At 66.6% G+C, this 133047-nt stretch overlaps 11 protein-coding genes and 3 pseudogenes across 13 annotated transcripts in view; 7 read left to right on the top strand and 7 right to left on the bottom strand.

Annotated features, from left to right (window-relative positions):
- Window positions 1-5936, top strand: part of LOC148592467 (cAMP-dependent protein kinase catalytic subunit alpha-like) — an 8151-nt pseudogene extending 2215 nt beyond the window's left edge. The window contains exons 2-10 of the transcript XR_015913930.1: window positions 129-189; window positions 554-682; window positions 1468-1566; window positions 2073-2156; window positions 3043-3169; window positions 3594-3689; window positions 3776-3913; window positions 5029-5192; window positions 5768-5936. The product of XR_015913930.1 is annotated as a cAMP-dependent protein kinase catalytic subunit alpha-like (transcript). The remainder of the gene's footprint in view (window positions 1-128; window positions 190-553; window positions 683-1467; window positions 1567-2072; window positions 2157-3042; window positions 3170-3593; window positions 3690-3775; window positions 3914-5028; window positions 5193-5767) is intronic.
- A 1742-nt stretch (window positions 5937-7678) lies between these two features.
- Window positions 7679-11351, top strand: LOC148592466 (sterile alpha motif domain-containing protein 1-like; annotated as a pseudogene).
- An 875-nt stretch (window positions 11352-12226) lies between these two features.
- Window positions 12227-21280, top strand: LOC104564891 (dual specificity mitogen-activated protein kinase kinase 7). 2 transcript variants are annotated; one of them, XM_088534687.1, is made up of 12 exons: window positions 12227-12372; window positions 14666-14713; window positions 15678-15834; window positions 16701-16767; window positions 17442-17555; window positions 17647-17766; window positions 18531-18638; window positions 19282-19461; window positions 19565-19645; window positions 20120-20262; window positions 20497-20542; window positions 21133-21280. In XM_088534687.1, exons 1-12 carry the CDS (start codon window positions 12249-12251, stop codon window positions 21265-21267), a joined length of 1323 nt encoding a protein of 440 aa, XP_088390813.1. In that variant the 5' UTR covers window positions 12227-12248; the 3' UTR covers window positions 21268-21280. The 2 variants fall into 2 exon arrangements, with proteins under 2 accessions (XP_088390813.1, XP_088390814.1); XM_088534688.1 differs by lacking the exon at window positions 14666-14713.
- Window positions 21281-24086: 2806 nt separating this feature from the next.
- On the top strand, window positions 24087-26313 carry LOC148592465 (transforming growth factor-beta receptor type 3-like protein). Its single transcript, XM_088534691.1, has 5 exons — window positions 24087-24150; window positions 24238-24335; window positions 24635-24754; window positions 25396-25689; window positions 26212-26313. Exons 1-5 carry the CDS (start codon window positions 24087-24089, stop codon window positions 26311-26313), a joined length of 678 nt encoding a protein of 225 aa, XP_088390817.1.
- Window positions 26314-28725: 2412 nt separating this feature from the next.
- Window positions 28726-37981, bottom strand: LOC104564892 (EVI5-like protein). The gene is made up of 20 exons (XM_088534685.1): window positions 37938-37981; window positions 35690-35895; window positions 35316-35505; window positions 34785-35009; window positions 34056-34130; window positions 33812-33937; window positions 33562-33705; window positions 33325-33414; window positions 32804-32901; window positions 32660-32720; window positions 32530-32583; window positions 32079-32111; window positions 31776-31916; window positions 31581-31709; window positions 30964-31104; window positions 30728-30886; window positions 30507-30653; window positions 29816-29911; window positions 29606-29701; window positions 28726-28959 (listed from the first exon to the last, which is right to left on the bottom strand). Exons 2-20 carry the CDS (start codon window positions 35836-35838, stop codon window positions 28726-28728), a joined length of 2388 nt encoding a protein of 795 aa, XP_088390811.1. The 5' UTR covers window positions 35839-35895; window positions 37938-37981.
- A 2529-nt stretch (window positions 37982-40510) lies between these two features.
- Window positions 40511-44528, top strand: LOC104573715 (C-type lectin domain family 17, member A). The gene is made up of 10 exons (XM_088534684.1): window positions 40511-40577; window positions 40870-40920; window positions 41715-41840; window positions 41920-41970; window positions 42329-42454; window positions 42526-42579; window positions 42866-42955; window positions 43532-43701; window positions 43829-43938; window positions 44393-44528. Exons 1-10 carry the CDS (start codon window positions 40511-40513, stop codon window positions 44526-44528), a joined length of 981 nt encoding a protein of 326 aa, XP_088390810.1.
- A 1625-nt stretch (window positions 44529-46153) lies between these two features.
- LOC104568031 (adhesion G protein-coupled receptor E3) lies at window positions 46154-51413 on the bottom strand. Its single transcript, XM_088534683.1, has 12 exons — window positions 51312-51413; window positions 50663-50831; window positions 50469-50591; window positions 49663-49835; window positions 48874-49038; window positions 48607-48801; window positions 47936-48171; window positions 47766-47832; window positions 47533-47624; window positions 46752-46920; window positions 46524-46619; window positions 46154-46207 (listed from the first exon to the last, which is right to left on the bottom strand). Exons 1-12 carry the CDS (start codon window positions 51411-51413, stop codon window positions 46154-46156), a joined length of 1641 nt encoding a protein of 546 aa, XP_088390809.1.
- A 3503-nt stretch (window positions 51414-54916) lies between these two features.
- Window positions 54917-66904, bottom strand: VAV1 (vav guanine nucleotide exchange factor 1). Its single transcript, XM_088534692.1, has 27 exons — window positions 66701-66904; window positions 65653-65769; window positions 65503-65561; window positions 65344-65409; window positions 64450-64558; window positions 64285-64380; window positions 63641-63709; window positions 62974-63080; window positions 62356-62452; window positions 61896-61991; window positions 61699-61767; window positions 61061-61147; window positions 60392-60477; window positions 59995-60127; window positions 59633-59742; window positions 59445-59546; window positions 58746-58843; window positions 58496-58515; window positions 58343-58388; window positions 57873-58009; window positions 57158-57223; window positions 56951-56982; window positions 56255-56371; window positions 56074-56161; window positions 55846-55960; window positions 55091-55239; window positions 54917-54999 (listed from the first exon to the last, which is right to left on the bottom strand). Exons 1-27 carry the CDS (start codon window positions 66902-66904, stop codon window positions 54946-54948), a joined length of 2529 nt encoding a protein of 842 aa, XP_088390818.1. The 3' UTR covers window positions 54917-54945.
- A 2597-nt stretch (window positions 66905-69501) lies between these two features.
- Window positions 69502-85160, top strand: C3 (complement C3). Its single transcript, XM_088534686.1, has 39 exons — window positions 69502-69604; window positions 70979-71171; window positions 71901-72060; window positions 72438-72508; window positions 72597-72691; window positions 72774-72856; window positions 72984-73074; window positions 73161-73263; window positions 73783-73903; window positions 74127-74242; window positions 74464-74610; window positions 74970-75179; window positions 75262-75456; window positions 76026-76187; window positions 76284-76413; window positions 76523-76594; window positions 77126-77546; window positions 77794-77879; window positions 78167-78306; window positions 78402-78614; window positions 78742-78808; window positions 79172-79258; window positions 79340-79543; window positions 79741-79816; window positions 79938-80097; window positions 80192-80287; window positions 80379-80529; window positions 80624-80787; window positions 81314-81472; window positions 81886-82036; window positions 82152-82203; window positions 82569-82656; window positions 82742-82831; window positions 83110-83215; window positions 83453-83542; window positions 83725-83811; window positions 84013-84096; window positions 84641-84776; window positions 85007-85160. Exons 1-39 carry the CDS (start codon window positions 69534-69536, stop codon window positions 85146-85148), a joined length of 5070 nt encoding a protein of 1689 aa, XP_088390812.1. The 5' UTR covers window positions 69502-69533; the 3' UTR covers window positions 85149-85160.
- Window positions 85161-86549: 1389 nt separating this feature from the next.
- On the bottom strand, window positions 86550-89142 carry LOC148592464 (uncharacterized). Its single transcript, XM_088534682.1, has 3 exons — window positions 88966-89142; window positions 87544-87577; window positions 86550-86965 (listed from the first exon to the last, which is right to left on the bottom strand). Exons 1-3 carry the CDS (start codon window positions 89140-89142, stop codon window positions 86550-86552), a joined length of 627 nt encoding a protein of 208 aa, XP_088390808.1.
- A 2972-nt stretch (window positions 89143-92114) lies between these two features.
- On the top strand, window positions 92115-98872 carry HACL2 (2-hydroxyacyl-CoA lyase 2). The gene is made up of 15 exons (XM_088534690.1): window positions 92115-92216; window positions 92315-92516; window positions 93037-93164; window positions 93270-93408; window positions 94258-94369; window positions 94438-94537; window positions 94614-94711; window positions 95717-95853; window positions 95925-96059; window positions 96130-96244; window positions 97263-97432; window positions 97506-97576; window positions 97639-97710; window positions 98510-98615; window positions 98694-98872. Exons 1-15 carry the CDS (start codon window positions 92115-92117, stop codon window positions 98870-98872), a joined length of 1866 nt encoding a protein of 621 aa, XP_088390816.1.
- Window positions 98873-99195: 323 nt separating this feature from the next.
- On the bottom strand, window positions 99196-105510 carry SYDE1 (synapse defective Rho GTPase activating protein 1). Its single transcript, XM_088534680.1, has 9 exons — window positions 105423-105510; window positions 105118-105128; window positions 104206-104341; window positions 103176-103844; window positions 101703-101929; window positions 101506-101632; window positions 101306-101445; window positions 100165-100351; window positions 99196-99419 (listed from the first exon to the last, which is right to left on the bottom strand). The coding sequence occupies exons 1-9, from the start codon at window positions 105508-105510 to the stop codon at window positions 99196-99198; spliced, it is 1809 nt and encodes a 602-aa protein (XP_088390806.1).
- Window positions 105511-109103: 3593 nt separating this feature from the next.
- On the bottom strand, window positions 109104-111673 carry LOC148592461 (uncharacterized; annotated as a pseudogene).
- Window positions 111674-113175: 1502 nt separating this feature from the next.
- Window positions 113176-132339, bottom strand: PNPLA6 (patatin like domain 6, lysophospholipase). The gene is given in 35 exon segments (XM_088534679.1): window positions 113176-113259; window positions 115110-115213; window positions 115290-115386; window positions 115662-115778; window positions 116525-116677; window positions 116749-116897; window positions 118105-118221; window positions 119611-119680; window positions 119785-119901; window positions 119973-120129; window positions 120199-120317; window positions 121126-121308; window positions 122484-122652; window positions 122732-122795; window positions 123561-123701; window positions 123805-123880; window positions 124041-124154; window positions 125025-125148; window positions 125219-125350; window positions 125425-125630; window positions 126226-126303; window positions 126404-126550; window positions 126842-126948; window positions 127067-127217; window positions 127220-127390; window positions 127527-127607; window positions 128279-128407; window positions 128485-128565; window positions 129173-129332; window positions 130291-130431; window positions 130577-130674; window positions 130778-130860; window positions 131038-131125; window positions 131693-131746; window positions 132301-132339. Coding segments are annotated over 35 exon segments (4101 nt in total).
- Between the last annotated feature and the right edge of the window lie 708 nt (window positions 132340-133047).

Below are 133047 nucleotides of genomic sequence, written 5' to 3'. Positions count from 1 at the left end.
TGATTGGGGGGGGGCTGAGGAGGGGGCCCGGGGCAGCAACCCCGGACGCCTGGGCCCCTCTGGGAGTCCTTTGGGGGGGTCCTAAACCTGACTCCCCCCCATGTCCCCTTGTGTCCCCCCCCCAACAGTGAAGGAGTTTTTGGCCAGGGCCAAGGAAGATTTCTGAAAAAATGGGAGAATCCGGCCCAGGTATCGTCACCCTGGCATCCCTGTCACCTGTCCCCTCCTGGGGGGTCGGGGAGGCCCCTGTCCCCTCCTGGGGTCCCTTGGGGGGTATCTGGGGTCCTGGGGTGGGGTCTGTGTCCCCTCCATGGCTGGTGTCCCCAAGGGGGGATCTGGGGTACCCAGGACAAGTCTGGTGTCACCAAGGGTGGGTGGAATCTTGGGGTGCCCAAGACGTCCCTGGGGTGCCCAAGACGTCCCTGGGGTGCCCAAGACGTCCCTGGGGTGCCCAGGAGGTCCCTGGGGTGCCCATGTCCCCTGTGGTGTCCATGGGGAGGGAGGCCTGGGGACAGTGCCCGGGGTGTCGGTGTCACCGTCGGGGTCCCCCCAGAACACGGCCAGCCTGGAGCAGTTCGAGCGCATCCGCACGCTGGGGACGGGCTCCTTCGGGCGCGTCATGCTCGTGCGCCACAAGGACTCGGGCCACCACTACGCCATGAAGATCCTCGATAAGCAGAAGGTGACGGGGACGTCCCCAGCGCCCACGGGTTCGGGCTCGTTGTCCCCCGCGGGGACCGGGGGGACGCTGGTGTCCCCAGCACGCAGGGGCGCTTGGAGGGACCTCGGTGTCCCCATGTAGGGTCTGGGGGGGGACGGGGACACGGATGTCCTCAGTGTGACACGTGAGGTGTGGGGGGACATCCGTGTCCCCAGCACGTGGGGTTGTGGGGAGACCCAAGTGTCCCCAATGTCCCCAATGCACAGAGACATCGGGGGGGGGTGGCACTGATGTCTTCAGTGTCTCTGGCACGTTGGTTGTGGGGACAGGGGTGTCACCTGCACATAGGGGTTGGAGGGGACCCTGGGGGGGAGTCCCGGATGGGACCTGGGGATTTGGGGGAATCCCTGGACAGGTTTGGGGGGGATTTGGGGTCCCTGGATGGGTTTGGGTGGAAATTGGGGATCCCAGAAGGGGTCTGAGGGGGTTGGGAGGCCCTTATTCAGGTATTTGGGTGGGATTTGGGGGTCCCGATGGGGGTCTTTTGGTTTTGGGGGTCCCTGGTGGGGATCTGGGAGTTTTGGGGGGTCCTTGGGGATCTTTTGGGGGGATTCGGCGGTCCCTGCTGCGGTTTGGGAGTCGGAGGGGTCCTTGGCTGGGTATTTGGGGGCCCTTGGCTGGGTATTTGGGGGTCGTTGGCTGGGTATTTGGGGGCCCTTGGTGCGTTTTGGGGTCCTTGGCGGGGTTTGGGGGCTCCGGCGTCCCCGACGCGGTCCCCGACGCGGTCCTGCCGCGGTCCCGCGCAGGTGGTGAAGCTCAAGCAGATCGAGCACACGCTCAACGAGAAGCGCATCCTGCAGGCCGTCACCTTCCCCTTCCTCGTGCGCCTCGAGTACTCCTTCAAGGTGGGGCCGTCCCCTCCCCGGTGACACGCGTGTCCCCTGCCGCCCCCAGTGTCGCTGTTGTCCCCCGGGTGCTCCCTGCGCTGCCTTTGGGATGTCCCCTGTGTCCTTGGGGGGTCCCTGTGTGCTCAAGGTGGGCACCTTGGGGCTGTCCTCGAGGCCTCAGGGTGTCACTCTTCACCCCAAGGGTGTCCCTGGGGCATCCCCTGTCACCCCCTCCCCAAAAAACGGTCTCCTGTCACCTCCGGGGTGTCCCCAGATGTCCCCTCTATCTGAGCTATTCCGCCCTCATCCCAAGGATGTCCCCAGGGTGTCCCCTACCCTCAGCATGTCCCTAGGGTGCCACCAAGGTGTCCCGCATCCTCCCCGGGACGTCCCTGAGATGTCCCCAGGGTGTCCCCCCTGGCACATCCCTGGGGTGTTCCCCAGTGTCCCCAGAGCATCCCCCAGGTCCTCGGGACGTCCCGTCCCCCCAGCTGTCCCCGGCTGAGGGGACCGTGCCCCGGCAGGACAACTCCAACCTGTACATGGTCATGGAGTACATCCCGGGGGGGGGAGATGTTCTCCCACCTGCGCCGCATCGGCCGCTTCAGGTGAGCCGGACGCCTGGGCCCCCCGGTCCCGGGGAGGGGCTGGGGGGTCCCCAGGTGCCCGGAGGTGCCACCACCTTGGGCACGCAGGGACGCGATGAGGGTGACAGGGATCCCCCAGGGACACAGGAGGAACGGAGGATCTGGGGAGGCTTGGGGGGGTCTCGGGGGGTGGTTCGCAGGGGCTGGGGGTGGTTGAGGGGTCTCGGGGGGTCCGTGGGGGTCTCAGGGGCTTCGGGAAGGTCCCAAGAGAGTCCTGGAGGTCCCTGGGGTCTGGGGGGGGTCCCAGGAGGGTCCTTGGGGCCTGGGGGGGGGGTTCCTGGGGGTCTGGGGGGGGGTCCCAAGAGGATCCAGGGGATCCCTGGGGGGTTCCTGGGTTCTGGGGGGGTCCCAAAAGGGTCCAGGGGGTCCCTGGGGGGTTCCTGGGGTCTGGGGGGGGTCCGAAGAGGGTCCAGGGGGTCCCTGGAGGGTCCCTGGGGCCTGGGGGGGTCCCAAGAGGGTCCAGGGGATCCCTGGGGGGTTCCTGGGTCTGGGGGGGGGGGTCCCAAGAGGGTCCCGGGGATCCCTGGGGGGTTCCTGGGTTCTGGGGGGGTCCCAAGAGGGTCCAGGGGGTCCCTGGGGGGGTTCCTGGGGTCTGGGGGGGCTCCCAAGAGGGTCCCTGGGGGGTTCCTGGGGTCTGGGAGGGTCCCAAGAAGGTCCAGCAGGTCCCTGGGGGGTTCCTGTGTTCTGGGGGGCTCCCAAGAGGGTCCCTGGGGGGTTCCTGGGGTCTGGGGGGGTCCAGGAGAATCCCTGGGGGCTGCGGAGGAGCCTCGGGGTTGTCCCCAATGAGCCCCGGGGGGTCCTGGGTGAGGGGGGCCCTGGGGTCTCCGCTCAGCCCCGCTGCCCCCAGCGAGCCCCACGCGCGCTTCTACGCGGCCCAAATCGTGCTGACCTTCGAGTACCTGCACGCGCTGGACCTCATCTACCGCGACCTCAAACCCGAGAACCTGCTCATCGACCAGCAGGGCTACATCGAGGTACCCCGACCCGCGGACACCCCAAACAGCCCCCAGACCCCCGGCACCGCCAAATACCCACCCGGCACCCCCAAATACCCCAAATACCCACCCGGCACCCCCAAATACCCCCCTAGACCCTCCGGCACCCCCAAACACCCCCCAGGTCTCCCAGCACCGCCAAATACCCACCTGGCATCCCCAAATACCCCAAATACCCACCTGGCATCCCCAAATACCCCCCAGGCCCCCTGGCACCGCCAAATACCCACCGGCACCCCCAAATACCCCCAGATACCCCATATACCCCCCAAACCTCCCTGACTGCCCCAAATCCCCCCAAACTGCCCCTCCGCACCCCCCGCTGCCCCCCCTCATACCTTGTCCCCTGTCCCCCCCGCTTGCCCTGAGCCCCCCCTCACTTTCCCTGTCCCCCCCTCCCCAGGTGACAGATTTTGGCTTCGCCAAGCGGGTCAAGGGCCGGACCTGGACGCTGTGCGGGACCCCTGAGTACCTGGCGCCCGAAATCATCCTCAGCAAAGTGAGGGGGGGGTCTCAGCGTGTCCCCGTCCCCAGTGACCCCCGCGGTGTCCCCGATGACCCCCCCGCCGTGTCCCCGTCCCCCAGGGGTACAACAAGGCCGTGGACTGGTGGGCCCTGGGCGTCCTCATCTACGAGATGGCGGCCGGCTACCCGCCCTTCTTCGCGCCGACCAGCCCATCCAGATCTACGAGAAGATCGTTTCGGGGAAGGTATTAGAGCGGTGTCACCCCCGGGGACATGGGGACAACGTGGGGGGGTGACGGGGTGCGCGGGGTGCGCGGGGTGCTGCACGCCTGTTGGACGGGTGCTTTACTAGGTGTATTACGGTAGCGATTGGTGGTGGGGTGGTATTAGGGGTAATGCGGTAGGTGGGGGATTGTGCGGCCCAGGTTGGGGGGGGCGATGCTGGGGAGGGGATGGGGGGAAATTGGGAAAAGGGATGGAGGGGAAATTGGGAAAAGGGATGGAGGGAAATTGGGAAAAGGGCTGGAGGAGACTGGGAAAAGGGCTGGGAGGACGGGGAGAGGGGCTGGGAACAGGACTGAGGGGAGGGGACAGGGATGGAGGCCTGGGAAGGGACTGGGAATACCGGGAGAGGGACTGGGAAAGGGATGGAGGATTGGGAAGGGACTGGGAATACCGGGAGAGGGACTGGGAAAGGGATGGAGGATTGGGAAGGGACTGGGAATACGGGAGAGGGACTGGGAAAGGGATGGAGGGCCTGGGAAGGGACTGGGAATACCGGGAGAGGGACTGGGAAAGGGATGGAGGATTGGGAAGGGACTGGGAATAGTGGGAGGGGGACTGGGAAAGGGATGGAGGATTGGGAAGGGACTGGGAATAGTGGGAGGGGGACTGGGAAAGGGATGGAGGATTGGGAAGGAACTGGGAATACCGGGAGAGGGACTGGGAAAGGAATGGAGGATTGGGAAGGGACTGGGAATAGTGGGAGAGGGACTGGGAAAGGGATGGAGGATTGGGAAGGAACTGGGAATACCGGGAGAGGGACTGGGAAAGGGATGGAGGATTGGGAAGGGACTGGGAATACCGGGAGAGGGACTGGGAAAGGGATGGAGGATTGGGAAGGGACTGGGAATCCCAGGAGAGGGACTGGGAAAGGGATGGAGGATTGGGAAGGGACTGGGAATACCGGGAGAGGGACTGGGAAAGGGACTGAGATGGGGGTGGAGGAGGACCCGGAGGACTGGGGGAAGGAATGGGAGGAGCGGGAGGAGCGGGAAGGGGCCGGGGCCGGGGGAGGAGGAGGAGGAGGAGGGCGCGGGGCCCAGGCGTCCGGCTCAGCGGGGCCCAGGCGTCCGGCTCACCCGCGCCCCCAGGTGCGGTTCCCTCCCACTTCAGCTCGGACCTCAAGGACCTGCTGCGCAACCTGCTCCAGGTGGACCTCACCAAGCGCTTCGGGAACCTCCGCAACGGCGTCGCCGACATCAAGGGCCACAAGTGGTTCTCCACCACCGACTGGATCGCCATCTACCAGCGCAAGGTGCGCGGATGGAGGTCCAGGCTGCCTGGGGGTCCCAGCAGGGTCTGGGGGTCCCAGGAGGTGTCTGGGGGTCCCAGGAGGTATCTGGGTGTCATGGGAGGTTCCAAGAAGGGTCTGGGGGTCCCAGGAGGTGTCTGGGGGTCCCAGCAGGGTCTGGGGTCCCAGGAGGTGTCTGGGGGTCACGGGAGGTCCCAGGAGGCTCTGGGGATCCTGACAGGGCTCCTGGGCATCCAGACAGGGGTCTTGGAGGGTTTTTGGGGATCTCAGGAAGGGTCCCACGGTCTACGGGGGATCCTGAAGGGGTCCTGGGGTTCCAGCAGGAGTCTGGGGGTCCTGAGAGGAGGCTTGGGAGGTCCTGGGGGTTCCGGCCGGGATCTGGGGGCTCTCCTGGGGTTGGGGGGGTCCCAGGAGGACCTTGGGGGGATCTGGAGGGGTCCTGGGAGGGCTCCGGGGTCTCCTCCAGGATCCAAGTGGCCTCCGGTGTCTCCCACCATCTCCCATAGCTCGGGGTGGGGATTTGGGGACGAGGGGGGGTGTCACCTGGGGGTCCCAGGCGTCCTGTCCCCCCCCCGCAGGTGGAGGCCCCCTTTGTCCCCAAGTGCAAAGGCCCCGGGGACACGAGCAACTTCGACGAGTACGAGGAGGAGGAGATCCGCGTGTCGCTCACCGACAAGTGCGCCAAGGAGTTCGCCGACTTCTAGGGGCAAAAACACCCGGGGAGGGGCCAAAAACACCCGGGGGGGGCAAAAAAAAAAAAAGGGGGGGGTCAAAAACCCCGGGAAAGGGGCAAAAAAACCTGTGGGGGGGCAGCAAATCCCTTGGGGACAGGGTGCAAATTCCCTGCAAAGCCCCATTGCAGAGGGCAGCTCTAAGCCCCCTCCAAACTCATCACACCTATTGGGGGGTATTTGCCCCTCCCCCCGGTAATAATTTGCCCCCCCCCCCACTGTTAAGTTAAAGGATAGGGTGATTCCCCCACCCCGGGAAAAGGAGGAGGGGAGATTTGCCCCCTCCTGGAGAGAAGGGGGTGATTTGCCCCCCCATCCTGGTAATTAAGGGTGGGAATTTGTCCCCCCCGGGTTAAAATAGGGTAATTTTCCCCCTCCTTGGGGTAAAAAGGGGGCGGATTTGCCCTCTTTGGGGGTGAGGGGATTGCCCCCCCCCAGGGGTAGGGGGTATTTCCCTAGGGGGAAATTTTTGCCCCCTCCCTCGTTACTAAGGAGGAGGGTTTGCCCCCGCCCCCCCCCCCCCGGGTATTTAAGGGTGTAGATTTTTGCCCCCCGACCCCCCCCGGGGGTAATTGAGGACTTGCCCCTCCCCCTTTGGGGATTTACTGGGGGGACAGCAGGGGGACCCCCCCCCTTTTATTTGGGTCAAGCCCCAGTTTTTAATGGGGAGGGCGCAGGGTCCAACCCTCCCCTACCCCCCCCCCCCCAATTTTAACTGATTTTTTTCGGTTTTAAGCCCAAATTGAAGTGAGGAGGGGGTGTCCCGGGAGGGAGGGGGTGTGATGCGATCATGGAGATTTTTTAATGGGAGGGGGCAGGATCGGGCCCCTCCCTCTTTGGGGGTCCCTTATGGGTTGGGGGGTGCTGGGGACCCTGGGGGGGGTCAGGTCTGGGGGGGTGGTGGCCTCCAGCCTGGGGGAGGGTCCCCCCCCCCTGCTTCGTTGTAAACTTATTTGAGACGAATCCAATAAAGTTTTGTTTAAAAACCCGCCCCCCCAAAGGGAAAGGGGAGGGAGGGGGGGGGCCCTGGAAGAGGGAGGGGGGCAAAAAAGGGAGCCGAGGAACGCGGTGGGGAGGGGCGGAAAAGGAGGGGGGAGCACGTGTGGGCGTGGCTAGATTGATGTGGGGCGGGATTCGAGGAGGGGTGGGCTGTGCCTCGCACGAAGGGGTGTGGTTTCGACGAGGGGCGTGGCTTCTCACGAGGGGCGGGGCTTGTCCGGCCCGAGCGCGTGGGCGGAGCTCCGCGGCGCGGCGGGCGTGGCTTAGTGGCGGGGGCGTGACGCGGCGGGCGTGTCTTGGCGGCGCGTGGGCGGAGCCTCGCGGGGGCGCGGGTGGGCGTGGCTTAGCGGCGGGGCGCGGTTTCCCCGGTGGGCGGGGCGTATCCGGCGGGCGCGGTTTGCCGGCGGCGGGCGTGTTTCGCGCGGTGGGCGTGGCCGCGCGGCGGGAGGGGCGGGGCCGCGCGGCGGCGGGCGCCCCGCCCCGCCCCGGTGCCGCGCGCGCGGGGAGCGCCGGAGCGGCGGGACTGGGCGGCGGCGGCGGCGGCAGCGCGCGGGGGGGGCGGGGGGGGGGCGGCGGCGCCACCTTAACGGCGGCGGCGGCGGCGGCGGCTCCTCCTTAAGGCGGCGGCCGGCGAGGGCGGGGGAAGCGCGAGGGGGTTGGCGGTGGGGCGGGCGGCGGCGGCGGCGGGCGGCGGTCGGGGCGGGCGGGGGGGGTGGGGGGCATCACGGCCCGCCATGGCCGGGCCGCCGCCGCCGCCGCCCGCCCGCGGGCCCGGAGGCTCCGCGCTACCAGGAGTGGATCCTGGACACGATCGACTCGCTGCGCTCGCGCAAGGCGCGCCCGGACCTGGAGCGCATCTGCCGCATGGTGCGGCGGCGGCACGGCCCGGAGCCCGAGCGCACGCGCGCCGAGCTCGAGAAGCTCATCCAGCAGCGCGCGGTGCTGCGCGTCAGCTACAAGGGCAGCATCTCGTACCGCAACGCGGCCCGCGTGCAGCAGCCGCCGCGCCGCCCGCCGCGCCGCCGCCGCCCGCCGCCCGCCGCGCCGCCGCCGCCGAGCCCCCCGTGAGCCTCCGCGAGGCCGCGCGCTACGTGGGCGGCGACGGGCGCCTCACGCGCGGCCGCCTGCAGGGCTCGGCGCTGCCCGGCGGCGGCGGCGGCGGCGGCGGCGGGAGCGGCGCGGGGGGCGGCTCGAGCGCACCCGCCTCGCCACCATCGCCATGGCCCGCGCCGAGCGCGGCCGCGGGGCCGGCGCCGCCGCCAGGGCGCGGAAGGTGAGCGGGGAGGGGGGGGGGAACGGGGGAGACACCGAGGGGGGGGGACGAGAGGGACACCGGGGGGGGGGGGGCCGTGACGGGGATCCGGGGGGGGGGGTGACCCGGAGGGGAGGGGGTCGCTGGGGAGGGGGATTCCTGGAGAGACCCCTGGGGGGGGGCGGGAGGGGACAGCGGCCGCCGGGGGGCGGGGTCTGGGGAGGGGGAGGGGGGTCGCCGGGGGGTTCCCTGAGGAGGTTCCCCGGGGGGGTCCGTGAGGGGAGGGGGAGCTGGGGAGGGGGATCCCTGAGGAGACCCTGGGGGGGAGGAGTCACCGAGGGGACCCGGGTGTCACCGGGGGGGGGTCATGAGGGGACCCGGGTGTCACCAGGGGGGCGGGGCGTGAGGAGAAATGGAGCTGTCGGGGGGGGGGGGTCACTTTACAATGGGGGGGGGCAGGACAGCCCGGACCTGGAGCATCCCGGCGTTTGGGGGGGCTGTCCGGGGGGATATGGGGGGGGGGTGACACCGGGGCCCCCCCGCGGGGTGGTCCCGGGCCCCCCCCGTTAATGCCCCCCCGTTACCAGCCCCCCAAGAGCGGCGGCGGCGCCAAGGAGGACGAGGAGGAGGAGGAGGATGAGGAGGAGGAGGACGAGGACGACGACGAGGACGGAACGGCCTCCGAGGCCTCCTCGGACGACGGGGGGGCCGCGGCGCCGCCGCCCCCCCCGCGGGCGCTCAACGGCGAGTGCCGGGGCGGGGGGGGGCCCCCCCCGGCCGCCGCCCCCCCCCGCCCCGGGGCGCCGCTCGCCCGAGCCCCTCCGGCCGCCCCCGCCGCCCCCCGGCGCCTGCCCCAACCTGGACGGAGCCTTCGGGCAGCCGGACCGAGCAGGTGGGGCCGGGGGGAGCCCCCCCAATGGGGGCCCAGGCGTCCGGGGGGGCGGGGTCAGGAGGGGAAGGGGCTGCTCGGGGGGGGGGCACGGGGGAGGAGCCGTGGGGGGGGGATGTTCTTGGGGGGGGGGGGGCTGTGCCATGGGGGAGGGGCTTCAATGGGGGGGATCTGGGGGGCACTTGGGGGTGGTACCTTGGGGGGAGGGGGCTGCTCTGGGGGCGCTGGGGACACCCATGGGGGGGGCTGCTATGGGGGGGGGCGCTCTTGGGGTGCGGGGGGTCCTGGGGGGCAGCAGGGCAGCTGGGGGGGGGCGCCATGCGCTGACCCCCCCCGTCCCCGTCCCCGTCCCCGCAGTGTCCCCAGCGCTGGCGGGCGCGGAGCCCTCGGTGCCGCTGTCCCCAGGCCGGCCGGGGCTCCAGGCCGCCGACGGGGCCCCCTTCAGCTGCACGTGAGTGTGGGGGGTGTCCCCATGTGTCCCCACGTGTCCCCACCCCTCCCGTGTCACCTCCCCACCCTCCCGTGTCCCCCCGGTGTCCCCAACCCCTCGACAGCCAGGACACAACGGCCCCTTCTGCCCCCTTGTGTGACCCCCTGTGTCATCCCCGCCAGTTTGGTGGCCCTGTCCCCAGGGACGCCGTGGCCCTGTCCCCAGTGACGTGGTGGCCCTGTCCCCATGGCGCAACCCTGCGTCTCTGCGTCCCCCTGTCCGTCCGTGTCCCTCCTGCCACCCAGTGTGACCGGTGTCCCCGTGTCACCAGGGCCACCAAGAAGGAGAAGGCGGCCGATCCCGTGGAGTGGACGGTCCGGGACGTGGTCGACTATTTCACGGAAGCCGGATTCCCGGAGCAGGCCACGGCCTTCGAGGAGCAGGTGTGTCCCCTGCTGTCCCCAGGGCAGACCCCGGCCACCCCGGCTGTCCCCAGAGCAGCTTCCTGTCCCCACCTGCTGTCCCCCCTGGCTGTTCCCATCCGTTCCCCTTCTCCCATGGCTGTCCCCTCCCTGTCACCAGCTGCTCCCGGGTTGTCCCTTGTGCTGAGGTGGCCCCTGGTGGCCGTCCATGAGCAGTGTCCCCAGTCCTGTCTTCACAGGTGGCCCTTGTCCAGCTGGTGTCCCCTGTCCTTGTGGATTGTCCCCTCTAGGGTGTCCCCCATCCCAATGGATGTCCCTTGTCCCCATGCAAGGTCCCCGCTAGGGTGTCCCCTGTCCTTATGTGCTGCCCCCCATCCCAGTGGATGTCCCTTGTCCCCATGCAATGTCCCCTCTAGGATGCTGCCCCCCACTCTTTCCTCCACCCCACCCTTCCAGTGTGACAAAGCCCCGTGTCCCCAACCTGTGTCCCCCTGCATCCCCATTGCAGCTGCCATCCCCCCCATGACCCCAACCCCTGTCCCCCCCATGTCCCCCCCGTGTCCCCAACATCCCCGCCATCCCCCCGAGTCCCCAGCCCCTGTCCCCGTGTGTCCCCATCCCCTTTCCATGCCATGTCCCCAACCCATCCCCCCGTGCCCCCAAAATCCCCACTGTCCCCGCCATGTCACCAGCTTGTGTCCCCTCATGTCCCCAATGTGGCCACCATCCCCCCCATGTCCCCAGCCTGTATCCCCCTGTGTCCCCAACATCCCCGTTGTCCCCACTGGGTTCCCAGCCCGTGTCCCGCTGTGTCCCTAAACCCTGTCCCTCCGTGTCCCCAACCCGTGTCTCCCAACATCCCCACCGTCCCCCGCCATGTCCCCAGCCCATGTCCCCTCGTGTCCCCAATGTGGCCACCGTCCCCCGCCGTGTCCCCATCCCGTGTCCCCAACATCCCCGTTGTCCCCACCGGGTTCCCAGCCTGTGTCCCCTGTGTCCCCAACCCCTGTCCCTCCGTGTCCCCAACCCGTGTCTCCCAACATCCCCGCCGTCCCCACCGTGTCCCCAGCCAGTGTCCCCTCGTGTCCCTAATGTGGCCACCGTCCCCCACCATGTCCCCAGCCCGTGTCCCCCTGTGTCCCCAACCCCTGTCCCCCCGTGCCCTCAACATCCCTGCTGTCCCCACCATGTCCCCAGACCGTGTCCCCAACCCCTGCCGTGTCCCCAGCCCGTGTCCCCCCGTGTCCCCAACGCGGCCGTCCCCCCAGGAGATCGACGGCAAGTCGCTGCTGCTCATGCAGCGGGCGGACGTGCTCACGGGGCTCTCCATCCGCCTGGGCCCCGCGCTCAAGATCTACGAGCACCACGTGAAGCTGCTGCAGCGCAGCCACTTCGAGGAGGAGGAGGGCGCCGAGGCCTTCCTCGGCTGAGCGGACACTGCCCGCGGCGCCGCCGGCCGCCCGGCCCCTTGTGCTCGGGGTTTTATTTTTTTGGGGGGGGATTTTTGGGGTGGGACCGGATGTTTTTTGGGGAGGGGGTGGGGGGGGCGCTGCCCGGAGAGTCGTGTCTGAAGCTGCCCCAGCCTGTGCCCCCCCCGGCCCTTCCTGTTCTCATGGGGGTGTCTGTGCCCACCCCCCCCCCCCCAACACCCATTTTTCGCCCCCCACCCCAATCTCTGTGTCCCCTGGGCCTGGCTTGTTTGGGGGTTTTTTAAATAAAATTAAAAAAAAGAAAATTAAAAAAAAAATAAACTGCAGGAATGATCCCGCTGGGGGGTTTGGGGGTTTGGGGAGGGGGGGCGGTTCTGCTCCCCCGGACGCCTGGGTCCCCTCCCTGCCCCCCGCAAAGGGTTCCCAGCCTCTTTCTGACCTCTTAACCCCTCCAAATACCCTAGAGGGTTTGGGGGGGTCCTTTGGTTTGGGGGGTCCTTTCGTTTTGGGGGTTTTTTGGTTTGATTTTTTTTTTGTTTTGGGGGTCTTTACTTTTGGGGGGTCTATTTGGGGGGGACTCCTGTATTTGGGGCCATTGAGGGTTCATGGGGGGGGGGTCCTGGCTCGCGTGCGCATGCGCGGAGCCCCCGCCCGCTGCTGCGCAGCCGCCACCGCACACGGGGGCGCCAGAGCGCGGGGGGGGGAGGGCAGCCGCGCATGCGCGCCGGCGCCGCCGAGGCCGCCATCCCGCAGAGGCCCGCGACGCGGCAGACGGTGGCCGGCGGCGGCCAGAAAGGCGGCGCGCGCGCGCGCGCTGCGGACGGTGGCCCGGCGGGGCCAGGCCGCGCGTGCGCGCTGCGCTGTTTGTGTCGGTCTGCGCGGCGGCGGCGCTGGCTCCGCGCGAAGATGGCGGCGTCCTCGCTGGAGCAGAAGCTGTCCCGCCTCGAGGCGAAGCTCAAGCAGGAGAACCGCGAGGCCCGCAGGAGGATCGACCTCAACCTCGAGATGAGCCCGGCCCGCGCGCGGCCCAGTACGGCGCGGCGGGGCGGAGCGGGGCGGAGCGGGGCGGGCGGCGGAGCGCGGGGGGCGAGCGGCGGCCGCGGCGGCGGGGAGGGCCGGGGGGAGAGGGGGCCGTATTGGGGGGTACGGGGCGATACTGGGGGACATGGGGCGATACTGGGGGGTACGGGGCGATACTGGGGGGTACGGGACGATATGGGGGGACATGGGGCCATATTGGGGGGAACGGGGCCATATTGGGGGGAACGGGGCCATATTGGGGGGTATGGGACGATATTGGGGGATATGAGGCGATATTGGGGGGTATGGGACGATATTGGGGGATATGAGGCGATATTGCGGGGTATGGGGCAATATTGGGGGGTATGGGGGCAGTTGGGGCATGGAGGGGTATTTGTGGGGTATTGTGGGGTAATTGGGGTGGTGTTTGGGGCAGTATGGGGGGTATGGGGCAGTATGTGGGCGTATGGGGGTAGCTGCGGTTGTATCGAGGGGCATTGGGAGCAGTACAGGGGTGTCGGGGCAGTTGCGGTGGTACTTGAGGAGCATTGAGGAGTAGGGGGGTATTTGGGGTGGTGTTGAGGGTCTGGGGGCAGCTCAGGCTCTATTTGGGGCAGTAAGAGGGGTAAGGGGGTGCCTGGGGCAGCGTAGAGGGCTGTTTGGGGCAATGTGGAGCAATAGGGGGGTATTTGGGGCAGTATTGAGAGGAATTGGGGCCTATTGGGGAGTATGGGGGTAACTGAGATGGTATTGAGGGGAATTTGGGGGAATATTGGGAGTATGGGGGCGTTTTGGGTGGTATTGGGCACTATAGAGGGGAATGGGGGGCTGTCGAGGCTGATTGGGGGTATTTGGGGGTCGTGTTGGAGGAATTGGGGGTATTTAGGGGAATTTTGTGGGGTGGGGGGGCAGTTGGGGACTGCCTGAGGGGTTTGGGGGCCGTATTGGGGGGAAATCAGGGAATTTGGGGCCTCTCTGGGGGCATGGGGGGCAGTTGAGGGTCTGTTTGGGGACACGGGGGGCTTTTTGGGGGGAAATGGGGGGAGCTGAGGTTGTTTTAGGGCCTTGGGGGCACTTGAGGCACTTTGGGGGCAAGTGGGGGGAATTTGGGGTAAAAGGGGAGGTTTGGGGGCAAACGGGGAGATTTGGGTGTTTTGGGGACAACTGAGAAGTCCTGGAGCAAACAGGAGGGTTAGAGGAGGAAATCTGGGGACAGTTGAGCCAATTTGGGGACAGCCAAAAGAGGATGGAGCAAACGGGGCAGTTTGGGGACAGTTGGCATAAAATAGAGTAAATGGTGTGGAGGGGAATGGGACAGTTTTGGGGACGGTTCAGGCAGTTTGGGGACAACTGAGGGATACAGGAGTGCGGGGGGGACACCAACGGGGCAGGTTTGGGGCCAGTCGAGGCGGAATTGGCTCAAACGGGGACATGGGGCAAACGGGGAGGGGGAGACAGGGAGATTTTGGGGACAAACGCGGGGGATTTGGGGCAGGGGCGGCCGAGACGGCGCTGGGGGCGCCCGGGTGACCTTGACCCGGACGCCTGGGCCCCCTTGGCCCCCCCGGCAGGACGCGGCTCCGGGGCCTCTTCCCGCGTTGGGAAGCGGCGACTCGGCCGCGTTCTGGGGAGAAATCCCCTTTTCCCGCCGCTTTTCCGCGCTCCGTTGGGTTTTCGGGACGTGGGAAGTGGCAGTTTTTGGAGGGGGGGGCGCTGCTTTTTGCTGGTTTTGGGACTTTTCTTCCCCCCTTCGGGAGCAGCGATGGATTTGGGGACGTGCCCAGGGTCTGGGGACCGAATTCCTGGTTTTTGGGGTCTCGAGCACAGCCCGTTTTCCACCGCTGCCTTCCCGAGGGGGCTTCAGCTCCAGCAGTTTTCCAAACTCCAGGAATCACTTATTTCCTCGGGAAAGACTTTTAGGGACCTCCCAAACCGCTGCTTTTTAGGGCACTTTGGGGGGCAGAGCCGCTTTTTCCCACCCGGAGCCAGTCGCTTTCCCGGCCCCCCCAGCTCCCCGTTCTCCCCCCATGGGATTTCCCTTCAATTTTGCTTTTCGCCCTCCTTTTAGTTCCCGCCTTCCTCCATTTCCCTTTTTATTCCCATCATTTTATTTCCCCCGTTTGGTCGTTTTCCCGTCGCCGCCTGGGTTTGTTTCCGTTGCGATTTATGGTGTGGTTCATTTCATTCTCTTCTTTTTCCCCTTTTTTTTGGTCGTTGTTGTTTTCCCCGTTCTCGTCGCCGTTCCCGTCCCCCCTCCGCCCTTTCCGCCCCCTTCCCGTGTTCCCGGCCTTGTCCCGCTCCAGTTATTGTCATCACTCTAAGCCCCGCTCCCGCTCCGTCCCAGCGAGCAGGTACCGCCACGACCCCCGCGTCGCTCCCACTCACCCCCCCGGCCGCTTTTAACGCCCCCCCGGCTGTTTTACCCCCCAGATGTGCCCCCCCCCCCCATCCCGCTCCGCCTTTTCCCGCTTTTCCCGCTTTTCCCCGTTTCCCGCTGCCCGTCGCATGGTGGCGGCGCCCGGGCTGCATGGGGCGACTCAGCACCCGCGGGGGCGACTCAGCATGGGGGGGGGACCTGGCATGGGGGGGGCGGCGTTTTGGGGCCGGACACGGCGTTTTTGGGGCCTCACACGGCACTTTGGGCCCTGACGCGGTGTTTTTGGGACCCCAGACGTGGCGTTTTGGGCCCAAACACGGCGTGTTGGGGGCCCCGCGCGGCCTTTTCGGGCCCTGACGCGACGTTTTTGGCCACTGCTGCAGGGTTTTGGGACCCAGATGCAGCGTTTTGGGGCCTGGCGTGGTGTTTTTGGGGCCAAACACAGCGTCTTGGGGCTCCAGTGCAGCGTTTTTGGGGCCCCAGCATGGCGTTTTCGGGCCTGGCACAGCGTTTTCAGGGCCAAATGCAGCGTTTTGGGGCCCCGGCATGGCGTTTTGGGGCCTGGCACAGCGTTTTTGGGGCCAAACACAGTGTTTTGGGGCTCCGGCGTGGCATTTTTGGCCCCCGGCGCGGCATTTTGGGGCCTCCACACGGTGTTTTTGGGGCCTCGTCACGGCGTTTTGGGCCCGAACACGGCGTTTCGAGGCCTCCACGCGGCGTTTTGGGCCCCAATGCAGCGTTTTTGCAGCGTGGTCAGCACAGGGCGCAGGACGCCGTGGCCCGGGGCGGTGCATGGGGCCCCAACGCGGCGCGTCCCCGCGGTCGACGTCACCGTCCCCGCGGTCGATGTCACCGTCCCCACGGTTGATGTCACCGTCACCGTCCCCGCGGTCGACGTCCCCGTCCCCGTCCCCCCTGACGCCCCCTCCCGCCCCCAGCTCTGCAGCTCCCGCTGGTCCCCGACGGCGGCGGCCGCCCGGTCACCGCGGCCCCCCCGGACGCCGGGGCCCCCCCGCCGCCGCCGCCCCCCGCGCGGCCCCGCCACATGTTGGGGCTGCCGCCGCCGCCCGCGCTCGCGCACCGCAGCATGGAGAGGTGAGCGCCCGCCGGCTGCGCGCGGGGGACAGCGCTGATTGGCTGCATGCGGGGGGAGAGCGTGTGCTGATTGGCTGCGGGGGGAGAGCGCGTGCGCTGATTGGCTGCGGGGGGAGAGCGCGTGCGCTGATTGGCTGCAGGGGGAGAGCGCTGATTGGCTGCGTGCGGGGGAGAGCGCTGATTGGCTGCGTGCGGGGGAGAGCGCTGATTGGCTGCGCGCGGGGGAGAGCGCTGATTGGCTGCGTGCGGGGAGGAGAGCGCTGATTGGCTGCGTGCGGGGGGAGAGCGCGTGCGCTGATTGGCTGCATGCGGGGGGAGAGCGCGTGCGCTGATTGGCTGCGTGCGGGGGGAGAGACCGTGCACTGATTGGCTGCCGCGGAGCCTGTGTGCCCGTTGGGTAGCGCCTGGGCAGCCAATTGGCTGTGGGGAGGAGAATGTGAGCACTGATTGGCTGCACATGGGGGAGAGTGTGAGTGCTGATTGGCTGGGTGTGGGGTCACCCTCATGCTGATTGGCCGGGTGTGGGATGATCCTGCGCTCTGATTGGCTGTGGTGCAGGACTCCCACGTGCTGATTGGCCAGTCCGGGGGGAGGGGCCAGGCTGTGTTCTCCCTCGTCCCCGTGTGTTTGCACACGTGCGTGCTGATTGGCCAGATGGCTGCCACCCTCCCGCCCCCCATTCCGATTGGCCACCAACCTGCCGATTAGCCAGGCCCCCTTGCTGCTCATTGGCCAGCAAACCCTGGTCCGCGATTGGCCGCACACCCATTGGCCGGGCAGCTGCTGCTCGCAGCCAATGGGAGCGGGCGGCGTGCGGGTGGGCGGAGCCTGTTGCCGTGCGGGGCGCTGACCGGTCCCGTTCCCAGCATGGAGATCGACCAGAAGCTGCAGGAGATCATGAAGCAGACGGGGTACCTGACCGTGGGCGGCCAGGTGAGCGAGCGCCGCGCGGCCACCGGGGTCCCCAGTGTCCCCAAGTGTCCCCAGTGTCCCTGCTGTGTCCCCAGTGCCACCAACGTCCCCCAGTGTCCCCAATGTCCCTGCCGTGTCCCCAGTGTCACCAACGTCCCTGCCGTGTCCCCGGTGCCACCAATGTCCCCACGCGGCCCCCAATGTCCCTGCCGTGTCCCCAGCGTCTCCACGCGGCCACCAGTGGCCCCCAGGGTCCCTGCCATGGCCCCAGTGTCACCAACGTCCCCACGCAGCCCCCAGTGTCCCTGATGTGTCCCCAGTGTCACCAGCGTCCCCCAATGTCCTCCAGTGTCCCCAACATTCCCCAGTGTCCCCGAGTGTCCCCAGTGTCCCTGTGTGGCCCCATGTGTCCCCCCAGTGTCCTCCTGTGTCCCCCCCAATGTCCTCACATGACCCCCAGTGTCCCCTATGTGTCCCACAATGTCCCTGCGTGTCCCTCACGTCTCCGCGTGTCCCCCGATGTCCCCACCATCCCCGTGCGTCTCCACCGTCCCCACATGTCCCCCAGTGTTCCCATTGTCCCCGCGTGTCCCCCAATGTCCTCATGTGTCCCCGTGCATCCCCCAGCGCCCCCCCCATCCCCACGTGTCCCCCAATGTCCCCCATGTCCCCTCACGTCCCCCTCGTCCCCGCAGCGCTACCAGGCGGAGATCAACGACCTGGAGAACCTGGGCGAGATCGGCAGCGGGACGTGCGGGCAGGTTTGGCGGATGCGCTTCCGCCAGAGCGGCCACGTCATCGCCGTCAAGGTGGGCGCCGCGTCCCCGCGCGTCCCCGTGTCCCCACCGCGTCCCCACCGCGTCCCCCCGCCGCACGCTCCGTCCTCCGCCGCTCCCGCAGCAAATGCGGCGCTCCGGGAACAAGGAGGAGAACAAGCGGATCCTCATGGACCTGGACGTGGTGCTCAAGAGCCACGACTGCCCCTACATCGTGCAGTGCTTCGGCACCTTCATCACCAACGTGAGCGCCGCGCCGCGGCCCCCCATGTCCCCACGCGGCCCCACGCGCTCCCGCCGGGATCCGGCCCCGCTCCCGATGGGATCCGGCCCCGCTCCCGATGGGATCTGGTCCCTCTGCTGGGATCCGGCCCCGCTGCTGGGATCCAGCCCTGCTCCCGATGGGATCTGGCCCCGCTCCCGATGGGATCTGGCCCCACTCCCGATGGGATCTGGCCCCATTGCTGGGATCCAGCCCCCAAACGATCCCGGGATGGCAGCCGGGATCCGACCCCGCTCCCCATGGGATCCGGCCCCTCTGCTGGGATCCAGCCCTGTCCCACGGCAGGATCTGGCCCCTTGGCGCTCCCGGATCCTCCTGTTGGGATCTGGTCTCACAGTGTCCCCAGCTCCGGGATCCCCAATTCCAGTGCCTGGATCCAGCTCAGCCCCTGTGCCGGGATCTGGCCCATGGGCTGGGATCCAGCCCCCAAACGATCCCGGGATGGCAGCCGGGATCCAGCCCTGCTCCCCATGGGATCCGGCCCCATTGCTGGGATCCAGCCCCTAAACGATCCCGGGATGGCGGCCGGGATCCGGCCCCGTTCCCGATGGGATCCAGCCCCGCTCCCAGTGGGATCCGGCCCCGCTCCCGGTGGGATCCGGCCCCGCGCCCAGCCCCATTGCTGGGATCCAGCCTGGATCCGCCGGCTTCCCGGGCCCGGATCCTCCCTCCCTGCTCCCGTCCTGCCCCTCCCCATCCGCGCGCGCTGACGAAGGCTCCCGCAGACCGACGTCTTCATCGCCATGGAGCTCATGGGCACGTGCGCCGAGAAGCTCAAGAAGCGGATCCAGGGCCCCATTCCCGAGCGCATCCTGGGCAAGATGACGGTGGCGGTGAGTGGAATCCCGGGATGCATCCGGGCGGCGCCGGGGATTCTCGGGAGCCGCCTGAGGGTCGTGGGCTCCCGGGATCCGGAGCCGCTTGGAGCCTTTGGGATCCTTTGTGGAGCGGATTGGGCGCTCCCGGGATCCGTGCGGAGAGGCCTGGGATTGCTGGGGGCTCCTGGGATGGCTCCGTGCGGATGCGGGAGCTCCGGAGCAGGCTGGAGCCCCTGGGATCCATCGGGATGGAAACGGAGGCTCTCCGGGAGCTCCCTGTATCCACCGGCCAGGCCCCGGGATTCCCGGGATGCGTCTGCATGGGGCCAGGCGCTCCCAGGATCCATCCCCGTGGCGCTGGGGGCTCCGGATCCCCGTGGGGCCTCCCGGGATCCTCCGCTCCGTCCCGGGAGCTCCGGATCCCCGTGGGGCCTCCCGGGATCCTCCGCTCCGTCCTGGGGGCTCCGGATCCCTGTGGGGCCTCCCGGGATCCTCTGCTCCGTCCTAGGGGCTCCGGATCCCTGTGGGGCCTCCCGGGATCCTCCGCTCCATCCCGGGGGCTCCGGATCCTCGTGGGGCCTCCCGGGATCCTCCGCTCCGTCCCGGGGGCTCTCGGGATTCCCGGCGGCTCCGGCCCATTCCCGCCCGTGTCCCGCAGATCGTCAAGGCGCTCTTCTACCTGAAGGAGAAGCACGGCGTGATCCACCGCGACGTGAAGCCGTCCAACATCCTGCTGGACGAGCGGGGCCAGATCAAGCTCTGCGACTTCGGCATCAGCGGCCGCCTGGTCGACTCCAAGGCCAAGACCCGGAGCGCCGGCTGCGCCGCCTACATGGCCGTGAGCGTCCCCGTCCCCCCCGTCCCCCCCGGCGCCGCCGCCGTCCCCGCGGTGCCACCGCTGTCCCCGCGGTGCCGCCACGTGGCCCCTCGTGTCCCCGCAGCCCGAGCGCATCGACCCGCCGGATCCCACCAAGCCGGACTACGACATCCGCGCGGACGTCTGGAGCCTGGGGATCTCGCTGGTGAGGGGCGCGTGGGGACGCGTGGGGACGCGTGGGGACACATAGGGCGTGCGGGGGGGGGCGTGGGGACACGTAGGGACGTGTGGGGACATGTGGGGACACATGGGGCATGTGGGGACACGTGGGACACATGGGGACGTGTGGGGACACATGGGCCGTGTGGAGGGCATGGGGATGTGTGGGGACACGGGGGAACACGTGGGGGCTGTGGGGACACATGGAGGTGTGTGAGGACATGTGGGGCCGTGGGGACACGTGTTGGGATGTGTGGGGACACGCGTCAGGACACATGGGGATACATGGCGGGGCGTCCTGCCGTGTCCCGCCGTTCCCACTGTGTCCCACCATGTCCCGCCATGTCCCGACGTGTCCTGACATTCCCCCCGTGTCCCCGCATGTCCCCCCGTTCCCGCCGTGTCCTGACATTCCCGCCGTGCCCCACCATTCCCGCCGTTCCCGCCGTTCCCGCCGCAGGTGGAGCTGGCCACGGGGCAGTTCCCCTACCAGAACTGCAAGACGGACTTCGAGGTCCTCACCAAGGTGCTGCAGGAGGAGCCGCCGCGGCTGCCCCCGGCCATGGGCTTCTCCGCCGACTTCCAGGCCTTCGTCAGGGACTGGTGGGTGGCGCCGCGGGGACAGCGGGGACACGTGGGGACAGCGGGGACAGCAGGGACACTCTGCACGGGGACAGCGGGGACAGCGGGGACGCCCTGCACGGGGACAGTGGGGACAGCGGGGACACGTGGGGACAGCAGGGACAGCGGGGACACCCTGCACGGGGACAGCGGGGACAGCGGGGACACGTGGGGACAGCGGGGACGCCCCCGCGACGCCAACTCGTGTCCCCGCAGCCTCACCAAGGACCACCGCAAGAGACCAAAGTACAACAAGCTGCTGGTGAGTGGGGGCATGGGGACACGGGGGGGGACATGGGGACACGGGGGGGGCATGGGGACACGGGGGGGGACATGGGGACACGGGGGGGGACACGGGGACAAGGAGGGGGGGACACGGGGGGGGGGGCATGGGGACAAGGGGGGGGGACACGGGGAGGGCGTGGGGACATGGCGGGGGGACGTGGGGACACGGGGGGGGCGTGGGGACACGGGGGACACGGGGACATGGTGGGGGCATGGGGACATGGGAGGGACATGGGGACACGGGGGGGGGGACACGGGGGGGGGACACGGGGGGGGGACATGGGACACACTTGCACGTGGGGCTTCGGGCTGCCTCCCTGTCACCTCGTGTCCTTGTCCTCAGGCTGCTGTCCCCATCTCCGCGTCCTCCTTTCCATGTCATCTGTGTCCCCCTGCTGTGTCCCTGTCTCTGTGTCCATGTTCCCATCCCATTTCCTTGTCTCCTTGCCTGTGTCCCCCTGTGTCCTCGTTTCTGTCAGGTGTCCCCCCCGGCCGTGTCCTCATGCGTGTCCCTGAGTGTCCCCAGGGTGTCCCCCCGCGCTCACGGCCGTGTCCCCGTGTCCCCAGGAGCACACCTTCATCAAGCGCTACGAGACGCTCGAGGTGGACGTGGCCTCGTGGTTCAAGGACGTCATGGCGCGCACAGAGTCCCCGCGCACGAGCGGCGTCCTGGGCCACCACCTGCCCTTCTTCACCAGGTAGCCCCGCGCCCCGGGGGCCAGGACGCCGGCCGGCCCGGTGGCCGCGGGGACGCGGCGCTGTGACCGCGCGGCCCTGGGCCCCATGGCCCTGCGGTCCTGGGCCTGGTGGCCCTGTGGTCCCATGGCCGGTGGCCCTGTGGTCACGTGACCCTGCGGTCCCAGGACTGGTGGCCTCGTGGTCTCGGTGGCCCTGGGGCTGGTGGCCCTGTGGCCCGCGGTCCCCTCGGCGCGTGGCCATGGGACCTCACGGTCCCCGCGGTCCCCAGGCCACGTGGCCCCGCGGCACCGGGAACGGCCGGGGTCATTTTTTGTTTTATTTTTCCCCCCATTTTCCCTTTTTCCCCCTTTTTGGGGGGGCATTTTTGTTTTTTTGTTGTTTTTTTTTAAGCCCTTATTTATTGCGCCCGGTGCCGTGGCCCTGCCTCCCTCCCGCCACCGCTGTCACCCGCGGGGACAAGGGACAGCGCGGGGACACTGTGGAGACGCGACACGGGGACACTGTGGCGATGTGACATGGGGATGCTATGGAGACGTGACACGGGGACACTGCGGAGACGTGACACGGGGACACTGGAGACGTGACACGGGACGTGGCTCGGAGATGTGACACGGGGATGTGACGTGGGGACGCGGCACCGAGATGCGACGCACGGATGTGGCACCGAGATGTGACGTGGGGACGTGACGCAGGAACGTGGCGGAGAGGGGACACGGGGATGTGACACAGAGGTGGGACGCGGCACAGGGATGTGACAGAGGGACGTGGCGTGGAGATGTGACACGGGGACGCGGTTGAAGGACGGCACGTGGGGACACGGGCATGTGGCACCGAGGGACAACGCGGAGACGGCACCAGGAGGTGGCATCGAGGGACAAGAGGCAGAGAGAGGACGCGGGGATGTGACACGGAAGGACGGGGCAGGGCCGGGTGACACGGAGGGCTGCGAAAGCTGCCCCGGGGACACGATGTGACGCTCTGGGGACACGATGTGACACTGGGGCCGGGCCACCCCGGAGAGGGTCCCCGGAGCTGCGCGGAGAGGGACGGGACACGCAGTGACAATCAGCGCCAGGCGCCGCCGCGGCGAGTGGCACCGGGCCCAGCGGGGACGTGGGGACACGCGGGGACAGCGGCTCCCCCGGGCGTGGGGACACGGGGTGGCACCGATGTCCGGCCGTGTCCTCGCTGTCCCCAGCCCTGTCCCCAACCCACCCCCCTTTCCCCACTGTGTCCCCGTCCTTGTCCTGTCCCCATCCCATTGTGTCACCCTTCCTTGTCCTTTCCCCCTCATGTCCCTGTCACTTCCCCTGTTGTGTCCCTGTCCCCATCCTGCCCCTCCTCTTCCTCTCGTGTCCCTGTCCCCGCAGTGTCCCTGTCCCCTCCCGCCCGGGGCTCTGGGGCCGGGTGGTGGCGGTGCCCCCCGGCGCCGCGGCCGTTAATTATTATTATTATTATTGTTATTATTGTTATTATTATTATTATTATTATTATTATAAAGCCGCATGTTGAACCCGAAGGGGGAAGCGTCGGCCTGGAGGGGGCTGGAGACGGGGAGGGGACACTGGGGACACGGAGGGGGGGGGACGGGGAGGGACATGGGGATAGGGCAGGGGACACGGGGGACCTTGAAGGGACAGGGCTGGGGGGGTAGAGGTTGGCAGGGAAGGGACATGGGGGGATATGAGGGGACATGGGGACATCCAGGGACAGGGGGGGATATGAGGGGACATGGGGACAGCCAGGGACGGGGAGGGGGACACAAATGGGGCGGGGCCCCTGGGGCCGGGGCGGGACAAGGGGCCATGGGGACACCCGGGCCCTGTCCCCAGGGTAACGGGAGCCCAAGGCCGGTGGCGTCACTGGGACGACGCGGGGGTGGCCCCAGGGCCACCGCGGGGACAGAGACGCTGCCACCGCCAGGGCGAGGAGCGGGGACACGCGTGTGCAAGGGACGGGTACGGGGAGCACACACGTGTGCGAGGGACGGGTATGGGGAGCACACGCGTGTGCGAGGGACGGGGTAGGGGGAGCACACGCGTGTGCGAGGGACGGGGTAGGGGGAGCACACACGTGTGCGAGGGACGGGTATGGGGAGCACACGCGTGTGCGAGGGATGGGTATGGGGAGCACACGCGTGTGCGAGGGACGGGGTAGGGGGAGCACACGCGTGTGCGAGGGACGGGTACGGGGAGCACACGCGTGTGCAAGGGACGGGTACGGGGAGCACACGCGTGTGCGAGGGACAGGTAGGGGGAGCACACGCGTGTGCGAGGGACAGGTAGGGGGAGCACACGCGTGTGCAAGGGACGGGTACGGGGAGCACACGCGTGTGCGAGGGACGGGGTAGGGGGAGCACACGTGTGTGCGAGGGACGGGGTAGGGGGAGCACACGCGTGTGCGAGGGACGGGTATGGGGAGCACACGTGTGTGCGAGGGACGGGTAGGGGGAGCACACGCGTGTGCAAGGGACGGGTATGGGGAGCACACGCGTGTGCGAGGGACGGGGTAGGGGGAGCACACGTGTGTGCGAGGGACGGGGTAGGGGGAGCACACGCGTGTGCGAGGGACGGGTATGGGGAGCACACGTGTGTGCAAGGGGCTGGGTGTGGGGAGCACACGCGTGTGCAAGGGACGGGTACGGGGAGCACATGCGTGTGCAAGGGGCTTTGCACGGGGGACACGCGTGTGCAAGGGACGGGGTATGGGGAGCACACGCGTGTGCATTGGGCCTTGCACGGGGAGCACACACGTGTGCACTGGAGTCGCTCGGGGGCCTTTGCACACGCGTGTGCCCGGGGATCACGTCCCCCCCCAGCCCCATGGCTGCTCCCTGGACCCCCCCGTTGCTGCTGCTGCTGCTGCTGCCGGCGGCCGGACCCGCAGGTGGGTCGGGGGGGCCCAGGCGTCCGGGCGGGGGGGCCCTGGGTCTGCGCGCGGGGACCCAGGAGTCCGGGTCGCTGCTCCCCCCAGGGCCCCCCCCGGGCTGGCCCTGGGGTGACACCGACGCGGGGGGGTCCCCGAGCCCCCCCAGCCCCGAGGAGCCGCCGTGCGGCCACCAGCACCCGGGGGTGAGTGGGGACGGGGGGGACAGGGGACAACGTGGGACACTGGTGGCATTAAGGGGGGGGGCCTAGGAGGGACTGGGCACGTGGGGGGGGGATTTAGGGGAGATGGGGGGGCAACTGGGAGCGCTGGGGGGGTCGCGGGGGGCACTGGGGGGTCCCGGGGGGCACTGGGAGCTCTGGGGACACCGGCGGGGGGTCCGGGTGGCCCTGGCTGGGTGGAACGGGGCGGGGGGGGCAGCGGAGGCACCGGGAGCTCGGGGCGGTCCCGGGGGGGTCCCGGAACGCCCCCCCCCCCCCCGCAGGCCCCGTGCCCCCCCCGCCCGCGCCGCCTCCGCCTCCGTCTCGACGTGTCGGACTCGCCCGCGTTCCCGCCAGCCCCGGGGCCGCGCGCGGTGCCCGCGGGCGCGCGCGTCTTCGTACAGGTGCCCCATTGGCTGCCGGCCCCCCTGTGCCCGCCCCTGCTGCCCTGCCATTGGTGGGCGCCTCCCCGTGCCCGCCCCCTATCCCTCCCCGCTATTGGCTGCTGCTTTCTCCACCCCACTTTGCCCCGCCCCCCCACCTCCCCCTTCCAACTGCGGGCACGCCCCCGCAGCGTTCTAAACCCCGCCCCCTCCTCTCCCATTGGCGGACAACTCCCCCGTCTCCCTAAGCCCCGCCCCTTCCCCGGCGGGGGTGCCCGCGCGGCTCCCTAAACCCCGCCCCCCTCCCATTGGCGGGAGCTTCCCCGAAGCCCCACCCTCCCGCTCCCATTGGCGCGGGGAATCGCTGGGTCCATAAGCCACGCCCCCTTTTCCCAACAGCGGGCCCCTCCCCTCCTCTCCCATTGGCGGACAACTCCCCCGTCTCCCTAACCCCCGCCCCCCTCTCCCATTGGCGGGCTCTTCCCCGAAGCCCCACCCTCCCGCTCCCATTGGCGCGCAGAGTCGCCGTGCCCCTAAGCCACGCCCCCTTTTCCCCACTAGCGGGCCCCTCCTCCCCCATTGGTGGGCGGCTCCCTGGCCCCGCCCCCGTCCCCGCCCCCCCGCGTGCCGCGTTCCCGCCCCGGTCACCGGCCCCGCCGCAGGTTTCGCTGTCGGGGGCGGCGCCCGGACTCGGCTTCTCGCTCCGTCTCTGCTTCGTGTCCCCGCGCTCGGCGCCGGCGCCGCCCTCGGCCTTCGTGGTCGTGCGCGGCGGGTGCCCCGCGGCGGCGGCGGGCGCGGAGGCGGCGCTGGCGGCGGCCGTGGCGCGGCGGGGCGGCGCGCGGCAGCGCCTCTCCTTCCGCCTGCGCCCGCGCTACCGGGAGCCGCTGCAGTTCCTGCACTGCCGCCTGGCGCTCTGCCGCCGGCGCGGGGCCGCGGCGCGCGGAGTCCTCCCGCCGGTACCGGAACCGGAACCGGCACCGGGAGGGGCGGGGAGCCGGGGGGAGGGACCGGGACACCGGGAAGGAGGAGGCGGGACCGGGGCACCAGGAGGGAGGCGGATCCAGGACGGGGGAGCGGGGACCAGGGCGGACCCCCCGCCCTGGGTTGAAGCGGGTTGGGGAGGGACCCGGGACCGGGGTTCGGGGCTGGGCTGGGAGGGAACCGGGACGGGGGACCCGGGACACCCCGAGGGGGATTCCGGGACGGGGGGTCGGGAACCGAGACCGGGGCCGGGAGCGGCGGGCGGGGGAGGCGGGGCCGGGACCGGGCGGAACCGGCGCGGGAGGCGGATCCGGACCGGGCGGGGGGTCCCGGCCCCGCAGTGCCGCCCGGAGCCGTGTCCGCCCCCCGCGCGGGACGGCGACGCCGCCGGGGACGCCGAGGCCGCGCGGTGGCTCCGCACCGTGTCCCGCCCCATCGTGGTGACCCTCGGCCCCGGGCCCGCCCCCGCGCCCCCCCCCGGGCCCCGCCGCCCGGAGCCGCCCCCGGCCCGGGACGGAGCGCAGCCCCCCCCCGCCGGTGAGTGCCGGACGCCGGGACCCCCCGGAGGCACCGGGACCACCCCCCCCTCCCCCCAGTGACGCTTGGGGCCTTTCCCGGACGCCTGGGCCCCCCGCAGCCCCCCCGGTGCCCCCCGCCGCCGTCGCCGCCGTCGCCTTCGCGGCCTTCGTGGTGGGGGCGGCGCTCGCGGGGGGGCTCTGGCTCGTGCACGTGCGCACAGGTGAGACCCCCCCCCGACCCCAAAAACCCTAAAAACCCCCAAAACCTCCTGCCCCCCCCCTGCTCCGACCCCCCCTTCCGTTTCCTCCAGCCCCCCGGCCCCCCCCGGCGCCCCCCGCTCCTGGCGCTGCCCCCCCGCCCCGAGGGAGCCAGGTAAGGGGGGGGAGGGGACGGGGGGGGCATTAGGAGAATGGGGGGGCAGTGGGGGGGGGGCGCTGGGAGGTCCTGGGGGGACTTTGGGGGTGCTCATGACATGGGGGGGCACTGGGGGGGCACCGGGTGACCTCTCTGTCCCCCCCCCAGCCCAAGATCCTGGACCCGAAGCAGCCGCCGGGTGGGACCAGGACCCCCCCAGCAAGAGCCTGAGCCCCGGACGCCTGGGCCCCTCTGGCCCCCCCCCCCCCCCATTATCTGTCCCCCTTCTAGGTGTTGTCCCCCCTTTCCCGGGGGGGGCTATAAAGGTGCTGCCAGAACCTGAGTGTCTTTTTGGGGGGAATTTGGGGAGGGGGAGGCTTGGGGGGTCCCGGGGAACGGGGGGGTCCCAGGGAATGTGGGGGGTCCCCGGGGTCTCGGGGGTCCCCGGGGTCTCGGGGGTCCGTGCGCGTTGCAGGGCCGGGCGCCGCGGGGCCCCGGCCCGTCTGTATTTCGCTGTACAGGGGGGGACACGGCCGTGACAGTGACAAACCCGGGCGCAAAGTGACAGGGGGGGAGTCCAGGGTGGATCCAGGTGACGTCACCATCCCCAAGGGGCCAGGTCAGGCCGTGGGGCCAGGATCCGGCCGCATCCCGGTGTCCAGGCGCCGCGTCCCGGTGTCCGGCCGCATCCCGGTGTCCAGGCGCCGCATCCCGGTGTCCGGCCGCATCCCGGTGTCCGGCTGCATCCCGGTGTCCGGCCGCATCCCGGTGTCCGGCCGCGTCCAGGCGCCGCTCGTGGGGGTCCCGGGTCCCTCCGGGGCGTCCGGCCGCGTCCCCGGGTGCCGCCGTGTCCCCAGGTCCAGCTGCGCCGGCCCAAGCGTTGACTTGACGCCAACATTGGCCAACCCTCACGTTGGGTCAAGGCCGCCGGCCCCGGGCTCAGCGCTTGGTGCCCGGGAGGTTGGGGTTGGCCCTGATGGTGACGAGGAGCTTCGGCCCCGGCCCGAGCGCGGGTTGGACCCCCAGTATTAGAGTGTGGGTCGACCCCGGCCCATCCGTGGCTCCAAGGCCACCGTTGGCACGTGAACGGGTTCAACCTGGACCTTGGCATGGCGTCACCCTTGGCATTGGAGAGCAGGTTCAACCTCGATGTTGGCAGCACATGAGCTTGACGCCGCTGGTGATCATGTGGCATCAACGTGAATGTCCACGTGGGGGCTGGACCCCAACGCTTGTTTTCGACCCGTCATGTCGGAGCTTGCGTTCCACCCCAATACGAGTGTGGGGGTCAGCACCAGCCACTGCTTGGGGTCAACCTCGACGTTGGGCGCGGAGTCAACCTCAACGTTGGAGAACGAAGGATTCAACCCTCAGTCACGATGGAGGTTCAGCCCCAACCAGAGCCCAGGTTCAACTGTCCGTGTTGGAGTGTGGGGTCAACCCAGGCAGTCCAGGGGTCCAACCCAACGTTGGCCCATGAGTCCAGCACCAGCAGCTGCCTTGGCTCAACCCTCACGTTGGAACACGGGTTCAAGCCCAGCCTGCGCTTGGGTTCAACACTGATATTGGGGATTCGGTTCAACCATGGCCAAGGCCCAGGGTTGGCCACCAATGTTGGAGCGTGGGGTCAACCCCAGCTGGTCTGCGGGTCCAGCGCCGGCCAATGCTCCGCAGCGGCTGGTCCAGGGTCAGCCCCAGGAAGAGGACAGGTCCTAACGGGTTCAACCCCAGCACTGGAGCATGGTGGGGGTCAACCTCAGTGTCAGACCATGCAGTCAACCTCAGCGCTGCAGTGCGTAGTCCTCACCGTTGGGCCAGGAGGTCAACCCCAACATTGGCCATCACGGTCAGCCTCGGTGTTGGCCATCACAGTCAACCCCAACATTGGCCATCACAGTCAACCTCAGTGTTGGCCACCATGGTCAACCTCAGCGTTGGCCATCACAGTCAACCTCCATGTTGGCCATCACGGTCAACCCCAACATTGGCCATCACAGTCAACCTCAGCGTTGGCCACCACGGTCAACCCCAACATTGGCCATCACGGTCAACCTCAGCGTTGGCCATCGCCGCTGCCATCCCCGCGCGCGTCGGCCCCGTGGCGGTCGCGGGGCTGCCCGTGGCGCGTCCCCGCGGCCTCAGCGCGCGGCGGGCGCGCGGGGCTCCTCGGCCTCGCTGTCCGTGCTGCCCGAGCTCTCCTTGGCGCGCGCGGCCGGGCGCAGGAACGCGCGGGGCGGCAGCGCGAACGGCGCCGGCGCCAGCTCCTCGTCCGACGACGCCAGCGAGTCCTCGTCCGCCAAGTGCCGCACGATGTGGATGCTGTCGAAGCCCAGGGCCTCCCCGAAGGCCTTGGGGCCCTTGAGCAGCCGGATCTGCGGGGACACGCGCGGGGACGAGGGGCAGCGCGGGGACGGGGAGACGGGGGTAGGGGAGAGGGCCAGGAGCACGGGCCGTATCGGGCATGGGAGAGGGACGTGGGGATCAGGGGGTGACATTGCAGTGACGGGGACACGGGATGGGTGGTGGGACACAGGGCATGTGGGACAGGGATGTAGGATGGTGGGCAGGGGACATGGCACAGATGAGGGGCAGGAGCCGGGGGTAAGGGACAGGGACATGGGACAACATGCAGACAAGGGGGACATGGGGACAGGGATGTGGGGACACAGGATGGGCCATGGGGACAACCTGGCAGGAGGAACCGCTGCTGATGGTGCCCACCCGCCGCACGGTCCCCTTTGGGGACAGCGGGGACCGGCTCTGCCAGGGCTTAGGGACCCTGGGCACTGCTCCCACTGTGTCCCCAAAAGTGTCCTGTGTGTCCCCAGGGGTGTCCGGAGCAGCCCTAGGGTGCCCATGGGTATCTGTGGGCACCCAGGGGTGCTGGGAGATGCTCATGGGTGTCCCAGAGCACCCGTGGGCGCCCACAGGAGCTCAGAGGGATCTGTGGGTGCTCAAAGGCAACTACGGGTGCCGCAGGGAGCCCGCGGGCACCCATGGGTGCTGGGAGGGCCCTACCTCGGCCTTGAGCTCGTCGATGTGGTCCTTGAGCTCGCGGATGTACTGCGACGCGTCCGAGTTGTTGAGCTGGCCCTGGATCATGCCCTCCTCGCGCTGCGGGGCCAGCGTGAGAGCCGCGGCGGCCGGCCCGCGCGCCCTGGCCCCGTGTCCCCCGTGTCCCCCGTGTCCCCATGTCCCTGTCCCCACGTCCCACGTCCTCGTGCTCACCTGGATCTCCAGCTCGGCGATGCGCTGCCGCATCTCGGCCACGGCAGCCATGCTGTCGGCCTCGCGCAGCCGCACGGCCATCACCTCCTCCTTGCTCTGCGGGGCGGCGGGGACACCGTGAGGGCCACCGGGGACACCGTGAGGGGCCACCCGGGGACACCGTCAGGGCCACCGGGGACACCGTCAGGGGCCACCCAGGCACCGTTGGGGCCACCTGGGCACCGTCAGGGGCCACGCAGGCACCGTCAGGGGACCCCGGGCGTCGCGCCCTGGCACCCACCCCAACCCTGACGCTCCCTGGGTCTCCCTGCGCAGAGGGGAGGGTGTCGGGGACCGCGGGGATCCCCTCTGAGGGGACATCGGCTCATCCTGGGGTGGCATGTGGGGACCCCACTGGAGGGCTCCATGAGAGGGGACACTGGGATCCCAAGAGCGGGGACCCTGTGACCCCATTAGAAGGGACATTGGGGCCTCATGACAGAGGACATTGGGACCCCATGAGAGGGGACATTGGGGCCCCATGAGAGGGGACACCGAGACCCCAAGACAGGGGACACGAGGCCACCATGGAAGGGGTGCAGAGACCCCACTGGGAAGGCCCTGGGCAGAGGGGACATGGCTTCGCCCATGGGGGACACCAGGGCCACCACGTCCTGCCGCGGCTGGGCGGCCGTGGGGACGCGGGCGGCACCTTGCACTCGGACTCGGCGTGCTTGCGCTTGGTCTCGCTGAGCTGCGTCTGCAGCCCCTTGTTCTGCGCCGTGACGTAGTGCAGCTTCTCCTGCAGCCCCGCGCACTCCTGCGCCGTGCGGTTCAGCAGGTTGCTGTGGATCTGCTCCTGGCGGCGCGGGGGACACGGCTGAGGCGGCCGCGGGCCCACCGGCGCGGCCCGGCGCGCGGGGCGCCCCTCACCTGGGTCTCCAGCTCCACGACGCGCTGGCGCAGCTCGCGCAGCTCGGCCTGCGCCTGCGTCTCGCGCAGCCGCGCCGCCATCAGCTCGTCCTGCAGCTCGTTGACGTTGTTCTTGCGCGGGGACTCCTTCCAGCGGCCGCCGGCGCGCGCCAGCTGCGCCTACGGCGGGGACAGGGCCCAGGCGTCCGGGTCCCCTCGGCGGCCGCGGCGGCGGCTCCCGGGGAGCCCGGCGTTACCTGCCACGTGTCGTTGAGGTCCTTGACCTGCTGCTGCAGCTCCTTGAGCGACTTGACGGCCTCGGCCTCGCGCACCTTGAGCGCCTTGAGCTCCTCCTGCAGCCGCGCCACGTTGTGCTCGTCCGGGAGGAGGCTGCTCCGCTGCGGGGACACGCAGCGTCCCCGGGGGCCACCGCTTTGGTGGCACCGCGGGGCCAGAAAGCCCAGAGACACCCGAGGCAACGCGCAAGGCCCCAGGTGGAGACCCTGGGGATGCCAACACGTGTCCCCTGCCACAAGGGACACCCTGGGGACAGCAAAGCCTGCGGGACACCCCAGCTGGAGGTCCCCCCGAGATGCCAACACGTGTCCCCTGCCACAAGGGACACCCTGGGGACAGCAAGGCCTGTGGGACACCCCAGCTGGAGGTCCCCTCAAGATGCCAGCACTCGTGACACACTGGGATGGGACATCTCCAAGCGGCTGATGCTCCTTGGCAGGAGGTTCCCCATGGAGATCTCCAAGGCACCAGGTGCTCAAAAATGAGGCCATGGACAAAAGGCCCCCAAAACGGAGGCCGCCAGGACAAAAGACCCCCCCAAAACAAGAGCCTCAACTCTCAGAGGAGCCCCCGGTACCTTCTCCATGTCCAGCACTTTGTCCTGCATCTCCTTGAGGGCGCTGAGGGTCTCGGCCTCGCGCAGCCGCGACTGCTCCAGCTCCGTCTCCAGGTGGGTGACGAACTCCTCGGTGAAGCGCGGGTTGCCCTGGGGGCGGGCGGGCGTCACGGGCGCTGCTGAGGCCCGACGCGCTCGTGCCGGCGGCCCACGAACCTGCTGGTCCTGCAGCTCGCGGATGGTGCTCTGCGCGCGCTGCAGGTTCTCCGTGGCCGAGCTGCACTGCTGCTTCACCACCGCCAGCTCCCGCTTGATGATGTAGTTCTCCTCGGCCTCCTGCGCCCGCGTCACCTGGCCCTGGCACCGAGAGGGGACAGCGGTGCCGTCAGCGCCGGGCGCCGCGCGCGGCCCGCGCGGGAGAGCGGAAGGACGGAGCGTGGCGGGAAAGCGACGGCGGATTTTCCGGGCTGGAGCCGAGCGGAAGGGCGAAGCGGGCGGGAGAGAACGGCGTTACGGTACCTGGATGAGCCTGTCTGCCAAGGCAGCGCTTTCCTACGGGAGAGCCCCCGCGGAAGGAAAGACGGAGGGAGGAAAGAGAGAGAGAACGACAAGGCACCGCGCCGGTCACAGAGCGGCTCCCCGCTACGGCTAGAAGCAAAAGAAGAGAGCGAAGCCCAGGCGGAGAGAAGAGCCCGAGAGCGCCCGGCCCGGAGCTGCCGCTTCCCTCGGAGCCGTTCCCGGGGCCAAGGATCGGGAAGCGGAGGCTGTTTCGGCCACGGCGCAGAAACGCCCGGGCGCAAGGGGCATCCCCGGGTGCAAGGAAACCAACGCGGTGGAAACAAGCAGAAACCCCCCAAAAAAGCAAATCCTGCTGCGCTGGCCCTTTGGCAAGCGGGCTCGGCCGCGCTGTCCCCTCGGGGCCGAGAGGTGGCTTGGAAGGGGGACATTCCCAGGGCGCCGGAGCTCTCACCTTCTCCAGCGTCTCGATGCGCTGCTTGAGCAGGCGGTTCTCGGTGCGGAGCCGCTGCGAGGGAGAATCGCGATGGGATGAGCCGGGAAGCGGCGTCGGAGGCGCCGGCCCCGGAGGAGAAAGCGCTCACCTTGATCTCGATCTGCTCCTCCATCTCCTTGTTCTTGATGGCGGCGTATTCCTTCTCCAGGCTGCGGCCGGCGGGAAGGAGGGACACGCGGATGAGGCCGCTTCCCGGCACGGCGGCGCGCGGGGAGCAGGGGGAACCACTCACCGCTTCATCTTCTTGGGGTTGTACTTGACCTGGTAGGCCTTGAGGATGAGCTTGTCCGGGCAGCTGTCGAACTGGTGGGGAATGACCTTCTGGAAGAACTGCGGGAGCGACGGCGAGGGCTCAGGCGGGACCGTGGCCAAGGGGGTGGATCGGGGCCACGGGGTGGATCATGGCCATGGGGTGGATCATGACCACGGGGTGGATCAAGACATGGGGTGGATCGTGATCATGGAGTGGATCGTGGCCATAGGGTGGATCATGACCACGGGGTGGATCATGGCCATGGGGTGGATCAAGACCATGGGGTGGATTGTGGTCACGGGGTGGATCGTGGCCACGGGGTGGACCATGGGGCAGATGGTGACCACAGGGTTGATCGTGGCCATGGGATGAATCATGACCATGGGGTGGATGGTGACCATGGGATGAATCATGACCACGGGGTGGATCATGGCCATGGGATGGCTCATGGCCACGGGGCGGATCGTGGCCGCGTGCGCTCCAGGCTCCCGGCCTCCCACCTGGGACATGCCCTCCATGTCCAGCTGGATGAGCTCGGCCTGGTTGACCTGCAGCAGGGCCATTCCCACGCGGAAGACGATCTCCAGCCCCTGCAAGGAAGCGCGAAGGGGCCGGCTCGGGTTGCTCCCGCGCGGAGCATCCCGTCCATCCGGCGCCGCTCCAAGACCAAACGCCCCGTGTTCTCTCCAGCGGGATGTGGCTCCGTGCCGCCCCGGCGTCACCGCGGCCCCCGGTACCTCGTACATGAAGATGTCGAAGACCCGCGTGGCCACCGGCAAGGGGAAGGTGGTGAGGAAGAGCGTGAGGAACCAGGACGACGCGTACATGGAGGTGAGGAAGCTCTGCGAGCGGAAGTGGATGTTCAGCTCCGGCAGCTGCTCCTGCAAACGGGACAAAAAGCAGCGGGAAAGAGGCAGCTGGAGCGGATCCCTCCTCCCGGCGCTTCCTCCCGCCCTCCCGGCGGATCCGCCCCGGAGCGGCGCCCACCTGGAGCAGGTACTCGAACTGGTAGATGCAGAGCCCCAGCTCGGCCATGCTGGGCTTGAAGAGCTCCCGCAGGCGGTATTCCTGCATGAGCCGCACGAAGACGCAGAACGCCTCCTCCTCCGGCATCTGCGCCACCGGGAAGCGCTGGGACACCCTCCGGCAAGAGCGCGGCCCAGCCGCCCCCCGGCAGCATCCCGGCTTTTCTCCAGCCGGGAAAGGAGCCGGGAAGCAGCCCGGGACCCACCTGCATGAGCAGCAGGCCCACGATGAAGGCGCTGCCCTGGCAGTATCCGACCTCCCGGTCCACGAGGGAATAGGCCTGAAAGGGAAGAGGAGGGCGGATGAGCGGGAGCCAGGGACTGCCGGGTGCTCCACGGCTTTGCTTTATTTTATTCTATTTTATTTTATTTTATTTTATTTTATTTTATTTTATTTTATTTTATTTTATTTTATTTTATTTTATTTATCTTATTTTAATTTTTTATTTTATCTTATTTTATTTTATTTTACTTTACTTTCATCTTATTTCACCTTATTTTATCTTATTTTATTTCATTTTATCCTATTTTCAAGGTCAACAGCCTTCCCCTGAGCCTGATTCACTCCCGGTTTTCATCCCAACTGGAAAACCTTGCGCTCAATTAGCCCCTTCTTCCCAATGGGAGAAATCCCAGTGGGAAAAGCCTGGTCCGGATGGACCGTTGTGGGCTCTGGAAAACTACGGGGTTTGGACACCCTTCCAAGGTGCAAGGCTGGAGAAAAACGGGAGGTTTGAGCACCGGTGTGGAAAAAAAGCCACTGTTTTGGGTGGAAAATGGTGGTTTGGGGCTTCGTTTTGGCCGCTCTGGTTGGAATTCGGTGGCTTTAATGGGGGGAAAAGGGCGAATCTGGGGGCCGGTGGGGGTGGAATCGGAGCATCCCGCGGGCGCGACCGGAGCATCCGGAACGGGAAAAGGCCGGAGCGGCCTCCCACCTTCATGACGTTGAAGAGGACCTCCTGGCCCAGGCTGTCCTGGCCCTTGAAGAACTCGTGCTCGGGGTAGGTGCGCGCGATGTCCCTGCGGATCAGCTTCTCGCACGGCGACGACATCTTGAGCAGCTCCGAGTACTGGTTCTTGACCGGCATGTCCGTGGCGCTGCACAGCAGCTGCCAGACGATGGCGCGGAAGTGGTGCGGGATCCCCTTCCGGATGAGCTCCTGCGGGAAGCGGCGCGCGGAACTTCACCAAAAATTCCATAGGAACTTAAGGAAAAATTTCTTAACATTGAGGGTGCCGGAGCCCTGGAACAGGCTGCCCAGAGAGGTTGTGGAGTCTCCTTCTCTGGAGATCTTCAACCCGCTTGGACGCAGCCCTGTCCCCGTGCTCTGGGTGACCCTGCGTGTGCAGGGGTTGCACTGGGTGATCCCTAGAGGTCCCTTCCAACCCTAAGCGTTCTAGGATTCTAGGATTCTATGGCCCTGGAAGCGCCGCCGGGAAGCGGGAAGGGCGCGCGGGGCCGGCACCTTGAGCAGCTTCTCCTTCTTCTTGCGCCACTCGTCCCACTCGTTGACGATGCGGCCCCACAGGATCCACGTGTCCTCCTCCAGGTGGCTCAGGTTGGACGAGGCCGAGGAGCTGGAGACCAGCGAGGAGCCGCTGTTCCGCCGGGAGCCGTTCATGGAGCGCATGGATTTGGAGTCGGCTTCCAGGAGCCTGCGGGAGAGCCCGGACATGGGAGAAGCCACCGGAGGCAACAAGCAACAATCCCGGGATGAGGATAACGGGGTGGAAAAGCCAGGAGATGGGGAACAGCTGCCCAAAGCTCTCGGAGATTCCCGAGCTCTCCGGAGCTTCCCGAACAGCGGATTTCAGCCCGGAAAACGGGCACGGCGCTCACCTGTTCTGCTCCTCCAGCTTGGCCAGCAGCTCCAGCTCATCCGGGCTGAGGTTTTCCGAGTCGGACGCGGGGGAGCAGGCGGGCGCCGAGTTCACGGAGGAGAGGCCCTCGTGCGACGAGGAGTCGGGGCTGGCGGCCGGGCTCGCCATGGCCGGGAAGGGCCGCGCGGCGCCGGAGCCGCCGGAACGCCGGGATGCCGCCCTCACCTGCAAAGGGAAACGGGGGCTTTTCCCAAGGCTGGAGATCCTTCACCGGAACGCCTCGGCCTGGAAACGGGAGGGAAGCCGCATCGGGACTGCTCATTAACGGAATTACGCTCGGAACGCGGGAATGGCTTTTTTAAGGAAGAATGGAGCATCCCAGCGGTCCTCAGAGGCGACTCCTGAGGATGGAGCGGGATTTCGGATGCTCCCCCCTCTTCTTTCCAGCGTAAAATTCCTGGGAGCGCCAGAGGCCACTGGGAAAAGCGCAATTCCAAGCGGATTTGATGGGGGCTGCTGGGGAAGCGCCGTATTCCCAGCACATTGTGAACCGGCAACATTAGGAAAAGCAAATCCCGATCCGCCGCAACGGGAAAAGACGTCGGAGCCGCAGCACAAAGCGGCCGGAATCGGGACTTCGGGGGTATCCCGTCTCATGGAGGGATCCGGATGCATCCGGGCGGCCTCAACGCGGCACGCGGATCCAACGGATCCGGATCCGGCCCTGCCAACGGGGCAAAGCCCGGGCTCTTCCGGGCAGGATGCGGGGAAATCCGGAAAAACGTAAATAAAGGGAATTCGCAGCCCAACCTGTCAATGCACGAAGAGGCGGAAAAGGGAAGGAGACCAGGGAGGATCCTCCCGATCTGGGCGGATGCGCCGGGAAGCGGCTGGGGAAGTTTGGCTTTTCCAAAGGAAAAGGCGGATTTTTCCCCTTCCGCCTGGGATTTCCCAAGACAGAGGGAAAAGCCGGGGCCGGGCGAACCCCGCGGGGCCAAATTCCCTCTCCGGCAGCTTCCGCAACCTCGATTCCAGCCGGCGGGAATGGTCCAGCAGCTGAGCCGGAATCCCGACGGAAACCGGGAAAAAACAACCGGAATCGCAGGAAGCGAAAGGAAAGAAAATGGGAATAACGAAGGGAAAAATCCCGAGCGATCTCGGAAATCCCTCGCCGCCGCCCCCGGCGCAGCGGGAAAAGGCTGGAGCGAGCGGGATGCGGGAAGCCCCGCGGAGCCCTGGCCGGGATAGGAGGGAAAAGCATCGACGGCTTTGACCGATTTTTAGGGATTTTAAGGGAAAAACACGAGGGGGAGGGAACACACGGATGCGACCCCCCCCTCCGACGGCAACGGACACAAAGGGGCTGCGGAGCCGGCGGCTCCGACCATTTTTCCCGGAAAAAGGAGGGGGGGGAGGCGGCTGCCGCGGCCCTGGAGGCACCGGGGGGGATACAGGGGCTCGGGGGGGGGACATGGATAAAAGACCCCCCCCTTTTTCCCCATTTCTTTCCTGTCTCCGACTGCTCCAAGGTTTTTTGGGAAAAAAATGGAAACGAGGGACAACACCCGCTCGGGGGGGGGGCTTGGATTTGCAACCCCCAACAGGCCGTTTTTAGCCCAAATTGAAGCTCTCCCCATTGCCCCCCCCCCCACATTACCCCCCCATTGGCTATGGGGGGGGCAGGACCCACTGCGGGGGGGGGGGTGACGCCCAGTGCCCCCCCCCCCGCACCCACATGGGGGGACCCTGGGAGCCCCAATAGTCCGGGGGGGGGGGGGGGTCACTCCCATTGTCTCATAGCACAAAATGGGGGGGGGGGGGGGTCACCCCAATTGTTCCCCCATAGCGGGGGGGGGGATGTCCCCAAATGCCCCTATGGGGGGGGAGTCACCCCGAATTGCCCCCATAGAGGAGACGGGCGCCCCCTCCAGCTGCCCCTATAGCCCTTGGGGGGGGGGGGGGCACCCCAAGTGCCCCCCTACCCCATGGGGGGGACTCCCAATTGACCCCTATGGAGGGAGGGAGCACCCAATTGTCCCCTATAGCCCATTGCGGGGGCGGGGGCTCCCAATTGCCCCCATATCCCATGGGGGGGCACCCAATTGCCCCATTGTCCCAAGAGGGGGCCCCCAATTGCCCCAATATTCCACGGGGGGGGTCACCCAATTGCCCCACGCCCCGGGGGGGGGGGGGCACCCCACTTGCCCCCCGCCCCGCCCCCCGAGGCCCCGCCCCCAGTGGGCGGGGCGGCGCCCGGCCCCGCCTACCTGCGCGCCGCCGTCATGGCGCCCGCCGCCGCGCGCTGCCCCCCAGCCCGGGCCCGCCGCCCGCGGCCCGGCGGCCCCGCCCCGCCCGGAGCCCGGCGGGAGCCGCCGCCGCCGCCGCCATCGGGGAGCCGCGGCCGCCGCCGCCCGCCCCGCCGCGTGACTGACGGGCGGCCCCGCCAATGGCCGCGCCGCCCTCCGCGCGCGGCGCCCGCCCACCGCCGCGCCGCCGCCAATCGGCACTGGCCCCCCGCCCGCCGCCGCGGGAGGCCCCGCCTACGGGGAAGCCGGCCAATGGGCGCGCGCGAAGCACGTGATGGGCACGGCCCTCGGCCTATGGCATTCAAGGAGATGCTGCCCTCCCTCCAGGGGCGAGGCGGGACAGCGCCCTCCTCAGCGACGAATCGCAGCCTCCGCTGCATTTGATTGATCGGTTTATCAACCAATCGGATGCAAGGGCTTTTTGGGCGTGGCGGGCGGTGTGACAGGAGAGGGCACCAAACCCCGCCCCTTTCTCAGAAAGCCAATAGGATCGGGGCTTGGATGTGATTGACGGGAGACCGCACCCAGTGCTTGTCATGGACTGGCAGTTCCGTCAGCCAATGGGAGCACGGCAACCAAGCAGGGCCCCGCCTCCCCAGCCTTGGCTGCTCATCCCGCCTCGAAGCGTGTCCCAAGGCCTCTCATTGGCTGAGGGCAGATGATTGGCACCTCTCTGCACCTATGGGGAGTCGAGTGGCTGAAGCCGCCCTCGTGGGGGGGGGAGGGCGGTTCCTCAGGGTTGGGGGGGGGGTCACAGGGAGCCCAATGGGACCGGGATCCCCTGGGATGGGGAAGGGCGGGGGGGGCCGGGATGGGGTGCTGGGGTCCCCAATTCCCAAGGGATCTGGGTGGGGGGGGGCAGGATCCGCCGGGATGGGGTGCTGGGGTCCCCAATTCCCAAGGGATCTGGGTGGGGGGGTGGCTCCGGGGTCCCCTGGGATGAGGGTGACGGGGGGGGGGGGCAGCGTTCCCAGGATCCCGATCTGGGGTCCACGGATCCCCTGGGAGCTGACGTGCCGGCGGGGACAACCATGAGCCACAAATTGGGGGTTCAATGCTAAAAATGAGACAAAAATAAAATAAAATAAAATAAAATGAAATAAAATAAAAATAAAATAAAATAAAATAAAATACTCCACTGCGGGGTTAAGATGTTCTAGGTCTCCTCTTGACTTCCAGCCCAGCCTTGCCTTGGTCTCGCAGGCCAGGCTCAGTGCAGGGAGGGATAGGAAAACAGGAGGGAAATGAGGGGGAGACGAGAGGAAAATGGGAGGAAAATGAGGGGAAAATGAGTGGAAAATGGGAGGAAAATGAGTGGAAAATGGGAGGAAAGGGGACGAGCGGCTGCGGGTGCCGTCCCGCCTCGCCGGCCCCACTTCCCCGCTGGCCGCAGCGTCCGGCGCCGGGACCCAAAAAGGGGAAACTCATCGAAAGAGGAAGCGTCTCACGGTGCCGAGCAGCGAGGCTGGGAAATGGGGTTGAATTCCGGCAAAAAGGGCTTATCCTGCATGCGCCCGGTCCTCATTGACGCTGTCCTGGGAGCGGCTTGGTGCCCTCCCGTGCGAGGGGTGGGTGAGCGGGATGGGGATGGAGCTGGGAATTCCCTTGGGATGTGGAGCCGTCCCTGCTTGGAGCTGGAGGCCAGACCGGGCTCCGTGGGGCCCTTTGGGCGTCCCCCCCAGCTGGTGCTTCCCGGGGATCCCGGCGCGGGAGCGTCGGACACGCATCCTTGCTCCGTCTTGGCCGGCCTTGGGGGCCACCGGAGGCCTCGGGACCGGCCCCACGAGCGCTTGGGCATCCTGACGCACTCCAAAGCTGTTTGATCACAGCCCGAAGGGGTTTTCTCAGGCTGGAAAAAAGAGATTTTTTTTGGCATTCAGCAGGTAGGAACCTCCTTGAGCACTGGGAGCAACAGGGAGCACTTGGGAGCACCTAAAACAGGTCCTGATTAGTGTGATGAGTTATTAAAGTTATTGGATGTAACAGCGAGCGGGTAGAGGAGCCCCTATGAGCTCCTTGTCCTCCAGGACATCCTCGTGGTGCTGCTGTTTGGGAAGAGCAAGGTGGAAACCCCATTGCCTCGTGCAGTACGAACAACAACCCTATATACAATAAAGCAACCATTACAATGATGGTTATTATTGTTTTTGGGTGGGCTCGCGCGGCGGATCGGCCGCCTCCTCCCTTCCCTCCGCGCGCTGCGGTTTGCCGCATGGTTGACGCTTGTTCCTAGGGCACCGATAAACCCCCGTGCGAGAGGCGAAACCCCCCGGTCCCCTTGGCCAAAATGGGGGTGTTTTCCCCTTTCTCCCCCTTTCTCCTGCCTCTCGCGAGGGTCGGATGAGCCGGGATGGGTGACCCAGGGCGGCTCCGGCCGCCGTCCCCCGCCGATTCGCATGATGCTCTTGAGCGGCCGCGGGAGGAACCGAAACCCCGGGGCGAGAGCGCTGGCCGAGGCGCGATGCCGGGGAGCGGGCGCATGGCGGGGGCCGGGCCGGCCCCGGTGACGCAGCCGCCCCGCGCGCCGGCGCAGCATGGCCGCCCAGGAGACCTACGGCAACTGGCTGTGCCCGCCGCCCAAGCGCCCGGCGCGACAACCAGGTAAAGCTGCCCCCAAAACGGGGGGTTCCTGCCTTATTTTTACCCCCCGAGCCCAACCGAAGGCCCCCAATGGCCGCGGGGCGCTGGGTCGGCACCGGCGGTCAGAGCGCGAGCCGGGCTCGGCGCATGGAGCGATACGGAACCGGCATCGCTCCCGTCGCGGGGTTTGGGTGCCCCCAATGCGCCCGGCTGCGGGATTGATCCCCCCTCCAACCCGCCGAGCAGGGGCCAAGAGCGATCACGAACGCGCCAAGTCTCCTAAATCTTTTTCCCCTCTTTCTTTTCTTTCCAGGGATTTACTCCGTAGGCAGCAAAATGACCCCGGTGGGCTCCTTCCGACCCGGTAAGGCCTCGGCTTTGGCTTTCGGGGCCGTTGGGCCGCGCTGCCGCGCGCCCCGGGGCGCCGGATGGCAGAAAGCAGAACTCCCCGAGGTGCCTTCGCCCGGGGGTTATTTTCAGCGTCGTCACTAAATCGCATCTCCAGAAGAGCAAAAAAAGCCCCTTCTCCCCCCATTGCTCCCATCCTTGCTCTGCTGACGCCTGCCTGATGCGCAGGGGCCTCCTGAAGATGCTCAGAGACCTGGCAGCAGCCGACCTTCCCCCTGCATTTGTTTGTTTTTCCCCTCTGCCCTTTTCGGGCATTTTTTTTGATGGGAACTGCAGCTTGAGGTGCCAGCATTGGGCAGCTTTTTGTGCCGTTGAGGGTCATTGCACAGTCTTGCATTGCGTGGTCTTGACTCGCTTCATCTTGCCTTGCCTGGTCTTGCATGGCTTGGTCTTGCAGCACATGGTCTTGCAGTGCTTGGTCTTGCATGTCTTGGTCTTGTCTTGCATGGCTTGGTCTTGCCTTGCGTGGTCTTGACTCACTTGGCCTTGCAGCACATGGTCTTGCAGTGTTGGGTCTTGCAGTGCTGGGTCTTGCGTGGCCTGACCGTTGAGTGGAGAGGAGGACGATGCTCCTCAAGACCGGGGCTGGCGACTCCCCAAGAGCCCAAGGGCTCTTCAGCCCAGCTCTGCTTGAAGCGAAACCCCAGGAAGATCCTCCAAGCCGGGGATGAGGCCTTGGGCGCTGTGGGTAGGAGCCCCCTCACACCCGGGCGGTGGCCCTGGTTCTAAGATGGCCCCTTCCCCCTGCAGACTCCCCCGACAGCTTCGCTGACGAGGACGACTACGACGATGTGTCGCTCTCCGAGCCCGAGCGCAACCGCAGGAGGCTGCAGGTTGAGGAGGACCTGCAAAGCCAGAGGAGCAAGGGAGGCGCAGGTGATGGGCAGCGCCTCCGCGGGACGCGGGGGCCTCCGCCGGGCCCTGTGGCCCGTGACACGTCCCTTCTTCTCTCCAGGGGTCTACATCCTAGCGGGGAAACCGGCGGCTTCGAGTCCCACCAGAGCGGGTGAGTCCGAGTTCCATCGGTGCCCCGATTCCTCCTTGCAGGGACATCGGGGTGGACATGGGGGTCCCACACATGGACATGGGGGTCACGGTGAGGCTGGAGCTTCTCTGCAGGGACGGTGGAGCATGAGGCAGGACAAAGACCAAAGAGATCTCCAAGCTCCCCCAGACCCATCCTGCTAGGACTGCTCTGCAACGATGTTCATGAGCATCTTCCCAACGGATCATCAACGAACTGATTGCCCTAATCGATCAAACCGATTAGCTCCTTTGGGGGAAACAACGGGTGTCATCTCCATCATTCCTGGAGAAGGAAGGAGGAAAATACCCACGGCGCTGACGGACGTTGCTCTCCGTAGGCACCTCGGAGGCTGGAGCTGGCGTGGGAAGAGGCTGCCAGGAGAAGTCGGTGGTGACGCTCTACGTGCTGGTGGCGCTGAGCTTCATCATGTGGGTGGCCCTCTTCCTCCTCGCCGTGGTGAAATGTGAGTGCTCACCTCAGCGGGAAGAGCCCGGCGGATCCGGGCGACCTCGCGACCTCCGCTTCCTTCTCCAGACTCGGAGCTTTCCAGGGAGTTGAAGACGCTGAGCTCCAACTACTCCCAGAGCGGTAGGTTCTTGCGCTCCGACCTCCGCGGTGGGAAGCTCCGGCTCCAGGCGGAGGGCGGGAAGCTGGTTGGGACACGATGGCCCTCTTGGGCACCTTCCATCCCAGTGTTTAATAAACGGAGAGAAAAAATATATAGTTTAATTTAAAATTTAATGCTATGGGCCACACAAAACCATCGGCTCGTTGCCATTGGGCGAGGCATGGCCAGAGGACACCAGATGAGGGATGGGAGAAGAGAGCGGGGACGATGGTACAGGCATCTCACTCGCTTCCCTACACTCCCCAGTGCTGCAGGAGATGGCCGAGACGCAACGGGGACAAGCCCGCATGAGGACCAGGATGGACATCTACTACCAGGAGCTCCAGGACATCACAAGTGAGAGCCATGGGGCTGCCTCCATCTTGGCCATTGGCTGCATTCTGGGTGGGAGGTGTTGGACCATGTGCCCAGATGGGTTGTGAGATGGACCAAGATGGGTTTGAGATGGACCAAGATGGCTTGTGAGATGGACCAAGGTATGCTGTGTGATGGATGATGGGTCGTGAGATGGACCTTGGTGGGTTGTGAGATGGACCAAGATGGGTTTGAGATGGACCAAGATGGCTTGTGAGATGGACCAAGGTATGCTGTGTGATGAACGATGGGTCGTGAGATGGACCATGATGGGTTGTGTGATGGATAATGGGTTGTGTGATAGATGATGGGCTGTGAGATGGATGATGGGCTGTGAGATGGACCATGATGGATTGTGAGGTGGATGATGGGCTGTGAGATGGACCATGATGGGTTGTGTGATGGATGATGGGTTGTGAGATGGACCATGATGGGTTGTGTGATGGATGATGGGTTGTGTGATGGATGATGGGTTGTGAGATGGACCATGATGGGTTGTGAGGTGGAGCAGGGGACCCGGCCCCTCCGCTGGGATTCCAGGAGGGATTTCGCCCGCAGCGCTGATCTGCAAGGCCCTCCCGGACAGCCGGAGGTGCTCGGCCGGCTGGAAGGTCTTCGAGGAGAGCTGCTACTCCTTCTCCACGGAGAGCACGAGCTGGGAGGAGGCCGAGCAGATCTGCATGGACCAGGGCGCCCACCTGGTCATCGTGAACACGGACCAGGAGCAGGTGAGTTGGTTTTCCCGGGACAAGCGGGAAAAACCACCAAGAGCAGCAGGGAGGGGCTGGATTAGTTTGGCTTTTTTGTTTTTCTTCCTTTTTTTTGCTTTTGTTTTGGGTTGGTTTGTGCTTCCAGAAGTTCCTAAAAGACAATATTAACAACAGCAGCTCCTACTGGCTGGGGCTGAGCGACCGGCGGGAGGAAGGGACCTGGCTCTGGGTTGACGGGCAGCGCCTGAGCATCAGGTGAGAGGCGGGGAGATAAAAATAATAAAATAAAGTAAAATAAAACAAAGTAAAATAAAACAAAGTAAAATAAAATAAAGTAAAATAAAATAAAGTAAAATAAAATAAAGTAAAATAAAATAAGATGAAATAAAATAAAATAAAATGAAATAAAATAAAATAAAATAAGATGAAATAAGATGAAAGTAAAATAAAATAAAATAAAATAAAATAAAATAAAATAAAAATAAAATAAAATAAAATAAAATAAAATAAAATAAAAATAAAATAAAATAAAATAATTGGAATTGGCCCTGTGGAGGTTCTCCCTGTGGCGCCAGCCACACTCCAAACCCCAGCAAAAAACAGGGAAAATACGAAGGGGAAACTGCCGCTTTCTTTCCTCTATCTGGAAAGAGTCGCCCCTTTTCCCCTGGGAATCGGTCCTTACAAAACTGGTTTTTGCTCCCGGCAGCTACTGGAACCCGTGGAAGAAGACGCGGGATCCGGAGCGCCGGGATTGCGGCAGCATCAGCCCCAGCGGCGTCTGGAGCGACGAGCGGTGCTCGGCCGCGCAGCGCTGGGTGTGCGAGAAGTCCTGGCACTGCTGAGGGCCCCGGAAAAAAATATAGGGAAAAAATCCACTTTTCATTGCAAAAATAGAAGCAGGACGCGAGCAGGTTAAAACCTGCCTATGGAGCATGACACAAAAAAATAAACTCCCGTGTTTTCTGCTTTTTGCCCCGCCATGGTGGCACATTCCCGGTTCTGCTCCCAAAAACACAGTTTCTGCCACATAATTTTGCCACTTTAAAACCTCCTGGTTCTTCCTTGTGTCCTTCTGCAATGGCAAGAGCCCAGCTTTGCCTTCCGCATTTTTTTTAATAGGGGGTGGATAAAAAAACCCCTCCAATCCTGCTCTGTTGTAAATTTGCTAATTCAATGATTTCTTATCAAATAAACCTTGTTGTTCTTGTTTTCTTAAGAAATGGTGCGTGAGCTTTTTATTTCCGTGATCTTTGGGGAGGTCTGGGGAATACTGGGATGGAGGGGCGGTCTGGAGCCATGGATAGGGAATACTGGGATGGAGGGGCGGTCTGGAGCCATGGATAGGGAATACTGGAATGGGGGAGGTTTGGGAGTACTGGGAGCGCTGGGATGTGTGTGTGGGGGGGAGTCTGGAGCCATGGATAGGGAATACTGGGAATACCAGGATGGGGGCAGCCTAGGGAGTGCTGGGAACACCAGGATGGGAGAGTTGGGAAGTACTAGGATCACTGGGATGGGGGCTGGCCCCATGGATGGGGAATGGGGGACACTGGGAGCGTTGGGGACATGGGGGACACTGGGGCTCTGGTTACTGGGGTGGGGGGGCTGGGCTCGGATGCGGCCCTGGGGAGGGGGCCCAGGCGTCCGGGCCAGGTCACGGCTGTTTAATTGCCTCCTTTTAGCACAAAAATAATAAACATTCTCGCTAGCCACAGAGTTGCCGAAGCCAGGTGAGATCCACATGGGAACATCGGGAGTGGCCCAAATCCCAGTGGAAATGGCTCAAATTCCAGCAGATCCTCCTGGAAATCTTGAGGACCGGCTGGATGCTCAGGAAAGTGCTGGAAATGGATTGTTCCTCAGGGAAATGCTGATTGGATTGGATCATCAGAGATTGGATCATCAGAGAAATGCTGGGAATTGCGTGAATTCTTGGGCAAATGCTGGAAACAGGTCAGATTTCTGTGGAAGCAACTGGAAATGGGGCAAATTCTTGTGGAAAGCAGCTGGAAACGGGTCATTCCTTGAGGGAAATGCTGGAAACAGGTCAGATCATTAAAGAAATGATGGAAACAGGTCAGCTCTTTGTGGAAATGCTGGAAATGGCTCAAATTCTTGGAGAAACACTGGAAATGGGTTAGCTGTTCATGAAAAGAAGCTAGAAACAGGTCATGGCTTGGGGAAATGCTGGAAACAAGTCGGGTGTTCATGGAAAGCAGCTGGAAATGGCTCATTCCTCAAGGAAATCCTGGAACTGCTGCTGAAAATGGGCTGACTCCTCTGAGAAATGCAGGGAAATGAGTTGTTCCTGAGGGAATATGGCTCAAAAATGGGTCAGAAAACTGCTGGAAATGGGTCGTTCCTCAGCAAAATGCTGGGAGCAGGTTGGGTCCTTTGCGGAAAGCAGCTGGAAGCAGGACGTTCCTTAGGGAAAGGCTGGGAATGGGCCCACAGGGTGATGGGACCTTCATTTCTGCCACTCGCAGCCTTCACTGCCCCGGGCCGGGGGTTTCTCCCCTTCCTGGAGGCAGAAGGAGCCGCGTTGGGTTGAGGCCAAGGGTGGAGGCCCCCAAGGAGGACGAAGCTCTGGGGGTTCCTGCATCATCCTCAGCCCCACCAGCCCCCCAGGTGTCCGGGCAGCCCCCACCCTGGGCCACCCTATAGCCCCCTGTCCCCTTCCCAGGGCCCTTGGAGGACCCGTGTGTCCTGGTGGCCCTCACATCTCCTGGGAGACCAGGGTGTCCGGGCTGCTCTCCCAGTGCTGCTGGAGGACCCAGATGTCCAGGTCCCCTCCCTGTGCCCCAAAGGGACCCGAACACCCGGGCCGGTCACCGTACCGTGACGGAGGTGATGTTCATCGACGTCATCGTCACCTCCGTGCTCTCCGCTTTGGGCCTGAGGGCCCGTAGCCACTTCAGGTACTGCTCTGTCACCTGCGGCCACACACAGTCCGTGTCCCTGAGTGTCCTCCACGAACCCTCCCATCCATCCAGATGAGCCCCAAACCTGACCCGACGGCACCAACGCGCTGGGGACGTTGACCGCCCCAGACACGGGGGCCATACCTGCCGGTTGAGGAGGCAATGCACAACGTAGATGAAGACACCTTGGAGGCTGTTGAGGCCAGTGAAGAGGAAGGCCATGACCGGAGTGCCTGAGCGCGTCTGCAGCAAACCCAGGCCCCACGTGCAGCCCAGGATGAAGACTTGGGCAAGCGCCTTGAACGTCAGCGTCCTGCGGGGGCAAGTGCTGCTGAGCCCGTGTGGAGCTTCCGCCGCGTCCTGCCGGCCCCCAAGGCCCCCAAATGGGTTTGAACCCAATGAAACTGACCCGACACAACCCACATTGATCAAACTGAATCCAACCCAACCAAACCGCATTGATCAGAATCAAACTGGAGCCAACTCAACCCAACCCAACCAAACCATGTTGATCCAAATCAAACTGGACTCAACCCAACCAAATCTGACCCAACCCAATTGATCCCCAACAAAACAGCACTGAATTGAATCAAATTGAACCCAACCAAACATAACCCGATCAAACTGCGTTGATTTAAATCAAACTGGACTCAGCCCAACCAAACCCAACCCAACCCAATCAAACCACATTGACTCAAATCAACCTGAATCCAACCCAATCGAGCTCATCAGAGCCCAACTAAATCACATTGATTTGAATCAAACTAGATGCAAACAAACCCTATGCAAACCAACTGAACCCAACCCAACTGAACCCGACCAAACCGCATTGAAACGAATCAGACTGAACCCAGCTCAACTGAACTGGTGTTTCCTCCTGTTCACCTGCAGCAGAGGCACTGGAGGAGAAACCTGCTGGACCCACCTGGTGCTTTTGAGGGAGGAGACATCCTTGTTGAGGGTGGACAGCTTCTCCTGCAGGATCCAGAGGGTGGTGAGATAAAACACCAGGTTCACCTGGGGAGCAAGAGCTGCTGAGCGAGGCCGGGCACTGCTGCGGTCACCGTCTTGCCAGTAGACGGGCACCAATGAACCGTGACGTTAACCTGGAATCCACCAGATTCCAAGGTCCGAGAGAGGAGAATGGGAAAGACCTACCAGGATGATGGCGCAGACCGGGCCGACGAAGCTCCACACGAATCCTCCCTTTGTGGTCAGCCAGCAGCTAAAAGGCAAGAGGGGGAGGAGGAGAAAAAGATCCCCCAAAACCCAACCACAAGAACCGGGGTGAAGATGGAAGAGGAAGGAGGGCCAAAGCTGGCACTTACTGCTTGCTGGTCCCATAGCCGCCGGGGTTGATGGCGATGGAGATGGCCACCACCAGGGCCGGCAGGCCGTAGCCCGCGGGGTAGATGTAGCGCTTCCTGAAGCGGCTGGCGCTGGTGTAGTTGACCACGCGCAGGTTCCGCACGGTGAGGAAGAGGTGCAGGCCCTCCAGGAACATCCAGGTGAAGCAGGCGAGGAAGAGGTAGTGGAGAAGGCCGGCCACGATGGCGCACGCCAGCTGGGAGGAGGGACAGAGATGGAGGCCGTCAGGGTCTCCTGGAAAGACCCACCCCAGAGAGGGACCATGGGTGCCCCCGATGTCCCCATGCAGGTGCCCAGAAAGGTGGTGGCATCTCCAACCTGTGGACTGGATGTGGCCTTGGGGAATCTCATGTGGTTGTACCTGTGTTGAGTTGACCCATAAATGTCCCTCCAACCCCAGATACCACAAAATTTCAGGTCTTGAATCAGCCCAGAAAGAGAAGAGACCCCACAGCCTTGAGGAACCTCATGTGGTTGGACCCGGTGAGTTGGGGTTGGACCGGAGACTTCCAGACGTCCCTCCAACCCCTAATGCGGCACCCTGAACCCTCCTGGAGAGGGACAGGGCCCACAGCAAAGGGGCCAGAGACGACCCTCGAGCCGGACATCCTCGTCCCCAGGTCCCCGGTACCGGATTCCTGACGGGCCGCATGGCCGCGAGGAAGAGGACGTCGGCCATGAGGAGGCAGATGCTGAGCTGCAGGTGCAGGGCCACGCTGACGTTCCAGAGCGAGCGGCACAGGAGGAAGGTGCCGATGGCGAGGACGAGGCCGAGCACCGACAGCGACAGCCCCACGCAGGTGACCAGCTCCAGGGCGAAGCTCTCCTGCAAGGAGCCGCCGCGTGAGCCGCCCTCTCCCGGCCCGGAACACCGCGTCGGCGCCAGCGCCGGACCCACCTCCGTGTCCACGATGGCCATGAGGACGGCGAAGCTGGAGAGGTGGCGGCAGCCGCACGTGGTGGAGACGCGGTCGCCCGCCAGGCGCTCGCAGCCCCACTGCGACCAGCGGGCGCTCGCCGGCTGCCAGGACACGCAGCGCGCGGCCTCGTCCGCGCGCGGATCCTGGGGGGACACGCGCGTTGGGCGGCGCACGGAGCCACGGGCACATCCGCGTTTCCCGGGGTGCAAATCCCGCACGCTGGGGCCTTCCGGGCACCCCAAACGGCGCCGTGAGCGGAGCAGCGGATGGGGCTGCAATTCCCGCAGTGTTTGCAAATCTGTCCCGTGCGCTTGGACGTGCCAGGTACCCAGAATGTCACCACACGTGACTCTATGCACAGAGCTGCGGATGCACCCGTGTTCCCAACGGTGTTTGCAAATCCCTCCTGTGTGCTTGCACGCACCAGGTACCCAGAATGTCACCACACGCGACTCTGTGCACAGAGCTACGGATGCATCCGTGTTCCCAACGGTGTTTGCAAATCCCTCCTGTGTGCTTAGATGCACTGGGTACCCAGAACGCCACCACACGTGACCCTGTGCACGGAGCTATGGATGCATCCGTGTTCCCAGTGGTGTTTGCAAAACCCTCCTTTGCGCTTGGACGTGCCGGGTACCCAGAACGTCGCCACGTGTGACTCCATGCACAGAACTACGGATGCAGCCGTGTTCCCAATGGAAACCCCCACGCTCAGACCCGTCCCGCGCGCGGAGCGACGCTCTGGCCGCCCTTGCGCTGACACCCACCCTCCGGTGCCGCAGCGTGATGGTGACGGGCTGCGCGAGGCTCGCGGGGCGCCCCACGGTGCAGCTCACGACGCGCGAGTTGAGGCTCCCCGGCGGCGCGTCCCCCTCGGCGCTGCCCACGTCCAAGGCCGCCTCCAGCTCCCGGTAGGCGATGAAGGCCACGGCGCCGGCGCCTCCGGGAAGCGGCGAGCGGGTTTGAGCCGCGGCGCGTGCGAGGAAACGTGGGGCACGCGACACCGCACGTGTGCCGCGTCGTGCAGCAGCACGTGACGAGCGAGCAGCAAGCGAGCATTGAGCATGCAACAAGCGTGTGACAAGCATGCAACGAGCGGCAAGCACTCAACAGGCACACAGCGAGTGTGCAACGAGTGTGCAACAAGCGTGCGATGAGCGAGCCGTGACCGAGTGTCAAGCGCACAACAAGCATGCGATAAACACGCGATAAGCATGCAATAAGCACGCTATGAGCACGCGACAAGCGAGTGACGAGGGGGTGGTGAGTGTGCAACAGGCGAGCAGCAAGCAAGCAGCAAGCGTGCAACAAATGAGCGGCAAGCGTACAACAAGCATGCAACAAGTGTGCAACAAGCGCACAGCAAGCATGCAACAAATGAGTGGCAAGTGCACAACAAGCATGCAACAAGTGTGCAACAAGCGCACAGCAAGCGTGCAACAAATGAGCGGCAAGCACACAACAAGCATGCAACAAACACGCATCGAGTGAGCATGCAGCGAGCGCTGAGTGTGCAACAAGCGAGCGGCGAGCGTGCAAGGTGTGCAAGGAGCACACGAGCGTGTCGGCTCACCCGTCCCGGTGCTGCTGACCACGGTGCTGCAGCGGATGCTCATGGAGTCATTGCCGGCCTGGAACCCCAGGACGGGGTCCCCCAAGGAGCAGTTCTCGTTTGTCACCAACTGGGCTGCGGCGCCTGCAGCGAGACGGGGGGCTCAGGCGGGGGGACAGCAGGAGGGACGGGGGGACAGTGGCATCGTCACCTACTCATTGCATCCGTGGAAAAGGTCTGGAGCGTCAGCTCGGCCCGGTGCGTGGCGGCCTCCAGGACCAGGACCTCGGTGGCCTCCAGCAGCAGCTGGGCGGCCGCCGTGGCCTCGGGGCGCTGCTCCTGCTGCAGCCGCGTTGTCACATTGACGAGCGGGGCCAGGGTTTCCTGCGGGGGGAGCACACGGGGTAGGGGCACCCACGTGCAATGGGGGGGGTGCACACGGGTGTGCATGGGCAGGTGCACATGTGTGCATGGGGAATGCACGTGTGTGTGCAAGGGGGATGCATGCACGTGTGCGTGGGGTGCAAAAATTGCATGCGGGAAGGCACAGGGTGCATGGGTGTGCATTGGGGTGCACATGTGTGCAAGGGAGATGCACGCGTGTGGCAACGGGATGCATGCACGTGTGCAAGGGGGTGATGCATGCATGTGTGCATGGGGGTGCATGCACGTGTGCATGGGGTGCAAGCGTTTGCATGCGGGAAGGCACAGAGGTGCATGCATGTGCGTTGGGGATGCACACGTGTGCAAGGGAGATGCATGCGTGTGCAAGGGGGATGCACACACGTGTGCAAACGGAATGCACACGTGCGTGCCTAAGGGGGGGCCCGCTCACCGGGGGGCACACGCGGGGCTGGCACCGACCTGCAGGCTGTTGTCACCGCTGCCGCCGGGGCCGCTGCCACCACCGCAGGCCGCCTGTAGCCGCCGGGCTGTGGCGTTGAAGATGCCGCACAAGCCGCCCATGTCGTCCTGGCGGCCCCAAAACCAGCTCTTTCTGTCCCAAAACGGGCCCCTTTCCACCCAAAATGCACCCTCGCCACACCAAGGATGTCCTCCCCAAACCCCAAAGCAGCCCTTTTCCGCCCAAAACAGGCTCTTTTTCAACCAAAACAGGCCCACATCCCTCACCAAGAGTGCTCTGCTCACCCCAAACACCCTTTTCTGCCCCAAAGCGCCCTCTGTGCATCCAAAACAGGTTTTTTTCCACCCATCCCATGAGTCTTCAATACCAAATCCCCCCTTTTCCACCCGAAATGTCCCCTTCTGCATCCAAAGCAGACCCAGTTTTGCCCAAAAGCGTCTTTTTCCACACAAAACGACACTTTAACACCGATTTCCCCCTTTTCCACCCCAAATCATCCCCCAAATGCCCCCCCAGTGCTTCTCCCACCCCCCAAGCCTCATTTTTTCCACCAAAAATGCCCTTTCTGCATCCAAAGCAGCTCTGGTTTTGCCCCAAACAGACCTTTTTCCACCCAAAACGAGCCTTCACTGCCAAATCTCCCTTTTCCCACCCCAAATGCACCCTCTACTCCCAAAGCGTCCCCAAAACGCCTCCCCAGAGCGCTTTCCACACCCCTAAAATCCCCTTTTTTCCCACTCCAAATGCCTGCCCTGCACTCTGCACCCAAAGAGGCACCGGTTTTGCCCAAAACGGGCCTTTTTCCACCCAAAAGGCAGCGTGTACCCCCGGGGCCGGGCGCTCGCAGAGCCTCCATGGAGCCGCGTCCTGCGCGGAGCCGATGTCACACGTGGGGAGCCGCTCTGGGGGGACCCGGGGCTCAGCACTGGCCCCAGTGTCACCCCAGGGAGAGGGGACACGGGGGGATGCGTCTGGCACCCCATTGGGGACACAGGGCCCGATTCTGAAGGCGGCACTGGGGACATGGGGTCCAATCCTGCACCCCTTGGGGGGGTCATGGGGACAGACCCTGCACCCCATGGCAGGCAGGGGGGACATGGGGACAGATCCTGCACTGGGGACAGACACAGGGTCCGGTCCTGCATCCTGCGGGGGGGACACGGGGACAGATCCTGCACCCCACTGGTGGGGGGGGACATGGGGCTGGGGACACTGGGGACACCGGGGACACCGATCTCACACCCTATTGGGGACATGGGGCCTGATCCTGCACCCCCCAGAGGGGACACGGGGCTGGGGACACCGGGGACACCAATCTCACACCCTACTGGGGACATGGGGCCCGATCCTGCACCCCCCCAGAGGGGACACGGGGCTGGGGACACTGGGGACACCGGGGACACCAATCTCACACCCTACTGGGGACATGGGGCCTGATCCTGCACCCCCCAGAGGGGACACGGGGCTGGGGACACCGGGGACACCGATCTCGCACCCTACTGGGGACATGGGGCCTGATCCTGCACCCCCCAGAGGGCACATGGGGCTGGGGACACCGGGGACACCGATCTCACACCCTATTGGGGACACAGGGCCCAATCCCGCACCCCCCAGAGGGGACACGGGGCCCGATCCCGCATCCCACGGGGGGATCCCGCCCTGGGGCTGCCCCCGTCCTCACCGGTGCATCCGGGGCCGCCGTAGCCCGGCCGGCAGAGGCAGGCGAAGGAGCCGGGTTGGTTGATGCAGACGGACCGGGCCGGGCACGGAGAGGGAAAACCCGCGCACTCATCCACGTCTGCGGAACGGCAGCCGTCAGGACGGGGGGGAACGCAGAAACACCCCAAAATCCCTCGAAATGGGCCCAAACGGCGCCCGCACCCAAGCAGTCAAACGTGGTGTTGCTCAGGGGACGCAAGAAGAAGCCGGGGCCGCAGCAGCAGGACAGGTCCTGGTGGGACCCCACGACGCAGCAGGAGCTGTTGGCACAGACCAGCCTCCCGCTGCAGGGCCCTGCGGGCGGGAATCGCGATGAGCAGCCCCCCAAAATCCCCAAATCTGGCCCCAAACCTGCCCGAAAGCTCCACCAAAACCCCCCCGTAAAGCAGGCAGAAAGTCCAAATCTGCCCCAAATCCAGTGCCCCCCCCACCCCTCTGCCTCCAACCCCTACCCGAATCTGCCCGAATTCTCCCTAAAGACACCTCGAAAGGAAGTAAAAACCCACAAGTCACCCCAAATGCAGTCAAAGGCCCCCCACTGCCCAAAGTCTCCCATCACAGGCAAAACTGTGTCCTAAGAACTCCCAAATTCTCCCCAAATCCAGCCCCAAACTTGGGCAAAAGGTGCCAAAACTGCCCAGCCCCCAAACTCACCCCAAATGCACCCCAAATCCAGCCAGAAACCGCCAGCCCCGTCCAGAACCTGCCCTCCCGCCTGCACCAAACTCTCCCGATTTCACCCTAAATCCACCCAAAACCCACCCAGAAAGTCCCAAACCCAACGCCCCGCCCCGGACCCCCCCCCCGCCCCAAAGCCCCAACCCGACCCCGAACCCCACCTGGATGCCCCCCCCGCCCACAAAGACCCAAAACGGCCCCGATTTGCCCCAACCTACAGGCGCGCGCGAGCTCCGCGGTGCACAGGCAGCCCAGGAGGCAGCAGAGACCTGCCCGGACGGGGGGGACGGGGCTCAACCCCCCATTTGGGGGCTGAGACCCCCCCAACCTCCCCCTTGGGCTCTAGGGGCCTCCCCGGCCTCAACCCCCCGTCCCAAACAAGAGGCTTCAGGGGGGTCTCCAGACCCCCCCCCCACCCCGGCAGGGCCAAAATCCCCCAAATTGGAGCTCAACCCCCCCCACAAACCCCAACCCCCCCAAATCGGGGTCAGCCCCCCCCTCCCTGGGTTAAAACCCTCCAAATTCAGACTCAGCCTCCTATGGGGGCACTGAAATACCCCAAATGGGACCCCAACCCCCCAATCAAAGCTCCTTTTCCCCCAGGGGGGCTAAAATCCCCCCAAATTAAGGCTCACCCCCCCCCCCACGATGGGTGCTGACCCCCAGCAATGGGAGCAGGAGGCTCCGGCATCGCGGCCTCATTCCGGGGGCCCGGAAGCGGCCGGAGCCGGGCGGAGGGGGCATTTCAACACCCACGGTGGCACCTGCTTCCCCTTTTTCCCCCCTATCTCCCCCCATCCCGTGCCTCAGTTTCCCCCTTTCCCCACTCACCCCCGAGCCCTGGGTGCCCCATGGCGGGACGGGCCCCCCCTTCCCAAGGAAGCTGGAGGCTCCCCCGGACACTCCGGACGCGGCGGCAGCGGGAGGGGAAGTGGCGGCGCCTCCCCCCGCTCGGCCAACCTCCCCCCAGGGCTGAGGCCGGCAGCAGCTCGGCGCATGTAACGCCCTCATCCGTCCTCCCGCTCCGCGGCTCCCCCCTCCCCGCGGGCGGAAACTCGGATCCGCAGCCTCTTCCCTCCTCCTCATTTATTGCCCCTCCTGGGGGGATTTATTGGGGGGGACTATAAATTAGTTTGGAAGTGGGGGGTGTCTCCAGCATGGCCGGCCACTGGTGTCCTCATAGGGGACACTGCTGACTCCCCCCACCCCAAAATCCGGGATCCAACAAGGCCGGGGTCAGCAATATTCCGAGTAATCCTCCTCCACGTAGTTCGCCGGGAACCAGCCAACCTGGAAAGGACACGGGGACACATTGAAGGGGGGGCTGTCTGGGGGGGTCCCCAGCATTCTGGGGGGACATGGGGAGGTGGGGGGTCCCTACCCGCCCGTAGATCTCCCCTTTCCACCAGCCCGGGTGGCCCTTCTTGCTGAGGATGCGGATGACGTCGCCCTCCTTGAGCGTCAGCTCCGTGCGGTCCCGCGCGCAGAAGTCGTAGCGGACCTTGGCGGAGCCGAAGTAGCGCACGGCGCCTGCGGCGGGGACATGGAGGGGACAAGGGAGCCGCCAGGTCGCCCCTCTCGGCCCATCCCTGCTCCTTCTCTACCTGTCGTCTTCGGTTCTGTCCCATGCGGCCCGTACCATGGCCATCCCTCCTTAACACGGTCCTTCAGACTTGGTCCCCTTGGCCCCTTCCTTGGGCCATCCCTTGGCTGTTGACCTCAACCCTTCTTTTTTGAGCCGTATCTTGGCCATCACCCTGGACCTGTCTCTCTGGGTCCATTCCTTGGCCCATTCCTTGACCATTCCCTTCAACTCATCTCTCTCAGCCCATCCCTTAATGGTCTCTATACCCCCATCTCTTGCCTGTCTCCTTGACCATCTCCCCACGTTGACTCGTTCATTCCTGTCGATCCGTTCTCAGCTGATCCTCCTGCTCGATTGTCTTGAGCCATCCCTTGACCATCCCACCTCAGCCAATGCCCTTGGACCCCATGACACGTCCCTTGCAGCCCAACCCTCAACCATTCCCTGTTGGCCGCTTGTCCCACCGAGCTCTCCTAGGACATCCCGAGACAAGAGCTGAGGCCACCACCTCCACCCCCACCACCCTTCGGGTGCCACCCCACGGACCCTACCAGGTGGCCGGGGGCTGGCCCGGTGCTCGGGCTCCTTGAAGGGGAACTGCAGGACCGTGTCAAGGGCTTTGAAGCAGTCCTTGAGCGAGTTGCGCTGGTAGAACTCCACCAGCTCCTGGGGACCAAGCAGGGGAGGCACCAGGGTCACCAGCAGCCCCAGCGTGGGCCAGGAGGTTCCTCCCAGCGGGAACCAGGACATCCAGGATGGAAAAGGAGCTCCCCGCTCACCACCAGCCCCTTGAAGGCCTTCTTCTCCGTGATGCGGTAGAGCCCCTCCGCCGTCATCACCTTGATGTGTTTGATCTCCGCGCGGTACCTGGGCGCGGGGACGGCAAGGGCGGGCGCTCAGGCTGTGATTGTCCCCGCCGTGTCCCCCAGGGACGTCCCCCACCGCTCCCACGGACGTTACTTGATGCTGATGGCGAACTCGCCGGCGTCCTTCACCCGCTGCCGCACCAGGAAGGTGCCGTCCGAGCGGGGCGTCAGCAGCTGCTCGGCCTCCCCGCGTTCCATGGGGCCTGCGTACCTGGGGGCGACAGGGTGAAGTGGGGGGCTGAGCCCCCAGCCCACCCCCCTAGCCCCATATGGGGGATTTGGGAGGTCCTGGAGAGAAGGGGGCCCCGTGGGAGGCTTGGTGGGACCTTGGGAGCTAAGGGGTGACATCAAGGGAGGATCTCAGGGGAGGTCTGGGAGCTGTGGGGAAGCCCAAGGGGGAATGGGAGATCTTGGGGGGCTATAGGAGACCTGGGGGAGCTCCAAGGAGACCCCCCAAGGGCTGAGGGAATCATAGGAGGGATATGGTGACCTGGGAGAGGATTTTGGGGGGGTGGGCATCAACAAGAGGGAAGAGGAGACCCCAGGGAGGACCTGGGGAGGTCCCAGGACCCATGGGGAGACCCTGGAAGGGCTGGTGGGGACCCGGGGAAGGATTTAGGGGGCTCCTGGAGCAATGGGAAACCCCCAGGAGGGATGGGGAGACCCAGAGGAAGATTTGGGGGACTCAGTTTTGGGGTGATCCCGGGAGGGAAAGGGGGACCAGGGGAGAGTTGGAAGGGGATGAGGAATGGGGCAACCCCAGGGAAGGATCTGGGGCCCCAGCACTGACCAGAGGTAGACGGAGAGATCCGGGAGCGGCGTCTGGGGGCAAGAGAAGCAGAGCTGGGGGGTCAGAGCTGGGTCCCCCCACCACAGGGTCCCTCCCATCCCCGCTGTGACCCAGGGACAGCCCCATGGTCCCCAGGTCCCTCCAGCAGGATGCAGCGTCCTCCCCCCGGGGCATTTCGGGATGTCCCCCCATGGGGTGGCTACTCACGCAGACGTAGGGCCGGACGGCCGAGCAGGGGAACCAGCCGGACTCGCCGGTGGCCGCGTTCCTGCCCTGGGGACAAAGCATCGTGACACCATGTCCCCCCACACCACCGCTCCTGCGGGACTGGCCAGGCATGACCAAGAGGGTCCTCATGGTCCCAGCAAGGCCATGGGGCAGCCCAACCCTGCTGCTGGTCCAGCATGGACCTGGAGGGCGGCTGTCCCTGTGGTGGGACCTGCCTGCGATGGCCGTGGCGAGGGGCAGGATGTCCCCATGACGGGGATCTGCCCGGGATGGCCATGGCGAGGGGCAGGATGTCCCCATGATGAGGACTTGCCTGCGATAGCCATGAAGGTACAAGATGGCCCCATCATGGGTTCCAGCCTGGCATAGGCATGAGGGTCCTGGAGGTCCCCACCATTATGGGGGTCCGGCCTGGCCAAAAGGGTCTAGGATGTCCCCATCATGGGGTCCAGGTGGGGATGGCCATGAGGGTCCTAGATGTCCCCATCACCATGGGCGTCTGGCCTGGGATGGCCAAAAGGGTCTAGGATGTCCCCATCACAGGGTCCAGTTTGGCATGGCCATGAGGGTCCTGGATGTCCCCATCATGGAGGTCTGGCCTGGGATCACTATGAGGGTCCAGGCTGTCCCTATGGTGGGGTTCCAGTCCAGCATGGCCCCCAGGGTCCATCCCCACCATGATGATCCCCCTTACCTGCCACCAGAGCTGCTCGACCTCCGCCCTCGTCACCTCCACGATGTCCCCGGGGCTGAGGCGCAAGGGTGGCCCCATGTTCCCCGGGGGCGGGGGGATGCCGCTATAGGGCTGGTTCGCCTCCATCTTGGGTAGTCCTGATGAGGAAGGGTCCCAGATGTCCAGGTCACGCATCCGTCCCCCACAACCACCCGTCCTTCAGAATGGGACCTGCCACCCCCGTCCTGGGCAAGCTGGACCCCTAAGGCCACCCCTGGCCCATGGCTCCTCTTGGCCTCACCCCACCCAGGCCTTGACCAACCCAAACTTGACCCACCAGTCCTTGGCCCACCCTGGGCTCCATCTGTCCCTCAGCTCACCCAGGGCTCAACCCAACCAAGTCCTGACCCATTCTTTGGTCCACGTTGGCCTCCACCAACCCAGTCCTTGGCCCACCCAGGTCACAACCGTGTGGGGACACCCACACTCACCCAGGTCCCCCCGCTTCTTCTCAGGGCCCGGCCTCTGCAGCTTGTTCTGGGGAAAAGCCAGAGGCTGATGAACCTCCTGGAGGAGGCAGCGACCCTCCTGGAGGAGGGAAATGTGGGGCATTTTCACCCCCTTTTGACCCCTCTGGCTGTTACCTTTCTGGCTGCAGCTGAATCTGTTAAAAAGACAGGAAAAGCTCGTTAAAAGCTCATTAGTTAAGGGGCTACTTCAATTGGCCCTGATTAACACCTGGCCCTCATGAGGCCCATCTCGATACATGGTTGGGGGCTGCTGCTCGTTGGCTTCGTTAGCTGAAACTGCCAAGGGCATCCCACAATGCCCTGCTCCACCATGGCCAAGGGCATCCCGCCATCCCCGCTCCCCGTCCCACAATGCCCCGCTCACCATGGCCGCTCTTGCCGCAAGGCCCCACGCGCCCCAGACACTCCTTGTGGGCCGGGGTCCGGCACCGGCTGCACCGATAGCCCTGGTAGAAGGTGCCCCTGGAGGGTCCCAGGGATGGGTCAGGGTGGGGGGTGCCCCCCGCACCACCCATGTCCACGTCTGCCCCAACCCACCTGCCCTTGGGCCACCACCCGGTGCATGGCCCCTCTTGGCCTTGACCAACCCAACCCTTGGCCTTGACCAACCCAACCCTCGGTCCACCCAGGACTTGACCCACCAGCCCTTGGCCCACTCATGTCTCCATTTAACTCTCAACCCACCCAGGGCTTGACCCAATCAAGGCCTGATCCATTATTCAGCCCACCAAGGGCTTTACTATTTGGCCCATCTTGACTTCAACCAACCCAGTGCTTGGCCCAAACTGTCCCTCAGACCATGCAGAGCTTGTCCCACCCACCCTGGGCCCATCCATCACTTGACCATTCTAGTCTTGACCCATCAGGGCCTCAACCCACCAGACCCTTGGCCATTTCAGCCTTGGCCCATCAGGGCTTTGACCCACCAAGGTCTCAACCCACCCAATCATCATCCCACTGAGCGAGGACCCACCCCAGGCTCCCAAACACGCCAGAGACCCCGAGCCTCCTCTCTGAGGGCACTTTGACCCCTCTTCACCCCATTTCCTTGGCGGGTACCTACCGCAGCAACATCTGGCAGGCCTTGCAGGACGTGGTATCCTCAAAGGAGAACATCTGGAACTCATGCCCATCAGCCAGGGCGTGCTCAGGGAAGATGTTGGAGCTGGGGAGAGATGGGGTGACCTGCGGGGGGCTGCATGGTGCCACGCATGGGGCAAATCCCACCCCCTGCCCAAGCTGGGGACCTACAGAGCCATCTCGAACTGCTCCATCCACTTCTTCTTGAGCTCTTGGGTCTTGAAGAAGAGCTCGTAGCCCTGGAGCCCGGCTGTGTCGATCAGCAGGAACGTGTGGGTCCACTGTGGGCACAACCACACACTAATGGTCACCGGGGGCCCGGACGCCTGGGTCCACTGGGCCCAGACGTCTCAGTCCACCGAGGATGACCAGGTTCATTGTGGAATGGATCCACCAGCCCGGAAGACGACACTTGTTGATGGAGGGACGTTGACACCAGGTTGCCAGGGTGGGAGAGCCCCGGACACCTGGGTCCCTCAGCCACCAGGTGCCACCAGAGGGGCCCGAGCTGGGTCCCCAGGAGGGGCTGGTACCTTCTTGCCGTCGCGGGGGCCCAGCCCGCCGTCCCGCAGCTGGTGGCTGTGCAGGTCCACGACGTCCTTGGCCTCGAACGAGTCCCCCCGGCGCTTGCAGATGATGAGGGCCTTGTCCAGCAGGAACCCGTACCTGGGCGCGAGGATGGGGACGTGGTCTGGTGTCCCCAAGGCCACCTGGCAACCCTGGCATGTCCCCACCACAGCCCTGGCAAGCGTCGTGCCTTGTCCCCTACCCAAATACCTGTGTCCTCACAGGTGTCCCCATGGCTGTCACCACCTCCCTGCAGGTGTCCCCACGGTCACCACCGCTGTCCCCATTTCCCCCCACACATCCCCACAAGAGCCCCACATCCCCACAGGTGTCCCCATGTCCCCACGTCCCATCCAGCGCCACCTGTCCGCCTTGGTTCGACGCTCAGCGCTGGAGACCTTCAGCTCCCCGTCGATCTTGGGGCGCCCAAACTGGGCCAGCGACTGCGGCTGTGCCAGGAGCGGGGACACAGGGACATGGTGGGGACACGGGGGAACACACGGAGGGACATGGAGGGGACAGGGGGTTCTGGGGTGATCGGGACGGGGCATGGAGGGATCTGGGTACAGGGAGCCAGAGTGGGGGGACATCATTGCCAGGTGGGGGAACAAGGAGAGGGACACGCGTGGGGGACAGAGGGATTGAGGGAGGGAGAGATGGAAGGAAGAAGGGATGAGGGAATGGATGGAGGGAGGGATGGAAGGATGGAGGGAGGGATGGAGGGAGGATGGAGGGAGGATGGAGGGAGGGATGGAGGGAGGGATGGAGGGAGGGATGGAGGGAGGGATGGAGGGAGGGATGGAAGGATGGAGGGAGGGATGGATGGAGGGAGGGAGGGATGGATGGAGGGAGGGAGGGAGGGATGGATGGATGGAGGGAGGGAGGGATGGATGGATGGATGGAGGGAGGGAGGGATGGATGGAGGGAGGGAGGGATGGAGGGAGGGAGGGATGGAAGGATGGAGGGAGGGATGGAAGGATGGAGGGAGGGAGGGAGGGATGGAGGGAGGCCGGGGTTGGGGTGAGGTGGCACCATGTTCTCGATGCTCAGCTGGAAGTTCGTGATCTGCTTCAGCGTCTCGTTGTCGCGCTTCACCTCGTTCACGCACTGCGCCAGGTCCTGCGGGGGCGGCCGTGGGCCAGGGACCCCCAGACCCCGGGACCCTCCAGGTCCCCAGGACCCCTCTACCTCCAGCACCCCCCAAGGACCCATCTAACCTTCCCAAGACACCTGGACCCCCCAGATTCTCCATGATCCCCCTCCCAATCTCTGAGGATGTCCAGGAACCCCCCCAAGACCTCTCCAAGACATCCCAAGACCTCTCTAAGACCCCTAAGACACCCCAAAAACCTTGTAAACCCCCCCCAAGAACCCCAAGACCCCTTCTAGGACCCCACAAGATCCCTCAAGATCACTCCAGGACTCCCAAGCCCCCCCCAGGATCCCTCCTACCACCTCGCAGGAGCTCCAAGACCCTTTATAACCTCTCCAGGTTCCCCAAGATCCTCCCAGGACCCTCAGAACCACCCCCAGTACCTCCTGTATCCACGGGACCCTCCAAGACTCCCCCAAACCTCTCCAGGACCCCCAGGACCCTCTCCATGACCTCTCCAGACCCCCTAGGATCTCCCCAGCAGCTCCAAGACCCCCTTGGACCTCCCGTCGCCTACCCTCATGGCATCCAACGCGACGCGCAGGTTCTCCCTCTCGGTGGGCTCTGGCGTGTGCTTCACCAGCTCCTGCCAGAGCCGGGTCAGGATTGGGGACCCCCCAGTCCCCTTTGGGACAGGCACCCGGGAACCCCCCTGGGTGAAGACCCAGGTGCCCAGGAAACCCCTCCCCGAAAGGGCCCAGGCGTCCGGCGCACCTGGAGCAGCAGGTGGTACTTGAGCACCCGTTGCATGGGCACCATGAGCAGGTCCCGCAGCGAGAAGCGCCCGTTGTTGGCCCGTTGGGAGCACTCCTGGGGGATGTCACAAGGGTCATGGAGGTCATGGGGGTCATGGGGGTCATGGGGGTCATGGCAGGATTGGGGTCACAGTGGCCAAGGATGAACAAGGGTCAAGGAGGTCCTGAGCGGTCATGGAGGGGCCACTGAGGTCATGGGGGAGTGACAGGGGTCACATGGGGTCAGGGGGACACACGGGGGTGTCACAGGGGTCATGGGGACAACACATGTAGGTCATGGGGTCGTGGGGACCGAGGGAGCACAGGGGTCACGGGGACGGTCCTGGGGGTTCGGGGAGGTCCCAGCGGGTCAGGGAGGCCCTGGGGGGTGCTGAGGACCCCGGGGAGCTCCGGGGGCCCAGGCGTCCGGGAGGCCCCACCTGCAGCTTCATGCGCAGGTCGGTGGCGGTCGCCAGCTGGTCCAGGCGGCGCGAGGCGGCTTCCACCTGGCTGCAGTAGCGGCCGTAGAGCAGGAACCTGCCCCAAACGGCCCGAAATGGCCCCAAAATGGCCACCATGAGCCCCTATGTGTGCCCGAACCAGGCTATGCAGCAACTGGCCCCAAATGGCCCCAAATGGCCCAAAACAGCCTGACCTAAGACCCATGGGTCCCATACTGGGACTGGGGCCCCTATGAACCCCCACTGCTCCCCCAGACCCTCCCAAGGGCCCCTAGGAACCATCAGACCCCCAGGGAATCCCAGGGACTCCCCAGGACCATCCAGGCCCTCCCATGACCCCCCAAGGACCCCCAGGACCCCCCAGGGACCCCCCAGTCCCCTCATGACCCCCCAAGGACCCTCGGGACCCCCCCAGGGACCCCCCAGTCCCCTCATGATCCCCCAAAGACCCTCAGGACCCACCCAGGGACCCCCCAGTCCCCTCATAACCCCCCAAGGACCCTCAGGACCCACCCAGGGACCCCTCAGTCCTCTCATAACCCCCCAAGGACCCTCGGGACCCCCCGAACATCCTCGGGGACCCCCCCAGCCCCTCACCTCTCCTTGTAGGTGAGGAAGAGGGGGGGCAGCCCCCGGACCCCCGCGCCCCCCCCCAGCGCCTCCCGCAGCTCCGCCAGGAACTGCCGGTGCAGCTGGAGCAGGTCCTGGGAAAGGGGGGGGGGGCATCGCCATGTCACACCCTGGACACTGGGACACCAAGACCCCCCCAGGGACCCCATGGATGTGGGGACACCCCCCCAGGGACACCGCTGAGGACCCTGGACCCCCCCACACCCGGCAGGGACATTGGGGACACTCCAGGGACACCCAGACATTCTGGGGACCTCCCTCCCTCCCTCCCCAAGGACACTGTGACCCCCTGGGACATCGGGACACTCTGGGAACACCAGGATCTCCCTCCCCTCTCCCCCAAGGACACTGGGATCCCCCAAGGGCACAGGGACACCTGGGACACTCCCGGGGACAAGGGGACATTGGGAGCCCCTCCAAGTGACAACCCCCTCACCAGGGATCTCCTGGGCCCCCACCCTAGGTCACCCAATAGGGGGTCTCCCCTGACATGGGAAGGGGATTCCTGGGAGCACCGGGAGCGCTGGAATGTTACTGGAGGGATCCGTGGGAGTCACTGGGAGCACTGGGGTCACTGGGGACACTGGGGGGGTCACTGGGGACACTGGGGGGGTCCCTGGGGACGCCGGGGCACCTCGATGTTGATGAAGATGCTCTCCAGGTCCTGGGGCTGCAGGAAGCGCCGGAGAGGCCGAAGGAAGTGCTGGGAAAGGGGGGAGAGGGGGTCACTGGGAGCCCCGGGAGGGGACACTGGGGACACCGCTTGGGCACGGGGAGGCTCTGAAGTCACTGCGGGGAGGCAGATTGGGACCCCCCCCTCAACTTCCCTGGGGGATTTTGTCCCCATGTTCCCAATCCCATTCTGGTGTCCCCAGCCTCATCGCTGTGTCTCCATCCCTGTGTCCCCATCCCTGTTCCCATTTCCATGTCCTCAATCCCACCCCTGTCCTCTTCCCACGTTCCCAACCCCTATATCCCTTCCCCAATGTCTCCATGACCCCATTCCCATGTGCTCCTCCAGGCCACCATTCCCAACCCCAACCCACCCCCATGTCCCCATCCCTGTGTCCCCATATTCCCGTCCCAATGTCTCCATGACCTCCTCCTCACGGACCAGTCCCCAGGCCACCATCCCCAAACCTGTCCCGTCCTCAACCCAGCTCCACGTCCACATCCTGTCCCCACATCCCCACGTCGCCATCCTTGTCCCCACGTCCCTCCTTCTGTCCCCGTTCCCCTTTGAGGGTGGGGACGGGGCCCTCCTTGTCCTCATCCCACCTGGCAGATGGATTCCAGCGTCTCCGTGTACTTCTCCTCCGTCTGCCAGATCTCCTGGAGGCAGCAGAGCTGCTTGTCCACCCCGGGCGCCTTGTGCTGCGGGGACAGGGCCGGTTCAGAAGGGGCCCCGGCGTCCGGGAGGGGCCCCGGCGTCCGGGCGCTCACCGTGGGCCCGGGGGCCTCCGTGCGCATCAGGTCCTCGTAGATGTCGTCGCCGTCGGTGCCTTCGGCCTCCATGCAGTCGTAGAGGTCGTCGTCTTCCTCCGCCGTGTCGCTGCGCCAGCCCCAGTGCTGCCCCACTGCCGCACCACGGGGCCCCGGAGTACCCCCAAGTACCCCCAAGTACCCCCCTGTGCCCCCTCGGAACCCCAAATACCCCCAAGTGCCCCAAAGTGCCACCCAAGTACCTGAAGGTGCCCCCAAGAACCCTCCCAGAACCCCAACATACCCCCAGTGTGCTCCCGAGTACCCCCGGTACCCCCAAAGTACCCAAGTACCCCCCGTACCCACTCAGGACCCCAAAACACCCCCAAGAACCCCCTGGTACCTCAAAGTACTCCCAGAGCTGCCTGGGCCCCGTAATAGCCCATAGATCCCATCACGCCCCATGTGTCTCCAATCCAATTACTCTCTATTACCCCCAGTTACCCTCTAGTACCTCTCAGTACTCCCTAATACCCCTTTAATGCCCCTCAATGCTCTCTCGTACCCTTCTAATGTCTCCAATACTCCCTAACGCTCCCTTAGTGCCCCTCAATACTCCTCTAATACCTCAATCCTCCCTAATTCCCCTCTAATACCTGCAAATACTCCCTCTAATAACCTCTAATACCCTCAATGCCCCTCTAATACCCCCAATGCACCCTAATATTCCCACATACATCCTAATACTCCTCTAATACCTCTCAATACCCCTCTAATACCCCTCATAGTCCCTAATTCCCCTCTAATACCCCTCAGTACTCCCTAACACTCCACTAATACCCCCCAGTACCCCAATGTCCCTCCAAAGCCCCTCGATAGCCCCCGGTACCTCTGTCCCCACCCAGCCCCACTCACTCGATGACGTCCGAGAGGCCGCTGTAGACGTCGTCATCCCCAACGCTGTCCTCGGCCGGGAAGGGCCTGTGGGTGGCGGGTGCTCGGACGCCGGGGCCCCCCATGGGGTCCCCTTGGGGGATAAGCGGGGTCCCGGATGCCGGGGCCCCTCGCACTCACGTGAACCCTTTGCTCTGCGCGATGGGGGTCCATGAGAGCGTTGAGAGGGTGTCTATGACCTGGAGACAGACGGGGGTCACAGCGGGGTGGGACAGGTCCCCGGACACCCGGTCCCCTGTCCGGGGACACGGGCCAGACCGCCGGTCCCACCTTGCCGAAATCCTGCACGTCGAAGAGGTCGAAGGCGCCGAAGAGCTGGTGCTTGCGGAGCCCAAACTTGTCTGCACAGGCAGCCAGGAAGGTCCGGATGTTCTTCAGGCAGAGGAACTGCAGGCGGCAGCGTCACCACCATGTCACCATCATGGCACCGTCGCCACCATGGGGCCATCATCAACACGCCACCATCACCAACACGTCACCATCATGGCACCATCATGGCACCATCATCAACACGCCACCATCATCAACACATCACCATCATGGGGCCATCATCCTCATGTCACCATCACCAACACGTCACCATCACGGCACCATCACCGTCACGCCACCATCGTCTCACTGCCACCACCACTGTTGTCATCACTGCCACCATCACGACCATCACCATTGATGGACCCATAGATGTCACCATCAATGGCACCGTCATTGCTACCACCACCGTTACTCTTCCTGCCATCATTGTTGTCACTCCAATCATCACTAGTGCTGCTGTTGTCACCATCACCACCATCCCCGTTGGCATCACTGGCCATCATCACCATCACCACCATCATCCTCAACACTGGTACCTCCATTGGCACCATGACCACCATAGTTGCCATCACCACCATCACTGTCCTGTCAACACTGCGACCACCATCACTACCACTGCCATCGTCACCATGACTCCATTGTCCTTGGCACCACCATTGTCACTGCCACCACTGTCACCGTCACCACGACTCTCGCCATCACCGTGCTCCTCACAGTCCTCATTGGTGACACTGCCGGCACCACCGGCGCCAGCGCTGTCACCGCCCCTGGGGTGACACATCCCCCGCGCCCCACGTCCTTGCGTCCCCCTGGCTCAGGGCTCAGGGCTCCCGGACGCCTGGGCCCCACCAGCCGCCCCAGCGGCTCCGCGGCCCCATGGTTAGAGCTGGGGAGGCCCCGGACGCCTGGGCCCTCCCCGCGCCATCCTGTTTCCTCTCCCCCCGCGGCACCGCGGCCCCTCCCCCCCCAGCCTTCCTGTTAACCCCTTGGGTGCCACCGTCCCCACCTGGGACATCTGTGGCCGGGGGTTGATGTCGCGGGGGTGCACGGCGTGGGGCAGCAGCGTGTTGAGGAGGTGGCACAGCAGGACGCCGTCGCGCAGCGCCTGCGCCAGGTCCGACACGCGGCCCCCGGGGCTGTTGGCGCGGTGGCCCGCGGGCAGCACCCGCGCGGCCACCAGCCACTGCGTGCACTGGCGCCAGGTCTCCATGGGCCTCCCGGAGCGGCCGGAGCGCGGGAGACCTCGGGGCTTCCCAAGGGGGCCGAGTCCGGGAGCAGCGGGATGGAGCGGCCGCTCGGAGCGGGGGAGGCCACGGAGCGTCGGGGTGGTGGGACCTCCTGGAGCGGCCGAGCCCAGGGAACGTCGGGATGGAGGGTCCTCCTGGAGCTGTTGAGCCCAAGGAACGTCGGGATGGAGCTGTTGAGTCCAAGGAACGTCGGGATGGTGGTTCCTCCTAGAGCCGTTTAGTCCAAGGAATGTCGGGATGGAGCTGTTGAGTCCAAGGAACGTCGGGATAGCGCGTCCTCCAGGAGCCGTTGAGCCTCAGGAATGTCAGGATGGGGGGTCCTCCTAGAGCTGTTGAGTCCAAGGAATGTCGCAATGGCGGGTCCTCCAGGAGCCGTTGAGCCCAAGGAATATCGGGATGGAGCTGTTGAGTTCAAGGAACGTCGGGATGGAGCTGCTGAGCCCAAGGAACGTCGGGATGGAGCTGCTGAGCCCAAGGAACGTCGGGATGGTGAGTCCTCCTAAACCTGTTGAGTCCAAGGAACGTCGGGATGGAGTCGTTGAGCCCAAGGAACGTCGGGATGGTGGGTCCTCCTAGACCTGTTGAGTCCAAGGAATGTCGGGATGGAGTCGTTGAGCCCAAGGAACGTCGGGATGGTGGGTCCTCCTGCACCAGCCGAGTCCAAGGAATGTCAGGTTGGGGGTCCTTCCTGAGCCGTTGAGTCCAGGGAATGTCAGGATGGAGCCGCCGCGTCCCGGGAACGCCGGGATGGCCGAGCCGAGGGATGGCGGCACCTCCCGGCTCTGGGGCCGGCGCGCCGGGGGGTCCCCGTGGGCCGCCCGGATGGGGCCCGCGGCCGCCCTGGGGCCCTGGCGCTCGGCGGGGCCGGAAGTCGGGCCCGCGGTGGCGCCTGCGCCGGGAGGAACCGCCGGCCGCGGGGCCTTGTGGGTAGAGCGGGGACCGGCTCCGGGCTGCCCCTGCTGCTCCCAAACCCACGGGTTTTGAGCCCAAATCGCCCCCTCGGCGGGACCAGCGCGACCCTCTTGACTCCCCACCGCAGGCCCCGCCCCCAGGCCTAGCTCCTCCCCGTGTGTGGCCCCACCCCCTTGTACCACCCCCTTCCTCAGGCCCCTGCCCTGGCATTGGCCACGCCCTCTCTCGTGGCCACGCCCCCAGCACACAGGGGGCGGGACTACGGGATGTGACCACGTAGCAGGGGGGTAGAGCCCCGCCCCCAAAGACACGGGAGGAGGGGCTTGCAGAAAGGGGCGGTGCCCGGTCATATGGGGGCGGAGCCTGCGCAGAAGGGGCAGGGTCTATGCGGAAGGGGCGGGGCCTGGCTCTGCCAGGCACGGGGGGGCGGGGCTTCCCCGGACGCCTGGGTCCCTCCCGGAGGCTGCTGGGAAGGGTCAGTGGCCGTGGGGCCGCCCTGCTCTGCTGTGTCCCCACGTCCCTCTGTCCCCACGTCCCCATGTCCCCAGGTCTCCGGCGCCAGCCCCCTGTCCCCGCGTCTCCATGATGTCCCCAGCGCCAGGCGTGTGTCCCCTCATTCCCGTGTCCCCATTTCATGTGGTCACCAGGCCACCACATTCCTGTGTCCTCATGTTGCTATGTCCTTGTGTCCCCATGTCCCCAGGTGGCTCCCCATGTCCCCATGCTCTTGATGCAAGGTGGGTTCCTGTGTCCCCATGTCCCTGGTGCCAGATGCATCCCTTGTCCCCGGTGCCAGCTCGGTTCCGTGTGTTCTTGGTGCCAGGTGGGTTCCCATTTCCCCATGTTCCGTGTCCCCAGTGGGTTCCCATGTCCCAATGTCCCCATGTTCTCACGTCCCCAGTGCCAGCTGGGTTCCCATGTCCCAATGTCCCCATGTTCTCACATCTCCCAGTGCCAGATGAGTCCCCATGTCCCCATGTTCCTGTGTCCCTGGTGGATCTCCGTGTCCCAGTGCCCCATGTCCTTGTGTCCCCAGTGCCAGGAGGGTCCCCATGTGCCCATGTTCCTGTGTCCCTGGTGGATCTCCATGTCCCAGTGCCCCATGTCCCTGTGTCCCCAGTGCCAGGAGGGTCCCCATGTGCCCATGCTCTGCATCCCCAGTGGGTCCCCATGTCCCAGGGTCCCCATGTCCCCATGTTCCCAGTGGCAGTGGGTCCCCATGACCCCATGTTGCCGTGTCCCCAATGCCAGGAGGGTCCCCATGTGCCCATGCTCTGCGTCCCCAGTGGGTCCCCCGTCCCAAGGTCCCCATGTCCCCACGTCCCTGCCTCCAGGTGGGTCCCCAATGCCCCCGTGTCCCCGTGTCCCCCGGTGCCAGCCCCATTCCCGTGCTCCGTGCCAGCCCCACCACCGTGTCGAAACACCCTGGCCCCCCGCCAGGCTCCTTCCCAGAAATGAGGAAGGACCCAGGCATCCGGGTGCCCCTCCCCAAACACCCTCCCCCCTGCCCCCCCAGTGCCAGGGAGGGGCCCAGGCGTCCGGGCCCCCCTCCCCAGGCCCGCGGGAGCTGGCGGCCCCCCCTCGTTAGCGATTAACTCGTCACCACCGGCGCTATAAAGAGGAAGCGGCCGCCGCAGCCCCCCGGACGCCTGGGCCCATCCTACGGCTGCCCCTGCCACCATGGGGGCTCCGGCGCTCGCCCTGGCCGCCCTGCTGCTCCTGGGGGTCCCGGCCCCCTCCCTCGGGCAGATGTGAGTCCCCGGCACCCTTGGGACCCCCCCCTTGAGGAGACACCCCCCTGGGACCCCCCCAGCAGGACCATCCCCTGGGACCCCCACCCTAGGGACCCCCACCCTAGGGACCCCCACCCTAGGGACCCCCACCCATGGGCCCCTGGCCCTTGGGACCCCCATCTGTGACACCCGGCCCATTGCCAGGGGCCGACCCCAAATGAGACCCCCCCTGGACATGACCCCCACCCCATGACGTGACCCTCCCCTTGATGGGACCCCCGTGGGCAGGGACCCCGTGGGTGGGACCCCCTAGACAAGACCCCACCCCATATGGGACTCCCCATGGCTGGGACCCCCGTGACAAGGACACCCACCCCAAGAGGGACCCCCTACCCTCACCTGGACCCCCTGGCCAGGGTCCATCATGACCAGGGCCCCCATGGCCAGGACCCCCCTCCCTAAAGCTGGACCCCCACCCTCAATGGATCCCCCCGACAAGGGACCCCTATACCCTAGAAGGGGCCACCCCCATAGCGGGTCCCCCCACCATCTCATCCATATGAGCACCCCATTGCCCCCCTCAGCAGTGGGGTCCCTCTATGGCCTCAACCCTATACGAGCCCTTGGAGAACCCCCCACTTCCTCCTTGTGCTGCGGACCTGTCCCCTCAGTGTCACCCCCCCAATCTGTCACCCTAAGCGGGGGGGGCGGGGGTGGCCCTCGGACTTTGTTCCCCTCCAGCAGGACCCGTGCCAAGGTCACGGGTGCTGAAAGGGAAGGAAGTGGGAAGGGGGGGGCAGATTTGGGTGCTGGTGGGGGGGCGTCCCTGGGTGTTGGGTCCTTGGGGATGTTGGGGTGCAGGGAGAGGGTCGGGGGGGTCCTGGGGTAGTGGGGCCTTGGGGATATTGGGGTGCTGGAGGGTCTCCAATGTGGTGGGTGGTGGGGGGGTATCAGGGTGCTCAGGGGGGGCTCAAGGGGGTCCCTGGGGGGTTTTGGGGATATTGGGGGGGTTACTGGGCCTGGAGGCTATTGGGGAGCTGGGGGGGTTCAAGGGGGGTCCCTGGGGGGTGTTGGGGATATTGGGGGGGCTACTGGGCCTGGAGGCTATTGGGGTGCTCGGAGGGGATCAGGGGGGTCCCTGAGGGGTGTTTGGGATATTGGGGGGGGGGTTACTGAGCCTGGAGGCTATTGGGGTGCTCGGAGGGGATCAGGGGGGTCCCTGAGGGGTGTTGGGGATATTGGGGGGTTGATTACTGGGCCTGGAGGCTATTGGGGTGCTGGGGGGGTCAAAGGGGCCCTGGGGTGGTGGGTGCTGGAGGCAGCGGGTGCTCCTGGGTGCTCGGGGGTGGATCCGGGGGGTTCGGGACCCCCACATTGTGCCGTGTCCCCCAGGATGTCCATGGTGACGCCGGCCGTGCTGCGCCTGGAGACCGAGGAGCTGGTGCTGGTGGAGGCGCCGGGGCTGAGCTCCAACACCGACGTCACCCTCATGGTGCAGGACTTTCCCCTCAAGCGCCAGGTCCTCTTCCAGGCCCGCCTGGAGCTCACGCCGGCCAAGGGCATGATGGCCACCGCCCCCGTCAAGGTGGGTGCCACCCCAGGGTGGCCCGAAGGGAGCCCAGCCCCATACGAGCCCCTGGAGAAGCCCCTCGGAGCGGGTGGGAGGGAGGGAGGTGCTGCAGGAACCTGGGGGTGGCACCTGGCGGGGTCCCTGTGTGTCCCAGGGTGGGACATCACGCGAATGTGCCCGAGGGGTGGGACTGCCACACGGGTGTCCCCCGGGGTCTTTGGGGACCGTCACCCAGTGTCCCCATGCACTGTCCCTATGCAGGCAGTGTCCACGTGCAACCACCATTGCTGCAAGGTGGAAGCATCACACAGCTGTCCCCATGCCCAGGGCCACCACCACCAGGGGTGCAGGGGCCACCTGATGTCCCCAGGGCCACCACCACCAGGGGTGCAGGTGCCGCCTGGTGTCCCCATGTCCCAGGGCCACCACCAGGGGTGCAGGGGCCACCTGGTGTCCCCAGGGCCACCACCACCAGGGGTGCAGGTGCCGCCTGGTGTCCCCATGTCCCAGGGCCACCACCAGGGGTGCAGGGGCCACCAGGTGTCCCCATGTCCCAGGGCCACCACCACCACCAGGGGTGCAGGGGCCACTTGATGTCCCCAGGTCCACCACCATCACCAGGGGTGCAGAGGACACCTGGTGTCCCCATGCCCAGGGCCACCACCACACTGGGTGCAGGTGCCTTGCAGAGGGGTCCCCATGCCCGGGGACACCGTGTCACGCGGTGTCCCCGTGTCCCCACAGCTCAGCGCCAAGGCGCTGCCGCGGGGGCCGGGGAAGCAGTACGTGTCGGTGCAGGCCCGCTCGGCCCAGGCCACCCTGGAGAAGGTGCTGCTGGTGTCACCGCAGAGCGGCCACATCTTCGTGCAGACCGACAAGCCCATCTACACGCCCGGCTCCACCGGTGCGCGTCCCGCCCTGGGGGGCCATCGCTGCCATGGGGGTGATGGGGACGCGTGTCCCAATGAGGGGGGGCCCCAGGGACATCCCTGTTGTGGGGGTCCAGAGCTTGGAGTCAGGGTGTCCCCAGTGGCATCTTCGTCATGGCACAGCTTAGGGCTGGGGTCTTCCCCGTGATGTCCCCGTGTTCCCAGGAAGATCCATCTCCCATCTCCAGATGTTTCCATCATGACCACAGAGGTGGGGCTGGGATGTGCACAGGGACATCCCCATTGCAGAGGACCCAGCTCCCATTTGGGATGTCCCCATGGGGGCCCAGCACCCATTTCGGGACATGGTCATCACGTCCCTGCTCATCCTGTCCCCTTTGTCCCTTCCCAGTGCTCTGCCGCTTCTTCGCTGTGGGCCACCACATGGAACCTGCTCCCAAGACCATCATCGTGGAGGTCAAGGTGGGTCCTTGTGGCCCCGAGGGCCATGGGAGCAAGGACAGGAACGAGGACCTGGCCCATTGTCCCTGACCATCCTGTCCCTCTGCAGACCGCCGAAGGCATCATTGTCAAGCAAGTGCCCATCTCCTCGCCCATGAAGACGGGAATCTTCTCCCTCAACCACAAACTCCCCGAGGTCATCAGGTGTGTGGCCCTCACAAGGCACCAGAGGTGGCTCGGGGACATTCCTGTCCCCATCTTCCTGCTCACTCTGTCCCTTTTCCAGCCTGGGCACGTGGACGGTGTCGGCCAAGTTTGAAGACTCGCCAGAGCAGGTCTTCAGCACCCAGTTTGATGTCAAGGAGTACGGTACGGCGTGTTGTGGGGTGGAGGGTCCACTGCAGAGGGCTGCGATTTCCCAGGAAGGGACTTTAGGGGGGAAACCGCAGTGCCCCACTCACAAATGCCACCCTTGTCCCTGTGTCCCTCTTGGTAGTTCTGCCAAGCTTCGAGGTCGTCCTGGAGCCGGAGGAGAAGTTCCTCTACATCGACGGGCAGAAGGATTTCCATGTGTCCATCACCGCCAGGTGAAACGGGGACCCCCATTGAGGATGATGGGGATGTAGGTGACCCCCACCCCAAAAACTGACCCTCTCCCTTGGGGACCTCGCAGGTACCTCTATGGGAAGCCCCTGCACGGGACGGCCTTCGTCCTCTTCGGCGTGATGGTGGATGATGAAAGGAAGAGCATCCCGCAGTCCCTGCGGAGGGTGCAGGTGGGCTGGCCCTGGCCCTGTCCCCATCCCCTGCCGTCCCTTGTCCCCCATTCCTGGCCTCCCACCCCTGCCCCCTCCTGAGACCTCCTGCTCCTGTCCCCATCCTCATCCCTGTCCCGCTCTCCTGTCCCCATCCCTGTCCCTTCTCCTGCTCTCCTGTCCCCATCCCTGTCCCCTGTCCTGCTCTCCTGTCCTCATCCCCATCCCCATCCTTGTCCGTCTCTCCTGTCCCCATCCCGGTCCCCTGTCCTGCTCTCCTGTCCCCATCCCCATCCCCATCCCTGTCCCGCTCTCCTGTCCCCATCCCCATCCCTGTCCTGCTCGCCTGTCCCCATCTCTGTCCCTTCTCCTGCTCTCCTGTCCCCATTCCCATCCCTGTCCCCTGTCCTTCTCTCCTGTCCCCATCCCCGTCCCTGTTCTTCTCTCCTGTCCCAGTCCTCATCCCTGTCCTGCTGTCCTGTCCCCATCCCCATCCCCGTCCCTGTCCTGCCCCTGTCCCACCGAGCGCCATGTCCGCAGATCGTCGAGGGGGACGGGGAGGCCGTGCTGCCCATGGCCATGCTGCGCCAGCGCTTTGCCAACCCCCAGGAGCTCGTGGGACACTCGCTCTACATCTCGGTCACTGTCATCACCGAGTCCGGTGGGTCTCGGGGACGGGGTGGGCAGCGGGGACGCGCGGGGATGGCAACAGCGCGACATGGGGTGACATGTGGCCATGAAGACAATGGGGACAAGCACAGACCAAGGACGCGGTCAACAGGGACAACTGAGACCTTCGGGAGCACTGGGGGAATGGGGACAGCGGGGACACGCAGGGACACGCAGGGACGCTGGGTGACACCCCTGTCCCCGTCCCCGCGCAGGCAGTGACATGGTGGAGGCGCAGCGCACGGGCATCCGCATCGTCACGTCCCCGTACCAGATCCACTTCACCCGCACGCCCAAGTACTTCAAGCCGGGGATGCCCTTTGAGCTCATGGTAATGGCACCCGCCCCAGGGGACACCCAGGGGACAGGGATGGGGACAGGGCCAGAGCGGACCCGCCGCAGCGCTGGGGTCCCTGGCACGGAGCCAGCCCAGGCTTTGGGGCCGTGGGGACAGGGGGTCCCTCCCCTTTGCCACGATGGGTCCCCACTCCTTGTCCCTGCGCCGTGTCCCCTGGCACCTCCTTGTCCCTTGCTGAGCGTTGTGTCCTGCAGGTCTACGTCACTAACCCTGATGGTTCACCAGCCGCGCGTGTCCCCGTCAAGGCCAATGACCTTCAGGGCCTCGTGTCCACCCAGAAAGATGGCACTGCCAAGCTCATCCTCAACATGCCGGCCAACAAGGATACTGTCCCCATCACCGTGAGCAGGGCCTGGGGACACGGGGGACTGGAAGACAAGGGGACGAGGGTGGCTGCAGTGGCCAAGGGGATGGCGTAGGGCTAAGAGGGCAGCTGGGGTGGCTGTGGAACCAGGAGAGCCGCAAGACCAGGAGGATTGAGATGGCCAAGTTGCCCTTGGCACCAAGGATGGCCGAGATAGGGTGACAAAAGGACCGGGTGGACCAGGGCAGCTGGAATGGCCATGGGACAGGAATGGCCGAGGTGACCGGGGTGGCTGAGACGTCCCGAGGGTCAGCGCTGATGGAGGCCGCTGGAGGCTCCATGGTGGCCATGGCTCCCGTCCGACCTCTGCCCCGGTGGCCCCGGGGTCCCTCGCAGGTGCGGACGGCCAAGGAGGGGCTGCCCGATGCGCGCCAGGCCAGCCGCGCCATGCAGGCCCAGGCCTACCACAGCCAGAGCAACTCGGGCAACTTCCTCCACCTGGCCGTGACGGCCAACGAGCTCAACCCTGGCGACAACCTCCCCGTGAACTTCCACATCAAGAGCAACAGCCCCGCCGTGCGCAACGTCGCCTACTTCACCTACATCGTGAGTGCCGCCACGGCCCGTCCTGGGGACCCCGGTGTCCAGGTACCCGCTGAGCCCCTCCAACCTTTGCTGCCCTCCGCAGATCATGAGCAAGGGGCAAATCGTGCGCGTGGGGCGGCAGCGGCGCGAGGTGGACCAGAACCTCGTCACCATGTCGCTGCCCGTGACGGCCGACCTCATCCCCTCCTTCCGCATTGTGGCCTACTACTACGTGATGCCGGGGGAGATCGTCGCCGACTCCGTCTGGTTGGATGTCAAGGACACCTGCATGGGCACCGTACGTCCTGATGGGAAGACGTCAGCGATGGGAGGAGCTTGGGCATCTTGTGGGGCATGGGCATCTTGGTGGAATTCAGGCGTCCTGAGGAGTGCAGTCATCATGGGGGTCTTGGGCATCATGGAGGTCTCAGATGTCCCAGGAAGTTCAGGCACCCTGGGGGGAAAGTTCTAGGATGTCTCAGTGGGAGCTTGGACACCCTCAGGAGCTCAGACTTCCCGAGAGACTTGGACATCCCAAAGCATCCCGGGGGATATTGGGCATCATGGTGGTCTTGCTCATCCTGGAAGAACTTGGATATCTCCAGGGGTTCAGGCACTGTGGGGGAACTTGGGTATCTCAGGGGGTTGTGAACATCCCATGGGTTGTGAACATCCCATGGGATACATGAACATCCTGGAAGTTCAGACGTCTTGAAGGACTTGGCTGCCCCTTGGATGCTCATGGGCTCAGGCACCCTGTGGGGACTTGGCCATCCACATGGGGCTGACCCAGGGGGATCGTTGCCACCACATGGGGACAAAAGCAGAGACACCGAAGCCACAACCCTCCCTCTGTCCCTCCCGCAGCTGGTGGTGAAGGGAGCCTCAGAGGCCGACAACCGGGTGCACGAGCCAGGGACCTCCATGCGGCTCCGCATTGAGGGTGACCACAAGGCCCAGGTGGGGCTGGTGGTTGTGGACAAGGGCGTCTTCGTCCTCAACAAGAAGCACAAGCTGACGCAGTCCAAGGTGGGTGCCGCGAGGGCGTTGGGTGGGATGCGGGAGCCAGGCCGCGTCCTTGGCGTCGTGGCGGTGATGCCCATGGTTGATCCCGGCGCGTTGCAGGTGTGGGACACCGTGGAGCAGAGCGACATCGGCTGCACGCCGGGCAGCGGGAAGGACAACGTCGGCGTCTTCGCCGACGCCGGCTTGAGCCTGGTCACCAACGTGAAGATCAACACGCCGCAGCGAGCAGGTCGGGGACGCTCCGGGACGGAGATGGGCCACCCCGTGCTGGGGATGTGGCACCTGGGGGTCCAGGTGTGACACTCCGCTGTCCTCACCCGTGGCTCTTCTGCCCACAGAGGTCCAGTGTCCAAAGCAACAAAAACGCAGGCGCAGGTCCCTGCAGCTCATCGAGTACAAGAACAACAAAAGTACGTGGTGCCTCGAGGATGCTGGAGTATCCCAGATCCTTGGGGGTGCAGGAGTATCCCGATTCCTTGGGAATGTTGCAGCATCCCATCTCTCAGGGGAAGCCAGAGCATCTTGCCTTCTAGGGAATCCTGGAGTATTCCATCTCTTCTGTTTCCCTGTTGGCACTGGAATAACCTGTCACTGAGGAATGTTAGAGCATCCCATTTCCCAGGGGATGATGGAGAGTCCCATCTCCCTACGGATGCTGGAGCATCCCATTTCCCAGGGGATGATGGAGAGTCCCATCTCCCTACGGATGCTGGAGCATCCCATTTCCCAGGGGATGATGGAGTATCCCATCTCCCTACGGATGCTGGAGCATCCCATTTCCCAGGGATACCACCACATCCCACTTCCCAAAGATGCCACCTCATCCCGTCTCCCCGAGAGTCCCCCAGGCCCGTCCCCACGTCCCCGGCCGCAGCCCCCACCAGCGCGCGGTGGTTTGGAGGGCTCCGCACGGTGCCAGCTCCGCGTCTCGGTGCCGGCAGCGGCGGAGTACGAGGACGGGCAGCTCCGCAAGTGCTGCGAGGACGGCATGCAGGAGAACCCCATGGGCCACGCGTGCGAGAAGCGGGCCACCTACATCCTGGAGGGCGCTGCCTGCGTCGAGGCCTTCCTCCACTGCTGCAACTACATCAAGAGCATCCGCGACAAGAAGCAGCGGGAGCTGCACCTCCAGCTCGCGCGAAGCAAGTACCGGGGCCTAGCCAGGGTTTGGTCGGGACCGGACGAGCCCCTGAGCTCCGCGCGGCGAGGGGCCGCCTGCCCGGGCAAACAGGCTCCATGCGATGCCCCAGGCGAGGCGGACGAGCTCATCTTGGCCGACGAGGACATCACGTCGCGGAGCCTCTTCCCCGAGAGCTGGCTGTGGCAGGTGGAGCCCCTGACGGAGGCCCCCAACGACCTCGGGTGAGCGGTGCCACCACGTGCCCCACACCTTGGGGACCCATCAAGGCGCTCCTGGACGGCTGGGACTCCCTGCTCCAGCTTGGGGAGCACCTACGAGCCCCTGTTCGAAGCCAGGGACCATCTGTGACGCTCTGGTCCAGCTTGGGGACCAGCTATGACTCCCCAGACAAGCTCAGGAGCCCCCAACAACCTCCTGGCCTGGCTTGGGGGGCTCTCTAACACTTCCATTGGTTCTTGTCCCCTCCAGCATCTCCACCAAGACGCTACCTGTCTACCTGAAGGACTCCATCACCACCTGGGAGGTCCTGGCCGTCAGCCTCTCCGAGAAAAAGGGTGCGTTATGGAGCTGTGGTGCTGGGCACTGGGTGGAAAGGGGGCCCTCAAGACCTGAGTGGGTCCCCTGATGCTGGAAGGGTCCCCCAAGACCTTGGGAAGGGCCCACAGACTTGAGAGCTCCCCCAAACCTTGCCAAGACTTGAGTGATCCCCCCAAACCATAAGGACTTGCTTGGGACTTGAAGGATCTCCAATGCCATGGGAGATCCCTGGACTTTAATACCCTCCATCAAGGACAGGTGAGAGCCCAGCTTGTAATCTGCGCCCCTTTTGGACGTACTACAGGTATCTGCGTGGCCGACCCCTACGAGATCACGGTGATGAAGGAATTCTTCATCGACCTGCGCCTGCCCTACTCGGTGGTGAGGAACGAGCAGGTGGAGGTCCGCGCCATCCTCTACAATTACTGGGAGCGTGACATCAAGGTCGGTGAGAGTCACGGAACTGCGGATGAACAGGACGGGAAGATCCGCAGCCGCCGGAGCCCCCAGCTCTGCCGATGCATCCGCGTGTCCTGCAGGTGCGCGTGGAGCTGATGCACAACCCGGCCATCTGCAGCGCCTCCTCCTCCAAGGCGCGCTACCAGCAGATCTTCGTCCTGAAAGCCCAGTCGTCGCGGGTGGTGCCCTTCATCCTCGTGCCCTTGCAGCTGGGGCTGCACGATGTCGAGGTCAAGGCGGCCGTGTGGGGCGCCTACGTGGCTGATGGCGTCAAGAAGAAGCTCAAAGTTGTGGTGAGTGGTCACCGTCATTGCACCGTGGAGATACAGTGCCCACTGGGATGTGATTCCTGGATTAGGGTCCCGGAGAAGGGTGTCCTTAGCTGGTCCAGCTTTGAGAATTGGTGTCTTCCCTCTGCAGCCTGAAGGGATGAGACTGGAGAAGACGGTGAAGATTGTTGAGCTGGACCCAAAAGCACGGGGAATCAGTGAGTGCTGCCCATCCCTTGCTGGGGATGTCTCCAAAATATCTCTGGGGTGAAACTCGCTGTCCAAACACGGATTCTCAAGGCATGAGAACAGAGGGACATCACACTATGGATCTGGGGCATCTCATGGGATGAAGGGCATCCTGCAATGAGCAGGACCAGGGACATCTTGGGGGTGAAAGATGTCCCACAATGTATTTAGGGCATTTTGAGGACATCCTGCTACGGATTTGAGGCAAGACTGAGACAGCTCAGAGGGAGGAAGGGGCATCCTACTGCAGATGTCGGGCAGGGCTGGGACATCTTGGTAGTTCGGGCCAAGTTGGGTCTTCCCAGCTCCAGCACGGCCTCTCCATCCTGCAGATGGTGTGCAGGAAGAGAAGGTCTCGGCCGCAGACCTCTCCGACATCGTCCCCAACACCGAGTCGGAGACCAAAGTCAGCATCCAAGGTGAGAGCAGGGATCCAGGGGTGCGTGGGGTGCTGGGAGATACTGCTCGTCCACATCTTGACGTCGCCCTTCCCCGGCCAGGCAACCCCGTGTCCATCATCGTGGAGAAAGCCATCGACGGCGCCAACCTCAAGCACCTCATCGTGACGCCGTCGGGCTGCGGCGAGCAGAACATGATCGGCATGACCCCCACCGTCATCGCCACCCACTACCTGGACAACACGGCGCAGTGGGACAGCCTCGGCGTCGACCGCCGCACCGAGGCCATCAGCTTGATTCAAAAGGGTAGGGGAGCCTTTTGGGTGAGCAGGGCATCCCCATACCCCGGCATTTGGAGCTATTGGTTGCACTGGGATGTACTCCCTGCTCATGCTGGAAGAGTTGGTGGCCCAAAACAAGCCCAGTTTGACCCATGGCCTGGAGCTCCTGGCCCCACACACAGGATGTCCCCAGGTTCTGCTCAGCTGCCATCTCCTCACCAGGTTACGCTCAACAACTCGCTTTCCGGAAAGATGACAACTCCTTCGCTGCCTTCAAAAACCGTCCGTCGAGCACCTGGTGAGGGTCCTGGCCTCTTCTGCTCACTGGGAGGGGGGACAGGGTGGTGGGAATGGGGTAAAAACCAAGGAAACCGTGGGGAGGAGGAGAAAGTGCAGCTCTGAGGTCCCCATGTCCCCAGGCTGACGGCGTACGTGGCCAAAGTCTTTGCTATGGCCACCAAGCTGGTGAACATTGAGTCTGATGTGGTGTGTGGGGCCATCAAATGGCTCATCCTGGAGAAGCAGAAGCCAGACGGGATTTTCCAAGAGGATGCTCCCGTCATCCACAAGGAGATGGTGGTATGTGGGCACCCAGGCTTGGCTGCAGAGCCCTTTCCCTGCTGGGTAGCCCAATCTCCAGGACCAAAGTCTTTGCCCCCGTGTCACCGCGCAGGGAGGGTACCAGGGCGCCGAGCCCGAGGTGTCGCTGACAGCCTTCGTCCTCATCGCGCTGCAGGAAGCCCGGGAGCTCTGCAAGGATCGCGTCAACGTGAGCGTCCCGCCAGCCCTTGGGGTGGCCTCTGTGCGCCAACCCGTAGAGCAGCCACCCAAGAATCCACATTACCTTTCTCTTTGCCCAGAGCTTGGACAGGAGTATTGAAAAAGCCGCCGAATACCTGTCCCGGCGGTACCAGTCCCTGGCCAGGCCCTACACGGTGGCCCTGGCCTCCTACGCCCTGGCCCTAACGGGGAAGCTCAACACCGAGAAGGTTCTCATGAAGGTCTCCAAAGGTGAAGCCTGGGGATGGGGGGAATGAAGGTGGTGGTGGTGGTGGGTCTCAGGAAGCCATGAGGTGAAGATGGACCCCCCAACAACCTCCCGTAGATGGTAACCGCTGGGAGGAACGCAACGCCCACACCTACAACATCGAGGGCACGTCCTACGCCCTGCTGGCCCTGCTGCAGCTGGAGAAGACGGACCTCACGGGGCCTGTTGTCCGCTGGCTCGCCAAGCAGAACTACTACGGTGGTGGCTATGGCTCCACACAGGTGGGCTGGGGCCTGGGATGGGGTGGGACAGAGACCACCCTGTGACCCCTCTGGAGAGGTGGGTCTGAGCCTTTGTGGGGGACACATGGACATCCGGGGCTCTCTGGGGATCTGGAGGGACTTTGGGGGACCCTTCTGGTCCTTGGGGATCCCCTGGGATCCCCAGGAACCTCTTCTGTCTCTGAGGGACTCACATGGTCCTGGGTAGTCAGGGATCCAGGTGGGGACACCTGCTGTCCAGGGGACCCGTCTGTTTCCTTGGGGTCCCTCAAGCTTCAAGGGCTCCTTCCAAGCTCCTAGGGACCCCCTCTGGCCCTCCAGTGGGCTTTGGAAACCCACCCTGGGGACCCCCAGATCTTATGTCCCCAACCCCACTGGTGACACCACCAACCCCAAAGGACCATTTTGATGTCCCAGGAGCTGATCCAGCCCCAGATAGCATCAGGGCTTTGCTGGTCTCAGAGACGCCCTGGGGACTTGGGGACACCCTGGCCCGTGTCGGCTGGTGACACCGCTGTCCCTGCAGGCCACCATCCTGGTGTTCCAAGCTCTGGCCCAGTACCAGATCTCCATGCCGCAAGAGCAGGCCCTCAACCTGGACGTGTCGGTGCTGCTGCCCCGGCGCGCCAGCGCCATCAAGTACCGCATCGAGAACCGCAACGCCCTGGTGGCCCGCTCTGCCGAGGTACGGCCACCGTGACGGTCCCTGGCCCTGGCGGGTGTCACCGTCACTGCCACCATCCCTGTCACCAGCATCCCAGCGCTTGTGGGCACCTGGACAAGCACAGCGCAATCGCTGCTCCTGTCCCCTACTGTGGTGGCCAAGGGTGCTTCTGTCCCCTTGTTGTCCTGTGATGATCCTGTCCCCTCCATGTTCCTCTGTCTTGGGATGTCCCTTCTCTCCATATCCTGGGATATCCCTGTCCCTTCCATGTCCTGTGACATCCCTGTCCCTTTTGTATCACTCCACATCCTGCACTGTCCCTCCTTGTCCTTCCATTCCTTGGCTCCAATGACATTTCTGTTCCCTCCACACCCTGTCACTGTTGGACCCCCTGGGGACATCCTCATCCCTCCCACCATCCCCTGTCCCCACAGACCAAGTGGAACGAGGAATTCACGGTGAAAGCGGAGGGCACAGGCAAGGGGACATTGACGGTGGTGACCGTCTACAACGCCAAGATCCCAGAAAAGGAGAACAAGTGTGACAGCTTCGACCTGCGGGTGCAGGTGGAAGAGGTGAAGACGGGTGAGTCCCACTGTGTCCCTCCGTGTCCCTCAATGTCCCCTTGGGTCCCTAGAATTCTCCCTGTCCCTCAGGTGACAGGATAAGGGTGACAACATTGTCTATCCCCACCCTGCAGGCAAGCAAAAGGAGGGGATCATCCGGTCTGTCAAGATCTCCATCTGCATGAGGTGGGGGACACCTCAGGAATACCAGGGATGGTGGGGACATTGGAACATCAGGGACATTGGAGATGAGAAGGGGGATGTTGGGACCAGGGATCACAACGCTGGGGACAGGGACATCAGAGATGGGGACATTGTAGAGAGGGAGGGGGACAAGGTGGTCAGGGAAAGGAATGAGGACATCAGGGATAGGGACTGTGACATGGACGGGACAACTGGAAGTTGACTACAGAGATGGGGACACTTTAGAGGGCTCTAGGGAGAGGGATGAGGATGGAGACACTGTCCTGGGGGGATCACTGGAATGGGGATGTCAGGGATGGGGTCTTGGAGATGTGGGAGACCTTGGGGACAGGCACCATCTCCCACAGGTACCTGGACAACGTGGATGCCACCATGTCCATCCTTGATGTCTCCATGCTCACGGGCTTCACTCCCGATCTCGATGACCTGAAACGAGTGAGCACAAGGAGACTGGGGACACAGGCATGACCTGTGTGGTCATGCCCACATGTGCCAAATGTCACCATGTCCCCATGTCCAGCTTTCAGAGGGGGTGGACAGATACATCTCCATGTACGAGATCGACAAGGCGCCCTCGGACCGCGGCAACCTCGTCATCTATCTCGACAAGGTGGGACAGGGGCAGATGTGAGATATGGCTGGGATGGCTCAGAGATGGGAACGGAGTGAGGAATGGGGACACGGGGACCAGGGACAGGGTCAGGGACGAGGCTGGAGATGGGGCCAGGATGGGGATATGGGTGGGACATAGGGGTGGGGAACAGGACATAGGGGTGGGATTGAGGATATGGATGGGGACAAGGGCATGGGCAGGGATGGAGACATGGCCAGGCTCCTGGTGCCCATGTAATGCCATCATGCACTGACTCTTTCCCCGTCTGTCCCCAGGTGTCCCACACGGAAGAGGAGTGCTTGTCCTTCAGGGCCCACCAGGTCTTCCAGGTGGGGCTGATCCAGCCGGCCTCGGTCACGATCTACAGCTACTACAAGATTGGTGAGCCCGTGTCCCCCCATAGCCCCCCGAGTCCCCTCATGTTACCCTGATCCTCCCGAGCCCCCCAGGGCTCCTCCTCTTGGCCACCTCCCTGCAGACCATCTCCCCGCCATGGTGCCACCAGAGCGTCCCCATGTCCCAGCTGATTTTGCCCCCCGAAGAGCCCTAGATATCGCCCCCCCTGCTGACGTTCTCCCCTGCCGTGTCCCCGTCCCCGTGTCCCCTCCGTCTCCGCAGACGACCGCTGCACCCGTTTCTACCACCCGGAGAAGGGCGGCGGGAAGCTGAACAAGATCTGCCAGGGGGACGTGTGCCGCTGCGCCGAAGGTGGGACCGGGGCAGGGAACACCGGGATGGGGACAAGGGTGATGACGAGGCATGACGGGACGTGTCCTTGTTGTGATGGGACACATCCCGGTCATGATGGGGACACAGCCTGGTTGGGAAGGGGACATCTCCTGGCCATGATGGAGCCTGGTGGCAGCCACGTTCCCCGCGTGTCCCCCCAGAAAGTTGCTTCGTGCAGCACAAGGAGGACGTCGCCATCACCGTCAACAAGCGGATGGAGGACGCCTGTGAAACAGGAGTTGACTATGGTGAGACACCAGCGTGGGGGACATGGTGGGGACATGGGAGGTGTGACAACATAGGAGGACATGGGGGAGATGTGGGAACAGGAGGGGACATGGGGACAGTGGAGGGGAACACAGAGGGACCTAGGGAAAAGGGGACACCAGGGCAACACGTGCCAAGGGGTGGCCTTGGTGACAATGACATGGGGACGTCCCCATCCACAGTGTACAAGGTGAAGCTGCTGGAGGTGAAGGAGTTGCCAGCCTACGACAACTATGTCATGAACATCCTCTCTGTCATCAAGATGGGTATGAGCACCCCGGGGTGGGGACACTCGGGGCACTGGGGACACCTGGCTGGTGTCACCCAAGGGGTGCTGGTGGCATGCAGGGCTGGGACACCCAGGTGGCTTGGGGTCACCCAACACTTCTACCCTGGAGCAGGGACAGTGTGCGGGTTAATGTCACCCAAGGAAACCCCAAGGGCCCTTGGGGACAACCAGGTTGGTTGGGATCACCAAGGATTCAAGGGACACCCAAGGGTCCTTGGGGATACCCGGGTGGGTTGGGATCACCCTAAAGCACTGGCACCATCCGTACGGAGGTGGAAATGACAAAGGGTGATGTCACCAGTGCTGGGGGGGAGGAGGATGACCCATGCCATCACCACCCATGGGTGCTGGTGGCATCAGGGGTCCATGGGGAGAGGACAACCTTTATGGGGAGAGCTGGGCCATGACCGTGGAGCTGGGCCATGTCCATGGAGCTGGGCCATGTCTGTGGCACATGAGGGACATGTGGGGAGTGCAGGGAGGGGACGCGAGGACACTGTCACCCACCGTCACCCGGGCAGGCACGGACGAGGTCGCGGCAGGGAGCAAACGGACCTTCGTGAGCCACCAGCAGTGCCGCGACACCCTGAAGCTGGAGGTGGGCAAGGACTACCTCATCTGGGGACTTGGCAGCGACCTGTGGAGCACCGGAGCCCAGTAAGGACAGGGGACACGGGGACGCGGCACAAGGGGTGGGGACGGGGGGTGACACGGACACGGGTCTGGAGGAGCCAGGACGTAGCGATGGGTCCAGCCATGGCCTCCAAGCTGGGGATTCCCCGGTGTCTCCTAACGGGTTGTGCTCTGCCCCCGTCACCGCTCCGGGGCCACCCGTGGGCGCCGGGCTGCCACCCACCGGGTGTCCCTTCCCCGTGTCCCCCTCGCAGGTTCTCCTACCTGATCAGCAAGGACACGTGGCTGGAGCAGTGGCCGGGCGAGGAGGAGTGCCAGGAGCCCGAGCTCCAGGCCCAGTGCCAGGACTTCGTGGAGTTCGCCGAGACCATGACCCTGTTCGGGTGTCCCACGTGACGGGGTGGCCCCGCCACCCCGGGGCCCCCCCCACGAGCTCCCCTCCTTTTCTTTGTTTTTCTGCTACATAAAAACCCACAAAGCCGCTTTCTAACCGCCCCGCTCTGGCGTCGTGGGGACATTGGGGACGTTGGGGACGACGCGCGCGGCGCCGCTCCAGCCCGGTGGTTTCCGGCCCCGCGGCAGCTTCGCTCCCACGGCGATTTCCGGCACCCATGGGCGCAAGCATGGGGTGTCTCAGGCCACACAGGGGGTCCCGGACGCCTGGGTCCCTCCCTCCAGGTCCCTTGGGATCCCCTTCGCCACCCCCAAGGATCCCCAGGGTGGACAAACGGGTGGATTCTCGGGTGGCTCCTATCGGGTTGTGCACAGGCATCGGGACCCCCAACGGGGATTCACCCCCAAAATGGGGCTGGGGACATGAGACCCCCTGTTGGGGAGGGGGGTGTCACCTTTTTGGGGTGGAAAGTGAAGGACAGCTGGCACCACCTGGAGCCATAAATAATTTTTTTAATATAATAAATTGCAATAAATAATGGGCATTAAAATGCAATAAATTAGCAATAGCCTGGCAATAAATTAGGGGGACTCCCCCCCACCCAGGCCTGCTGGAGGGGGATTGCAAGGGGGTGCCTGGGGCACCCATGGGTGCAGGAAGGCATCGAGGGCAAGGGGCTGCGCAGGGTCCCGGGGCACCCCCAGATTTCTGGATGAGGGGGTCTCAGGACCCCAAATTCTGGTGGCTCCGGGGTCCCGTGGGGCCCCACGAGGCTCCTTGTAGATGAGTATCCAGCCCCACGTCCCTGCGGAGGCGGCTCTCCGGCTCCAGATCTCCATGTAGTTGGGTCTCCAGCCCCACATCTCTAGAACGGTGGGTCTCCAGCCCCACATCTCTGGGCGCAGGGCTCTCCAGCTCCAGGTCTCCATGCAGGTGGGTCTCCAGCCCCACAGCTCCAGCAAGTTGGGTCTCCAGCCCCAAATATCCAGGGACAAGGGTCTACAAGGTCCCTTGGTGTCCCCAAACAGCCGTGCAGGTGGGTCTCCAGCCCCAGGGGTCCACAAGGTCCCTTGGTGTCCCCAAACGCCCATGCAGGTGGGTCTCCAGCCCCAGGGGTCCACAAGGTCCCTTGGTGTCCCCGAACGGCCATGCAGGTGGGTCTCCAGCCCCAGGGGTCCACAAGGTCCCTTGGTGTCCCCGAACGGCCATGCAGGTGGGTCTCCAGCCCCAGGGGTCCACAAGGTCCCTCGGTGTCCCCAAACGGCCGTGCAGGTGGGTCTCCAGCCCCAGGGGTCCACAAGGTCCCTCGGTGTCCCCGAACGGCCATGCAGGTGGGTCTCCAGCCCCGGGTCTCCACACCGCGGGGCCCCTGGACGCGGTTCCTGGGCAGGGGGACGTGTCCGTCACTCGCTGGCGATGCGGATCATGCCCACGAAGTTGCCCTCGCGGTCGTCCTGCGCCAGCTGCCAGCTGTCCCCGGGCAGCTCGCCGTCCAGCTCCAGCCTGAGGACGTCACCGGCTTGCAGGTGGCCCACGGCCTGCGTCAGCTCCGAGCGAGCCGCTTCCAGCCCCGGCTTCACATCCAAGTGCACGGCCAGCAGCGGGCGCGACGAGTCTTCCCGGAGCACCCGGAGCGTCACCTTGCCGGCGGGACACGGGTCCCCGGTGCATTCCAGGGCGAACTGGCCGTAGAGGAGGTAGAGGCCACCGGCGTCCACCCGCAGTCCCCGTGCCACCCTCTGCACGTCCCCGCTGAGGAAGACGCCGCTGATGCCTTCCTCGTAGCGCCAGGCCGGTCGTGAGGGCACCACCAGCAAGCCTGGAGAGACGGGGGGGAAAAAACAACGTGAATCCCGGTGGAAACGGTGGGAAACGGGTGTTGTGATGCCCGCAGGAATCATGGATGGGGACAGTTGTTCCTGGTGACAATGGTGTGGAGAATGTGCTGGGACATCCTTGAGGATTGTGGGATGCAGGATGCTCCACGGCAGCCCCATGGGCCGCAGGACGCCCTGGGACACCCATGAGGACCACGGGGTGGAGGATGCTCCGTGCGATGTCCCCGTGGGCCCTGGAGGACATCCGGTGACGTCCCCGTGGCCCGTGGGCTGGAGGACATCCTGCCATGTCTCCATGGGCTGCAGGACACCCCGTGACGTCCCCGGGGACCGTGGGCAGGAGGCTGCTCCATGGCAACCCTGGGGACAGAGGACACCCCATGACGGCTCCGGGGACCGCAGGCTGCTCCGTGATGGCCCTGGCGACCACAGGATGCTCCGCGGTGGCTCCAGATGGTGGCCCGGGGCCACCTTTTCCCCTCTGAGGTCGGAAGGGAGAACGCGCCGCCCCCTCGACCGCGGCGCTTTCCGGACGTCCCCGTCCCCCCCCGGCACTTACCGGCGCTGAGCAGCCCGTGGGCGGCCGTGGCTCCCTGTGCGGAAGGAGAGCGGGTGTCAGCGGGGGGGCCCAGGCGTCCCCGGTTCCTCCCGCCCCCCTCGCCCGGAGAAGGGGAAGTCTGGAGCCTCTGCAGGGTTTCGGCTCGGGATATTGGGACTTTCCAGAGCCCCCGCGGGGATTTTGGGGGGTCCCCATCACTGGGGGGGGACAGGGTAATGATTCTCCATCCTTTGGGGATGGGGAAACTGAGGCACTGGGGGGGCACCAGGCGGACAGACACTCTCTGGCCCCAAAGGACAACCCCAGACACGTGGACAAACATGTCCCTCCCACGTGGACACACGGACACAGACGGGACAGGCAGCACTGGCTGGCTGGATGTACAGACAGATGGACAGATGTGGTCAGACATCTGGAAGGATGGACACCTGGGCAGACAGACACCTGGATGGGTACACAGGCAGACACACGGATACACGGACACTCTGAGACACGTCTGGACAGTCGGACACCTGGACCCACAGATACCCAGAGGGACGGACACAAGGACAGACAGACACCGAGACAGATGGATGCCTGGAGAAACATCTGGATGGAGAAACACCTGGACAGAGGGACACCCTGGTGAAAGGACATAGGGACGGACACATGGGCAGCTGGACACACAGACAGACACAGGGATGGACACACAGAGGGAAGGACACCCAGGTAGGGAGAGATCCACACGGACACCTGGACAGACAGAAGGACACACCTGGCTGGATGCTTCGGGGGGACAGACAGAAGGACAGATGCCCAGAGGGAAAGATGGGCATCCAGCTAGACAGACAGACACCCAGAGAGATGGATGGGCAGACACCCAGAGGGACAGACACCTGGGTGGATGGATGGACAGACACCCAGAGGGACAGGCACCTGGGTAGATGGATGGACAGACACCCAGAGGGACAGATACCCAGAAGGATGGGCGGACATCCGAGCAGACAGACAGACACCCAGAGGGACAGATATCCAGACACCCAGAGGGATGCACAAACACCCAGAGGGACAGGCAGACACCCAGAGGGATGCACAGACAGATACCCAGAGGGATGGACAAACACCCGGACACCCAGAGGGATGCACAGACACCCAGAGGGACAGGCAGACTCCTGAGGGCACAGACAGACACCCGGAGGGACAGACACCCGGAGGGACAGGCAGACACCCGGGGGCACGGACAGACACCCAGAGGGATGGACAAACACCCGGACACCCAGAGGGACAGACAGGCACACCGACACCCAGAGGGATGAACACACACCCAGAGGGATGGACACCCGGACACCCAGAGGGACAGGCAGACGCCCAGAGGGATGCACAGACACCCGGACACCCAGAGGGACAGACAGACGGACACGACACCCGGACGGCCGGACCGACCTGCGGCGCGGGGGGCGCCCGCAGCAGCCCCAGCAACGCGGCGGCGGCAGCGGCGGCTCCGAGGGCGGCGGCGCCCAGAGCGGCGGCGATGGGCGGCAGGAGGCGGCGGCGGCCCCGCGGCCCCCCCGCGCCCTCCACGTCGGCGACGGCGACGGCGACATCGGCGGGCGGCAACATCGCGACGGCGGCGGCGGCGGCGCGGGCGCCTTATAGCGGGGCCGGCGCCGGGGGCGGGGAGAGCCCGGCGGGACCGGGCGGGACCGGCGGGGGGGCGGAACCGGCGTCGGGGGCGGGGAGAGCCTGGGGGGGGGCGGTACCGGGGGGGGCGGGCGGAACCGGCGGCGCCGGGGGCGGGGAGAGCCCGAGGACCGGGGGGTCTCGGGGGCGCTCGGGGGGACCGGGGCAGCGCGAGGCATCGGGGAGCGAGGGGCTCAGTGGGGACCAGGGACATCGGGGGACACCGGGGGGCACCAGGAGACACCGAGGGGACCAGGGGCACCGTGAGGACCAGGGACACCGGGGGACACCGGGGGGCACCAGGAGACACCGAGGGGACCAGGGACGCCGTGAGGACCAGGGACATCGGGGGACACCGGGAGAACGAGGAACAACGGGAGAACTAGGGGGACACCGGGGGGGTCATCAGGGGACACCGGGAGAACTCGGGATATCGGGGGACACCAAGGGACACTGGGGGGACCAGGGGCAGCGCGAGACACTGGGGGGACCGAGAGACACCGGGAGGACAACGGGGGACACCAGGGGGACCAGGGACACTCCGAGACATCGAAGGACCGAGGGACACCGGGGAAGGGAAGCGGGGGACACCAGGGACATCAGGGGACACCGCGAGAGCTCGAAGGGGTGGCAGGAGATGGGGGGCGGACTGGGAAGGGGCCCAGGCGTCCGGGACCGGCCCATCCCCCCCTTTCCGCCCCCTCGCCCCAGCACCAAGGCCGGGAAGGGGCCCAGGCGTCCGAGCGCTGCCCACGGGGCGCCCGGGCGTGCGGGAAGTCGCCGCTGACGAGGGGGTTGGGCTCCCGGACGCCTGGGCCCCTCCTGCCGTGACGTTGCCCCCGCTCCACCCTCCCCCCGCCCCCGGCCGGGGATTTCGCCTCCCCCGGTCTCCGTGAAGCCTCGGAGTTTCCTACGCGGAAACTGCGGCTCCTCCCGGGGGCTCCGGGAAGGGTCCGGCGGGGGGGGGGGGCCGGACTCCTGGGCCCCCTGGGGGTGGGGAATGTCCTCCCCGCCCCCCACGCAGGCTGTCTGGGTCCTGGACAACCGGACGCCTGGGCCCCCCGGAGCCCTCGTGCGAGGGGCCGTGCAAGTCCTCGTGCAAGGGTCTGTGCAAGGGGCAAGTCCTCGTGCGAGGGTCTGTGCAAGAGCCCATGCAAAGGTGCGAGTCCTCGTGTAAAGGGCCGTGCAAGAGCTCGTGGAAGGAACTGTGCAAGGCCCCAAGTGAGCCCTCGTGCAAGGACCTGTGCAAAGGTGCAGACCTTTGTGCAAGGGGCCGTGCAAGCCCTCGTGCAAAGCTCCAAGTGAGCCCTCGTGCAAGGACCTGTGCAAGGGTGCAGGCCCTCGTGCAAGGGGCCGTGCAAGCCCTCGTGCAAGGCCCCAAGTGAGTCCTCGTGCAAGGGGCCGTGCAACCGGGCAATTCCCCGTGCAAGCCCCGTGCAAACGGCCCCCTATTCGGGCCCACCCATGCCCCGCCCCTTCCGCGCTGCCCCGCCCCTTCCGCCCCGCCCCGCCCCCCGCCGCGGACCAATCGTGGCGCCGTGGGCGGGGCGCGGGGCGGGGCCGCTCGGTCACGTGGCTGCGGCGCGCGGACGCTCGGGGGCTGCGGCCGCGCGCGGGGCCCGGCGCCCCCTCCCCACGCGGTGCCGGTACGCGGGGGGCGGGGCCGGTACGCGGGGGCGGGGCCGGCGCCGGGGGGCGGGGCCAGGCGGCGCGGGGAGAATCCCACCGCGGGGGGGGTGTGGGGGAGAGGTCATGGGGAGGGGGCGTGGCCGGGCGCTGGTGTGACGTCACCTGCAGCGGGGGCGGGGCGCGAGTGGTGGGGGCGTGGCCTGGGGTGGGCGTGGTCATGGCGGGGCGGGGGCTACTGGCCCCAAGGAGGGTCACGGTGTTGGGGGGGGTTGGGGACAAGTGGGGGTCACCGGGGTGGCGGGGGGACAAGGTGACACCCCCGGCCCCCCCCCCCAAGCCCCCCCCAAGGACATGGGGGCCATGGGGAGACAGTGACCCCCCTCCCACCCCCCCAAAGTATGTGGTGGCCACAGGGCCACCAGGACAAGGTGGCCACAAGGACATGGTGGCAACAGGGACAAGGTGGCCACAAGGACAAAGCCACCACGAGGACGGGGCGAGGGAGGGACCCTAAGGACGTGGTGGCTGTGTCACCATTGGAGGGGGTGACCGGCCACCCACAGGGACAGTCTGGGGACCCCAGGAAGCTGCTGTCCCCACCTGAGCTCTCCCTTTCCCCACAGGGACCGGCTGTCACGGTGGGACCACAAGGAGGTGACACTGTGATGTCCCCTGGCACCGTCCCCCGTCCCCCCCACAGTGTCCCCAGCCGTGGAGTGCCACCTAGTACCAAGCATCACGCATGTCCCCAAAGTGTCCCGTGTCCCTGTGCTGTCACATGTCCCGGGTGTCCCCAGGGTGTCATACATGTCCCTCCCACCCCATTGAGTGTCCCTCAATGTCGTTCCTCATGGTGGCGTCCCCAGCATTCCCCAATGTCCCTTAGAGCCACCAATCCCCCTAATGTCCCCAGCCGCCACCGCGGCGTCCCCAATTCCCGCATTCCGCGGCTCTGCCCTTTGGAACCCGGTGCCACCAGGACAAGGGGCCGTGTCCCCGGGGGCCACCCCGGCCCTGTCATTGGCGCCGTCCCACGTGGGATCACCTGGGGCAGGCGGAAGCCGGGCGCGTCCCGCATGGAATTTCGGGAACGCGGCGCTGCCCTTGCACGCCGGAGGGATTAACCCTGCCCGCCGCCGGTGCCTTTTCCCCACGGAAACTCCACATTTTGGGCTTTTTTCCCACTGTTTCTGTAATTTCCGCCTGAAATTTAGGTGGCGTTTAGGGGAATCTGACGTTTTCCTTTTCCCCCCGATTTTAAGGGCGGTTTTTCCTCAGCCCCCATGGATGCTCTGGGCATCTTGGCCGGCGCCTTCGCCATCCTCATCCTCCTGCTGCTGGTGGCCGCGCAGCGCCTGGGGCTGCTCTACCGGCTGCGGCACAAGGTAGGGCGTTTTGGGTGCAAAACGGCGCTTTTTGGGGGGACAGGCTGCATTTTGTGCGGTTTTGGGACCGATTTTCCCCTCGTCGCCGTCGCGCGCAGGCGGACGCGCGCAGCGGGCGGCACGGCGGGGAGCTGGTGGCCGAGGTGCTGCGCGCGCACGGCGTGCGCCACGTCTTCGCGCTGGCCGGCGGCCACGTGTCCCCCGTGCTGGTGGCCTGCGAGAAGCTGGGGCTGCGCGTGGTGGACACGCGCCACGAGGCCACCGCCGTGTTCGCCGCCGACGCCGTCGCCCGCCTCTCGGGTGGGTGCCGCCGGGGACATCTCGGGGACATCTGGGGACAACCACGGTGGCACCTGGGGCGCGGGAGGTGGGGGCCACGTGCCCAATCCCCCTTGGTTTTGGCCATTTTGCCACCCCCTTTTGTCCATCTCCAGGCGGGATTGGGGGCGATTCCTTTGGTTTGGGGTCATCTCGGGCGTCCCCGCATGGTGGCCCCAAATGCAGGGGACATCCATCACCAGTCACATTTTTGGGGTGATTTCCCTGTTTTTTTTGCCACGTGGTTGGCGGGGGGGGATGCCCAGCGCCCACGTGTCCCTTTGGCTATTTTGCCACCCCCTTTTGTCCATCTCCAGGCGGGATTGGGGGCGATTCCTTTGGTTTGGGGTCATTTCGGGTGTCCCCGCATGGTGGCCGTCCCCCAACCCCTATTCAAACGCAGGGGACATCCATCACCAGTCACATTTTTGGGGTGATTTCCCCGTTTTTTTGCCGCGTGGTTGTGGTGGGGGGGACGCCCAGCGCCCGCGTGTCCCCACAGGCCGCATTGGCGTCGCCGTCGTCACCGCCGGCCCCGGCGTCACCAACACGGTGACCGCGGTGAAGAACGCCCAGATGGCCGAGTCCCCGGTGCTGCTCCTCGGCGGGGCGGCCGCGACGCTGCAGCGGGTCGGTGCCGTCCCCACCCCGGGGACACCGCGGGGACCGACCCGCCGCTCAAACCCGCTCTTTTTGGCGCCCGTTTCACCTTTTCCGGGCGTTTTCGGCGCGCAGGGCCGCGGGGCGCTGCAGGAGATCGACCAGCTCTCGCTGTTTGCGACGCTGTGCAAGCGCCGCGCGACCGTGCGCGCCGTGCGCGACATCGTCCCCGCGCTGCGCCGCGCCATCGCCGCCGCGCAGTCCGGCACGCCGGGTAAGGACCCCGCTCCCACCGTTTCCCTTCTTTTCCGGTATTTTCCCACATCTTTTCGCCTTTCGGGGCGATTTTCCAGGAGTCGCAGCCGTTTTGGGGTGATTTTACGCAGCTTTCAGCCACTTTGGGGAGAATTTCCAAGTGTTTTCACTGTTCGGGGCAATTACCCCATGTTTCAGCTGTTCTGGGGTGTTTTTCCCCAAGTTTCATCTGTTTTGGGGTAATTTTCCATGAGTTCCAGCTTGTACGAGATGATTTTCTCAATGTTTTGGCTGTTTTCAAGTGATTTTCTCAGAATTTCAGCTTTTTCACCATCCAGGGTGGTTTTTCTTACAATTTGGCTTCTTCAAGGTTGACTTTCCCACAATTGAGCCACTTCCATTTTTTTTTGCCTCATTTTGGCTGCTTTGGGGCAGTTTAGCTGCTCCGGGGTGGATTTTCCTCAATTCAGCTTCCTCAGAGTTGGTTTTCCCAGGACTCCCAGGGCTTTTTGCCCACGTTTCAGCCACTTTGGGGCAGATTTTCCTGCAGTTTGGCCTCTCTGGAATGATTTTTCCCGCAGTTTGGCCACTCTGGAATGATTTTTCCCACAGTTTGGCCACTCTGGGATGATTTTCCCGCAATTTAACTGCTCCAGGCTGATTTTCCCCGTGGTCCGGTTAATCCAGGGTGTTTTTCCCCACGGTCCCGCGGCTCCGGGTTGATTTTCCCCACCATTTGGCTGCTCCGGGGTGATCCTTGCCGCGCTCCGGTTGCTCCAGGGTGCTTTTCCCTGCAGATTGGCGGCTCCGGGGTGGTTTTCCCCGCAATCCGGCCGCTTCCGGAGCGATTCCGTTGGCTTCCCGGCAGGTCCCGTCTTCGTGGAGCTGCCCCTGGACGTGCTCTACCCCTTCCACGTGGTGCAGAAGGAGCTGGGGGGATCCAAGGGCTCCGGGGGGCTGCGCCGGAGCCTGCTGGACTGGTGAGCGCCGTCCCCGCGGCGTCCCCCGGTGCCACCACCGCCGCGGTGACACCGGTGCCGCCGCGCAGGTACCTGCACAACTACCTGCACAACCTGTTCGCCGGCGCGTGGGAGCCCCGCGACCTGACGCCGCTGCCCGTGCGGGTGCCGCTGGCCACCGCGGAGCAGGTGGGTGTCCCCGGTGTCCCCGGTGTCCCCGCCGTCCCCGTCGCCGCCGTCGCTGACGCCGTGGGGACGGCCGCAGGTGCAGCAGGTCGCCGAGCTGGTGAGCAGGGCCGCGAAGCCGCTGGTGCTGCTGGGCAGCCAGGCCACGCTGCCCCCGACGCCCGTGGAGGAGCTCCGGTGGGTCCTCGGCCTCCTCTTCCTCGCCGCCGGGACGCGGGGACGCGGTGGCCGAGGCCGCGGGGGCTGCGGGTGACAAAGCGGCCACAAAAGCCGGTTTGCAAAAAGCTGCGGCCGCCACGTGCCAAAATGGTGGCTGCGGCTTGCGAGATGGAGAGACCCGGTGGCAAAGCTGGTGGCCACGCGTTTGCAAAGCTGGTGGCTGCATTTTGCAAAGCTGGTGGCCATGCATTTGCAAAGCTGGTGGCTGCATTTTGCAAAGCTGGTGGCCATGCGTTTGCAAAGCTGGTGGCCGCGTTTTGCAAAGCTGGTGGCCGCTCGTTGCAAAAGCAGCATCAGCACTTTGCAAATCTGGGGGGTTGCGCTTTGCAAAGCCAGTGGTTGCAGTTTGCAAAAGCAGCAGCGCTTTGGCCAAATCGGGAGAGGCCGTTTGCAAAAGCGCCTCAAGTTTGCAAAAGCGCCGGTTGCATTTGCTAAAAAACCACTGTTTGCTTTGAGAAAAGCGCCTCGGGTCTGCAAAAGCGCTGGCTGCAATTGCAAAGCCGGAGGTGGCTGCAGGTTGCAAAAATGAGCCAGCGGCAACGGTGCAAAGCGGGCGGCCGCGGCTTGCAAAAACGCGCTGCCGTTTGCCCAAGCGGTTGGCGTGGGGCGGGCGCTGCGGGCGCGCTGGGTGTCCCCGGTGTCCCCACGAGTCCCTGGTGTCCCCGCGAGCCCCTGGTGTCCCCAGTGTCCCCATGAGCCCCGGTGTCCCCGCGAGCCCCTGGTGTCCCCATGAGCCCCAGTGTCCCCACAAGCCCCCGGTGTCCCCAGCGTCCCCACGAGCCCCGGTGTCCCCACGAGTCCCTGGCGTCCCCGGTGTCCCCATGAGCCCCAGTGTCCCCACGAGCCCCCGGTGTCCCCACGAGTCCCCACGAGCCCCGGTGTCCCCACGAGCCCCAGTGTCCCCATGAGTCCCCGGTGTCCCCGGTGTCCCCACGAGCCCCGGTGTCCCCGGTGTCCCCGCAGGGCCGCGCTGGAGGCGCTGGGGCTGCCCTGCTTCCTGGGCGGGATGGCGCGCGGGCTGCTGGGCAAGGCGAGCGCCCTGCACGTGCGCCAGAACCGCCGCGACGCGCTGCGCGCCGCCGACCTCGTCATCCTCGCAGGTGGGTGCCGCGGGGACGGGGACGCCCGCGGGCGCCGGGCGCCACGCTCCCCGCTGGCCCCGTGTCCCCAGGCACCGTGTGCGATTTCCGCCTGTCCTACGGGCGCGTGCTGAGCCGCCGCAGCGCCGTGGTGGCCGTGAACCGGGAGCGCGCGCAGCTGCGGCGCAACGCCGACGTCTTCTGGACGCCGCGCATGGCCATCCAAGGTGACAGCGCGGTCCCCTCGTCCCCTCCTCGCTGTCCCCACGGTGCCACGAGCTGCCCCGTCCCCTGCAGGCGACGCCGCCTCCTTCCTGGTGCAGCTGGCGCGGAGCCTGCGGGGCTACTCGTGTCCCCGCGAGTGGCTCGCGGCGCTGCAGGAGAGCGACCGGCGCAAGGACGCGGCCAACAGGTGAGCCGGGCGCGGGGACAGCGGTGCCACCGTCACCACCGGGGACATGGTGACACTCGGTGCCACCGTCACCACCGGGGACCATCACCGCGGTGCCACGCAGTGCCACGCGGTGCCACTCTGCTCCACGTGCTGCAGTGTCACACCGTGTGGCACTGTGCAATGTCACACGGCGACATGCCATGCCACACGGTGTGGCACCGTGCCATGCGGTGCCACGGGGTGCCACGCGGTGCCACGTGGTGCCATGCAATGCCATGCAGTGCCACGTGTTGCCATGCAGTGCCACACGGTGCCACGCAATGCCATGCAGTGCCATGCGGTGCCACTCTGCTCCACGTGCTGCAGTGTCACACTGTGGCACTGTGCAATGTCACACTGTGCCCTGCGCTGCCATGCCACACGGTGTGGCACCGTGCCATGCAGTGCCATGCAGTGCCACGTGGTACCACGTGGTGCCATGCAGTGCCACGTGCTGCCATGCAATGCCATGCAGTGCCATGCGGTGCCACACGGTGCCATGCAATGGCCATGCGGTGCCATGCGGTGCCACTCTGCTCCACGTGCTGCAGTGTCACACTGCGGCACTGTGCAGTGTCACACTGTGCCCCGCACTGCAATGCCACATGGTGTGGCACCGTGCCATGCAATGCCATGCAGTGCCACGTGCTGCCATGCAGTGCCATGCGGTGCCACGTGGTGCCATGCAGTGCCACGTGCTGCCATGCAATGCCATGCAGTGCCATGCGGTGCCACACGGTGCCACGCAATGCCACGTGGTGCCACGCGGTGCCACTCTGCTCCACGTGCTGCAGTGTCACACTGTGGCACTGTGCAATGTCACACTGTGCCCCATGCTGCAATGCCACATGGTGTGGCACTGTGCCATGCAGTGCCACGCGATGCCACGCGATGCCGTGCAATGCCACGCGGTGCCACGTGGTGCCACACGGTGCCATGCGCTATCACGTGGCACTGTCCCCTGCGATGCCACCCCGCGTCCTGCCGCTCCGCGCAGGGAGAAGGCGGCGGAGCCGGCGCCGCGGCACCTCAACCCGCTGGCGCTGCTGCAGCGGCTGGACGCGCTGCTGCCCGACACGGCGCTCTTGGTGGCCGACGGCGGCGACTTCGTGGCCACGGCCGCCTACGTCGTGCGGCCCCGCGCGCCCCTGGCCTGGCTCGACCCGGGTAAGGGGGACGCGCGGCCGGGGCGGCCGCTGGCACCGCGGGGCCGGCGCCACGGGGGGTTTTGTCCCCGCAGGAGCTTTCGGCACCCTGGGGGTCGGCGGAGGATTCGCGCTCGGCGCCAAGTTGTGCCGCCCGGAGGCCGAGGTGGGTTGGGGACGGCGCGGGGGTGACACCGCGGTGACACCGGTGACGGTGCCACCCGGCAGGTCTGGATCCTCTACGGGGACGGCTCGCTGGGCTACAGCATCATGGAGTTTGACACCTTCGTGCGGCACAAGGTGAGGCGAAGCGGTGGCACCGGGGGACGGTGGCACCGGGCCGGGCTGTGCCGTGCGGCGCCGTGTGGCCACCCGTGCAGTGCCACTGCTCCATGTGCTGCAGTGTCACACCGTGTGGCACTGTGCAATGTCACGCTGCAATGCCACACGGTGTGGCACCGTGCCATGCAGTGCCATGCTGTGCCACGCAGTGCCACTCTGCTCCACGTGCTGCAGTGTCACACCGTGTGGCACTGTGCAATGTCACGCTGTGCCCCGTGCTGCCATGCCACACGGTGTGGCACCGTGTCGTGCAATGCCATGTAATGCCATGCGGTGCCACGCGGTGCCATGCAATGCCACGCTGTGCTATGCGGTGCCATGCAGTGCCACGTGGTGCCATACGGTGCCACGCAGTGCCATGCAGTGCCATGCAGTGCCACGTGGTGCCACGTGGTGCCACGCAGTGCCATGCAGTGCCACACAATGCCACGCTGTGCTATGCAGTGCCATACGGTGCCATGCAGTGCCATGCGGTGCCACGTGGTGCCATGCAATGCCACACAATGCCATGCAGGGCCACGTGGTGCCACATGGTGTCATACAGTGCCACGCAATGCCATGCGGTGCCACACAATGCCATGCAGTGCCATGCAATGCCACGCAGTGCCACGCAATGCCACGTGCTATCACATGGCACCGTCCCCTGCGATGCCACCCCGCGTCCTGCCGCTCCGCGCCCCGTCCCGTGTCCCGCTGCGCCCGGCCGGCCCGGGCCGCCCCGTGCGGTCCCGGTGTCCCCACGCGTGTCCCCGCGCAGGTGCCCGTCATCGCGCTCGTGGGCAACGACGCCTGTTGGAGCCAGATCTCGCGGGAGCAGGTGGCCCTGCTGGGCAGCAACGTGGCCTGCGGCCTCGAGTACACGGGTGAGCCCCGTCCCCGCGTCCCCATTGTCCCTATTGTCCCCTGCCCGCGGGGACGTCACCGCGGGGCTGTCCCCGCAGATTACCACGCCGTGGCCGAGGCCCTGGGCGCCAAGGGCTTCGTGGTGGCCAGCGACGAGGGCGACGCGGTGGCCGCGGTGCTGCGGGCCGCGCAGGCCGCGTGCCACCAGGGCCACCCTGTCCTCGTCAACGCCCTCATCGGCAAGAGCGACTTCCGCCAGGGCTCCATCTCGGTGTGACGCCGTCCCCGTGTGTCCCCAATGTCCCGTCCCCGTGTGTCCCCAATGTCCCCTCCCCGCCGCGGGGACGCCCGGGCGCCACCGCCCCGTGCGGGGACGCTTGGGGACACGGCGGTCCCCAGCGGCGCCTGTGACCCCCGCGGTGGCTTCGTCCCCGCGGCGAATAAACCACCCCCCGCGTGCCACGCGGGTGTCACCTCGTGGCAGTGCAGCTGGTGGCCTTTATTGCTGGTGACGGTGGCAGGGGCTCGAGTAATAAATAACAGCCCCCGTGGGGGGACGGGGACAGGCACTTGGTGACAGTCCGGCGGCCTCGGCCGCGCTCACAGACACACGTTGAGCGGCTTGGCCAGCTCCCGCTCCAGGTCCAGGATGAGGGCGTCGAAGTCCTTGAGGCTGAGGCCGAAGGGAGGCCGGGCCTCCGCGGCGGCCGCCGGCGCCTCCTGGCCCCAGTCGCCCGCGTAGCGGTTGCTGGGGGGGCTCTCGGGGCCCCGCGAGCGCTGCCGGGCCACGACGGGGACGGCCGGGGGACACGGCGGGACGGGGGCTGCGGGGACGGAGCGGAGCCGTCAGGGACGGGGGGACGAGGGGGAGGCCACGGGGGGACGGTGGAAACGGGGGTCACGGGGGAGCTGCGGGGGGGGCAGTAAAAATGGGGGGGAAACGGCCTGGGGGGGGGGGTCAGGGAGCAGCCATGGGGGGGCAGGCAGAAATGGGGGGGAAACGGCCTTTTTGGTAGAGATGGGGAGGCCACGTGGGGGCCACTGAGGGGACGGTGAAAACGGGGGGTCACGGAGGAGCCGTGGGGAGGGGCAGTAAAAATGGGGGGGAAATGGCCTGGGGGGGGGGGTCAGGGAGCAACCATGGGGGGGCAGGTAGAAATGGGGGGAAATGACCTTTTTGGTAGAGATGGGGAGGCCACGTGGGGCTGATGGAGATGGGGGGCCATGAGGAGCCATTGGGGGGGCAGGCAGAAATGGGGGGGAAACGGCCTTTTTGGTAGAGATGGGGAGGCCATGTGGGGGCCACTGAGGGGACGGTGAAAACGGGGGGTCACGGGGGAGCTGCACGGGGGGGGCAGTAAAAATGGGGGGAAAACGGCCTGTTTGGTAGAGATGGGGAGGCCACGTGGGGCCTCCCAGACTGATGGAGATGGGGGGGCCACGAGGAGCCATGGGGGGCAGGCAGAAACGGGGCAGAAAGGGGCGTTTGGGCTAGCGGGGGTCCGCGGGTGGCCCCGGTGACCCCGGGTGGCCGCGGTGGCCCCGGGTGGCCGCGGTGGCCGCGCTCACCGGGCCACGCGCGCAGCAGGTAGTGCAGCACCTCGAGGTGCCGCTTGAAGTCGAGCGCGGCGCGGCGGGCGCCGCGGCCCAGCAGCACCGGCCCGAAGCACACGGCCAGGTTCTGCGGCGTCATGCGGTTGGCCGCCTGCAGCGACGCCACCAGGCTCAGGTGGCCCAGCAGGCGCGACAGGGTGGCCTGGGGACACGCGGGGACACAGGGAGGGGGAAACGGGAGAGGGGGAAACGGGAGAGGGGGAAAACGGGAGAGAGAAACGGCCCTGGGGTTAGAGCCGGGGCCGGAGCCGCTGCTGGACCTTGGTGGCCGCAGGGGGACGGGGGCGGGTCCGGGCGGTGCTGGTGGCCCGGGGGGGACATGGACCGGGGCGGGGACACGGACCGGGGCGGGGGGGGGGCGCTGGGCTCCCCCGTGGGCAGCCCCGTGTCCGGGCCCCAGCGCCCACCCCTCGGAACCGGCACCGCCCCTCGGAACCGGCATCTGCCCCCTCGGTGCCACCTCCCACCTCTTCAGAACCGGCTCCCACCCCTCGGAACCCCCTCCCATCCCCTCGGAACCGGCTCCCACCTCCTCAGAACCGGCTCCCCCCACTCGAACCCGGCTCCCACCCCCTTGGTGCCACCTCCCACCTCCTCGGAACCGCCTCCCATCCCCTCGGACCCGGCACCCACCTCCTCGGTACCGGCATCCACCCCTCAGAACCACCTCCTGTCCCCTCCGAACCGGCTCCCACCCCCTCGGTGCCACCTCCTACCTCCTCGGTACCGGCTCCCATTCCCTCGGAACCAGCACCCCGCCCCCCGGAACCCCCTCCCACCTCCTCGGAACCCCCTCCCACCCCCTCGGAACCGGCTCCCCCACCTCGGAACCAGCACCCCCCCCCTCGGAACCACCCTCTATCCCCTCGGAACCCCCTCCCACCTCCTCGGAACCCCCTCCCATCCCCTCGGAACCCCCTCCCACCTCCTCGGAACCAGCACCCCCCCCCTCGGAACCACCCCCTATCCCCTCGGAACCGGCTCCCACCTCCTCGGAACCCCCTCCCATCCCCTCGGAACCCCCTCCCACCCCCTCGGTACCGGCTCCCCCGCCCGGTGCCAGCCCCCCCGGCCCCCCCCCCCGCTCCCGCGCCACCTTCTCGGCGTCGGGCAGGCAGTCGAGGAGGGCGACGGCGTCGCGGGGCGCGGGGGCGCCCATGGCGTCCAGGACGGCCCGGTACAGCGCGCCCGTCATCAGCGGCGTGGGCAGCTCGCGCAGGAAGTCCTTGAGGATCCCTGCGGCCGCGGCGCGTCAGCGCGGCCCACGCGCGGCCCCGCGCCCCGCGCGCTGCTCACCCGTCACCACGTTGATGTCGGGGCAGAGCCGCTCGTCCAGCGTCACGGCCGCGCTGTCCCGCTCGAACGCGTCGCGCAGCTCCTTCTTGGCGGCGGCCGAGCCGCACAGCCGGTACAGCCCGACCACCTGCGCACACGGACGGGCCCTGCGGCGGCGGGGACGGGGACGGTGCCGCGCGGCCACCCCCGGCGCCTACCGTGAGCCCGCGGCGCTCGATCTCGGCCAGGCACTTCTGCATGAGCAGCGGCACCTTGGTGGGCGCCCGCTCGCGCTCCACGAGGATCCGCAGCTCCGCGCCGAACACGCGCGGCTCCGGCTCCGGCTCCGGCGCGGGGCCCGCGCGCGCCCGCTCCGCCGGCGCCAGCTGGCAGAAGAGGAGGCCGGAGGGGCGCAGCTGCACGGCCAGGCGCCGCGCGTGGCCACCTGCGGGACATGGGCACCGTGAGGGACACCCTGCAGTACCACCGGCACCGCCACGCACGTCCGGCACCACCGCGCGCACCTGCCCGCTGCACCGTGAGCTTGCAGAGCAATGCACCCTGGTGCAGCCACATGGCCACCTGTGGGACACGTGCACCGTGAGGGACACCCCGGGGTGCCACCGGCATCGCCACCTGTGTCCGGCACTGCCGTGTGCACCCGCTCGGTGCACCACGAGCTGGCAGAGCAATGCACCAGCATGCAGCTGCACGGCCAGGCGCCGCGCGTGGCCACCTGCGGGACACGGGCACCGTGAGGGACACCCCGGGGTGTCACCGACACCACCGCGCGCATCCGGCACCACCACGTGCGCCCGCTCGGTGCACCACGAGCTTGCAGAGCAATGCACCAGGGTGCAACTGCACAGCCAGCCACCACACATGGCCACCTGTGGGACACGGGCACCGCGAGGGACACCCCGGGGTGCCACCAGCACCGCCACGCGCGCCCACCCGCTGCACCGTGAGCTTGCAGAGCAATGCACCAGGGTGCAGCCACATGGCCACCTGCGGGACATGGGCACCGTGAAGGACACCCCAGGGTGACACCGGCACCGCCGCACGCGTCCGGCACCGCCGCGCGCGCCCGCCCGCGGCACCACGAGCTTGCAGAGCAATGCACCAGCGTGCAGCTGCACGGCCAGCCACCGCGCATGGCCACATGTGGGACACGTGCCACTATGAGGGACACCCCGGGGTGCCACTGGCACCGCCGCACGCGTCCAGCACCGCCACGTGCGTCCGGCACCGCCACATGCACCCGCTCACTGCACCGCGAGCTTGCAGAGCAATGCAGCAGGGTGCAGCTGCACAGCCAGCCACCGCGCATGGCCACCTGCGGGACACGTGCCACCACGAGGGACACCCTGGGGTGCCACTGGCACCGCTGTGCGCACCCACTCGCTGCACCACGAGCTTGCAGAGCAATGCACCAGGGTGCAGGCGCACGGCCACCTGCAGGACATGTGGCACTGTGAGGGACACCCCGGGGTGCCACCGGCACCGCTGCACATGTCCGGCACCGCCGCGCGCATCCAGCACCGCCACGCGCATCCGGCACCGCCACGCGCATCCGACACTGCCGCACGCACCCGCTCGCCGCACCGCTCGCTCGCAGCGCAGCACGGCACCGGCGCACAGCCACCGGAGGAGGGTGTCACCGCGCGTCACCCGCGCGTCACCCCGCTCACCGTCGAACACCTCGTGCAGCGCCACGGTGCCGTGGCAGCACAGGCGGTTGCGCCCGGCCGCCGCGTCCCAGGAGAAGAAGAGCAGGCGCAGGAGCCGCGCGGCCTCCAGCTCCAGGTTGAAGCTGTGGTCGAGGCCCAGGAAGGCGGAGGCCGGCAGCGGCGCCGTGCGGCCCCGCGTGGCGCCGTCCACCTGCAGGACGCACACGAGCTCGCCGGCGCGCGCCGGCAGCCCCCGCGCGCCGCGCAGCCGCACGCGCAGGAGCCCGGCCACGGGCTGCCCGCCCCGCGCCGCCGCCGCCGCCGCCGCGTACGGCTGGAAGGCGCCGGCCTCCAGGCCGCCCTCGGCCTCGGCGCGCGCCGGGCGCTCGGGCGAGTCGCCGTCGCTCAGGTAGCCGCCCTTGGCGCCCTTGGCGCGCGGCGCCGCCACGCTGCTGTCCAGGTGGTAGCGGCTGATGACGTTGCTGGACTCCTTGCCCGCCGGCGAGGAGCCTTCGGCCTCGGCGCCGCGGGGCCGCGGGCCGCGCAGGCTCAGCTTGCGCCGCAGCTCCGGCAGCTTCTTCATCTTGAGCGAGAGGCGCCGCACGGTGCCCGGGGACTTGGCCTTGCCCAGCGAGCGGCTCTTCTTGGTGGCACCGGGGCTGCCCGGGGGCGACGGCGCCGCGGCCTTGCCTGGAGGAGGAGGAGGAGGGTGAGCGCGGGATGGGGACGGGGACGTTCAGCAGGGGATGGGGACTGCGCCGGGGGTGGAGGCCGCCCTGGGACACGAGCGATGGTGGCACTTCCCCCAGGGAGGGGACGGGGACGCGGTGGGTGACGCTGTTCCAGGAGGGACGAGGAACACGGGGTGCAGCGGACAAGGGGACAGCGAGGGTGACAGCAGCGTCCGGGTGACGCTGTCCTGAGGGACACCGCGGATGGGGAACGGTGGCACCCGGGTGACACTCCAGGACAGGGATGGGGACAGCAGGACCAGGGACGGGGATGAGGCCAGGGGGACCTCGCGAGGCCGCCGGTCCCCGGCGCCGCTCACCGTCGTCCCCGTCGTCCCCGCGCGGCTCGTCCTCGTCCTCGGGGATGGGGTTGTACCAGATGCCGCCGGCGGCCGCCTCGTCCCCGGCCAGCACCCAGCGGCGGCTGCTGCGCTCCAGGCTCTGCAGGTAGGCGCCGGCACCGGCACCGCGGCCGCCCGCGGCCTCCACGGCCTCCACGGCCTCCGCCGGCCTCGCAGCCTCCCCGGGCCCCGCGGCGCCGCCGGGGTCGTCGTGCGGGAGGGGGGCCCGGTGGGGGGAGGGCTCTGTGGGAGACCCCCCCCCCGCACGCGCCGTGGGGACGGGGACGCGGCAGGGGGACGTGTCCCCCCCGCGTCACCCAGAGCCCTGCGCACCCCCGGACACCATCCCGGACCCCCCCATGGGGACACCAACCCTTGGGGACACCAACCCTTGGGGTCACCCCTTCCCCCCATGGGGACACCCACCCTTGGGGACACCCCCTCACACCCCTCCCTTGGGGACACCCCTGCCTTGCCCCCCTGCCCTTGGGGACCCCCCTTTGGAGCCCCCCTCCCACATCTGACACCCACCCGAGGCCCCCACCCTTGGGGTTGTCCCTAACCTGCCCCCCCATCATTGGGGACCCCCTCCCTTGGGGACGCCCCCCCACCCTGGATCCCCAAACTGACCCCCCTCCCCAGGGGCAGAGGGACCTGGAATGGGGACAGGGATGGGGACCGGGATGGGGTGGGACATTGGGGGGGGGGCAGGAGGGGGGGTCATGGGTCCCTGAGGTCCCTCGGGGGGGTGTCCCGAGCCCGGACACATGGAGGGGGGGGGGCTGTGGGTGACCCTCGGGGGGGGGGGCTGCGTCACGGGGTCCCCAAGGGTCCCTCAGGTCCCTCTTCGGGGGGGGCACGAGGGAGGGGCCTCTTGGGGGAGGGTCTTACGGCAGGGGGGGCTGAGGAGCAGAGGGGGGCTCCCCGGGAGGAGGTCCCCGAAGGGGTGTCCCCGGGAGGGGGGGGGGTCCCAGGAGGGGGGGGTCCCCGAAGGAGGGGGGTCCCCCAGGGGGAAGGTGTCCTCGGGAGGGGGGGGATCCCGGGAGGAAGGGGGGGTCCCCAAGAGGAGCAGGGTACCCGAGGGGATGTCCCCGGGAGGAGGGGGGGTCCCGGGAGGGGGGTGTCCCCGGTAGGGGGGTTGCCCCGGTTGGGGGGTCCCGGTTGGGGGTCCCCCCCCGCGCCCCCCCCCCCCGTACCTCTCTCGCCGCCCTCGGGCTTCTTCCCGCGGGGCCGCTCCCTGCCCCGCAGCCGCGAGAACGTTCTGCGGAGCAGCGGCTCCGCCATGGCCCGGCCCGGCCCGGCCCGGCTCGGCCCGGCGCGGGGCTGCCCTGAGCGCGGCCCGGCCCGGCCCGGCCCTCAGCGCGGCGGGGCCTGGAGCGGCGGCGGCGCCGCCATCCCGCGACTCAGAGTCCCGCGATGGCGCCGGGACGGGACGGGACGGGGCGGCCCCGGGACCGGCTCCTCGCGGGAGAACCGCGCAATTCCCGGGACCCCCCGCGCCGGGAGAACCGCGCAATTCCCGGGAGAACCGCGCAATTCCCGGAGCCCCCCGCGCCGGGAGAACCGCGCAATTCCCGGGAGAACCGCGCAATTCCCGGAGCCCCCCGCGCCGGGAGAACCGCGCAATTCCCGGGAGAACCGCGCAATTCCCGGAGCCCCCCGCGCCGGGAGAACCGCGCAATTCCCGGGACCGGCCCTTGTTGGGATAACCGCGCACTTCCCGGGAGAACCGCGCACTTCCCGGGACCCCCCCGCGGCGCCGGTGGGACCGGCCCTTCCCGGGATAACCGCGCACTTCCCGGGACACCCCCGCACTTCCACAGCCCCCCCCCCCCCCTCCCGCACCGGGACCGGCTTTTCCCGGGATAACCGCGCACTTCCCGGGACCCGCCTTTCCCGGGACACCCCCGCGCTTCCCGAGCCCCCCCCGCGCGCCTGGACCGGCCCTTCCCGGGACAGCCTCTTCCCGAGCCCCCCCGCCCGGGACCGGCCTCTTCCTGGGACCTCCTCGCCCTTCCCGAGCCCCCCCCCGGCCCGGGACCCCCGGGGGTGTCTGTACGCGGGGGGTTGTTGGGGGGCAGCCCCCCCGCCGTAACGTGACGTGGCCGCCGCTTTAGCCCCGTGTTAAGGCCGGGTCTCCCGGGAGTCCGGGCCGTTTAGGGCTCGCTTAACCCTAGAGATGCCGGGCGGGACGGGCTGCTTTAATCCCATATATTTGACACGAGGGCTCGTTTAGGACTCGCTTAACCCCCTGGAGTCGGGATTGGGGCTGGGTCTGCTACCTTAAGCCTCGCTTAACCCCATGTGTTCAGGGCTAGGTGGGCTCGCTTAGGGCTCGCTTAACCCTAGAGATGCCGGGCGGGACGGGCTGCTTTAATCCCATATGTTTAGCATGAGGGACTCACTTAACCCCCTAGAGTTAGGGCTAGGGCTACATCGGCTGTTTCAGGGCTTGCTTAACCCCATGGATATATTGTTAGGACTAGGTGCATGGATTTAGGGCTTGCTTAATCCCATACATGTGGGGTTAGGGCTAGGGGCCTTGCTTAGGGCTCCCTTAAACCCCTGTATTTAAGGTTAGGGCTCCTTGGAGATTTGGCTCACTTAATCCCATATATTAATCCCATATTTAGGGTTAGGGCTACGTGGGCTCACTAAGGACTTACTTAACCCCATAGATAGAGGATTAGATGGCCCAGTTTAGGGCTAGCTTGACCCCATATGTTTAGGACAAGGCAGACTCATTTAGGGCTAACTTAGGACTCACTTAACCCATTTTATTCAGGAATTAGTTCAGAATCTGCCATGAACACCATATACTTAAGGGTAGGGCCCATGGCATGTGGAAGTTAGTTTAGGGCTACCTTAACCCCAGATATTAGGATTTAGGGCTCACTTAGGGCTCACTTAATTGATATCTTAACCCCAGATATTTGGGTTTAGGGCTCACTTAGGGCTCACTTAATCGATTTTTATCGGAAAAGGAGCTCTGAAGCTGCCATTAACACCATATATTGAAGGGTAGAGCCCACGGCAAGCTGAAGATAGCTTAAGACTATCTTAACCCCAGATATTTGGGTTTAGGGCTCGCTTAGGGCTCGTTTAATTGATTTTTATTGGAGAATGAGCTCAGAAGCTGCAGTTAACACCATATATTGAAGGGTAGAGCCCACATCAAGCTGAAGCTCTCTTAGGGATACCTTAACCCCAGGTATTAGGGTTTAGGGCTCACTTAGGGTTCACTTAATTGATATCTTAACCCCAGATATTTGGGTTTAGGGCTCACTTAATTGATTTTTATTGGAGACGGAGCTCCAAAGCCGCCGTTAATGCCATATATTGAAGGGTAGAGCCCACAGCAAGCTGAAGCTCTCTTAGGGCTACCTTAACCCCAGATATTTGGGTTTAGGGCTCACTTAGGGTTCACTTAATTGATATCTTAACCCCGGATATTTGGGTTTAGGGCTCGCTTAGCCCATTTTTATTGGAGAAGGCGCTCAGAAGCCGCCGTTAACGCCATATATTGAAGGATAGGGCCCAAGGCACGTGCAAGCTAGTTTAGGACTATCTTAACCCCAGATATTTGGGTTTAGGGCTCACTTAGGGCTCATTTAATCGATTTTTATTGAAGAATGAGCTCAGAAGCCGCCGTTACCACCACATATTGAAGGATAGGGCCCAAGGCACGTGGAAGAGCGTATAGGACTATCTTAACCCCAGATATTTGGGTTTAGGGTTCGCTTAGGGCTCACTTAATTGATATCTTAACCCCAGATATTTGGGTTTAGGGCTCACTTAGGGCTCACTTAATCGATTTTTATTGGAAAAGGAGCTCCAAAGCTGCCGTTAACACCATATATTGAAGGGTAGAGCCCAAGGCACGTGCAAGCTAGTTTAGGACTATCTCAACCCCAGGTATTAGGTTTAGGGCTCACTTAGGGTTCACTTAATTGATATCTTAACCCCAGATATTTGGGTTTAGGGCTCACTTAATCGATTTTTATTGGAGAAGGAGCTCTGAAGCCGCCGTTAATGCCATATATTGAAGGGTAGAGCCCAAGGCACGTGGAAGCTAGTTTAGGACTATCTTAACCCCAGATATTTGGGTTTAGGGTTCGCTTAGGGCTCAGTTAATTGATATCTTAACCCCAGATGTTTAGGTTTAGGGCTCACTTAGGGTTCACTTAATTGATATCTTAACCCCAGATATTTGGGTTTAGGGCTCACTTAATCGATTTTTATTGGAAAAGGTGCTCCAAAGCTGCCGTTAACACCATATATTGAAGGGTAGAGCCCAAGGCACGTGCAAGCTAGTTTAGGACTATCTTAACCCCAGATATTTGGGTTTAGGGCTCACTTAGGGCTTACTTAATTGATTTTTATTGGAGAATGAGCTCAGAAGCTGCTGTTAATGCCATATATTGAAGGATAGGGCCCAAGGCACGTGCAAGTTAGTTTAGGACTATCTTAACCCCAGATATTTGGGTTTAGGGCTCACTTAGGGTTCACTTAATTGATATCTTAACCCCAGATATTTGGGTTTAGGGCTCACTTAATTGATTTTTATTGGAGAAGGAGCTCTGAAGCCGCCGTTACCACCACATATTGAAGGATAGGGCCCAAGGCACGTGGAAGAGGGTATAGGACTATCTTAACCCCAGATATTTGGGTTTAGGGCTCGCTTAGGGCTCACTTAATTGATTTTTATTGGAGAAGGAGCTCCAAAGCTGCCGTTAACACCATATATTGAAGGGTAGAGCCCAAGGCACGTGCAAGCTAGTTTAGGACTATCTTAACCCCAGATATTTGGGTTTAGGGCTCACTTAGGGCTCATTCAATGGGATTTTCTTGCAGAAGGCGCCGGATCGGCGGCTCCGCTACCGCGCGAGGCAGGAGCGCTCGCAGAGCTCGCGGCCGGTGCCGGCCTCGACCCAGCGGCTCCAGTCGCCGTCGCCGCCGTAGAGGGCGACGCGGCGCTGCGGGTCGTGCCCGTAGTTGAAGTAGAGCGGGTGCCCGGCCAGCGCCAGCAGCCCCGCGCCGCGGCACTCCCAGCGCTGCCGCGCGCCGCCGCAGGGCCGCAGCTCCAGCGCGGCGCCGCTCTGCGCCGCGGCCGCCGTCACGCACGCGCCGGTGCCGGTGTTGGTACCGGTGTCGGTACCGGTGTCGGTGCCGGTGTCGCTCCGCAGCCGCCCGCCCGGTGCCCACCGGAAGCTCTGCTCCGCGGCGCCCGGCCGGCACGGTGCCACCGTGATCCGCGGGCCGCGCGCCTCGGCGCAGCGCCGGTGCGCGCGGTTGTACAGCGCGAAGGCGCCGGGGGCTGCGGGGAGTGCGGCCGTGGGTGCGCGGGCGGTTGTTGGGGGCCGCGGGGGGTTGTTGGGGGCCGCGGGGGGTTGTTGGGGCCCGCGGGGGGTTGTTGGGGCCGCGGGCGGTTGTTGGGGCCCGCGGGGGGTTGTTGGGGCCCGCGGGGGGTTGTTGGGGGCCGTGGGGGGTTGTTGGGGCCACGGGGGGTTGTTGGGGCCGCGGGGGGTTGTTGGGGCCCGCGGGGGGTTGTTGCACCGCGCGACGTGGATACGCACCCCCGCTCGGCGGCTCCGCTGAGGGCGTCGTGGTGTTGGTGCCTGCGGGGTGACAACGGGCTGGGTGACAACGTCGACGCCGCCTGTGCTGATGGTGCCTCGACTCTGCCCGCAAGTGTCACCTTAACTGCCCACAAGTGTCACCTTAACTACCCACAACACCATCACCTTAACTGTGTCCACAAGTGTCACCTTAACTCTGCCCACAAGTGTCACCTTAACTGTGTCCAAACACCGCCACCTTAACTGTCCACAAGGCATCACCCTAACTGCCCACACCATCAACTTAACTTTGCCCACAAGTGTCACCCTAACTGCCCACAACGCCATCACCTTAACTGTGCCCATGACACTGTCACCTTAACTGTGCCCACAAGTGTCACCTTAACTGTGCCCACAACACCATCACCCTAACTCTGCCCATGACACTGTCACCTTCACTGTGCCTGTGCCAGTGTCACCTTCACCCTGCCCATGACACCGTCACCCATGACACCGTCACCGTGACAGCGGGTGACCCCGTCCCCGGCTCCCCCATGGGCACCCAAGGGCCCAGCACTCACCGGGCTGCAGGCGCAGGGCCAGGAGGGCCACGTTGAGGAGCACCGAGACGCCCAGGGCCACCGCAAGGAGCGGCCACCGCGCGGGGACACCCCGGGGGTGACAGCGCGCGGGGCCGCCCCGGGGGACGCGGCCTTGGCGGGGACGAGCGGCACCGGCACCGGCGGGTCCAGCGGCTCGTAGGGGTTCTCCTCCTCCGGCGGGCGCGGGGCGCTGCGGGCTGGGGACGGACGGGGGCACCGGCGTCCCCACCTTGGGACATCCCGGAGGAGCCCCCCGAGGCGCCGCCGCGGGCCGCCCCACGGGCAGCGGGGATGGGGATGGGGATGTCACCGCCCTCGGTGACACTGGCCACCCCGGGGACCCCCTGGGAGCAGGGATGGAGATGGGGGATCCCCCACTTGGTGCCACCGTCCACCCTGGGGACACCCTTGGTGCCACCATCCACTGTGGGGACACCCTTGGGGACCTTGGGGCCACCATCCGCCCTGGGGACACCCTTGGTGCCACCGTCCACCGTGGGGACACCCTTGGGGACCTTGGTGCCACCATCCACTGTGGGGACACCCTTGGTGCTGCCATCCACCCTGGGGACACCCTTGGTGCCACCATCCACCCTGGGGACACCCTTGGTGCCACTGTCCACCATGGGGCACCCTTGGTGCCACCATCCACCCTGGGGACACCCTTGGGGACCTTGGTGCCACCCTGGGGACACCCTTGGTGCCACCATCCACCCTGGGGACACCCTTGGTGCCGCCATCCACCATGGAGACACCCTTGGGGACCTTGGTGCCACCATCCACCCTGGGGACATCACACAGACGACGCAGATGTCCCCACTCCAGCCCAGTCCTGGGGACACATATAGGGACCATGACACCCCGGGGGTCCCCCCACCCCATATAGGGACCGTGGCACCCCCGGGGTCCCCCCCCCCCCACCCCAGGGTGCCCTGTACCTTCCTGGGTCCCCGCGGGCACCCACAGTGTCCCCTGCCCGTGGCCCGTGGCCACGTTGCCGTACATGGTCCCCGCGGCCACCGCAGCCTGTCCCTGCTGATAAGGGACAGGGACAGGGACAGGGACAGGGACAGGGAGGTGGCCCCGGATGGGCTGATCCCTGCACGGGGCCCCACAGCACCCTGGGGCCCTCCCCATGCCGGGGGGGTGCAGGACCCACGGTGGCCCCATAGCAGCACCCAGTGGGTGCAGGACCCATGGGAGCCCCATAGCAGCACCCAGTGGGTGCAGGACCCACAGGAGCCCCACGGCAGCACCCAGTGGGTGCAGGACCCACGAGAGCCCCATAGCAGCACCCAGGGGGTGCAGGACCCACGGGAGCCCCACGGCAGCACCCAGTGGGTGCAGGGGCACCCACAGCAGCACCCAGTGGGTGCAGGACCCACGGTGGCCCCATAGCAGCACCCAGTGGGTGCAGGACCCATGGGAGCCCCACGGCAGCACCCAGTGGGTGCAGGTGCACCCATAGCAGCACCCAGTAGGTGTAGGACCCACGGCGGCCCCATAGCAGCACCCAGTGGGTGCAGGACCCACGGGAGCCCCATAGCAGCACCCAGGGGGTGCAGGACCCACGGGAGCCCCATGGCAGCACCCAGTGGGTGCAGGGGCACCCACAGCAGCACCCAGTGGGTGCAGGACCCACGGTGGCCCCATAGCAGCACCCAGTGGGTGCAGGACCCATGGGAGCCCCACGGCAGCCCCCAGTGGGTGCAGGGTGCACCCATAGCAGCACCCAGTGGGTGCAGGACCCACAGGAGCCCCATAGCAGCACCCAGTGGGTGCAGGTGCACCCACAGCAGCACCCAGTGGGTGCGGGACCCACAGGAGCCCCATAGCAGCACCCAGTGGGTGCAGGACCCACGGTGGCCCCATAGCAGCACCCAGCGGGTGCAGGACCCACGGTGGCCCCATAGCAGCACCCAGTGGGTGCAGGGTGCACCCATAGCAGCACCCAGTGGGTGCAGGACCCACGGTGGCCCCACGGCAGCACCCAGTGGGTGCAGGACCCACGGTGGCCCCACGGCAGCGCCGGGCGGGCGCTCGTGCCCGGGTGCGCCCAGGCGGTGCCACCCCCGGGGTCCCCGTGTCCCCGCTCCCCCGGGGTGGCTGCTGGGTGTCCCCGTGTCCCTCCGTCCCCCCGGGTGGCCCCGGGCGCAGGAAGAGGCGGCCGCTATCGGCACCCGCCAGCCCCGGGGACCGGAAACCACCGCGGGGGCCCTGTCACCAACGCGGGACAGCGGTGACACCCGGGTGACACGGGGCGGACAGCAGTGACACCCGGGTGACACCGGGCAGACACGGGTGACACCGGCGTGGACAGCGGTGACACCTGGGTGACACCGGGCAGACATGGGTGACACCCGGGTGACACCAGGGTGGACACGGGTGACACCCGGGTGACACCAGGGTGGACATGGGTGACACCTGGGTGACACCGGGCAGACACGGGTGACACCCGGGTGACACCAGGGCGGACACGGGTGACACCCGGGTGACACCGGGAGCCCCCCCGCAGAGCCCGGCGCAGCTCGGGACACGAGTGGCCCCAGGGGGCTGCCCCCCCCTTTATTGCAACCAGACGGGCACAGGGCGCCTCCGTTTAAATAATATTAATATTAACAATAATTAATAATAAAAAATCTACAGCAGCGGTTTCCATCCACCCCGCCGGAGCAGGGCCGGGATTTGGGCCGGGATTTGGGCCGGTGCAGCGGTGCGGGGGGGGAGGGGGTCCCGGGGGTGTCCCCGGGGGTGTCCCCACCCCGGCCTGGGGACAGTCCCGGGGGGGGTCAGGCCTGGGGCGCGGGGGGGTCCCGGTCCTGGTCCCGGTCCCGGTCCCGGCTCGGCCGGTGCCGCAGGCTCCGCTCGTCCTCCTGGGAAGAGACGGGAGAGGGGGGTGAGGCCGGGAGCACCCATGGGTGCCAGCCCCGAGCGCCCACAGAGCCGGGGGGGACAGAGGTGACACTGGGGCCAGGACAGGATGCAGCAGCACCCATGGGTGCCAGAGCTGGGGGACACAGAGGTGACACTGCGGCCAGGCCACATCACAGCACCCATGGGTGCCAGGCTGTCCTTGAGTCATCACAGGGCTGGGGGACACAGAGGTGACACTGCGGCCAGGATGCAGCAGCACCCATGGGTGCCAGGCCGTCCGTGCGCCCCACGGAGCCGGGGGACACGCGGAGAGCCGTGAACTGGGACCCGCCTCCTCTGTGGGGCCGGACCTGCCCCACACCCGGACCAGGGGCACCCACGGGCGCCCCCAGCACCCACGGGTGCCCCAGCACCCACGGGAGCCCCCAGCACCCACGGGCTCCCCCAGCACCCAGGGGAGCCCCCAGCACCCACGGGAGCCCCCAGCACCCACGGGCTCCCCCAGCACCCAGGGGAGCTCCCAGCACCCACGGGCGCCCCCAGCGCCCACGGGAGCCCCCAGCACCCATGGGCACCCCCAGCACCCAGGGGAGCCCCCAGCACCCACGGGCTCCCCCAGCACCCACAGGTGCCCCCAGCACCCACGGGCACCCCCAGCACCCACGGGAGCCCCCAGAACCCACAGGCTCCCCCAGAACCCAGGGGAGCCCCCAGCACCCACGGGCGCCCCCAGCACCCACGGGAGCCCCCAGCACCCACGGGCACCCCCCAGCACCCACGGGCTCCCCCAGAACCCAGGGGAGCCCCCAGCACCCAGGGGAGCCCCCAGCACCCACGGGCACCCCCAGCACCCACGGGCACCCCCAGCACCCACGGGCTCCCCCAGCACCCACGGGCGCCCCCCAGCACCCAGGGGAGCCCCCAGCGCCCATGGGAGCCCCCAGCACCCACGGGCGCCCCCAGCACCCAGGGGAGCCCCCAGCACCCACGGGCGCCCCCAGCACCCACAGGCACCCCCAGCACCCACGGGAGCCCCCAGCACCCACGGGTGCCCCAGCACCCACGGGCTCCCCCAGCACCCAGGGGAGCCCCCAGCACCCACGGGCTCCCCCAGCACCCATGGGCGCCCCCAGCACCCAGGGCACCCCCAGCACCCACGGGCGCCCCCAGCACCCACGGGCTCCCCCAGTGCCCATGGGCACCCCCAGCACCCAGGGGAGCCCCCAGCGCCCACGGGCTCCCCCAGCACCCACGGGCGCCCCCAGCACCCAGGGGAGCCCCCAGCACCCAGGGGAGCCCCCAGCACCTAGGGGAGCCCCCAGCACCCACGGGCGCCCCCAGCACCCACGGGCACCCCCAGCACCCACGGGCACCCCCAGCACCCACGGGCTCCCCCAGCACCCACGGGCACCCCCAGCACCCACGGGCGCCCCCAGCACCCAGGGGAGCCCCCAGCACCCAGGGGAGCCCCCAGCACCTAGGGGAGCCCCCAGCACCCACGGGCGCCCCCAGCACCCACGGGCTCCCCCAGCACCCAGGGGAGCCCCCGGCGCCCACGGGCGCCTCCAGCACCCATGGGCACCCCCAGCACCCACGGGCGCCCCCAGCACCCAGGGGAGCCCCCAGCACCCACGGGCACCCCCAGCACCCACGGGAGCCCCCAGCACCCACGGGCGCCCCCAGAACCCAGGGGAGCCCCCAGCACCCACGGGCACCCCCAGCACCCACGGGAGCCCCCAGCACCCACGGGCACCCCCAACACCCAGGGGAGCCCCCAGCACCCACGGGCTCCCCCAGCACCCACGGGCGCCCCCAGCACCCACGGGCGCCCCCGTCCCGTCGCACCCACCGTCTCGGAGGCCCCGGGCCCCTCGGCGGGGGCGAAGGCCTCCTCGTCCCCCCGCGTCCCCTCCGGTCCCTCGTCCTCGTACTCCGTGAGGTAGTCGGACTCCTCTGCGGGGACAGGCGGGAGGTGGCGGGTGGCCCCGCCGCGGCCCCGGCCCCGTCCCCGTCCCCGTCCCCCGCTCACCGTCCGCGTAGCCGTCCGACACGTAGCTCTTGGCCGGCTCGATGCGGGACACGATCTCCGCCAGGTCCGTGAAGCCGGCGCTGGGACACGTCAGCACCTGCGGAAAGGGGGTCCCCGAGATGTCCCCAAGGAGGGGACAGGCAGGGGGGGACATCAACATCATTGGAGACCAGGAGGACAGTGCTGGGGGGACAGGAGATGGACTGAGGGGACGGAGATGCTGGTGGGACACGAGAGGGACAGAGGGGACAGGGGCGCTGCCCCCAGCCCCAGAGACACCTCCAGGACCAGCTGGGGTGGAAAGACCCCAAATCGGGGTGAAAGCCCCTCAAAACGGGGGCGCGGTGGGGCAGGGGGCCGCGTCCTGCTCACGTCCATGCGCTTGCTCTCGTAGAAGTCGGCCGAGCGCCGGTCCTTCACCATCTTCTCGATGACGTCCCCGCGGCTCCAGCCGTCGAAGACCACCTTGCCGTGCTGGTAGCCCACGTCCTGCGGGGACAGCGGCCACAGCCCACCCGGGCCAACGTGATGGGGGGCCTGGGTAGCCCCCACGAGGGCCAGGACAAGCTATGCAATAGTGTGGGCAACCCACACCATGACGGGGGCAACTTAACTAACGAGCAGGGCGCCCCACACGATGGTCTGGGCCACCCAACCGTTGACCGGGGCAAGTCAACCAATGGCCTCAGGACCCTCAGCAAAGGCCAAGACACCCCAAGAGAAGACCTGGGCACCCCATTAATGGTTGGAGAACCCCAAACTAAGACCAAGATACACCAAGGAAGACCTGGGCTCCCTATTAATGGTTGGAGAACCCCAAACTAGGGCCAAGACACCCCAAGGGAAGACCTGGGCACCCCATTAATGGTTGGGGGACCCCAAACTAAGACCAAGATACACCAAGGAAGACCTGGGCTCCCTATTAATGGTTGGGGGACCCCAAACTAGGGCCAAGACACCCCAAGGAAGACCTGGGCACCCCATTAATGGTTGGGGGACCCCAAACTAAGGCCAAGATACCCCAAAGGAAGACCTGGGCTCGCTATTAATGGTTGGGGGACCCCAAACTAAGGCCAAGATCCTCCAAATGAAGACCCCAAAGGAAGAAACAACCACCATTAATGGTTGGGGCCTCCCAAAGGAAGATCTGGGCACCCCATTAATGGTCGGGGCCTCCCAAAGGAAGGCCAAGACACCCCAAAGGAAGCCCCAGGCCCTCCCCATCCCGCACTCACGTAGATCTCGTCGAACTTCCCGAAATCCATGGTCTTGAAGCGGTCGATGGGCGGCCGGATGTACTCGCAGTAGGAGCTGGACTTGACCACCTCCAGCTGCCGCACGCACGACACGTAGGCCAAGCGCGACTGGATCTCGGCCATGTCGGGGACCTGCGGCACGCGGCGCTCAGCGGGGCCCCCCGGCACCCTTGGGTGCCCGCGGCGGCCGCGGCGCTGCCCACCTTGACCTTCTCGGCCCAAGGGTTGAGGCGCTTCCAGAGGAGCCACCACCCCGAGAGGCTGTCCCCGTAGTTGCACAGGTCGGTCTCGTCCTGGCTGCCCACGTCGATGGCGATGACCGTCTTGGCGCCCATGTTGCGGGCGATGTCGGCTGCGGGACGGGGGGACGCGGGTGTCGGGGCGGCTCACGGCACCGCGGGGTCCCCGAGCGGGGACACGGCGCGGTGGCACCTGGCTCAACGGGGTCCCATGGGGGCCACCAGCAGAGCGGGGGGACGCGGTGGCCGGGAGAAGTGACACAAGCGCAAGAGGGAGGAGGACGGAGCCGGGGCCAAGATGCACCCGGTGGTGGCGATGGCACCCACGGCCACGCGGCACCGAGGGCGCCCCAGGAGGACACCTGGTGCCAAGATGCACCCAAGGGTGCCCAAAGAGGGCATTTAGTACCAAGATGCACCCAAGCGCTGAAGGGGTCCCAGGAAGGTGCCAAGATGTACCCAAGGGTGCTCAAAGAGGGCACCCAGCATCAAGATGCACCCAGTGCTGAGGACACCCAGTGCCAAGATGCACCCAAGGGTGCCCAAAGAGGACATCTGGTGCCAAGATGCACCCAACGCTGACAGACACCAGGGCACTGAGGACACCCCAGGAGGGCACCCAGTGCCACGATGCACCCAGGGGTGCCCCAAGAGATGTAGCCGAGCCCAGGCTGCCCTGAAGAGGAGCGTGAAGAGCAACCTGGCGCCCGGGCGGCCGAGCGACAGCGCAGAGGTGGCCGTGGTGGCCCCGTTGCCGCAGAGGTGGCCGCGGTGGCCCCGTTGCCGCAGAGGTGGCTGTGGTGGCCCTGACCACCACAGAAGTGACCGTGGTGGTCCCAGGTGCCACAGAAGTGACCGTGGTGGTACCAGGAGCCGCAGAGGTGACTGTGCTGGCCCCGTTGCTGCAGAGGTGGACGTAGTGGCACTGGGTGCCACGGAGGTGGCTGTGGTGGCCCTGTTGCCGCAGAGGTGGCCGTGGTGGCACTGGGTGCCACGGAGGTGGCTGTGGTGGCCCCGGGAGCCGCAGAGGTGACCATGGTGGCCCTGGTTGCCGCAGCAGTGGCTGCGGTGGCCCTGGGTGCGCAGTGCCGCAGAGCTGGCCATGGTGGCCCCGGCTGCCGCAGATGTGGCCATGGTGGCCCTGGCTGCTGCAGAGGTGGCCGCGGTGGCCCCGTTGCCGCAGCGGTGGCCGTAGTGGCCCTGGGTGCCACAGAAGTGGCCGCGGTGGCCCCAGGTTCTGCGGAGGTGGCCATGGTGGCCCCGTCGCCGCAGCGGTGGCCGCGTTGGCCCCGGGCACCCTCCCGGCCGGGCGCGACTTGCCTGGCAGGTTGTTGATGTAGCCCCCGTCCATGAGCAGGTTGCCGTCCTTGGGGTCGCACAGGGGCGGCAGGTAGCCCGACAGGGTCATGCTGGCTCGCACGTAGCGCCAGAGCGAGCCTACCCGGGACAAGGGCGCGTGAGCGGGGACAGCGGCGCGAGCGGGGACGACGGCACGAGCGGGGCCGCCGCGCGCCCTCCCTACCGGGGCTGCGGTGCTGGCGGCGGGGACACGGCCGCGCCGGGGACGCTCGGTGTTTTTGTGTCACTCTTGGGGTGTTTTTGTCTCATTTTGGGGTGTTTTTGTCTCATTTTGGGGTGTTTTTGGCGTTTTGGGGCGCCCGCCCGCGCGAGCGCGCGGCTGACCTGGAACATTGTTAACATAGCAGCCGTCCACGAGCCAGTGGCCGTCCTTGGGGTCGCAGAGCGGCGGCAGGTAGGGGCTATAGGACGCGCTGGCCCGCACGGAGCGCCAGACGCTGCCTGGGGGGAGAGGACACGGGTCACGGCCGCGGGGACGCGGGGGACGCGGGGGACACGGGGACGTGGGGAGCGCCCGGCTCCATCGCGGCGCTTCGGCCTCGGGAGGAGGAGGAGGACGGTCCCGGGGGGTTCAGAGCGGAGGGGTTAGTTGGAGTTAGGAGCAGGGGGACGGGAGGCGCTACCGGCCACCGCGGCGGCCCCGTGGACGGCTCTCAATGTCCCAGGTGAGCCCCGACAGCGAGCGCGGGGCCCGGAGCCTGCGGGCCACCGTGTCCCCGTCACCACAGCCTCATCACCGTGTCCCCATCACCGTGTCCCCATCACCGCGAGTGCCCGGAGCCACCGTGTCCCCAGCACCGCGAGAGCCCAGGGCCAACGTGTCCCCGTCATCATGAGCGCCCGGGGCCACCGTGTCCCTGTCACCACAGCCCCGTCACCGTGTCCCCGTCACCGTGTCCCTGTCACCGCGAGTGGCCGGGGCCACTGTGTCCCTGTCACCATGAGCGCCCGGGGCCACTGTGTCCCCGTCACTGTGTCCCTGTCACCACGAGCCCCCGGGCCACCGTGTCCCCGTCACTGTGAGTGCCCAAGGCCACCGTGTCCCCATCACTGCAGCCCCATCACCGCAAGTGCCCAGGGCCACCGTGTCCCTGTCACCATGAGTGCCTGGGGCCATCGTGTCCCTGTCACCGCAGCCCCATCACCGCGAGCACCCAGGGCCACTGTGTCCCCGTCACCACAGCCCTGTCACTGTGAGCGCCCGGGGCCGCTGTGTCCCCGTCACTGTGAGCGCCCGGGGCCACCGTGTCCCCGTCACCACGAGCACCCGCCACCACCGGGCACGGCCGCGCCGTGAGCAGGGGTTACTGGGGTTAGTGGTGAGCAGACGCGTTAGGGGCCACCGGGGCCACGGGCCCCGTTTCCCACCCGGGCACGGAGGCGATTCGGCACCCACGGGTGCTCCCCACGTGTCCCCGGGGCACCCATGGGGACGGGTGCTCCGGCGCGGCCGCGGTCGCTCCTCACCGTCCGTGTGCACCCGCATGGCCGAGGCCGTGATGTCCGTGGTCACGTTGAAGTAGGGCAGCCACAGGTCCTGCGGGGACACGCGGGTGACACGCGGGGACGTCCCCGGGGACACGCGGGTGACACGCGGGGACGTCCCCGCGGCCGGGCGCGCGGCCGGCCCGCGCGGCGCACCTCGATCTGCTTGTCCTGGAACACCCGGTGGATGCTGGCGTTGAAGGCCGAGCCCGAGAACATGGAGGTGATGGGGTAGGTGAGGTCCAGCACGGTCTCGAACACCGAGTTCATGCTCTGCGCGGGAAGGGGGGTTTTGGGCACGGCGCCGGCGCGGTTCCGAAGCGGCCCCGCGGCGCCGCGCTCACCTTGGCCCACTCGCGCGCGCGCTGCTTGGTGCGCACGGCGCTGCGCTCCTCGGCGTAGAGCGCGCCGATGAAGGAGCCGATGGAGGTGCCGCCGATCGCGTCCACGGGGATGCCGGCCTCCTCCAGCGCCTTGAGCACCCCGATGTGCGAGCAGCCCCTGCGGGCGCGGGCGGCGTGAGCGGCGCCGCGGGCACCGCGACACCCGGGGACCGACCGCGACACCCACCTGGCGCCGCCGCCGCCCAGCACCAGCGCGATGCTGTTCCCGGTGAGCACCCGCGCCAGGCGCGAGAAGTCGCTGTGCCGGTCGGCGCTCTTCTCAAACACCTTCTCGTACAGCTCCCGCTGCGGAGGGGACAGCGCGCGGGATCTGGGGACCGGGGGATCTGGGGCTTTGGGGACCGGGGGCTTTGGGGACCAGGGGACTTTGGGGACTGGGGACTCCGGGGATTGGGGGCTCCGGGACCAGGGACTTTGGGGACTGGGGACTCCGGGGATCAGGGGCTTTGGGGATCAGGGGCTTTGGGGACCACCGGCTCCAGAGACCGGGGACTTTGGGGACCAGCAGCTCCGGGGACCGGGCACTTTGGGGACTGGTGGCTCCAGGGACCAGGGCCTCCCAGGATTGGGGGTTCCAGGGACCGGGGGCTCCAGGGATTGGGGACTTTTTTGGGACCGGGGGCTTTGGGGACCAGGGGCTCTGGGAACTGGTAGCTTTGGGGACCGGGGGCTCCAGGAATCGGTGGCTCTGGGCACTGGTGGCTTTGGGGACTGGTGGCTCTGGGGACCGGGGGCTCCAGGGACCAGGGACTTTGGGGACCAGGGGCTCCAGGGACTGGGGGCTCTGGGGACTCGTGGCTCCAGGGACCAGGGACTTTGGGGACCAGGGGCTCCAGGGACTGGTGGCTCTGGGAACTGATGGCTTTGGGGACCAGCAGCTCCAGGAACTGGTGGCTTTGGGGACCAGGGGCTCCAGGAATCGGTGGCTCTGGGAACTGGTGGCTCTGGGGACCGGTGGCTTTGGGAACCGGGGACTTTGGGGCCCAGCAGCTCCAGGATCCGGAGGCTTTGGGGCCCGGTGGCTTTGGGGACCGGTGGCTTTGGGGACCGGGCGCTTTGGGGCCCGGCGGCTCCGCGGGCCCCGTCCCCGCACCAGCTTGGCCGGGCTGCGCCGGGAGAAGACGCGGCGCGGACAGCGGAGGTGCAGGTGGCCCGAGCACCAGCTGCGCATGTTGAGCCACTCCACGGTGCGGCTGGGGCTGGCGCCGTCCTCGCGGTGCAGCAGGACCAGCTGCTTGAGCGCGCGCACGGCCGTGTTCTCCAGCATCTGCTCCAGCTGCGGGGGCGCGGGCGTCACCATCGCCGTGTCACCGCCCCGGTGTCACCATTGCAGTGTCACCATCCCGGCGTCACCAGCCCGGTGTCACTGCTCGGCGTTGCCGCTCGGCGTCACCATCCCCGTGTCACTACCCAGTGCCACCGCTCAGTGCCACCATCCTGGCATCACCACCCGGCATCACCATCCCTGCGTCACCATCCCGGTGTCACCATCTCGGCATCACCATCCCAGTGTCACCACCCGGTGTCACTGCTCAGTGTCACCATCCCCGTGTCACTATCCCGGCATCACCATCCCCCCGTCACCATCCCGGTGTCACCATCTCAGCATCACCATCCCAGTGTCACCACCCGGTGTCACTGCTCGGTGTCACTACCCCAGTGTCACCATCCTGGCGTCACCGCTCACTGTCACCATCGTGGCGTCACCATCCCGGTGCCGCCATCCTGGCATCCCCATCCTGGTGTCACCATCCCGGTGCCACCACCCCGGTGTCACCACCCGGTGTCCCCACTCAGTGTCACCTCTCAGTGTCCCCATCCTGGTGTCCCCACCCCGTATCCCCATCCCGGTGTCCCCACTCAGTGTCCCCGCTCAGTGTCCCCATCCCGGTGTCCTCATCCCGGTGCCACCACCCTGGTGTCACTGCCCGGTGTCACTGCTCAGTGTCACCACTCGGTGTCACCATCCCCGTGTCCCCATCCCGGTGTCCCCGCTCAGTGTCACCGCTCGGTGTCACCATCCCCATGTCCCCATCCCGGTGTCCCCATCCCCGTGTCCCCCCACCATGTCCCCCCACCTCCCCCAGCGCGGGCTCGTGCTCGCCCAGCCCCACGATGAGGATGTCGTCCCCATCCTGGTGTCCCCATCCTGTGTCCCCATCCCGGTGTCCCCGTCCCCGTGTCCCCGTCCCCCCCACCTCCCCCAGCGCGGGCTCGTGCTCGCCCAGCCCCACGATGAGGATGCAGTCCCCATCCCCGTGTCCCCATCCCGGTGTCCCCATCCCGGTGTCCCCACCCCGTGTCCCCGTCCCCCCACCTCCCCCAGCGCGGGCTCGTGCTCGCCCAGCCCCACGATGAGGATGCAGTCCCCATCCCCATGTCCCCATCCCGGTGTCCCCATCCCCATGTCCCCATCCCGGTGTCCCCACCCCGTGTCCCCGTCCCCCCCACCTCCCCCAGCGCGGGCTCGTGCTCGCCCAGCCCCACGATGAGGATGCAGTCGGCCTGGCGCAGGCAGCGCACGGTCCATGGGGTCAGGGTGCAGTCGGTCTGGTAGAGCACGATGCGGTGGATGTCCTCCTGCTGCGCCAGCCAGCCCGACAGCCGGTACTCGTGGATGCTGCGGGAGGCGGCACCGGCGCCGTGTCCCCCGCGCGTCCCCCTGCGTCCCCCGCGTCCCCACGGGCCACCGCCGCTACCTGTCCAGGGCCGACGAGCCCAGCCGGGCGCGGATGATGTCGCTGGTGAGGAGCAGCGCGGGACCTGCGGAACCGCCGCGACACGGTCACCACGAGGCCACCGCGAGGCCGTGGTCACCACCATGGTCACCACCAAGCCACAGTCACCACCGCGGTCACCATCATGTTAGGGCCAACACCACGGCCACCGTCATATCAGGGGCATGGTCAGCACCAAGCCATGGCCACCACCATGGTCACCACCACGGTCACCATCATGTCAGGACCAGGGTCAGCACCAAGCCACGGTCACCACTGCAGCCACCACAAGGCTATGGCCACCACCGTGGTCACCACCAAGCCATGGTCACCACTGCGGTCACCATCATGTCAGGGCCACCGCCATGGTCACCATCATGTCAGGGCCATGGTCAGCACTACGGTCACCACGAGGCCATGGCCACCACCGTGGTCACCATCATGTCAGGGCCATGGTCAGCACCAAGCCATAGCCACCACTATGGTCACCACCAAGCCATGGTCACCACTGCAGTCACCACAAGGCCATGGCCACCACCATGGTCACCATCGTGGTCACCACCATCCCATGGTCGCCACCGTGGTCACCACCATGGTTATCACCATGCCATGGCCACAACCATGCCATGGTCACTGCTGTGGTCACCACCATGCCACAGTCACCACCATGGGGCTGTGGTCAGCACCATGCCATGGTCACCGCCATGGTCACCACCAAGCCATGGTTACCACCATGCCGTGGTCACCGCCATGCCACGCTCGTGGCCACGCCGTGGTCACCGCCATGTCGTGGTCCCACGGCCGCGCTCACCGATGGCGTTGAGCGCGTGCTGCAGCTCCAGGGTGAAGGCCGCCATGGGCACGTCGTCGCACACCGGCAGCACCGCCACCGTGGACAGGTTGCTCGTGGGGTTGGTGGGCTCCGAGCTGGAGGCCATGCCCAGGCCGGGGCCTGCGGGGACACACGGGCGCTGGGGGACACGACCGGGGACATCCCGCCCTAACGGGGACCGGGATGGGCGAGGAACCGACCGCGCCACGGCCGGGGGTCCCACCTGCGAAGGGGCCCCGGAGCTGCTGCAGGTTGCCCAGGATCTTCTGGCTCAGCAGGTGGATGAGGCGGGTGACAACCTGGAGTGACGAGGACAGCGACGTCCTTTAATCGAAGGTACCTTTAAACGTGGCCACGAGCAGGAGCGGGAGGAGGGGGCAGGAACGGGGCCAGGGATCTGCAGCCCTGGGGGTCTCCGGATCCCTGGAGCCTCCCGGCGCATCCCGGATTCCCGGGTACCTGGGGGTATCTGCGCTTGATGTTGTTCAAGGTGCCCTCGGGGAGCTTGGCCAGCTCCGTGTCGCGGACGGCGTGGACCGTGGTGGCGCGGGGCTGCCGCGTGAGCGCCTCCACCTGCCGCGGGACAGGGACGTGGGACACGGGGACGCGGGGACGCGGGACAGCGACGTGGGACATGGGGACGCAGGGACGCGGGACAGGGACGTGGGACACGGGGACGCGGGGACATGGGACACGGGATAGGGGACGTGGGACACAGGACATGGGACGTGGGACATGGGGACGCGGGGACGCGGGACAGGGACGTGGGACACGGGGACGCGGGGACATGGGACAGGGACGTGGGACACGAGACACGAGATGTGGGACACGGGACGCAGGACACAAGACACGAGATGTGAGACACGGGACACGGCACGCGGGACGCGAGACATGGGACGTGGGATGTGGGACACGGGACGTGGGACGCAGGATACGGGATGTGGGACACGGGACACAGGACACAGGATGCGGCACACAGGACGCGGGACGTGGGACATGAGACACGGGACCTGAGACACAGGACCCGGGATGTGGGACGTGGGACAGGGACGTGGGACACAGGACACGGGACGTGGGACGTGGGACAAGGGGACACGGGACATGGGACAGGGATGTGGGACACGAGGACGTGGGACGTGGGATGTGGGACACAGGACACGGGATGTGGGACAGGGACGTGGGACAAGGGGACGCGGGACATGGGACAGGGATGTGGGACGTGGGACAGGGATGTGGGACACGGGGACGCGGGACAGGGACAGGGATGTGGGACACGGGACATGGGACGTGGGACACGGGACGCGGGACCTGGGACACAGGACACAGGACATGGCACACAGCACGTGGGATGTGGGACACGGGACACGGGACGTGGGGACACGGGACACGGGACGCAGGACGTGGGGACACAGGACACGGCACGCGGCCCGCGGCGCCGCTCACCACGCCGATGAGGTCCCCGCGGCCGTACTCCCCGATCAGCTCCTTCTTGCCGCTGCCCTTCTGGATGACGGAGCGCAGGCGCCCGTTGAGCGCGATGTAGGTGCAGTCCGACCTGTCACCCTGCCTACAGGGACAGAACAGCCCCAAAATACAACCAAAAAACACCCCAAACGGGGGCGGCGCGGGGCACCCACCTGTAGAGCGCCCGCCCGGCCTCCACCGCCATCCAGTCGATGGCGAAGTCCATCTGGCGCACGAAGGGCGACATGCGGGCGGCCACGGTGTGCGCCACGCTCAGCACCACGCTGGGCTGCTCCCGCATGATCCTGGGGACGGCGGCGCTGACGGGGACGCGCGGGGACCCCGCGCCACCCCCCCGGCGCGCGGCCTCGCTACCCACTCATAGAAGGCCGACTTGGAGACGCGCAGGAAGGCGCAGTCGCGGTTGGCCTTGATGGTGAAGATGAGCGGCTCGCCGGTGAGCACGGCCAGCTGCCCCACCATCTCGCCGGGCTGCGTCAGGAACAGGCACACGTCCTCCGCCTTGTCGATCATGCGCTGGTACACGTGGAGGCAGCCCCACAGCACGAAGTGGAGGCTCACGTCCTGCCGGGGAGGCCGCGGCGTCGGCCAGGCGCGCGCGGGGACGTCCCGGCTTCGTCCCGCTCCTGCTCGACGGTGCTCTGCGGCCGGGGGGACCCCGGAGCGCGGCTCCGATGGAGAGGGAGGCCCGGGAGCGGGAGATTTGGGAATGGGAGGCCCGGGAGCGGGAGATTCGGGAATGGGAGGCCCGGGAACGGGAGGCTCGGGAGCGGGAGACTTGGGAATGGCAGGCCCGGGAACGGGAGGCCCGGGAACAGGAGGCTCAGGAACGGAAGGCCCCGGAGGCCCGGGGAGGCCGGGGAATGGGAGGCCCAGGAACAAGAGGCCTGGGAGCAGGAGACTCGGGAATGGGAGGCCCGGGAGGCCTGGGAATGGGAGGCTCAGGAGCGGGAGGCCCAGGAGTGGGAGGCCCAGGAGTGGGAGACTCAGGAATGGAAGGCCCAGGAACGGGAGGCCCGGGAACAAGAGGCCAGGGAGCAGGAGACTCGGGAATGGGAGGCCCGGGAGCGGGAGACCTGGGAGCGGGAGGCCCGGGAGTGGGAGGCCCCGGAGGCCCGGGGAGGCCGGGGAACGGGAGGCCCGGGAGGCCCAGACCCACCTGGTCCCCTTGGCGGGCGATGACGGTGCCGGCCTTGGCGTGGTGGAGCAGGACGCGGTTGTTGAGCAGCGCCGGGTCCTGCGGGGAGGAGGGCGGCGGTGACGGCGCGGGGACAGCAGGGGACAGCAGGGACAGCAAGGGGACAGCAGGGGCCAGCGCGGCGGCCTCCCGGCCTCACCTGCACCCTCATGAGCTTGACGAGCTCCCGCTTGGCCGCCTCGAACACGGCGCTGCCCGGGGCGGCCCCGCTCGGCGCCTCGTCCTCGCCGTCCCCGTCGTCCTCCGGCGCCGCCGCCCGGCGCTCCTTGGGCTCGTGGGACACGGACTGCGGACGGGGGGGACGGGGCGGCTGCGGCGGAGGGTCCCCAAGGCCACCCGGACCCCAGCGCGGCGGGGGGGACGGCTCCGGGTCATCGGAGGGACCCGGTGACCGGATGGACGCGCTCCGGCCGCGGGGACAGCGCCGAGCCCGGGGTGTGAGGATGTCCCCAGCCCTAGAATGTCCCCTGTGCAAGGATGTCCCCAGCCCCAGAATGTCCCCTCCCCAAGGATGTCCCCAGCCCGAGGACATCCCCGCTGGCCTCTCCTTGGGGACCCGGCGGCCTCGGTGCCTCACCCGGGAGAAGGAGGCCAGGCCGGCGGCGCCGTCCTCCTGCAGCGACACCGAGATGCGGCCGCGCTCGTACGCCGTGTCGAAGTCGGAGCGGGGGCCCCTCTGGATGCCTGCGGGGACACGGTGGGAGCGGGGACACGGCGGGAGCGGGGACACACGGTGGGGATTGGGGACACCATGAGGGCGTGGGGACACCGTGGGGCTCGGGGTCCCGCGGCGCCCACCTACCCGAGATGTCCACGGGCATGGAGATGCAGCGGCTGAGCGCGGGCGGCGCCTCCGGCCCCGCGGCCCTGAGCGGGTCGGCTGCGGGGACAGGGGACACGGGGACACCTGAGCGCCGGGAGGTGACAGCGCCGGGGAGGTGACAGCGCCGGGGGGGGTGACAGCCCCGGGGGAGGTGACAGCCCGGGGGTGGCTCTCACCCTGCTCCGGCGTCCTGGCCGCGCCGTCCTCGGCCCCGGTGACGTTGGCGCCGCGCTTGCCGTGGCGCACGGGGCTGGTCCGCGCCGCGTGGGGCGGCTGCGCGAAGAGCCGCAGCGGCTGCATGTCCTGCGGGGGACGGGGTCACCGCGCGGGGACGGGGGGGACGGGGACATGGGGACGTGGGGACATGGGGACAGGGGGACGCGGGGACGCAGGGACACGGGGACACGTGGGGACGCGGGGACGCGGCGGCGCCGCTCACGTGGCTGAAGAGCTCGTTGGTCAGGCCCAGGTAGTTGTGCAGCGCCAGGAAGGTGACGCGCTGCAGCCGCACCATGATGATCTGCGGGGACGCCGGTGACACGGGGACACCGGCCCCGCGCGCGGCCCCGTGCCTGTCCCCATGGCCGTCCCCATCCCTGTCACCATCCCTGTCACCATCCCTGTCCCTGCACCCATGTCCGTCCCTGTGGCTGTCCCTGTGCCCCTTCCCATGCCCATCCCTGTCCCCAACCTTATACCTGTCCCCAGGGTTGTCCCTGTCCCTGCGCCCATCCCCATCCCTGTCCCCATCCTTGTCCCCATGGCTGTGTTTGTCCCCACGTCCATCCCTGCCCCTGTGCCCATCCCTGTCCTCATACCCATCCCTGTCCCCATCCTTCTACCTGTCCCCAGGGTTGTCCCTGTCCTTGCGCCCATCCCTGTCCTTGTACCTGTCCCCATCCCCACAGCCATCCCCATCCCTGTCCCCGTCCTCGTACCTGTCCCTGTCCCCACGCCCGTCCCTGCCCCATGCCTGTTCCGGTCCCTGTCCCCATGGCTGTACCCGTCCCTGTCCCCGTCCTTGTCCCTGTCCCCATCCCCGCACCCGTCCCTGTTCCCATCCCTGTCCCTGTGTCATCCCCGTCCCTGCACCCATTCCCATCCCCATCCTTGTCCCAATGGCCATCCCTGTCCGCGTACCCGTCCCTGTCCCCGTTCCCGTCCTTGTCCCCGTCCCCGTCCCCGTCCCACCTGCACGACGCGCACGAGGCTCTCCGGGTACTTCTCGAACACGGCGGCGAAGGCGTCGACGGGCAGCCGCAGCACGGCCGAGTCGCGGGCGGCGCGGGCGCACACGGTGCGGTAGGGCCGCGCGTGGCCCTGCGGGACCGCGTTGGTGCCGCCGGCGTCACCGGTGTCACCGGTGCCACCGCGGTGCCGCCGGCGCCGCCCCGTACCGTGATGACGTCCAGGACGCTGAGCAGGCTGTGCACGCTGTCCCCCGGGAACACCTCCTTCATCACCGTCTCCTTCCCGTCCTGCCGGGCGGCCGCGACGTGGGGCTGGGACGGCGCCGGCCCCACAGCCCCACGGCCCTGCGCCCAGCCCCACGGCCCTGCATCCTGCCCCATGTCCAGCCCCACAGCCCCACGGCCCCACGTCCAGCCCCACGGCCCCACGGCCCGCTCCACAGCCCCACGTCCCGCCTCATGGCCCCACGGCCCTCTGGCCCCACGCCCGGCCCCACAGCCCCGCGTCCTGCCCCACGGCCCCATGTCCAGCCCCACAGCCCCATGTCCTGCTCCACAGCCCCGCGTCCTGCCCCACGGCCCCATGTCCAGCCCCACAGCCCCATGTCCAGCCCCACAGCCCCATGTCCAGCCCCACAGCCCCACACCCGGCCCCACGCCTGGCCCCACAGCCCCACGGTCCCACATCCAGCCCCACAGCCCCACGGCCCGCCCCACGGCCCCACAGCCCTGCGGCCCCGAACCCAGCCCCACGGCCCTGCACCTGGCCCCACGGCCCCATACTTGGCCCCATGCCTGGCCCCACAGCCCCACAGTCCCACGTCCAGCCCCACAGCCCCATGCCTGGCCCCATGCCCAGCCCCATGGCCCCACGGCCCCACGGCCCCGGCCGTACCGGCTCGGTGAGCGCCAGCTCCAGCTTGCCGTCCTGCAGGACGTAGATGCTGCTGTCGGGCTGGCCCGGCCGGAACACGTACTCGCCCTGCTGGAAGCGCTGGAACACCATGTGCTTGCAGAGCTCCAGGAACAGCGGCTTCTCGAAGTGCCCCAGCACCCTGCGAGGGCGCGGGGGACGTGGGTGAGACCCATGGGACGGGGGAGCCCCACGGGATGGGGGAGACCCACGGGACGGGGGAGCCCCACGGGACGGGGGAGCCCCACGGGACACGGGGGAGACCCACAGGATGGGGGAGACCCACGGGATGGGGGAGACCCACAGGATACGGGGGAGCCCCATGGGATGGGGGAGACCCACGGGATGGGGGAGACCCACGGGACACGGGGGAGACCCACGGGACGGGGGAGCCCCACGGGACGGGGGAGACCCACAGGACACGGGGGAGACCCACGGGACAGGGGAGACCCACGGGACACGGGGGAGACCCACAGGATACGGGGGGAGACCCACGGGACACGGGGGAGACCCACGGGACATGGGGGAGACCCACGGGACGGGGGAGACCCACGGGACACGGGGGAGACCCATGGGACACGGGGGAGACCCACAGGATATGGGGGAGACCCACGGCATCCCCAGCCCCACGGGACAGAGGAGACCCACGGGACAGGTGAGCCCCACGGGATGGGGGGAGCCCCACGGAATACGGGGAAGCCCCATGGCGGCCCCAGCCCCACGGGACGGGGGAGACCCACGGGACACAGGGGAGACCCACGGCATCCCCAGCCCCACAGGACATGGGGGGAGCCCCACAGGACACGGGGGAGACCCACAGGACACGCGGGAGACCCATGGGACACAGGGGAGACCCACGGCACGGGTGGAGACCCACGGCAGCCCCGGCCCCACGGGACGGGGGCGAGCCCCATGGCACCCAAGGGAGCCCTGTGGCATCCCCGGCCCCACAGCACCCGGGGGAGCCCCCTCACTGTCCCCAGCCCCACAGGGGGACCCTGGCGAGCCCCACAGCATCCCCAGCCCCACGGGAGCCCCCTCGCCATCCCCAGCCCCACAGGAGGACCCTGGCGAGCCCCACGGCGCCGCGCCGGCCCCACCGCACGTTCTTGAGCATGTAGAGCACTTCGGAGGGCAGGTGCGAGTTGGCCACGTCGAACTCGGTCAGGTCGGCCTCGAGCACCGACGGCGGCGGCTCCTTCAGCTGCAGCGTCGGCAGCTCCTTCTTGATGCGCAGGAACCTGCGGCGGGGACGGCACGAGGGGGATGCGCCCGGCCCCACGGCAGCCCCACGGCACGAGGGGGATGCGCCCGGCCCCACGGCGGCCCCGGCCCCACGGCGGCCCCACGGCGCCCCCAGCCCCACGGCGGCCCCACGGCGCTCACTTCTTGGCGATGTTCAACACCTTGAGCTTCTTCTTCATGCGGGGCCGCGACGCGCTGGAGATGGTCGTGTCCACCAGGGACGAGGTGGACTGGGACACCTGGGGACGGGGCCGCCCGTGAGCGTCCCGGCCCCACGGCAGCCCCACGGCAGCCCCACGGCAGCCCCACGGCGGCCCCAGCCCCATGGCAGCCCCACGGCACCTTGCGCATGATCTTGCGCCCGTAGAACAGCATCTTGTCCCGCTTGCGGAACCGGTACTTGGGGGGCTCCTGCGCGGGCGCCTCTGCCGGGGACAGGGGGTGGGTGAGCGGCGCCGCCAGTGTCACCACGTCCCGGTGTCACCACGTCCCGGTGTCACCATGTCCCCGGTGTCACCGTGGGTGTCACCACGTCCCGGTGTCCCCGGTGTCCCCGCGGGTGTCACCATGTCCCCGTGTCCCCGCGGGGTCCCCGCGCTCACCCTGGCGCCGCAGGCTCCGCAGCAGCACCGCGACGGCGGCGGCCACGACGAGGGCGGCCAGGCCGAGCGCCAGCAGAGCCGCCAGCACCTGGGGACACGGAGGGTGCGCGGGTGTCCCCATGGAGGGGACGGGGACGCGGCGGGTCCCCCCGTGTCCCCCACGTCCCCACGCGTCCCCCCGTGTCCCCATGCATCCCCCCATGACCCCCGTGTCCCCCCACATCCCCACGTGTCCTCCATGTCCCCCCGTGTCCCCCCCACGTCCCCACGTGTCCCCTGCGTCCCCCGCGTCCCCCCATGTGCTCCTGCGTCCCCACATGTCCCCCACGTCCCCACGTGTCCCCCGCGTCCCCCCGTGTCCCCCCGTGTCCCCCCATGTCCCCCCGTGTCCCCCCCACGTCCGCACGTGTCCCCCCGCATCCCCACGTGTCCCCCCCGTCCCCCGCGTCCCCACATGTCCCATGTCCCCCCGTGTCCCCCCATGTCCCCCCGTGTCCCCATGTGTCCCCCCGTGTCCTCCACATCCCTCCATGTGCCCCTGCGTCCCTATGTGTCCCCCGTGTCCCCTCGTGTCCCCCATGTCCCCCCACGTCCCCACATGTCCGCTCATGTCCCCCCATGTCCCCCTGTGTCCCCGTCCCCCCCCCGCTCTCACCGCCCCCGGCTGCAGCTGCTCCTGGCTGAAGATCCTGGGCAGCGTCACCGCGGCCTGCGGGGACGGGGACACTGAGCGCCCGGTGTCCCCTGTGCCCCAGGTGGCACCACGGGGTGTCCCCAGTGTCCCCTGTCACCCCCCGTGCCCCCTGTCCCCCCTTGGGCACCTCCTGATGTCCCCTGTCCCCCATGTGGCTCCGTGGGCTGGCCCCGGTGTCCCCTGTCCCCCATATGGCACCATGGGGCACTCCCGGTGTCCCCTGTCCCCCGTGTGGCTCCACAGGGCGCTCCTGGTGTCCCCTGTCCCCCACGTGGCACCGCGGACAACCCCCAGTGTCCCCTGTGACCCCCAGTGTCCCCTGTGACCCCCGGTGTCCCCTGCCACCCCCAGTGTCCCGTCCCCCCGTGGGTCACCATGGGCTGCTCCCGGCATCCCCTGTCCCTCGCGTGGCCCCATGGGGTGTCCCCAGTGTCCCCTGTCCCCCCATTGGGCACCACGGGGCGCTCCCGGTGTCCCCTGTCCCCCCCGGTGTCCCCTGTCCCCCCACGGTGTCCCCTGTCCCCCCCGGTGTCCCCTGTCCCCCCCTGTCCCCCCTGTCCCCTTCCCACCTCCGCCTCCTCCTGCGGCTCCGACTGGCTCTGCCCCATGGCGGCCGTGGGGCCCGGCCCATGCGGCGCCTGCGGGGACAGGGGGACATGGGGACACGGGGACATGGGGACAGCAGGGACATGGGGCTTGGGGACATGGGGACAACGGGGCTTGGGGACACGGGGACACAGGGATGGGGGACACAGGGACACGGGGCTTGGGGACAGGGGGACATGGGGACAGCAGGGACACGGGGCTTGGGGACATGGGGACAGCGAGGACAGGGGGACATGGGGACACGGGGACCCCGCGCGTGTCCCCCCCGCCCTGGGGACAGGCCGGACCCGGGTGACGTCGCCGCTTCCTCTGGGGACAGGGAAGTGACAGGAGGAGCCCCCGGGGCGGCGGTTCCGGGTGACACCGACGGGTCCCCGCGAGGGCACAGGTGTCATTGTGCGGGTGCCCGTGTCCCCTGTGTGTCCCCCGGTGTCCCCCGTGTCCCCCCCCATTGTGTCCCCCCCACGTCCCCCCGCATCCCCCCGTGTCCCCCCCCCCCCGTCCCAAGGACGATCCGGGCACCCGGCGCCGCCCGCCGGGATTTGGGATTTGGGATTTGGCACCGCCGGGATCGGGGGGGGGGAGGGGACGGGGGGGGGATGTCACCGCGGCTGCCGCCCCCTCCCCCCCCCGGGTGTTTCGGGTGTCACCGGGTCCCCGCGGGGGGAGGGGGCGGGGCCAGGACCGCCCCCCCCCGGCGGTACCGACCC

Source organism: Tinamus guttatus, unplaced genomic scaffold (assembly GCF_059628265.1).
Source record: "Tinamus guttatus ecotype Peru unplaced genomic scaffold, ASM5962826v1 Tinamus_guttatus_pri_ptg000587l, whole genome shotgun sequence".
Lineage (NCBI taxonomy): Eukaryota > Metazoa > Chordata > Aves > Tinamiformes > Tinamidae > Tinamus > Tinamus guttatus.
This window is presented reverse-complemented; position numbering and strand designations above follow the sequence as displayed.

Bases quoted from the DNA above. Each gene is read 5' to 3' on its own strand.
- LOC104564892 (XM_088534685.1), bottom strand. From the start codon at position 35,838: ATGGCGAGCCCGGCCGCCAGCCCCGACTCCTCGTCGCACGAGGGCCTC. The intron at 33,706-33,811 runs GTGGGCGCCGCT...TCCCGTTTGCAG, and splicing joins AGTTCGAGTACCTGCTCCAG to GAGCAGCTGCCGGAGCTGAA. The intron at 29,702-29,815 runs GTGAGCACGAGG...CTGGCCCCGCAG, and splicing joins TCGCCGAGCTGGAGATCCAG to CGCGAGGAGGGCATGATCCA.
- LOC148592464 (XM_088534682.1), bottom strand. From the start codon at position 89,142: ATGTTGCCGCCCGCCGATGTCGCCGTCGCCGTCGCCGACGTGGAGGGC. The intron at 87,578-88,965 runs GTCGGTCCGGCC...CCTTCCGCACAG, and splicing joins GGGCGCCCCCCGCGCCGCAG to GGAGCCACGGCCGCCCACGG. The intron at 86,966-87,543 runs GTAAGTGCCGGG...CCGTCTCTCCAG, and splicing joins CCACGGGCTGCTCAGCGCCG to GCTTGCTGGTGGTGCCCTCA.
- LOC104573715 (XM_088534684.1), top strand. From the start codon at position 40,511: ATGGCCGCCCAGGAGACCTACGGCAACTGGCTGTGCCCGCCGCCCAAG. The intron at 42,455-42,525 runs GTGAGTGCTCAC...TTCCTTCTCCAG, and splicing joins CCTCCTCGCCGTGGTGAAAT to ACTCGGAGCTTTCCAGGGAG. The intron at 43,702-43,828 runs GTGAGTTGGTTT...TTGTGCTTCCAG, and splicing joins TGAACACGGACCAGGAGCAG to AAGTTCCTAAAAGACAATAT.
- LOC148592465 (XM_088534691.1), top strand. From the start codon at position 24,087: ATGGCTGCTCCCTGGACCCCCCCGTTGCTGCTGCTGCTGCTGCTGCCG. The intron at 24,755-25,395 runs GTGCCCCATTGG...GCCCCGCCGCAG, and splicing joins GCGCGCGCGTCTTCGTACAG to GTTTCGCTGTCGGGGGCGGC. The intron at 25,690-26,211 runs GTACCGGAACCG...CGCCGCCCGGAG, and splicing joins CGCGCGGAGTCCTCCCGCCG to CCGCCCCCGGCCCGGGACGG.
- LOC104568031 (XM_088534683.1), bottom strand. From the start codon at position 51,413: ATGGGCGGCTTGTGCGGCATCTTCAACGCCACAGCCCGGCGGCTACAG. The intron at 50,592-50,662 runs GTAGGTGACGAT...GTCTCGCTGCAG, and splicing joins CTTTTCCACGGATGCAATGA to GCGCCGCAGCCCAGTTGGTG. The intron at 46,620-46,751 runs GTATGGCCCCCG...GTGTGGCCGCAG, and splicing joins ATTGCCTCCTCAACCGGCAG to GTGACAGAGCAGTACCTGAA.
- HACL2 (XM_088534690.1), top strand. From the start codon at position 92,115: ATGGATGCTCTGGGCATCTTGGCCGGCGCCTTCGCCATCCTCATCCTC. The intron at 97,711-98,509 runs GTGAGGCGAAGC...GTCCCCGCGCAG, and splicing joins ACACCTTCGTGCGGCACAAG to GTGCCCGTCATCGCGCTCGT. The intron at 98,616-98,693 runs GTGAGCCCCGTC...CTGTCCCCGCAG, and splicing joins CTGCGGCCTCGAGTACACGG to ATTACCACGCCGTGGCCGAG.
- LOC104564891 (XM_088534687.1), top strand. From the start codon at position 12,249: ATGGCGGCGTCCTCGCTGGAGCAGAAGCTGTCCCGCCTCGAGGCGAAG. The intron at 15,835-16,700 runs GTGAGCGCCCGC...TCCCGTTCCCAG, and splicing joins GCGCACCGCAGCATGGAGAG to CATGGAGATCGACCAGAAGC. The intron at 20,543-21,132 runs GTGAGTGGGGGC...CCGTGTCCCCAG, and splicing joins CAAAGTACAACAAGCTGCTG to GAGCACACCTTCATCAAGCG.
- SYDE1 (XM_088534680.1), bottom strand. From the start codon at position 105,510: ATGGCGGAGCCGCTGCTCCGCAGAACGTTCTCGCGGCTGCGGGGCAGG. The intron at 103,845-104,205 runs GTGAGCGGCGCC...CTCCTCCTCCAG, and splicing joins CGGGGACGACGGGGACGACG to GCAAGGCCGCGGCGCCGTCG. The intron at 101,930-103,175 runs GTGAGCGGGGTG...CATGTCCCGCAG, and splicing joins GCTGCACGAGGTGTTCGACG to GTGGCCACGCGCGGCGCCTG.
- VAV1 (XM_088534692.1), bottom strand. From the start codon at position 66,904: ATGGAGACCTGGCGCCAGTGCACGCAGTGGCTGGTGGCCGCGCGGGTG. The intron at 59,743-59,994 runs GTACCAGCCCCT...TTGTGCCCACAG, and splicing joins GCCCCCGCGACGGCAAGAAG to TGGACCCACACGTTCCTGCT. The intron at 58,844-59,444 runs GTAGGTACCCGC...GGGACCCTCCAG, and splicing joins GCCTGCCAGATGTTGCTGCG to GGGCACCTTCTACCAGGGCT.
- C3 (XM_088534686.1), top strand. From the start codon at position 69,534: ATGGGGGCTCCGGCGCTCGCCCTGGCCGCCCTGCTGCTCCTGGGGGTC. The intron at 72,692-72,773 runs GTGTGTGGCCCT...TCCCTTTTCCAG, and splicing joins AAACTCCCCGAGGTCATCAG to CCTGGGCACGTGGACGGTGT. The intron at 78,809-79,171 runs GTGAGTGCTGCC...TCCATCCTGCAG, and splicing joins CCCAAAAGCACGGGGAATCA to ATGGTGTGCAGGAAGAGAAG.